At 40.9% G+C, this 144,179-nt stretch overlaps 4 protein-coding genes across 5 annotated transcripts; 1 reads left to right on the top strand and 3 right to left on the bottom strand.

Annotated features, from left to right (window-relative positions):
- The first annotated feature begins 12,915 nt into the window (after positions 1 to 12,915).
- Positions 12,916 to 48,945, top strand: snphb (syntaphilin b). The gene is made up of 6 exons (XM_085448962.1): positions 12,916 to 13,113; positions 28,187 to 28,315; positions 37,341 to 37,520; positions 38,015 to 38,122; positions 38,914 to 39,063; positions 39,203 to 48,945. The coding sequence occupies exons 2-6, from the start codon at positions 28,266 to 28,268 to the stop codon at positions 41,193 to 41,195; spliced, it is 2,481 nt and encodes an 826-aa protein (XP_085305088.1). The 5' UTR covers positions 12,916 to 13,113; positions 28,187 to 28,265; the 3' UTR covers positions 41,196 to 48,945.
- Positions 48,946 to 49,029: 84 nt separating this feature from the next.
- On the bottom strand, positions 49,030 to 79,762 carry sdcbp2 (syndecan binding protein (syntenin) 2). The gene is made up of 9 exons (XM_085448963.1): positions 79,601 to 79,762; positions 62,952 to 63,003; positions 62,249 to 62,345; positions 57,966 to 58,066; positions 57,025 to 57,189; positions 54,772 to 54,947; positions 53,368 to 53,539; positions 51,202 to 51,293; positions 49,030 to 50,553 (listed from the first exon to the last, which is right to left on the bottom strand). Exons 2-9 carry the CDS (start codon positions 63,000 to 63,002, stop codon positions 50,499 to 50,501), a joined length of 909 nt encoding a protein of 302 aa, XP_085305089.1. The 5' UTR covers position 63,003; positions 79,601 to 79,762; the 3' UTR covers positions 49,030 to 50,498.
- A 23,593-nt stretch (positions 79,763 to 103,355) lies between these two features.
- Positions 103,356 to 112,852, bottom strand: fkbp1ab (FKBP prolyl isomerase 1Ab). Its single transcript, XM_085448027.1, has 5 exons — positions 112,689 to 112,852; positions 112,535 to 112,582; positions 108,802 to 108,914; positions 106,248 to 106,416; positions 103,356 to 104,705 (listed from the first exon to the last, which is right to left on the bottom strand). Exons 1-4 carry the CDS (start codon positions 112,723 to 112,725, stop codon positions 106,288 to 106,290), a joined length of 327 nt encoding a protein of 108 aa, XP_085304153.1. The 5' UTR covers positions 112,726 to 112,852; the 3' UTR covers positions 103,356 to 104,705; positions 106,248 to 106,287.
- Positions 112,853 to 113,631: 779 nt separating this feature from the next.
- nsfl1c (NSFL1 (p97) cofactor (p47)) lies at positions 113,632 to 124,490 on the bottom strand. Of its 2 annotated transcripts, none has more exons than XM_085448161.1 (9): positions 124,349 to 124,490; positions 123,533 to 123,633; positions 123,334 to 123,408; positions 120,725 to 120,890; positions 120,503 to 120,598; positions 117,693 to 117,802; positions 117,440 to 117,577; positions 116,410 to 116,580; positions 113,632 to 115,975 (listed from the first exon to the last, which is right to left on the bottom strand). In XM_085448161.1, the coding sequence occupies exons 1-9, from the start codon at positions 124,448 to 124,450 to the stop codon at positions 115,813 to 115,815; spliced, it is 1,122 nt and encodes a 373-aa protein (XP_085304287.1). In that variant the 5' UTR covers positions 124,451 to 124,490; the 3' UTR covers positions 113,632 to 115,812. The 2 variants fall into 2 exon arrangements, with proteins under 2 accessions (XP_085304287.1, XP_085304286.1); XM_085448160.1 differs by having other exon boundaries at positions 123,334 to 123,411.
- Between the last annotated feature and the right edge of the window lie 19,689 nt (positions 124,491 to 144,179).

Consider the following 144,179-nt stretch of genomic DNA (forward strand, 5'->3'; position numbering starts at 1 on the left):
TATCGGAGAGAACTCCACTCTTCAGTGAGCAGTGATAATTGAGCAGTCCGTTTTATTTTGCAGATTCAAGCTGCTCTTCAAAATTTTCACCACCAGATGTCACCGGAGAGGACTGTGTTGAAAAGCTTCGAGTAATGAACCGTTTTTCAATACAAGCTTCAGTGCTTCGGAAAGCTTCATTTGGCCATCACTAGTATAGAGTTTGTTTGGGGAGTGTGATTGTGTGTACAGTGTCCATGTATGTCTATCCCTACGTTGGGTGAGGGCTGAGTATTTGTATATGTGTGCATGAGGGTGGGAATGCATGTTTGTGTCTGTGTGTGCCTGTTTGTCTGTGTCTATATGTCAGGTCGGGTCTTACACTCCACCTCTCTGGAAACTCTCAGGCCCTCCAAAGGCCTTTCTCCCCTCACCACACTTCCTGCTGGTAACTGATGCCCTCAGGGGTCGGTGCATTGGTGTCATGTGACGGCTGTGTACAGGCAGGAAAAGGACCTAAAGTGCAGACTCCGGAGACAGACGTGAACTCAAAAACAGCTTTAATGCTGAACTCAAAGTAACAAACTTCCAAAGTACAAACATTAACGCAGGCAGGAACCCCAAAACACATAGCATACATGAGGGTAGATAAGAGTAGATCACAACACCAGCAAACTGAAACACAGGGCTTAAATACATAGAGGGAGCAATCAGGGAATGGGCAACAGGAGGGAAACACAGCTGGGGCAAATCAGGCCTAATGAAACAGGGGAAGCAAGACCAGATACATTAAGATAAGACATGGACCTTCAAAATAAAACAGGAAACATAACACAGACTGAACTTACAGACACAGACTCACAGGCAGGCACTACAACAGAGGGAACAGAGACGTGGGACCAGGGCAGACACAGACAACACACTGGACACGGGGATATAGCAGACAGGGGAGACAGCAACTAAGAGACATAAACCATAAGACATAACTCTTAGAAACCAAAGACTAGAAATGATAAATAATATAATAAACTCAAAACCCTGGGTCAACGACCCAGGCATCCTAACAGTTGGTGGTTCTTGGTGTCCGGGGCTGGGCGCTCAGGTATGTACCAGCTCACTCCCGGTGACTACTTGGCGGGGCCTGGTGCCTGTTGCTCGGTCAGGCCTCTTCCGGGGCAAAGGGGGCCCTCGGGCCTCCGGCCTCTGGGCCTGCAGCTTGGTTCACTCTGGCACAGCTGGCTGCCGGCAGAGCTGGCGGGCACGCCACTGCAGCCCCCTCTGGCTCTGTGGCTACTGGGTGGCTACTGGGTGATGCCTCATCTGGGATGCCTCAGCTCTTCCCAGGAGGGTGGCATGGATGCCCCTCCGGTGGTCCTCCTTGGGCTCTCGCACTCTGGGGCCTCTGGATGTCTGGGGCCTGGATCTCCTCCATGCCTGCTTTATGCCCTGGGGGACGGGGCTATGGCTCTCTACACCCTCTAGCAGACCATTACATGGGGAAACCTTTTGAATACAAGCGCGCTGATCCACACAGATGTTCACTGTTCATAGACATAAACTACACCTCTATTGGCTGCTATTTCCAAGCATATTGTGCGCTGTCGGTCTTGCTTGCTACACAACAACATTCAATATTTAGTATTTACTGCTGTTTACACTTAGCTAGATTAACGTGATGGTGTTGTGTTTAGTATGTTTTTTTTTTGCTTGTTTTCTCTTCTTTTTCTCTCAACAGGTGATCCAGGAGTTTTTTTTTCCTTTTTCTCTTCTTTCTCCTTTTAAGTGCCCTTTCTCACTTCTGTTTTTTTTCCTTCATCTTTCTTTCTCCCTTTCCTATCCCTCAGTCATGTCTGTCCCATCTGTAACAACTGAAAATAAAATAAATAATAACAACAAAGGTCGATCAAATGGACCAATACGACAAGGCCGTGATGATCCATTTGGCAAAGTAAATCCATTGGGTATCCTTGTTGGTCTTCAGACAACAATTCTGACGGCTAAAGAACCAAATGGGACAGGCAAAAAAAAAAAAAAAAAGATACAAATCCATCAAACACATTCTTATTTCTTTCTACAAAGCAATCAGTCTCATTGTTCAAATCAAATCAAATCACTTTTATTGTCACATCACATGTGCAGGCACACTGGCACAGCACATGCAAGTGAAATTCTTGTGTGCGAGCCCCACAAGCAACAGAGATGTGCAAACACAACAACACAAACGAGCAAAATACAAGAATGGCCAACCTGAAACTAATAAATATATGTACAATATATAATAGTGTATGCATTTCTGGATGTGTATACTAAATATTTTCCTACGTGTGTGTGTGTGTGTGTGTGTGTGTGTGTGTGTGTGTGTGTGTGTGTGTGTACACATTTTTACAAATAGTAAAAAAAAAAAAAAAAAAAAAAAAAAAGATAATAATAATAATAATAATAAAATATATAAAATATACAGAGTTGAATATGTGCAAAACAAGTGGCATTTATATACAGTGTGGAGTGCATAATGTTGAAGTTCCAGTAGTGAAGCTGAGGTGTCTATGACGTGTTCAGCAGTCTGATGGCCTGATGGAAGAAGCTGTCTCTCAGTCTGCTGGTACGGGACCGGATGCTGCAGAACCTCCTTCCTGATGGAAGTAGTCTGAACAGTTTATGGCTGGGGTGACTGGAGTCCTTGATGATCCTCCCCGCTTTCCTCAGGCACCGCTTCCTGTAGATGTCTTGGAGGGAGGGAAGCTCACCTCCAATTATCCGTTCAGAGCACCGCACTACTCGCTGGAGAGCTTTGCAGTTGTAGGCGGTGCTGTTGCCATACCAGGTGGTGATGCATCCAGTGAGGATGCTCTCAATGGCACAGTGATAGAAGGTCCTGAGGATGCGGGGGCTCATGCCGAATCTTTTCAGTCTCCTGAGAAAGAAGAGGCGCTGCTGCGCCTTCTTCACTGTTTTGTTTGTGTGTACTGACCACGTAAGATCCTCAGCCAGATGTACTCCAAGGAACCGGAAGCTGCTCACTCTCTCCACAGCAGCGCCGTTGATGGTGATGGGGGTGTGTACTTCTCTGCACCTCCGGAAGTCCACTATCAACTCCTTTGTCTTTGCGACGTTGAGGGTGAGATGGTTGTCTTGACACCAGTGGGTCAGGGCGCTGACCTCCTCCCTGTAAGCCGTCTCATCACCATTGGTGATAAGACCCACCACTGTAGTGTCGTCCGCAAACTTCACAATGATGTTGGAGCTGTTAGTGGCTGTGCAGTCGGCGGTGTAGAGTGAGTACAGGAGAGGGCTCAGTACACACCCCTGTGGAGCACCAGTGTTCAGTGTGATGGGGGATGAGGTGATGCTGCCCAGTCTGACCACCTGGCGTCTGTCAGACAGGAAGCTAAGGATCCAGCTGCAGAGGGAGCTGCTCAGTCCTAGATCCTGCAGTTTCCTGTCCAGCTTCGAGGGAACGATGGTATTGAATGCTGAGCTGTAATCTACAAACAGCATCCTCACATACGTGTCTCTCTTCTCCAGGTGTGACAGGGCAGTGTGTAGTGTCAGGGCTATGGCATCATCAGTGGACCTGTTGTGGCGGTATGCAAACTGTAGAGGGTCCAGTGAGTCGGGTAGTGCAGAGCAGATGAAGTCCCTGACCAGCTTCTCGAAGCATTTGCTTACGATGGGGGTCAGGGCTACAGGTCGCCAGTCGTTCAATGAGGAGATGGTGGAGGATTTGGGTACAGGGACGATGGTGGCCATTTTGAAGCAGGCTGGGACTACAGACAGAGAGAGGGAAAGGTTGAAGATGTGCGTGAACACTCCAGCCAGCTGAGCCGCGCATGACCTGAGGACGCGGCCGGGAATCCCGTCCGGACCAGTAGCTTTGCGTGCGTTCACCTTCCTGAAGCACTTCCGCACATCCTCCTCAGACACAGTGTGCGCACTGACGTCATCCGCGGTGCGCACACTGTCCGGTCTCATGGTGTTCGCTGTGTCGAATCTAGCGTAGAATACGTTTAGATCCTCACACAGAGAGGCCGTGGTCTGCGGTGTGCTGGTTTTCCCTCTAAAGTCTGTGATCGTGTTTAGTCCCTGCCACATACTCCGAGGGTTGTCAAACTGTTGCTCCACCCTGTCCCTGTACTCACGTTTGGCTGCTTTGATCGTCTTCCGGAGTTGGTAATGTGCGTGTTTGTAGTCCGATGTGTTCGCGGAGGCAAAGGCGGTGTTCCGTGCCGCGCGAACATCTCCGTTAATCCAGGGTTTTTGATTTGGGAAGGATTTGACTGTTCTGGATGGGACGACATCTTCCACGCATTTCCTGATAAATCCACAGACTGAGTCTGTGTATTCATCAATGTCTCTGGCGGCCACGTGAAACATTTCCCAGTCCGCGTGATCAAAACAGTCCCGCAGCGCAGACTCCGATTGGTCCGTCCAACAGTGCACCGCCCTCCGGGTTGGAGCTTCCTGTTTCAGCTTCTGCCTGTAGGCGGGCAGGAGCAGGATGGAGCAGTGATCTGATTGGCCGAATGGGGCGCGGGGGAGGGCTTTGTACGCATCCCGGAAAGAGGTGTAACAGTGGTCAAGTAGCCGGTTTCCACGTGTGTTGAAAAGGATGTGTTGATGGAGTTTTGGTGAGACTTTCTTCAGGTTTCCCTTATTAAAGTCTCCGGCTGTGATAAACGCTGCCTCTGGGTGTGCGGTTTCCTCGCTGCTGATCGCGCTGTACAGTTCCCTGAGTGCACGGTCAGTGTCGGCTTGTGGGGGAATGTAAACAGCCGTAATAATCACTGCTGTAAATTCCCTCGGTAGCCAGAATGGCCGGCACTTAATCATCAGGTACTCCAGGTCCGGTGAGCAGAAGGATTTGACCGGGTGCACGTTCGCATAATCACACCAGCTGTTGTTGATCATGAAACACACACCACCGCCTCTGCTTACCTATTAGTGTTAGAATAAATTACCTAATATGCTCCCACACATGTGAGCTGGATTGCCAGATTGGTGAGAATTCTCACAATAAATCAATGGTAATTACTTGGAATTCAGTAAAACACATAGAAGCAGATGCACAATCCTAGTAAAATATAGTTATTGTGCTCAAGGGCAATACTGCCATCTAGTGTATGAATGATGTAGCAAATCGTCAAACAAATTGAGAATTTTCTCGCTTGCTTTAGAAAATATTTTTGAAGTACTCAGCTTGAAAGATGCATTTCCCAATGTATGCAGCATGAAATCTCTGCTACGGGTTTGCAAAGCACTGAGACTTCATTCAACAGCATATTTCATTATTAGTCTTGTTACACTATACCAGGGGTCCCCAGTCCCAGTCCTTGAGGGCCAGTGTCCCTGTAGGTTTTAGATCTCACCCTGGGTCAACACACCTGAATCACATAATTAGTTCATTACCAGGCCTCTGGAGAACTTTAAGACATGTTGAGGAGGTCATTTATCCATTTAAATCAGCTGTGATGGATAAAGGACACATCTAAAACCTGCAGGGACACCGGCCCCCTTGTGGACTGGGATTGGGGACCCCTGCACTATACAGTCAACATTCTGGAAAATTGTCTTTATAACAGTTTGTAACTGTTTTCAAAAGAAAAACATCTGTCAGGTAAACAAAGCTGAAGGTTAAATAGCCTCCTGTCATTTATCTACCCATTTTCTTGGGGAAAACATCTTTTTTTAGTCAGAATTCATTGTATCATAGTTTTTCTTAGTCAGTTCATCATATGTACTTCGATACCTAAACTAAGCCTAACTACTTGGTTTATCTCTAATCTAATGCTGTGAAACAGCCAAAAAAAACCTGACACCTTACACCTGTGTAATTAACTTGTCATTACTGGCTGTTTGTTGGCTATTCCACAGACACTATACCTGAACCCGGCTGCATCTTTTTTTTTTCTTTAATGATACGATTTGCTAATTGCATGAATGAACAGGAGTGCTACCCTACAAACAAAAGACTGTACTTTTAATTGGTAAAATACTACAGTGTGTGCTTTCTGGAGTCCTCCTTGTTAGATATTATAATTGAGTTACAGTGGAAGTGTTAGTGCACTTGTCTATAAAATGAAATTACTCTTTGCTCTAAGGTATTTGTCCTTAAAAAAATATATATTTTTAAAAATGCAGCAAATAGCAAATATGATTCAAACTGAAACTCATATATGCAAATTAATTTTGAATTATTTTTCAATAAATGCTCCAATATCAAACTATTTGAGTTTTCTGGCAATTATTTCATGGTTTAAGCTTCAAAGGGGAATGACAGTTTTATTTGTTATTCACAACCAGCATTAAAAATGGAAACGCATGAGATCATCTTGTTATGAAACTAGTTTCTTTGGCTAGTATAATGAAATTATGAATTGACAAAATTTTTGTGCAAATGGTATATGAGAATTCAAATCACTTAAGTGTAAATAATAATGCTAATATTGATTAATAAAGTGGGTCCATGGACTTATTTAGCACTTTTCTACCCTGAGCACTAAGCACTTTTTTCTACAAGCATCATTCACACATGCACTCATATTTATACCCGCAGTTTTTTTCTGTATCTAAGCACCTAGATGGATGCATTGGGCCAGCTCAGGGCTCAGTATCTTGCCCAAAGATACTTCTACATGCAGACTGGAGGAGCTGGGAAATGAATCACCAAACTTTCAAATGGTAAATGACCCTGTGCCCCTGATGCATTTGTGTGTGAGAGATAAGTAGGTTTAAATAATAAAGAGGTGTGTGAATGGGTAAATGAAGCCTGGGAAAAGGGCTTTGGGTGGATAGAAAAACTCAAAATGTGCAAATACCGATCCATTAACTTTTAGAAATAATATATGTATATGCTGTAAACAAATTATAAAATTTGTTCCTATCCTAAACCTAAAGTCTTTTGCAAATTAAACAGAGAACTTTGCTGCTGTGCGCTCTGTCCTTACCCAGCTGAGCTTCTCAGGTGTTTTAGATGAAGAATTGTCAGTGCTATCGATTTGGGCACATGCACACTTTTTCCTTTCTAAACGGCAAAAGAGAGGCATCAGATTGTCAGGTTATTGCAACCGCCTCTTACCTCTTAATGCTCACTGAAATGCAGTTCCATGAGTTCAGAAGTCATATTTATGATGTATGAAACAGCCTGTCATTTTGCCTCTGACTGTTTCCAGTATCACAGGCAGAAGTAAAGAAATGGAATGTTAAACAGTGTGAATGAACCCCAAATGCAAATGTACTCACAAAGCAAATTTAAGTCAGGGACTTTCAGGGGCTGCTTTTGTCTCCAGTCTCAGTTACATAATAATGACATTGTTGTTTCCCACAGCCGCCACAGTTCTCCATTGATCTTCTCACTGCAGGGAGCGTTTTCTGTTGTGAACGAGGCAGGTCTCCAGCACGTTTCTTTTTGTCTATTTGTGTCTCCTCGTCCTCCTGCCTGTGACCCAGAAATTTATCTGGAGGACAGAGGAGAGAGGAGGCTTGTTGACTAAGGATGCACAGGTGTATCCTTTGCAGGATACTCCTACTTTACTTGGACTTTGAACAATTGCTGGAGCAGACATGCAGAAATAAATGTGAATTTCCCACCCAACATATTTGTGTTTAATCAAGTTCCCTTTCTGTAAATTCAAACATTATACCATGATGTGAATTTTATTAACAGACAACATAAAATGTCATGAACAGTGTTATAACAGGCATCGGTAGGCCATAACAGAAAAGTGAACGAGCAAGTGAAGCACAAATGCCTGAAGATATTTTGAAAGAAAAACAAACTTTGGGAAAAATAAGGTGAAAAATGCAATTATGTATTACATCGAAGAGTCATTTCATTTGGGGAATGTAATATTCAATTCAACTCAATTCCATTTTATTTATATAGCGCCAAATCACAACAACAGTTGCATCAGGTGCTTTATATTGTAAGCTAGACCCTACAATAATAGATACAGAGAAAAACCCAACAATCACATGACCCCCTATGAGCAAGGACTTTGGCGACAGTGGGAAGGAAAAATTCCCTTTTAACAGGAAGAAACCTCCAGCAGAACCAGGCTCAGGGAGGGGCGGCCATCTGCCGAGACTGGCAAATATGAAAATTAAGAGATTAAAAAGTGCAATAGAAAAACAAAACATCTTTGTAATATTTTCTAAATAATTAATGGTTATATTTTATGTTAATTTAATGTCACATTAGTCTATTGAATGATTTATTTCTCTTTATATTTTGTGATCAAGGGTGTTTTCAACCGTTTTGTTCGTCACACTTCCAGGTGCATTTGTTTGCACAGTTTGCTTCTTTCTTGTTAATTTTTAACAACAACGAAAAAAAAGCCAACACCAAAGAAGCAAACATCCATCCTATTATCCAATTCAGGGTTGCAGAGGGGTCAAAGATAAACCTTGTCAAACCTTCTGAGCTCTATGAGTTTAAAATAAATTAAAAAAAACACACAAAGGCTCAACTCACATTTGCCAAAACATATCTTGATGGTCTCTTTTAGGAAAATATTCTATGGTTTGATGACACAAAATTTGAACTTTTTGGGAGGTTTGCATCCCTTACACCTTAAACCTAACACAGCATTTCATAAAAAAGAACAGTTAAACATGGTGGGGGTGTGAGGGTCTGAGGCTGCTTTGCTGCTTCAGGACCTGGATGATCCAACATAATTGATGAAACCATGAATTCTGCTCTCTGCCAGAAAATCCTAAAGGAGAATGTCCATCAGTTCTTGCCTGATAAAAAGTGCACTTGGGTTACACAGCAAGACAAAACTCACTAGCAAGTCCACATCATGTCAAAACAATGAAAATAAGGTTAAGATTTAAGAGTGACCTAATCCAAGTCCAGATTTAAATGTGAATAAAATGTTCTAGAATCACCTTAAACAGATTGTACATGTTTGAAAACCTTCCAGTGTGGCTAAATTAAACACTTTTAGAAAGGAGAGTGGGCCAGAATTCCTCCACAGCAATGTGACAGCCTCATCATTAGTTATTGCAAATGCTCTATTGTAGTCCCTAGGTTTAGGTAGCGATTACTTATCACATAGTGACAGGTACGGTTAGACAGCTTTTTCTTTTTTTACCTTAATAAATGAAACCATTATTTAAAAAATTTATTTTATCATAACTCGGGCTATTTTAGGACTAATATTATTATTATTATTATTATTATTTATTTTTTTATTTTTTTTGGATGAACCCTAAACACGTAAGCATGATAAATTTAACAGGAAACAGTGAAACCGTGCAAATACTTTTTCACAGCAATGTATGTGTATTTTTTTTACATAAACACAAATAGAAATATGAACTGAATATGTGATCAGCTAATTATCTTCATACACCAACTGTGGCAAAGGCACTCCAGCTTTACTGATATAAGGAAAGATAACTCGTACTGTATGTGTGCACATCCTTCATCTTTCTTCATGATGCTTGCCATGTTGAAGCGCCGTGAGGCGACTTTTGTTGTGATTTGGCGCTATATAAATAAAATTGAATTGAATTGAATTGGTGTTTTCTTAATATTCCCACTAGGGAGCAGCATTGAGAGGAACAATGTTCAGCCATACATACACAGATCCATAAAAATGTAGAAAGTATTATAATAGCAGTTTTATTTGCAAATGTATACTGAGACCTGTAATTGTAATTCCATTCAAGAAATGTACTTTCTTATTCTTTATCATGAGTGAACACTGATTGTTTTGTCCCTAAGCCAAGAAACACTGATCATTATTTACTTACATCTATGCAGGTAACTATAATTTTTTATCAATGCCCTGCAGTGCCTCAGAAAATAAAGACTGCATTGCTGCAGAAAAATTGCAACCACTTCAGCATTAACAATCAATACTCACATCCGACCCCTGAATTTTGATGCACTGATGACCTCCGCAGGTTTAAATCTATTTCATGAAAAGGTGACTACATGGGAATTAGCTAGTTTTCCCTGTTAATTATTCACAAAGTGATTTGATCTTCATCTAAATCTATAGACAGCATTAAGCTCAAAATGTTGATGTACAAAATTTGGGGGAAAATTTGGTTCTACAGTCGGAATTTGCTCAGCATTGCCACATTTGCAGGATATGAGATGTGATGTGCCACTGTTAAAGACATGAGTTGCGATCTGGGCTTTAACTTGGCCAAACCCTAACATTTCCCTGGAACATGACTTGATAGATGACCCTAGTTGAACTTATTTTATTCCTAAGCCTCAGTGTTCTTTTGTAAACTTCAAGTAACATTTTTTGTCATATCTGGTCTTTGGGCAGCTCGTATGTATTAGACTTGTGGGCATCTAATAACTTATTTTAGCCGTTAGCTATTTCCTTTGGAGTCATCTTAGCTGGTTTCCAACAGACACAGTACCAATACATCTTCTTCGCCTTCTCCTGCTCTCTCTGGTAGCTTTCATTTTCACACTCCACTGTTTTGTCATAAAAGCTAAAAAAAAAAAAAAAAAGGCCCAAAACTGAGATATTCTGAATGTCTGTAAGTGTTTTTATCGATGATGACAAAACCTCACATGGTTGAGTGACAATACAGTGTTTTTGATAAGTTAAAGCAGCGCCAAACCTTTGCAGCTGTCCTCTTCATCCATATCCACCAAATGGTTGTAAATCAAGAGGAATGACTAAAGCTGGGCAGCGAGATGACCATTAAGCAGAGGTGACACACTTGGGACACCACACGTCGCTGTTGAGCAGTCTGGAGTGTTTGTTGGATTAAATTAACGACACGCTGACGATGAACAGTGCCCACCTGACAATCAAACTCCTTTCAAACTCACTCAAGACATCAGGCAAGAGGCAGCGCTTTTAGGTATGGGATGATACCATCAAGTCCTGTCCGCTCTTGAGACACACCTGGCAGTTTTCAGGAAGTTATTTTGAAATAAATTCTAAATTACACAAAAACTGCACAGATACAATTACCAACCAAATGTCATGAGTTTAAAAAATGCCACATTTTACATTTTTACCACAACCTAAGTAGCAAGATGGTGGCTATCAGTTCAAGATTCTTTTAGTTTGATCACTTTGTGGCAGCTGTATCGGAAGGTAGAGTTTTAGTGACACAAACCCCATCTTGTACGTGCATGTGGAAGTGTCCTCGGGCAAAATAACTCCTAATTTTCCCCCAGAGCCATGGATTAGAATCTGAGTGATGGTTAAAGGCATGAAAGTGTTGCGTGAATCTCCAAGATTTTGTTGACGTCATTATCCCAGGGATTATCAAGGGAGTTTTTCTTTCAGTTTAAGGCATTTCTGTTTAATTTACACTGAGCATCATTCTGTGAGGATCTGTCCTATTCATCTGTCCCTCAGTTCTTTCTGCTCTAAAAGAGAGCTCAGTTGCCCACATATCAATTCAATTCAGTGTTATTTATACAGCGCCAAATCACAACAACAGTCGCCTCAAGAAGCTTTATATTGTAAGCTAGACCCTACAATAATACATACAGAGAAAAACCCTACAATCACATGACCCCCTATGAGCAAGCACTTTGGCGACAGTGGGAAGGAAAAACTCCCTTTTAACAGGAAGAAACCTCCGTCAGAACCAGGCTCAGGGAGGGGCGGGGCCATCTGCCGAGACTGGTAAATATGAAAATTAAGAGATTGAGATTAAGATGCATACTTATTTTATTTAGTTGTGTAAAAGCTTCTTAAAGATATGTTGTTCTTTTGTGTGTTATCTTTGTCATCTGGAGTGACATCCCAAAGGCATCACAACAGTGGACTTTTATGTTTTAGTGTCAGTTAATAAGCATGGTTTAACTTAACTCTCATAATTAGTTGATAAGATGACAATGACCCCTAATTGTTTTATTTAAAATACTGTTTATATTTAAATATGCATGCATTTTCACACACCAAAGGAAAATAAAACTCAACACTTTCAGTTTTCTGTAAACATGGTTAAATATTTGCACAATTCTAATAGAAAAACTTACCATGAATAATTGACGGGGGTATATCAGGTATATGATCTTAAATGAGTTTCTTCAGCTAAATATAGCTATCCACATAAAATCAGAAAAAAGAAGAAAATCCAAATATGACATAATGGAGCATAGGACAGTGTTCTCAGTAATGATATATAGGATCAACTTCCTACTTTTAGAAATATACACATTTAAAAAGACACAAAGGTATGCCAGAAGTGCCTATTAACATTTTTAAGATTTTTTTTCTAGTAAAAGGTATTGTTTCTTGAACTATGGCTGAGACGGTCAGTATAGGACAATTTTGAGATTTGGCACAAAGTCTTTAAAAATAAGTAAAAGGAAGTCAGGTTTTATTACAGGTCTATGTAAAACAAAGAAATGTTTAACCATTTAATAGCACTTTAAATGAGGACAATGAAAACTCACTAACTCTTGTTTATCTTGAACGCTGTACAAAAGTCTTTCTGGAGGTCTTTCAAAGTTTTTGTTTGGACACTGGCTACTTGTCTACTTCTCTCTCATCCTCTGACCAACATCCCCTTGTGTCACACCAACCCTCTGCATGTCCTCCTTCACAACATCCTCGAACTTTCTCTGTGATCTTCCTCTTTTCCTACCTCAACATCATTCACACAGAATGTCCACTTCCCCTCCTCTGCACATGTCCGAGCATATATTTGTCCCTCTGATTTACTCATTTAAAATCCTGTCGATCACTCCCAACAAATATTTTTACATCTTCACAATAGCCATAATTATATATTTATTGCAGTGTTACCTAGTAACAGACCACTTTCTACTTGCAGTGACAGCAGCCCTGTCTCTAATGTATTCTCGGTGTTAAAGAAGCTTGCACTGTAGCTTGCACTGAGCTGAAGCCCGACAAATGAAGCAGTGTTTCCCTTTAAAAAGATCAATCTGACGTAACGTGACGCAGATGCTTCCGTCCATATACCCTTGTGCCTCTCCTCCTCACGCGGCGGCCATCCAGTGCATCTCCCTGCATCCCTCCTGACTCAGCCCCCTCTCTCCCTCCTCCCCACGCCTCCTCGGACGTGCCGCCGCTCCATCAGGCGGAGCTCTTGGTGGAAGAAATGAGGGACACAACAACAACCATGGCGATGGAGCTGTGGACGGACTAACAGCGGTATACGGGAAGCCGGGCACAGGTAAGCGGGGCCGGGTCAAGCCCGTTTATGGAAATCATCGGTGCCATCCGTGGATGCTGCAGAGCTCTCTCAGTGCGGAGAACGAGTCTGCGTGTAGTGAACCGAGTGGCTCACAACAGCGGTTAGAAATAATAAGTGAATGGAGCCCCCGTGCAGGGAATTTGTGGAGAGTAAAGCTCTTGGTTGTCGGGTCAGGCTGTTTTCTGGCCTGTCTGTTTGTTTTGGTGCAGCTGATGGAGGCATGATGATGATGATGTTGATGCGCAGTGCGCTTTCTCCGGCAGATGTTTTCGCGTCTGGTCATCCTGCGCGTCCATGTTTGAACTCTCACGGGCCTTTGGGCGTCAGATATAGTACACACTGTCCACGCAGCGTCACAGCAGACAGTTTTTAAAACCCCTGGCTCCGCATGCACAAGTAGCTCACACTCAAAGTGAGTGTCATCCATGTTTGCAGGCGGCAGAGTCGTGACGGGCTGCCTGGCGCTGCAGTTTGACCTTGCAGCATTCCTGTTTTTCCACTAACGTAACGTCCTGCCTGACAGATGACAGAGCCAGAGCTCTTTTTTCATGTCCACATGGCTTTTACTCTGATCATATCACAGAACAGTCTAGTTTCCGTGAGCAAATTCATTTGCGCACAGTTTTCTTTTACGGGTTTTCTGTCAGGCTTAAGCCTGATTTTAATAGAGTGGCAGAGAAGCGTAGTCAGTGAATGGATGGAGTTATGAAAGGAGTTTGATTGAAGATTCTGGCGCAAGGATCTCCCTGAATATTCTTGGCACAGAAAGCATATTGTGCATTTCTGTGCCAGTGCTGAAAGAACACTTCCTCCACTTTGTCATCATAAATGCTCAACGTTTTTTACAGTTAAGTAGGTAGACACCGAGAAGTACATGTGTGCAAGCAAAGACTGTTAAATACATTTGGACACTAATGCACTATGAGACACTGAGCCCATTTTCTTTCATCTCTAGCAGCTTTTGCATTTTTTGTGTTGCCATGTTGCATGTCTTGGTAGTGATTGTCTTTTAGATTTGAGTTTTCTACTTTTGTGTAAAACTGTTTTCAGTCTCTGTTTATAGGCTTTTGATCTTTATATGTAAGAAATGTTATTTTTGTTGTTCTCTGTCTCTTTGCCTCTACTTTTGTTTAATTTGCATATTTGTGGAATGGTTTTAGGTGTTGTTTTATTGGATCTTTCATAGTTGTTTTGGGTCTTTGTAATTGTTTTGAATCATTTGTTGCCTTTTTAAGGAAATGTGTGTATTTGTGCACTTAATTTTAAAGCCATTCCATTTCCGTTGCCATTTTAAGTTCTATTTTCATGTTTAAATTGTTTGTTGTTGAGTCTCTTTTATCCTTTCATTTTGAATCTCTTTTTAGATACCCTTCAGAAAGGGGCTACCAGACCCAGGCACCCAAGGAGTCACAGGGGCTCTTGGGGAACTGAGCCTGTTCCGTTAGGACTGTTCAGTTCTCCAGCCACACTTATGAACCTTAATTAATTTATGAGGCCACATACGGTCAGTACGCTGTCTGAAACAGAAGTCCAATGCATTGCTGCAAGCTGTAAGACTGAGCTGTCCTTTGCAGCATTGCCATCTTGTCAGCAGCAGGCTCCTTCCTTCATCCTGTTCCTCAGTGCACCCAGCCAATAGCCACTCTCCTTCTGGTCACGTTCCAAACAAGTGGCGGACTGACCGTTGCCATGGTGACGTAGTCACCAGGCAAAAATGTGTGCCATTTATCCAGATGCACTCATGGAGAGTAAATTTTAGGAACAACAAGCAGAATTGTTGATCCTTCAAGTGTGGCACTGCTCCGGTGGTCTCTCAGTATATGAAATGCTCTTTGTTCTATTTGTTGTAGTGTCAATCAAACCTTCAAATCCATGAATGCTGCAAAGGAAGAAATGGTATTCCCTTTTAGTATAGGTATAGCCCACATGTGCAGTAAAACATGTCACTTTGAATTTCAGTTGTTTGCACAATATTTCTACAGTAACTGGAGATAAGGTTTAGTGGCTATAAAGAAGAAAGAGCAGGGGAAATAGCAGAAAGCTTAATTTTACACAATACTAAGTTTAATTGTATAAGTGGCTCTTCAGACCTCAGTTACACATCTGCGGCCCTCAGATCTCTAGAGAAGAATGTGTACTCCCTGAGCAGATAGTGATTTGTAGCTGAAGGTTGCTGGTAGTCTTTAGTAGCAGTTGTTAGGTGAACCTGGTCGTAAAGACAATACTGCACAAGCAACCTTCATATAATTGCTTTGGTTGCTAGATTGCTGCAGTCACCTGTTATGTGCATGGAAGATGATGACTTGCTTGCAGACTGGGGTGGCTGTAGCTCAGGAGGTAGAGCAGGTCATCTGCTAGTCGCAAGGTTGGTGGATCTATTCCTGGCTGTTACTGCTGCAGTCATACTCCAGTACATCTGTTGGAGTATGAACTCTGGTGCTTCCGTGTGAGTGTTTTTAGGTAGAAAAACTACATGTATAAATGGATGAATGAGGTAAGTTGTATAAAACACTTTTTAGTGCTCAGGTAGACAATCAGCCCATTTACCAGATACTCGCTAAATAACCACCAAGCAGTAGTGAAACCTGAAAAAGTGCAGCACAAAGAAACTGAGAATGTTTGCTTTAATGCAACGTATGTCTTACTGCTGAAACCAACACATTTCCAAACACTGCAACTTTTACTATGAAGACAAACAGTCTCTTTTTGCATTCACACAAAATTCACCATCACTTAGAGACCAAGACTAGTGATTGGTGGTTGCAAGGGGGTCAACGACCAGCCTCTATGCCTCTGTGACTTACTTTAGCAAAGGACTTAACAGGGAATGGCAGCAACCTCCAGTAACCACTCACCACTGGTTTCTCTAGTGGCCAGTGTTTGCCTGGTCACCAACTGGTGTTTAGGCCTGTGTAACTGGAAGCTAAATGTTGCTACAGGTAGATAAAGACAACCAATTTAACAAATTGAATCATTATTACAAATTGTTATTTGTAAGGTATTTTCCGTCACTGGGATGATAATCAAGTGTGAGTATGCACCCCTGTTTTTACATTACAAAAACAGAGATTAAAAAAGTCTCGTCTTCACAACATGTTGGTGGAAATACACAAGTGAGATTTCTTATTCAATTCAATTCAATTCAATTTTATTTATATAGCGCCAAATCACAACAAAAGTCGCCTCAAGGCGCTTCATAGATACAGAGAAAAACCCAACAATCATATGACCCCCTATGAGCAAGCACTTTGGCGACAGTGGGAAGGAAAAACTCCCTTTTAACAGGAAGAAACCTCCGGCAGAACCAGGCTCAGGGAGGGGCGGCCATCTGCTGCGACCGGTTGGGGTGAGAGAAGGAAGACAGGATAAAGACATGCTGTGGAAGAGAGACAGAGGTTAATAACAGATATGATTCAATGCAGAGAGGTCTATTAATACATAGTGAGTGAGAAAGGTGACTGGAAAGGAAAAACTCAATGCATCATGGGAATCCCCCGGCAGCCTACATCTATTGCAGCATAACAAAGGGAGGATTCAGGGTCACCTGGTCCAGCCCTAACTATATGCTTTAGAAAAAAGGAAAGTTTTAAGCCTAATCTTAAAAGTAGAGATAGTGTCTGTCTCCCGAATCCAAACTGGAAGCTGGTTCCACAGAAGAGGGGCCTGAAAACTGAAGGCTCTCCCTCCCATTCTACTTTTAAATACTCTAGGAACAACAAGTAGGCCTGCAGAGCGAGAGCGGAGCGCTCTAATAGGGTGATATGGTACTACAAGGTCATTAAGATAAGATGGGGCCTGATTATTTAAGACCTTGTATGTGAGGAGCAGGATTTTGAATTCAATTCTGGATTTAACAGGAAGCCAATGAAGGGAAGCCAAAACAGGAGAAATATGCTCTCTCTTTCTAGTCCCTGTCAGGACTCTTGCTGCAGCATTTTGGATTAGCTGAAGGCTTTTCAGTGAGTTTTTTGGACATCCTGATAATAATGAATTACAGTAGTCCAGCCTGGAAGTAATAAATGCATGAACTAGTTTTTCAGCGTCACTCTGAGACAGGATATTTCTAATTTTAGAGATGTTGCGCAAATGGAAGAAAGCAGTCTTACATATTTGTTTAATATGTGCATTGAAGGACATGTCCTGGTCAAAAATGACTCCAAGGTTCCTCACCGCGTTACTGGAGGCCAAGGTAATGCCATCCAGAGTAAGAATCTGATTAGATACCATATTTCTAAGATTTTCAGGGCCGAGTACAATAACCTCAGTTTTATCTGAATTAAGAAGCAGAAAGTTAGCGGCCATCCAGGTCTTTATGTCTTTAAGACATTCCTGCAGTTTAACTAATTGGTGTGTGTTATCTGGCTTCATGGACAGATAGAGCTGGGTGTCATCTGCATAGCAGTGAAAATGTATGCTATGTCTTCTAATGATACTGCCTAAGGGAAGCATGTATAATGTAAACAGAATTGGTCCTAGCACTGAACCCTGTGGAACTCCATAATTAACCTCAGTGTGTGAAGAGGACTCTCCATTTACATGCACGAATTGGAGTCTATTAGATAGATATGATACAAACCACTGCAGTGCAGTACTTGTAATACCTACAGCATGTTCTAATCGCTCTAATAGGATATTATGATCAACAGTATCGAACGCTGCACTGAGGTCTAGCAGGACAAGCACAGAGATGAGTCCACTGTCAGAGGCCATAAGAAGATCATTTGTAACCTTCACTAAAGCTGTTTCTGTGCTGTGCTGAGCTCTGAAACCTGACTGAAACTCTTCAAATAAACCATTCCTCTGCAGATGATCTGTTAGCTGTTTGACAACTACTCTTTCAAGGATTTTTGATATGAAAGGAAGGTTGGAGATTGGCCTATAATTAGCTAAGACTGCTGGGTCTAGAGATGGCTTTTTGAGTAAAGGTTTAACTACAGCCAGCTTGAAGGCCTGTGGTACATAGCCGATTATTAGAGATAGGTTGATCATATTTAAGATCGAAGAATTAATTAATGGCAGGACTTCTTTGAGCAGTTTTGTAGGAATGGGGTCTAAAAGACACGTTGAGGGTTTGGAGGAAGTAATTATTGAAGTTAACTCAGAAAGATCAATTGGAGAAAAAGAGTCTAACTTAATATCAATGGTACTAAGAGTAGCTGTAGATAATATTACATCTGTGGGATGATTACTGGTAATTTTTTCTCTAATGATAAAAATTTTATTTGTGAAGAAGTTCATGAAGTCATTACTAGTTAACGTTAAAGGGATGGTTGGCTCAAAAGAGCTCTGACTTTTTGTCAGCCTGGCTACAGTGCTGAAGAGAAACCTGGGGTTGTTCTTATTTTCTTCAATCAGTGATGAATAGTAAGATGTTCTGGCTTTGCGGAGGGCTTTCTTATAAAGCAGCAAACTATTTCTCCAGGCTAAATGATGATCCTCTAGATTTGTGACACGCCATTTCCTCTCCAGATTACGAGTCATCTGCTTTAGGGTACGTGTTTCAGAATTATACCACGGAGTCAGGTACTTCTGATTTGAGGCCTTAGTTTTCACAGGAGCTACAGTATCCAGAGTCGTACGTAGTGAGGAGGTGAAATTATTAACAAGATAATCGACCTCTGTTGGGGTAGCGTTCAGATAGCTGCTCTGCTCTAAGTTGGTACAGGGCATTGAAGATGATAACAGTGGGTGGATTATATTCTTAAACTTAGTTACAGTGCTTTCAGAAAGACATCTACTTTGATAAAGTCTACTCTTCACCGCTGTGTAATCAATTATTGTAAAAGTAAATGTTATCAGGAAATGATCAGACAGGAGAGGGTTTTCAGGAAACACTGTTAAATGTTCAGGTTCGATGCCATATGTTAAAACAAGATCTAGAGTGTGTTTAAAGTGGTGGGTGGGTTCTTTTACATTTTGAGAGAAACCAATTGAGTCTAATAACAGATTAAATGCCATGTTGAGGCTGTCATTTTTAGCATCTACATGGATGTTAAAATCACCCACAATAATTATTTTATCTGAGCTCAGAACTAAATTAGATATAAAGTCTGAGAAATCAGACAGAAACTCTGTGTAAGGCCCAGGTGGACGATAGATGATAACAAGTAAGACTGGTTTCTGAGTTTCACAGCTGGGGTGGACAATGTTAAGCATCAGGCTTTCAAATGAATTAAAAGTCTGTCTTGGTCTTTCATTAATTAATATGAATTAATTAAGTTGTTCAGCTGAACACAGAAAAAAAAATAAAGGAATAAAAATAATGGTTTGGAACAGCCAAGTTCAAGTCCAAACCTTAAAGTTATGGAAGGAAACTTAGCAACATTAAATTATGTTATAAACTATGAAATGGGCAAAAGATCCTCCAAAGTCGATGCAGGACTCATCAACAGTTATTCAAAAGATTAGCTGCAATTATTGCTGCACAATGAAGTCAAACCAGAGGCTAAAAGCAAAGGTTGTAAACAATTTCCTCTCATTTTTTCACTTTATATGTTTGATTTTGGTCCTGACGATCTTTTCTGTGTTCCATCTCTCGCCCTTTCGTGGCTGTTCACAGTGAAGAATTGAGTACATACGTTACTCAGGAGATGGTGGAGACCAACACAGAGAAAAAAGAGAGCAGATATTCTTCTATCCATCCAGTGTTCACAAAAATACCACTTCAGATGATACATGCCTGAAATAGGCAGGAGAGATAAGCAATGTCAATCGACAGTGAAAGAGATTCATGTAGGCAGTGCTGAGTTGTACACTGTAATAATGTGATTATTGATTTCCTGCTTTTATCAATGCTCTTTGGTTCACACACGCTATTAGCACGATCATTTAGGCTGCAGCACTCTGGCGTGGTTTCATTTGCTGCTGCTTGGCTCACTAATGACAAACCTATGGTGTATTGGATATTTTGAGCATTTGACCTGATTAAGCTCAGACAGCCCCTTAGAAATCCAGAAGTGCTTTTTAACCAAAGCCAAATGAGGGCAAAAGTCCAATAAATGCCTGATGTAACGAAACTATAAGAGCACCATTAACCCTGGTGAGCATAAAAGAAAAAAAACAGAGTCTTGTTATTATTGATTGATTATATTTGTTCAAGGATTAGAACATTATTATTTTTTCTTTGTTATGTTAATTAGTAAGAGCACTGCTGTAGCAGCTTTATTGCTGTGCTCTGCTGGACCTTATTCTGCATGCACTGCGGCAATAGGGTGACTCTGCAGGACTGGCCTGATCTGCGTTTGCCGTTTTGACCTCCTTACTGTATGTGTGAATAAGTTTGTATATGCTCATGGCTCATGTTCATGGGGAAAGGCTTGTAAGAAAGAGGAGCTGGTCTTCACGTTGCCATCTGTTTTGAGAAACTGACATTGTGCAGCCTTTACTGCAGTGTGTATTTGCATCACTATCAGCTGCTGCTATAGAGACTTGCTGTGGGTAGGTTTATACCACTTTCTATTGTGAAAGGGCAATAAAAATTGATTCTTTTTAATTGCACCTCTCTGGAAACCTCAATTCAAGATTTTATCGGTCAATAACAGCTATTTGCCATTGCAAATGCCAGTACCAATTAAAAACATAAAAAAGAGACAAACACCCTTCATCCATGTAACGAGTGTTTCCATTGCATAGTTTGTTCCCCAGAGTGCACTCTGCAACTTCCCTGTCGGCAACATATGTTTGGAATGCCACAAACATGACAACCAGCTGAGCCAAGCAGAGCTGGGCAGAGCATAAATCAAATAAGTGCTGCACTGGATGCATTTGTATAAAACTTCCACAAAGAAGCGCAGAGGATTAGTGACTTCTGTGATTGTTATGAAACAAAGTCCCAAGTGTCTTGTTGTTTTTTCCTTTAGCTGCACTGCAGACTGCAGAGACCAAACCTGACGACGGCTAACAAACAGATCAACCAGCAGATTTTTAGTTATTTCCAGTGTTTTATGTAGTGTTTACATGTAATTTGTCCTTTGTAGGAAAAATCCAGGAAACCAGCACCTCTACCATCAACATCATAACCATGTTTTTCTTGTGTAAGACTTGGTATTTATAGCACTTATGGTGGAGGGTCATATTGTTATGTTTCCCCAGGTAGGATGCTACTAGAAGCGGCTGACTGTGCTGTATGTTAAGATAAAAGAATGAGTCATCATCCAGTGCGATAGAGACTGTTTACCTCGGAGAGCCGCAGTGTTCCATTCAGTCTACAGATTTACTATTGAAATCAGATGAGGAGTTCACTGCTTGTGAATTCTTCGCCTTCACTAGTTTGGGAATAGTGTAGCAAATAAGACATAATTAACCTTTGACCCCTAACACACGGAATATATCTAACTCTGACACTGTGATGCCGGAGCCAGCAGCTGTGTTGGAGAACTTCCTGGTGCCTAAAATATAGCCATACATTTCTAATACTTCAAATGGACACAGTGATGGTGTTTCATTCATTGTGATCTGCTTTATTTTGCCACCTTTTAATTACATTAAGGTATTATTCCATGAAGAATTGTCATCCATTGAAATGCTAAAGACTTTAATTTAAAATAATTACAGAAAGGATTGCTTATGTATTAACATGCTCTCTTTTTGTGTGTAATAGCAACCCTGACCACAAGCTGAAACACATTAGTAAAGGACTGTGTTCTATATAAGAACACTTGTTGCTGGAGTTTGACCTATATAAAAATATATCTTATATAAAGGATGGATGTCACCACTGTGACATCATCCATTGCTTAGCTCGGGCCCAGCTTCTTTTATACTGATAGGCCATCTTAAACTATACGCTGATTTATCCTGATTTGCACCATTAACTATGACTTCAGTTGTTACTGGAATCAACCAATGGGAGACAGAGGCCTTTTTTATTAATAGACGTCTATGAAACAAAACAGCATTTTAAAACTAAAGGAGCCATTCCTTAGAAAGATAGCAGGTGTAAAGTTCCCCCAAATTGGGTTTCTGTTTAAAACCCAGGACGCCATCTTTTATTTACAGTCTATGTTTGTCTTTTATTTGATCTTTCTCATTGATCATTGATACGGAGCCCCGCAGGGGACATGGGAGAAAAAAAAATTAGGACTGACTTTTGCGAGATCCCGAGATCCCAAAAGTTTTGCGAGATCCCGAGATAGTTTTGCGAGATCTCGCAAAAGTCAGTCTTAATTTTTTTTTCTCCCATGTCCCCTGCGGTGCTCCGTACATTGACCCCCTCAAGGGCGGGAGAATTGTTGAATTGTTACAGAACAACCACAGTCGCTTTGTAAGATCAACACTCACCCACAAGCACATCCAAACACACACCAGAGGTGTTGAATGGCTGTTCTGGAATAGCAGCAGTGACTCAGTGTTCAAGACCCTATGGCTATCAAGCAGTTTATGAACCTCTGGTTTCCAGCATTTTCCTGTTTATTAGATAGGCTTGCATTATGCATTCAGGAGGCTCTGGTAACTGGTGTGAGTCACACCTTCACACACACACACACACACACACACACACACACACACACACACACACACACACACACACACACACACACACACACACACACACAGCCTCCAGTCCCCCAAGTCGTGAGTTATGTTACCACTGCAGTCTGCTCGATCTAGATGAAAGACTAAAGGAGGAGTTTAAATGCAGACTTGTGAGTCTGCATTCCTCTCACAAATTATGTTGTGCATCCTGGAATAAGTCAGATCTTTGTTACTGTTTAGTACTGCCTGTAAGTACTTTCACTAGGGCTGGGTATCGTCACTGATTTCTAGAATCGATTCGATCCACGATTCGATTTAATTCGATTCGATTTGAATCTGGGAAATTTTGACAGTCAGAAATATTATAATTCAGATCAGTACATTTACATATTTTTGTATCTATAAAAAGGAAGCTGACACACGCAAGACTTTATCAAAGGTGTAAGCATCACAGCAGATGCCTTTGTGTCAAAGTAGCTGAGGATAAAACAGAAAAACATGAAGGTGATTTTCCTGGCCTGGGATTTTATAAAAATATTCTGCAGTACATCAAACACGGAAGAAAACCGTTAATCAACATATGAACATTACCTCTGAAGTTACAGCGGTTTTATTAGAGACACGGCTAACCGTTTTGCATTTTGCATAATTTTAAAAAGTTTAAATTTGTTCAGAAGCCTATTGAACGGCAGAAATGAGGTTTTCTTTTCAGAAGTATATAAAACGGAAAAAAAAAACGTCGGCCGACAGCGCTGTGGTAGACTTGTGCGTAATAAGCAAGCGAATAATGAAGAAAACAGATTTTTAGATGGGAAACTGTTCTTGAAGTACAGAGAGAGAGAGAGAGAGAGAGAGAGAGAGAGAGGGAGAGAGAGAGAGCTGCGCAACGTGGTGGAAGCAAAACAGTAAAAGTCTGAGTGAATTCATGACGATGTTTATGTGAAGCGTTTGGATCTTCTTTTGCTGCTGGTTCGGTCAATATTGTTTGGAGAGACATCAAACTAACAGCTTTAGAATCGGCGCATAAAGGGCGTGAACACAAAGCGCCGACAGATCAGAATCAGCGAGCTGTCGGCTTTCAGCCCCGACCGTGAGAAAGGCGACATCTAACTGATTCTGATCCGCCGGTTGCGTTGTGTGTCTAAGTCTTTGTGTAGAATCCCTGTACCTGCTCTCATTTACTGTCTTAACTGTTTGGTGGTTGTTGAAATTTTGTGATCTTTCACCAGAGATTCTGGCATTTCGGGCAAAATAAATTTATATTAAAAAAATCGATTCAGGATTTTAATGAATCGATTTTACGTTATCCAAGCCAGAATCGATTTTAATCGATGAATCGATTATAAAAACCCACCCCTAACTTTCACGTACTGACACTGCAGAACATTTGTTGCAGATGCTCTGAGATTCATCAAGGGCACATCATGGTTGGACAACAAGGACACGCTGTCTTTCATGAGAGACAATGCACTGTGTGTTCTGCTCCAGACACATGGGGGTATGAATAATCCGGAGTTTGTGAATGTGTGTGTATGTAATCATGCCATTCCATAGTCCTGTGTGTCCAGAATCATCCTTCTTTCAAACCTCCTTCCTTTCCTTAGTTACTATTCTTCTCGCAACACGTGCTGTCTTCTCCTTTCATCTCATTGGCTCCTCTTTCCTCCTCTCATCCTCACGTTCTCTTGTCTCTTACCTCCTCTCTTTCCAGTTTTGTGTTTCCATGTCGTCAGCACAGAAGCTGCTTGCCTGTTCAGCACACTCAGGCTGGGTATGGTGTTGCATAACAGGCCTAACTTAATAAATCATCTGCATCATGTGGTCTGGTGTGGTTTGATCTGTGGTGACAGCAACCAAAGCAGGATGACATGCTGACTTGAAGTTAGATATAAGATAGTTAAGGCAGCTAAGATTGGTAGATATGAATTATAAGCTAAGTAAACTTTTGCTCTAAAAAGTCAAAAACATTGAAGTTAAGAGAAAAGGTTTTAAATTGTCAAGGATCTTAGCCAAATGGTATAATTTAATGTAGATTAAACACACTTCCATGCTGGTTTCACTTTTCAGATCTACAAGTCACATTCATTATCTAGAGGAGCTTCAGAGTCCAAACACAAAGAAGGTGTCTTACCAGCTAAATTCATCGTTTATATACAAATCTAATAATTACAAATACAAAACTAATAATTAATATAAAAGGTCCAGAAAAAACGGTATCTACTAGCAGAATAAGTTCTCTTGCTTATTTAAACTCAGCTAGTTGAATAAATATCTCTGTAAGCTGAAGCATTAACATTTCTCCTCACTGCGTCGAAGGAAACCAGAAAAACAATGCCATAGCATTTTTCTTCCAACACCAAACTGTACAGTTGGCACTCCGGCAGGTAATGTTCTCCTGACATTTGCCAAACCAGACTTGTCCATCATAGTGCCAAATAACGAAATATGATTCATCACACCACAGACCACATTTCCACTGCTCCAGAGTCTAGTGGTGGTGTGCTTCACTCCGCTCCATCTGACACGGCATTGTGCTTGGCAATGTATGTTTACATGTTGCAGCTCAGCCATAAAAACCCATGCCATGAAGCTCCTGGAACATAGTTTTTGTGCTGCTGATGTTGCTGCTGGAGGAGATTTAAACTACATACTATAAAATTTGCATCTGTAATGTAAGATGGGCTGACACTTTGTGTCTATGTTGCCATGGTTCATAAATGCTTCCACTTTGCAATAATACTACCTACAGGTGGGATATCTAGGAGGAAGGAAATGTTGCAATTGTGGCATCTAATTACAGTATCACACTTGAATTCAGTGAGCTCATTAGAACAACCGATTTTTCACAAATCTTTAAAAGGACATACTGTGTGGCTAGGTGTTTGATTTTATACACCAGAATATATTATACGCTTGAATTTAAAGATAACTGTGATCCAGTACTTTTGTCCCTATAGTTGATTTCCAGGTCACGTCACACCATCAGGACCCATCCATCCATTCTCTTCCACTTATCCTTTTCAGGGTCACATGGGGGTGCTGGAGCCTATCTCAGAAGTCTTAGGGTGAGAGGCAGGGTGAACAGGTACCTTGAACAGGTCGCCAGTCTGTCACTGGGCTAACACACAGATACAGACAACGATTCACACTCACATGCCCTATGGGCAATTTAGAGTTTCCATTTAACCTATCCCTGCTAACTACAAGTCTTTGGACTGTGGGAGGAAGCCGGAGTACTACAGTAGATTCTCTGTGGATACATTTTTCTGTGATGTGCTCCTAAGGTTGCTTTGTGTTTATACCAGGGGTCAGCAACCTTTAACACCCAAAGAGCCTTTAGGACGCGATTTCCACGCAAAAGAAAACACTGGGAGCCGCAAATACTTTTTGACATCTAAAATTAAGATAACACTGTATATATTGTTTTTTACCTTTATGCTTTGTGTGAACAACTAAGGTGTGTTGCTTATGAAATCCATGAAGTGCTACAGAGAAAATTACATTTTATTTATGTAATTAACATATTTTGAACTCTTAAAGAAATATAACAAAAGGAAAGACACCCAGCTGAACTAAAATGATCCATGTAGCAAACAAAAACTGTTGTGAGCCGCCACCCTTATATCACCTTTGGGCTTTTGGAGCCTTGACCTGACTTTTAAAAAAATAATTGGGATAAAAAGCACTATGCTGCTAAAAAATGAAAAATAGATATTTGCAAAATTCTGCCTAAATATGTATTTTACCTGGTTAATGTGTGTGGCGGGGTGTGGCCTGCTGCGCCGCTGCAGGGGAGGCGGACGCACCTGAGTGGCACCCGTAATCACGCCTCGCCGCCTTAACGTCCGTGCTATCTGTGCTGTTGTGTTGGTATGTGTCGGGCTGTGAGCTGAAAAGCTACAGCCGGCTGTATGCGTACAGCAACCGTGTGTGAAAAGTGGTCAATAAAGAGATGCTGAAAAGCGTGTTCATGGAAGCATCGTCGGGTCTGCTGTGATATGTTTACAATAGGACTTCTGCTCCTGAACCTCTGCGCACAGCGTCTGCAAATCGGGGCTGTACGAAGTCACTTCATCTTTACGCAGGACTGTAAGCTGTCACCTGTGAGGTGTGAGCGGTGTTTGTTTTTAACATACAGTAGTTCACGGTGGAGAACAGCTGCTGACATAATGTGGATCCGAAGATCCATAATTGGCCTACCTGGGGTTGAAAGTCTCGATAAATGCACGCCGTTTCAGCGGGTATACCGGCTTCCGCGGGTATGACGCCTATTTTGAGCAATCAAAAAATAATAGAATATAATTTTATATTTCAATATCACAACACTCTTCCAATTTAGAACTACAAGTTAAAAAGAACATAAATAAACATAAATAAAATACGCTTCAGCCAAATACTTTAAAAAAACAAATTTATTTTCCCAAACCAAGCGGAGCTGCACTATAAGGACTAAAGAGCCGCATGCGGCTCCGGAGCCGCATGTTGCCGACCTCTGGTTTATACAAAAACACTATCATAAGGATCGTGTGTGTGTTTTCATTAGGATAGAGATTTGTGCCACTGCGCGGGTCTGTGGTTTAGTTTGCTCACTGCTAACTATGCAACAATACATCTTAGACCAGCTTTAAAATCATGATAGAGAGCCGAGGAACAATGGAAGAGGATTTAAAGTTAGAGCTCAGATGTGGATGAGGTTCTACAGTAGGTAGATTATTAGTATCGACAGGATTTGACTGAAAAACTGTCTTTCATTCAGCTGTCTTTGTTCGCCGACTTTAGAAGCAGAAGAGAATATGAGCGAGGCAGTCATGGTTGATAGGAAAACAACACAGCAGAGAAGTGTTAATGCAGGAAGCTGACTGACAGCAGGCGTCCTGCATTTCCACACATACAGAAACCTGCCTCTCAAGGGCCCACCAAATTGTTTGTGGTGTATTATTGATGAGAATAATCCTCCTCTTTCCCCCCTCTAAGTTCTTCTTTCATCCGCTTTTCTCTCTTTTAGCCTGTCTTTCTCTCTCACAATACAACTCAGCAGGATGTTATTTGTAAATATTTTTGGACGTACTTACACTACAGCTGTGGCAGAAACCTGCAACATGTATATATGTGTACATTTACAGATTTATTCCTGCTAAAAGGGAGTTTTTTCTTCCCAGTGTTGCCAGATGCTTCCTCATATATAGGGGGCTGTAATATAAAGCACCTTGAGGTGATTGTTGTTGTGATTTGGTGCTATGTAAATAAAACTGAACCAAATCTGTCCAGATGCAGATGCAACTCTCACTTCTCTTTGCTCACCTCTGCCACTGTTATTTGACCTGGAAACAGACAAAGAAGTGGTGATTGGCTAGTTGTACCACATGATTGAAATGTGATTTGTTGCTGAACGCTGATGTCCACTCTGTGCAAGCTAAGTGTCAGCTTGTGTCAGTAGCACAAGGGAGCCTGATGAAGGCATCTATAGCGGTGCACATGGGCAGTCAGCAGAAATCACGCTTTATTTGAGTGTGTAACAGTCCTCTCTTTCTTTGTGTGACTCTGTGTTCACTCACTGCTTATGTCTGTTTTCTGTCAGGCTGCAGGCTCTCAGTATAGAGCTGAAAAACTCAGAGAAAAGGTTAGAGCACAAGAAACCCGAGACGTTGCCTGGCTCCATGTCTGCCCCTGCCCCGCCCAATCAGAGGTCTACATCGGTCTCTCGCCGGTAAGTAGAGTGAATACCTGTTTTGTGCTCACCTGTGATAATTATGGGCTTTCTGTGCACTGCAAGGTAACCATGGTTGAAAAGTCTGCAGGGAATAAGTATGTCATATTGTACTGTAGTGTCTCAGAGCCCTGAGAAATAAGTAGAGAAAAATTCATTTCAGTGATTCATGGTTTCTTAAATACTTTTTGTCTGTAAAATAAAAAAAATAAGAAGCAAAAAATGAGATTCATCTGCTAAAAACCAGTAACTTCTTTTTATTGTGCTCAATTCGACCACAAGAGTCTAAAGTGTCCTGCCTCACGATCTAAACAGAGTAAAAAGTATAAATACTAAACCATCCCTGAGTATTGTGTGGCTTGCAGGCAACATCCAGGCCCAGCCTGGTGAGGTGTGAGGTGTGCGTGAAGGTCAAACATAAAGAAGTACACATTTTGCAGTTTATCTCATTTCAGACACCAAACACTCTTCAATAAACTCCTCATCTCCTGTCTTTTGCAATTTTGTGAGAAATCATAATTCAGCTTTTTTGCTTTTACTTTAAAGGCAGCTGTTTTTTTTCACTACTTTAAAAACCTGTGTGTATGCAATTGAATCCAGCATCACTGTAAATGTTAGTGATAATAGTGTTGGTGCTTTTATTATGCATGTTTCACCTCTTCATTGCCTAACTGTAACATCTACTCTTACCAGTAGCGGATAATAAAGAGATAAAATTAATATTGTGCTGAAATGAGTTCAGCTTATTGGTGCAGTCCTTGCTCTCCAGTTTTTTCATATAAAGCAAAGCTGTATTTCCTTTGCAGGAGCTTTCAGAATTATCCAGAAAAGAAGCTTTTTGTTGGCCTCTGAGACTCCACACACTCCCTATCAAATTGTGATGGGAGACTTGGGCTTTATATCAATATATACTGATTCCCCTTAAACACAGAACCTGCACTTACATTGTCGGCTCATTTTTATCCCACTAATTTGATTCTCCTGGTAGATTGCCCTGGTCATTACTGAAATGAACTGGCTTTGTCACCCACAGAACTTTCCACTCCCATCAGTGCATTTTTACAAGTGTGGCATTATGCTCAATTGCTCCGCAGTAAATGTTTTTGTGTAAATAAATAAATAAATAAATTTGGAGTACAAACAAGTGTCAAAGACTGGAAAAACTTTTTTCTTCTGTTTCACTGATGAAAAACAGATTACGGGACAGATTATCCTGTCAAAACCCCATTTTGAATTGTTGTTAAATCGTCTTAAGTCAAAAAAGAAAGCTGGATTAACTGTATAAAGTGTATCACATGACCTCACTTGCTTTTCGTGGATGTCATTGATATCTTTGCTGGTTGGTTAAAAAAGTTTCCAAAGAGTTTTAACTTAGGACCATCTTTGGGATCTACAAGTTGCGCATTGTTAGTTTAAAACTTTAAGTTTTTCTGTTATCAGAGACCAAAGTCTCGGTCTCTGATAATATGTAGGAACCATCGTGAAATGGAAGGAGAAATAGAAACATGTTCTGTAGAACGATGGATTGGCGAACATATGGTTCCCCAAAAACATGCAGCTTTCCAGCAATGATAATAATATATACACATATAATAATAATAATAATAATAATAATAATAATAATATACACAGCTAGGACTACATCACAATACATACATCTCAAAATATCACCTTTTTATAATGTTCCTTTCTAATCTTGCTGTAGTATCCAAAATAAGGTCATGCTAAACAAAAAAACAACAAAAGCACATTTAAATCAACAGTTATTATCTCTACTACTCCCAGACAGAAACATTGCCGTATTCTGGCTCAGTTCTGAAGACAAACCATATGGTGCGATGACCTATGGGCATCTCAATCCTGGCTGCCTAATGTCAGCCATATGTGGCCTGCATTTGTATAGCGCTTTACTCAGTCCTTAAGAACCCCAAAGCACTTCACACTACATTCAGTCATTCACCCACACATTCACACACTGGTGATGGCAAGCTACATTGTAGCTACAATAGTAGCTACATTGTAGCTACAGCTGCCCTGGGGGCGCACTGACAGAGGCGAGGCTGCCGGACACTGGCGCCACCGGGTCCTCTGACCACCACCAGTAGGCAAACACGGGGTTAGTATCTTGCCCAAGGATATTTTGGCATGCAGCCAGGAGGCAGCCTGGGATCGAACCACCGACCTTCTGATTAGTGGCTGACCTGCTCTGGCACCTGAGCTACAGCCACCCCATATGTGGGCAACAGATTAGCTAAATGTCAGCCACAAGTTAACCAAATAAACCATAAGTGGCCTTGAGCTGGATTTCTGCATAATCCATCATATAAAATTGAATCAAATGAAAGAGTCTCTTTTATTAGGTTTAATCTTTTAACTTTATGCACATTGCATCAAGCAAAAATTAAATCATATGCAACCGTCGTTGACTTGAAGAAATTTGTTTAACATTTAAACCTATTTTCTGCATATTCCAGCATATAAAATAAAATTATTTTTTTGCGTTTACACTCACTCTTTCAAATAGATGCAAGTAAAACACAGCAAAAATAAATAAAATAAATGAATAAATAAACAAGATTCAGCGGCACTAACTCCTGTCGCTCTTAAGTCTGTTTTCACCTGTTTTGCAGGAGTGGGGCTGGTGGAGGTTTGCCCGGTGTCAGTGGGGGGGGACAACAGTGTGTGTGTGTGTGTGTGTGTGTGTGTGTGTGTGTGTGTGTGTGTGTGTGTGTGTGTGTGTGTGTGTGTGTTTATCTTTAACAAATATTCATAGTCAATGTGGTGCCACTTTTTAATAAGTGAGAGAAAATAGGGTGTTTTAAAATTAATTGACAGTTGTTTTAAACAGTAATAAGTAATTTAACTCCATTAATGAGTCTTTTATAAATTCTAAAAATTTTCAGCAGCGATTTAATGACATGGTGGGGTGTGCGCCTTTAAGACTGCAGTGGGAACTGCGAGACTTGAGCTTTTTCCGACACGGTTAGCTGTCAGTATTTATGAAGGATTAAAAAAATATAAATGAAAAGTTAAGGCAACATTTACTGTTACTGCAATAATTAAACATTTACAAAATTACACCACCAAATGGCAAGCTGGCATTGCAGTTAGCACTGAAACTCAGTTATCAGTACTTTCAGTAAAGAATGTGTAAAAATCTTCTGAATAAACAGTTAAGGAAACTGCTGATTGCAAACCAGGAAAAACTGGCATGTGTTACTTTGTATTGTAGCTTTATAATAAGTCAAATTGTAAAAGACCAACATATCATATAAATATATCTGTCTTTATTTAAAAAGTGGCACCATGCTCAGTTTGTTTCTGTACTTCCTGTAAATAACTCGTCTAAGACTTGTTGATGAATAAATGGACCTAAAATTGAGAACTAGAGTGCTATGAAAAGTATTTGCTGCCTTCTTTTTCTTTTCTTTTTTTCTTTTTTTTTTTTTATTTACTACATTTACATGTTGAGATCATTACACATTCCACATTCATTGTGCCCTTTCCAAATGAGGTAGCACTCTGGAATCCCGTCTCACAGTGTTCTTACAATGACAATAAATCTTACAAATTTTAATATTAGACAAAGATAAATACAAAATGCAGTTTTTAGATGATGATTTCATTTATTAAAGGAAATAAGTTATTCAAAACTCCTTGGCCCTACACGGAAAAAGTAATTGTTCTCCCTAATTAAATAATGTATTGAATAGAATAGAATAGAATAGCTCTTTATTATTTACGAAATTGTTGTGATCAACCACATTGTTCACTTTCACTAGTCCATCCCTCAGCTTGTGTCCTGAACCTTATGCAGCACTAATCCAAAACAGTAAGTCCAACTATAATTTTGGAGTGTTCAAAGTAAGTCTGGATCTAAGTCCAGTTAAGATGTTTTGGCAAATATCTTAACCTCTTTTTTGAATTAAGTGGGCCAAAATTCCTCCACGGCGATGTGAATGACTCAGTGCCAGTTATTGCAAACGCTTGATTGTAGTTCTTACTGCCAAGGGTGGCGTAACCCGTCATTATTGTTCCACCAAGGCCAGTTAGGTTTAGATAACTTTTTTCTTTTTATATAAACTCAGTCTGTTTGTCTAATTTTAACATTTGTTTGAAGGCTGTGAGTGTGCCAAGAAGAAATTGGGAAGGGGGCAAATACTGTTTTCATAGCAGTGTATGTTCTAAATGCTGTAAATAGCAACCGACTTGAACAGAGTTTATTGAGTATATTGATGTTCTCTCCTCTAGCCACTGGACTAACCTGGCCTGTTTACTGGACACAGGATAAAGGATAAGATGTATTTCTTGTCTGTAGGGACCACTGTTGACTTTCGCACAACCATTAACTTGTTTCGGAATGTGAATGCTGCAGTAATGTGTTGTTATATACTTAATGCATGAGTGATGGACATTGCTTTTCTTCTGTGGTCCAGTTTGACACTACCAGTACTTTAATACCACAGAAAGCCAATGTGTCGTTTCTTTCAGCTGATGTGTTAAATAGTCTTTGCTGTCATCTAGCTGTTGCTTGCTATGGTGTATGTGTTGGGCACAGACTGATAAATGGTCTCTTAAACTGGAACCAAGCTGAATCTGTCTGGAGGGTTTAATGTTTTTACAGGAAAAGTTGTGTAACTGCAGACGGATCAACGTATAGTTGTGGTGTCCTCCTCTCTCTTATTTATTTTCCTCAGATTCAACCCTCTGAAGGTGCTGCAGCCCAAACGTCGCTTGCAGCAAATACTGGCGTCCTCGCCCGTGCCGGTACCCAAGCCGGCGTCTGGGTCGGGGACTGCTGTGCCAACCGCCACAGCACCAGTGGCCATTCCTGTGCCCGCGCCCCCTGCGTGAGACACACTTCAGTTACAGTCTGAGAGAGCATGCTCCATAGCTGTAGCTGTAGCTTTGGCATGCACTGTAGCCACTAAAACCAAAATTGGAAATTAAATGTTGGAAAAATAAACAACAGCACACAGGCAAGTTAAGGTTCTAACCTGTGAATGATGCAGTGAAACGTGGTCAGGTTAGGATTAATCTTTGCAGTCAGGTGTGTGGCTTCTCCTGTCAACATCACCTGTTGCAAAGCTGCACAGCTCACATTTTAGGGAATTTCAATGTCAACGATCAGGCAAGCGGTTGGCACAAAGTAGATTTTTTATTTGAGTCTCCTAATGCTGTGAATCTAGTTAATTTCTCTTTTATTTGGTAGTTTTCATGCTAAAAACATGTGTTTGTGAGTTTAATAAAATGTTGGAACAGAACAGATCCTGATCTACCGTAAACGGTGTCATAGGATCACAACTGCCAAAAGTAAAAGTCGATTTTTTTATTTGACTGTTGTTTGCACTGAAGACTTTATCTAAGACGCAGTACTGAAACTCAGAAGTTGGGATAAATATTCATCCCCAGCATAGATAAGAATAATTTAGCAGACACAGACATGTATGTGCAGGTAAACTGAAGAGTTTACCATCAGTAGCTAGCTTGTTTAGTTAGCTAACATTACCTCTGGATACTAGATGGGTACTTGCATGCAATCAATGCTAAAAGACTTATTCTTGTTATACAGCGTAGAGCTAGTTGATGACTTATAAGGTAGTCCTGTTATTCATTAAGATTTAGCTTTAAACTATGTAAAGCAACAAGAGACTTTCAAAGGGAGGTCTATGTATTGAATTTGCCAAAATCTGCTATATTTTCATTTACTTTAGATGATGTTTGCTACAAGAAAACCTGCACCATGCTACTGTTAACATAAAGGCTAAAGGTTTATGATTAGTTTAGTGCGGAATTAGCATAGTTCTTTATAGTGCATTAAAACCTCAAGCCAAGATTATCCTCCGTTGTGGACACAGACATGGACTGCTGGAGACCCGTAGGCCAAGTAGTCATTCCTCTTATACTACTTTGTCACCTGCTTGTTCTTCACCTGGGGAGCATGCCTATTTGGTGCATTGTAATGTAAAAATGTGGTCCCAAAAAAGCAGGCATGCCTGGAGTCTATTATACATAGGGCTATAGCCTAATGACTTCTGTTTGACTTCATGATATCTTTATAAACATTTTTTGATTGGAGTTGTGGCCTCGGTTGCTATTTTCAAGACTTATCCAAAACAACATGATGTACTTTTTTAAAATAGATAGATATAGATATAGATATAGATAGATATAAATAGAAATAGATTCAACAATAACATAAACGCCTTGTGTGACTACCATGGATATGATAAGTCCTGACTGAAGTGTACAAAAATCAGAATGGTAATGTGGAAAATGCTCAAACCAAATCAGAGGGTAGTGTCATTGTGGCTACTTTCAACACATGTATACAGTCTGTGGCCTGTAAGGAGCACAGAAAGTGGCAAGAACTGTGTGCGTGTTGTTGTGTCACATCACCTTCGAATACAGAGTCTGTGATACTATCATGCACTTAAATGCAAGAATTGGTGCTAATCTTTCAAGGATTAGGTTTAGTGGCTACATGCACGGTAGAAATGGCACGTTTAATGTGCATACTGTGATCACTGGTTGACCGCAGCCACTCACTCAACAGCACTGTGTGAAACACTCATGTGCAGCAGCATTGCCTGTAATGCGAATGTGCTTTTGGTTTATCGAGATATTGTTTACTAAATCAGTTTCAGCCTCTTGAGCAAAGTTGCTTTCGTAAAGGAATATCTCTTCACTCCTCTCCACCCACTCATGCTAACACCTGACAACTGGGAAATGCTTGCCTCAAGCAGACAACACCCACACCCCAGACATTAGTTCCATCCCAGCAGATGGCTGGGATGAACTGTCACGCCCTAAACACTGTTGTACTGTGTATTTTCCAGGCTCAGTGTTTCCGCTGCTTCTTTCTCCCCATTTCTGTGCTATCAAGTGTTGAGCTGTCAATATCTGGCTTCCTCCCTAATTATGTAACACAGGACACGGTGACTCAGTTCAGTAGCAAAATATACAGTAGAAAATGGAAACAACAGACGTGCGTTCAATAATAGTTTAAATATAATGTATCTGTCTATTACAAACTGTCTCCAGCGGTTTATTACATAATCCAGGTGATTAAGGTTTTTGTTCTTTTTACTTGACCTCATGCGTAAAATTACTTTTTAGAACCTTTGCTGAACCTTAGCTGCATGCTCAAATAAACCCTGAGTAAAATTATTATTAATCTTTTACAGGGCACTCAAAATTCAAAATTTCATTTATAGTGTTGCAAGAGTTTTTAGTTTGTTTCTTTGTTTGGTCATTTGTTTGTGCACACATGTGCATGCATGATTTCATACACCACTAGTTGGACTTGGTGTATTGCTTAATTTTTTTTTAGAAGTAAATTTAAAAACTTTTCCATAGGTGCTTTGTGACAATAACAGGACAGTAATTAGCTTCTTCTCCTGTAACTTCCTCATTGTGTCGATGGACTTCAGCTCCATTGTCTTAGACGGCAGCAGACCATAGCAGTCCTTGTTCTGCTCTAGAGCCCTGGTGGAGTCAGCTTAGCAGCATTAGTTCCAAAAGTCTTTGAAGTTTTGATTAATGTGGCCCTCAAGCTCACAGCTGAACTCTGAGATGATTAAGACAGCCACTTACCAATATCTAATAATTCAGTCGTCAGCTGTTTATCTAGCAACTTCCTCAGTTAGTAAAATCCTGTGACAACAGTCAAACAGTTTTGACCTGCAATTGGCAACCGTGATCTTCTGGGAGTTCAACATAGCAGCAATTGAACTAGTTCTCCAGCAGCTGTGCATTTGGGTTTAAAGTGAACCTCCAGCTTGTTCCAGATCTGCAAGATTAGCATTGTAAGCTGCAGTCCATGATGGTGGAGCTGGAGAAAGAAAAGCTAACAGAAGAAGAAGCTGAGGACCCCCCGAACAGTGAGATCGTCACTTTGCCATCATGGAAACATGACATAGTTAACAACTGTACTTTCAAAATAGAGTGAAATGAACTCAAGAGCAATTAAAAAAAATTCAGCCAAATTGCAAAAACATTGTGCTTCATTAGTTTTTCTGTGTTGGTGAAATAAGTAAGATATGTATTTCTGGGAAACACTGACTATCATCAAGTATGATATATATATTTATATATATACATATATATGACATGAACAGCAAAAAGTTTAAAGACAGAGACGAGTTATATACAAGACTATGTGCATGTTTAGTGTGGAGTTTTCGTGTCCTGTGTCCAATACCATCATGGCTGTTCTGATTGACCCTGCTTGTCCTCCCCTCCCAGTGTGGTGTCCAGTGATTGGGCAACAGTTATGTCCTTGTTAAAGAACAACAGTAACTCAGTTGGTGAACATTCATTATAGACTTTAAAACCACACAGACGCTGACAGAAGTTGCCAATCACAGATAACCCCTTTTTTTTCCCCTATCTACCACTGATATAATTAAACTGTACTAACAAACTGTGTCATGTTTTGCTGGATAGTAAAAATGCCTAGAGGTGAAAATATATATACACCACCAATTCTACTCTTTGATATTATGTGGTTTTACTTGGTCTCTATAGTGGTTTTGCACAGGTTTCAGTTGTCTTAAAGTTAACTTTTTTTTAGCTAAGCTAGTTTGCACTTGTCATCAAAAGTGCGGCGAAATTTCTATAAGTTTGCTGAGATAGTTTTGTGAAAGTGTGTTGCGAGTTAAAATGGGGCGTTTATGAATTATTGTTGTTGCAGCTGCTTCCATGTTGCTCTTAGAAGACCTAAAACATTTTATCACTTGTAAATTGTGTTTCAGGATGCAGTGTTAGTTTACATTCCAGTAAAAGCCTCATAGCAGTAAACTGCTCCTATTAGCGGTGCAGTATAGGAAGCCAAACAGAGGAGCCTCAACATTGAAGCATGGCTTTTAGAAAGCAAGCTCTCCTGAGCCACTTCACTGTTTGAGTTCTTACACTTTAAAATTATGCTGAGATATGCTAAATGTCAACCAACCTTACCTCCCTTCAGTGTGCAGCAGGCACATTGCCACCCTCTGTGATTTAACACCCTCTTGTCTCTGGTCAGGTTTGACTACTGCAGGTTCATAGAGTTAGACTACGTGCCCATGGAGTCAAGCTGTATGGTGTCAATGCGCCCAACTAAAGGCTATGTATCGACCAAGTCACCGACCAAGGGATACACTTCCACCAAGTCTCCGGATCGCCACGGTCGTTCAACAAACTCTCCCTCTACCCCTCGCTCCCGGTCTGTCCCGACTCACTCTTTTTTCCTCCCGATCAGTCTTGATCCTTTAAAGCATGGGAATGGCAAGATGTTTTGCACTGCTGTAAATGTTTTGTGACGCCACATTCTAGAAAACATCCTGTCTAGTCTGACTCTCTTCTTCTTTTCTGTCCGATTGCTCTCTTTTAGTTCCCTTCTGGTGAAAACTTTCTTTTTTCATTGAGTAACGCTAATTTGATGTCCTTTTCAGTTTCAGCATTGTTGTGAGTGCCAAGAGGAGTGTGTGTATTTGTTTCTCAGGCCGACATGCTGAAATATTGTACTCTGTGTATCTGTGTAGACCTGTGTTGTATAAGCATGGTGGTGGACCTGGATTGAAGTGTTTTCCATTCATTTCTGTTTGCACTGTGGATCCGTTTGTCATGGTTTAGCTTAGCAGCTCACTTAGTGTCTGGACTGTGGTTCCATGGTGTTGCCAGGAACACATTAACATGTCTCCTCTTACTGTGTACCAGGCGCACTCCGGCTGCGGCCAGTAATAGAGATCCCTATGGAAACGCTTCTCTCAGCAGCAGCAGCAACTCAGGCTCATGTAAAGGCAGTGAATGCAGCCCAACCAAAGGGTAAGAGGTGTAGCACATTTCTACTAGCTCTTGTACCAGCGTAGTCCCAATGCTAGAGCTAAATATGTTTGCAATGCGGGCCACCGATTCTGATTCTTCCTACTAATGTTTCCCCAAATTCCAACACTAACATTGCAAAATAATGACTTCTCTAACTTGTCAAATTGTGGGCTTGTTCTCTAACAGCAGTGCACCACAAACTCTGCCGCACTACTGCATTGATGGACAAGAGGTATAACGTTAATGCCTTGGGATAGAAAATGGAACTCTTTGTGACTTTGTCAACTCAGTGAAAACAGAACTTAATATGATTTGCTGTCTTATTACCTTAATTAGCTATTTAATCAAAATTTATCAAATTTTGATTAAATAATTCAATCAAATTTAATCAGAATTTTAGTGATGATATGACACAAGAAAAAATTATTTACTCCAGTTCGCTTTCCAAAAGTATGAAAGAGCACATTTGCAGTCTCTTCTTTTTTCAGTTTATGCTCATTGGTTGAATATGTGAATGAAAATATGGTGAGTGCTGTTAAAAAGGAAAAAAGCCCACATTACTGATAAAACAGCAGCTCTGAGCCCCAACCTACTATTTTGAAGATAAGCAAAAAGTTATTTGTGATATCATCATCACCGATGACCTAGACCTCAGAAGGTTAAGAGTGTTTGAAACTCTTAATTCTTATAATAGTGATGTTAACTTTCCTTCCATCACTTCTTTCTTAACATCTCAAAAAATGGAAAACACCACTTATTCTTTTCATAAACTGAAGTCCTGTCTTTTTTAGACGCCATCAGAAGTACACGTCATGTACAGACAACCATGGCATTCGGCCTCCTCCACCAGAGCAGTACCTCACACCCCTTCAGCAGAAGGAGGTGTGTATCCGACACCTGCGGGCCAAGCTAAAAGAAACCATCAACACCCTGCAAGACAGGTGAGATACTGAGACAGGATGAGAGACTGGCAGGTCCTATAAAGTAAGGTTTTATGCTAGTTCTTCTTAGATCTTGTATATTGGTCTGTGCTTCTTATCGTCAAAGGTTCTAACCCTTTCTCTGTTGTCACCCTCTTAGGGACACGGAAATAGATGAGTTGAGAGGCCGGCTTTACAGAATGCAGGAGGACTGGGTTGAAGAAGAGTGCCACCGCGTAGAGGCTCAGCTGGCCCTGAAGGAGGCGCGTCAGGAAATCCAGCAGCTCAAACAGGCTGTGGATACTGTTCGTGCCAGGCTGAGCGATGCCGGAGGCCTCAGTGGAGATGTAGGGGTCCAGAAGTACTTTCAGGATATCAACGCTCAGAACCACAAGCTGGAGAACCTTTTGCTGAGTATGGAGTTGGCCCAGGCTGGATTAGCAAAGGAGGCGGAGGCCATGCCAGGCTGTCGGACCCGCGTTGGGGGTTCAGCACCAGCATCTGTTTCAGGAGAAAGTCCTGGCGGAGTACCCAAACTTACTGTAGGAGGAAGAGGGTCTTGCTCTTGTGATGGCTCCCCAGCCCGGTCTTTAACTCGGAGTTCCACCTACACAAAGCTGAGTGATCAGGCACTGGCGGACCGCAATGACAACGGGTCGGACTTTCCTTGTCTCTCAGGCGACGGCACCCAGGACAGCGGCTTTGTGTGCTGTGGGGAGAGTAACATCCCCAGCCGGGCTGACCTTCTGCTGGAGGCCGCATTCCTTTCTGAGGAAACAGCATCTTTACTTAATTCCTACTCGCAAACCTTCTCCCACTCTCTTCCCCATTCTCATCCCCACTCTCTGCCAAACTCACTGTCTCACACCTACTCACATACCTTACCTCATTCTTTCCCTCACAATTTGTCCCACTCTGTGCCGCATACTATGCCACACTCTTCTACGTATGAGAAGCTGTGCACAGGGGAGGGGCTGGCACCCTTTCGTTGTGGTCTGGGTGGAGTGAGCTGCATGAGCCACCCCTGCCTCTCCCACCACCATCTGTACCTGCACCCTTTAAGGGAGACTGGCATTCAGACAGAAAGCTGCCCCATCCCTACAACAGCAGGGTATCCCTCCGATCTGGACACCATCGCAGAGCAACGTACTTTCCGGTCCCAGGCCTGTAGCCCCACTTCAACCTGGATGTCTGATGAAGGGGACGAGGAGTTGGACTCCATTACCACCACAACTTCAGTAACCACAGCAACAGTCATGAGTACAGCAACAGAGCCAATCCCCAAAACTCCAGTGGTCCCATCTTTACCACGGTCCGCCACTGTTGCGTGTTCCATGGAAAGTCCTGTGCATAAAGAGAAAGAGTATGGAGAGGAGGAGGAAAAGCAGGAGAAAGAGGAAAAAGAGAAGGAAGCTTTTGTGGCAGAAGAGCAGGTGGAGATAGTTATGATCAAACTGGCAGAAGAAAGGCAACAGACGCTGATTGGTTCAGTGGGAGAGAAGATAGGAGGGCAGGGTGCTGAAGAGAAGCCGGCTCAAGGAAAACTCTGTGATCTTGCTGCGATGCCAGCAACATGGCAGGGTGAGCTTAAGTTAAGAGGATGCTGTGGAGAAGGCAGGCAGGGTGGGACATCATTTGAAAACCTCGGAGTTGTGGACACGCAGCAAGAAAGCTGTCCTTTACAAGAATCAACCCAGGTAGAGACACCTCACCTGAGTCCGAGTCACCAGGGATCATCTCCAGCTATAGAACAGCCTCACACAATCCAGCCAAGAAGGTCTACTTCCCATGAGGAGATAGGTGGTGTTACAGTGGTGGAGGTGCACAATGAGGACAATGATAACAGTGAAACAAAAGAGCACGGTGCCACAGGGGACACTGCAGAAGAGAACGGAGAATCATCTAGCTCTGGGACGATTCAGAAAAGCTACTGGAGTCGTCACTTCCTAGTTGATCTGCTTGCGGTGGCCATTCCTGTGGTGCCGACGGTGGCGTGGCTCTGCCGCGGTCCAGTCCGGGAAGGACAGCCAATGTATCACATAGGATCACTGCTGAGAGGCTGTTGCACTGTGGCGTTGCACTCGCTGCGCAGGGGAGGCGGGCTGAGGCACTACCCCGCAGGCGGGGGAGACTTAGGAGGATCACAGATATAAGAGGAAAATCTGCTCAGCACCTCTGTGGCCCTTAACCACGACCTTTCCTGTATAGGTTTTCTCTTGGAAGATTCAAGTGCAAGAAGACAAGGACTTCCTGTCCTGCAGTTTCTGCCAAGAATAGGCAAGAGGGGTATAAGAAACAGGAAATGTGAAGCTCTTGGACTGACAAGCTCTGCCTTGTTTTGGTTCTGCTCCGCAATGTCTGTCACCCAATGTTTCTCAGCCTTGCTACCGAGATGTCTGCCAGCTCTACTGGCTTGTGGAAAAGTAAATGAGCTGATTGAAATGAATGATGCCTGAATCTTTTATGCTGATTGTTTCTTTTGATCTTAAATGCAGGGAAAACTGTAAAAGATTCATTGACTACTCAACCTATGAATTCTAACACATTTGACTGGTTGTGTGTGTATATGTGGCATATATGTATAAGAGCTTGTATACATGTGTAACCAAGTTACAAAAAGCTACAGCTTCACCAAGTCATTAAGCAATGGCTGAGGGGAAAATCCACTCTAAATCAGAATTTACATGTTTCTACGACTGCAGACGGTTTTCATTGATCTTCAAGACTGAAATCTCAGAGTGTGTCTGCCATCATGACGTAGACACAAAACTCAGGGATGTTCCGAGGGTAGAAACACACAAACCTATTAAATTTGCTTCAAATCATAAACACCCAGCTGTGGCCAGTTCAGTTGTGCTGCCAAGTTAAACTCTACTTACTTTTAATCGTATTAAGGTTTTAGTTCTCTCTCCTGGCCAAAGAAGCGTTTTGGTTGAGCTCAACCCCCCAAAGGAATGTTGTTCATCATTAAAATGACCTCTGCCAAAAATCCTATGTAGATGTTTATTAATCAAACACAGTAGGTTAATCTGAGGTGTGTATACATCAACTGCATAGAAGCTGATTTCTAATTTTCTTTCATGCATTTAGCAGTTTGAGGCATCTAAAAACAAAAACCATGATGCCATCACACTTAGGATGAGACTGTTTTTAAGATAAGATAAGATAGATCTTTATTGTCACTGTTACAAGAACAATGAAAGACTGTTTGGCATCTCTCCATTAGCAGCATGTAGATTTTTTTAGATTAAAATTACTTTATAATAAAAGATAAGAGACAAATTTCCCACCTGTGGGACTAATAAAGGTTATCTTATCTTCTCTTATACACAGATACATGCATTGATTTAGGCCATAAAATTGCATATGTCGTCAATCATTCTCATCTACTTATAATATGCATAACCATCACTTGAAACAAAAAACAGGTTTTGTCCTTGTTGAATGAAGTCTTCATGTTGCGCCTTTTGTAGGCAGTTATTTAGTCTAACCTGCCAATTAACCTGATAAAGGCAAGTACCTTGTTTGATTTCTGCAATTTTTTTTCTAAAGACTGCTTAAAAATTTCCCTGTACTTGATGTTGACGTTAGAATGTGCACTTTAATTTCTCTTAACCTCTGCATCCCCAGGAGGCCAGCCAGAATCTCATTAATAATGAAGGAGATGTTAATTATTATAGAAAGTCCATGGGTGATTTACCTATTCTGCCATGTTCGTTGTGTTTCTACCCTGAGAGCATTACGATTAGTTCTCCTAAATAAATAAAGCTATTCAGATTTATTAAACTCAAACTAAGATCAATACCACACTTATAACTATACACTAAAAATGAAGCTCAGTTGAGAGCCAGCCTGAGTCTTTGCAAAGATAAACTCAAAAATTAAAAAGCAAAGCTCTCTAAATAAAATCTTAGATTTGTTTCTGTAATCCATATGAGAGCTTTTGTTTTTGTTGTTTTCATTTTATGTATCTATTTATTTATTGGGGCAGTCTACTTGTTTGGGAAGGTAATAATAATAACATGCACATTATATTTTAGGGTGGAATATTTTCCATACTCAGTCATATTGTCTCATATGGGCCTTATCTGCTTAAGCTTGTATTCAAAGCAAAGTTGCCAGAACCAACATTTGGTGAAAATAACAGACCTCAGTTTGTGTTACTTAAAGTCACCTGATTAAATCTAATTGAAATGCCATGTCACGATCAAACACTTTGTTTGTAGATCCTCACCGGCTCACTTTGGTATCTTAGTGTAGCTCTGAATGGAATGAGTTGTGCTCAGTCTGTGATCTGTGCTGTATATTTCTGCTAAACTTAATGCTCTTGTGGTGTAGTTTTAACTGTCATTCTGGTAGTATGTATTCCAAGTCAACTGTACAAGAGCTAGTCAGTCACTGCTAATAACTCCGCTTAACTTGTCTAACAGATCATTCTGAAAGGCATTTACAGACATCGTGTGCTACATCTTAGTCGACAATTCAGATGTACATTAATAAGATGTCTGGGTTTTAAATGCACTTAGCATCAGGGTATTTTTTCATTTGTCTGAATGTGTGCATCACGAGAGGACTGTGATGAAAGATGAATGTGTAAATGAACAAATAAGCAAATCATGGCTGGATAACTGAATGGGCCTGCTGGGCACAGATCTAACTGCTAAGACTGCTAGAACAAAACAAAAAGCTTCCCAGAAGTTGGAATGGGATCTGAAAGCTCACTAAAGAGCAATATGGCTGCAAGAGGGTGGAAAACAATTGCCAGTAGATAACAGACAAAAATGCTATGTAAAGGACTAATTCTTACATAACACTTACATACTCTCTCCCAGAGTACTCAAGGCACTCCATACAACATGCCAGATTCACCCAAGCACTGTCTTCTATGTTTTTAAATGTTTTCTAACCACCATTCACACACTTTGATGCTGAGATGGGAGAGCAACTTGGGGTTATTATCTTGCCCAAGAATATTTGGCATGCAGACTAAGGGGAGCCAGGGATTAAACCACCAACCTTTACAATCAGTAGATGACCTGCTCTACCTCCTGACCTACAGCCACCTATCAGTCATATGTCAATAGACATATGACTGATAGGTGGCTGAGTTTAAAACAGAGTTTAAAACTATTCCAAAAAGAAACCAAGCAACTACAAAAATGACACAAAACAACTGCAAGAAATGTAAAACCAATGCAAGAGATGTCTAATGTCTACAAAAAGGTTCAAAATGAATTCAGAGAGACCTAAAGTGACTACAAAGTCATGTACAAGGAAATAAAACATAAAGAACCCTACAAAGAGACAGAAAATGACAATAAATACTAAGGTCTGCAAGACAGTTGGATAAAAAAACAGAAAGCAACTACAAAGAAAGAGAAAGTCGCTGCAGTGATATAAAATGACCTCAAAGATGTATAAAACAAACAATTGTAGAGGTGCCTAAACTGTACAGAGATTAAAATGACTTCAAAGAGATTTCCTAAATGACTTTGAAGCAACAAAAACATGCAGAGAAAACACAACTGTAGAGATGTCTAATACTTAAAAGAGATGCAAAATCACTTCCAAGAGATTTGAAGTGGCTACAAAAATATAAAACAATGACTTCAAAGAGAGCTTAAGTAAATACAAATAGATGTGAAATTATATCTAAATGACTACAAAAAGATGTAAAAGGGCTGCAGGAAGAAGAAAAACAACTGCACAGACATAAAACCACAAAATGACACAGAGACACAACCACAAAGATGCTTAAAACAACTGCATACAACTACAAAGACACGCCAAAGAACTTCAAATACATGTGGAACAACCACAAAGAGAACCACAGTGACCAATAAAAGAAAAATCAACCACAGAGGGAAATCAAAGCAGCGCAAAATCACCAAGATGTTATTGCAGGGGTCAGCAACCTTTAACACCCAAAGAGCCATTTGGACCTGGTTTCCACGGAAAAGAAAACACTGGGAGCCGCAAATACTTTTTGACATCTAAAATGAATATAACATTGTGTATATATAGTGTTTTACTCTTATGCTTTGTGTGAACAACTAAGGTGTGTTGCTTATGAAATCCATGAAGTGCTACAGAGAAAATTACATTTTATTTATGTAATTAACATATTTTGAACTCTTAAAGAAATATAACAAAAGGAAAGACACCCAGCTGAACTAAAATGATCCATGTAGCAAACAAAAACTGCTGTGAGCCGCCATCCTTATATCGCCTTTGGGCTTTTGGAGCCTTGGCCTGACTTTTAAAAAAGTAATTGGAAAAAAAGCACTATGCTGCTAAAAACAGAAAAATAGATATTTGCAAAATTCTGCCTAAATATGTATTTTACCTGGTTAATGTGTGTTGCGGGGCGTGGTCTGCTGCGCCGCTGCAGGGGACGCGGACGTACCTGAGCGGCACCCGCAATCACGCCTCGCTGCCTTAACGTCCGTGCTATCTGTGCTGTTGTGTTGGTATGTGTCGGGCTGTGAGCTGAAAAGCTACAGCCGGCTGTATGCGTACAGCGACCGTGTGTGAGAAAAGTGGTCAATAAAGAGATGCTGAAAAGCGTGTTCATGGAAGCATCGTCGGGTCTGCTGTGATATGTTTACAATGGGACTTCTGCTCCTGAACCTCTGCGCACAGCGTCTGCAAATCGGGGCTGTACGAAGTCACTTCATCTTTACGCAGGACTGTAAGCTGTCACCTGTGAGGTGTGAGCGGTGTTTGTTTTTAACATAGTTCACGGTGGAGAACAGCTGCTGACATAATGTGGATCCGAAGATCCATAATTGGGCTATGGCCTCGAGGGCCGGTGTCCCTGCAGGTTTTTAGATGTGTCCTTGAACCAACACAGCTGATTTTAAATGGCTAAATTAGCTCCTCACCATGTCCTGAAGTTCTCCAGAGGCCTGGTAACGAACTAATCATGTGATTCAGGTGTGTTGACCCAAGGTGAGATCTAAAAGCTGCAGGACACTGGCCCTCGGAGCCTGGAATTGCCCACCCCTGGTCTATGGGTTGAAAGTCTGGATAAATGCACGGCGTTTCGGCGGGTATACCGGCTTCCGCGAGTGTGACGCTTATTTTGAGCGATGAAAAAATAATAGAATATAATTTTAATTTTATATTTCAATATCACAATAACCTTCCAATTTAGAACTACAAGTTAAAAACAAACTAACATAAATAAAATACACTTCAGCTAAATACTTTATTTTCCCAAACCACGCGGAGCCGCACTATAAGGACTAAAGAGCCGCAGGTTGCCGACCCCAGTGTTAGTGGAATGTAAAGTTACAAGCAGGTGCAAAACTACTATAAAGTGACACAAAACAATCATACAAAGTATCTACAAAATGTTTTGGTCTTCAGTGTAAACTCCTGTGCCCAGGGGGCGTGTTTGATAAATCCCTCCATGGAATAACTCTAAATCTGTCCGTCCCGATTTAAATGTCGAATGAAAAATGTTCCAACACAACCAGCAAAAAACACAGCAACTCAAATTGTTCTGCGTTAAAAAAAACACTTTTGTTCTTTTTTCTATTCTATTCTTTTCACCAGTTGGTTTATATGTTTTGCACTATTGTTCACTTTATGAATTTTAAGCAATTACTTGAAGTTGAGATTGTAATTTAGCACTGGCAAGTTTGAGGTTAGCCCGAGAATTTCATGCTCTTCATAAAAAGTCATAACTTTTTCAACATAAGTTGAAAGTGAAAAGATGAGTGGACATCTGTTTCTCTAATGACAGATTCTGATGTAGTGGTCCTCTTACCTTCAACTCCACTTTTTATTCTGGTTACAGAACCAAGCATTGTGTTGATGAAATAGCAATTGAAGTTGAACTCGGACTGGCAATACTTTCATGTAATACTAACTCGGTTATGATTATTGAACAATTTATTGTCATTTAGAATATTTCTGGTAAATCTAATATATGATTTTAAATTCCAACAAATGTGTGTTTCTTTAGGAAAGAAAGAAAGAAAGAAAGAAAGAAAGAAAGAAAGAAAGAAAGAAAGAAAGAAAGAGACGCAATTTTCAACCCAAATGTTTTGAGCTGCACTGTGTGTGTGAGCTCACTGAGCATTTTCTGATTGTTCTGTTCTGCAGTGATAGTTTAAAGTACAGCTGAAGCAAAAATTAGGCGTAAATAAGATACTACAGACATGTAGGTATGGCTTGTTCCTGTGGATGCTGTAAAGCAGTATTCTCTCATGTAATAAGAACTGTTTATTTAAGCCCTTCACATTTACATACATCTATGTATTAACATACATAGATGCCATAACATTTCTAAAAAGCTCTCATTTCAAAAACATAATTTTTTTTCTCATACTGTGTGATCCGATTATGTAATTGTCAGATGTCAGTGACAATCATGATAATCTGAATTAATGCATTGCTATCCATGAAAAGATCGAATGAATGCCTTACGGACACAATCACGAGGTTTTCTCAGCATCGTTTGCATTGTTATGATTTGTGCAAGAGCTGTGCGCCCATCATCCAGCTGCATTGTGGGAAAGGTTTGGCTAAAAATAATGAAGAGGCTAAAACAATTCCCTGTTTTACCAAAAGCCATAAATCTGTGAGGGAACTGGTGTGACAATGTGGAAAGCTACCTCCTCCTCTCAATATTAATGTATTATGTACCAAAATGTCTACTATAATAATCATGTAAGTGATTACTGATGTAAACCTGCACTGTACTTTGATGTGACAGTCCCGCTGTTAATTGCAGCTGATTTTTGGAAACAGGATGACAGAAGGACCAAAGGGTACATCTACCAAGCAGCAAATGAAAGGTGGCTGGTTTGATTCCAGGCAAACACAAATGTGCTTTGCGTCAGAAAGGTCACCTGGTGTAAAATATCTGGTGCCATATCATCTGGTGACCCCTTGTAACAAAGGAGCACTCAAAAGTAGCTCTTTAGCAAACAGCTAATTGTTAATGGTAGTAGCAACCATCTCAGCCGTCTTGGTTTAGCACCATTAGGTGGGCACATGTTTATTCTCAAGGCTCCTGTTCCTGAAATGTTTAATTGAAATACAATGCTAGATAATGAAGATTTGGCAAGCTGCTTTGTTAATGACTTTTAGTCTCACATGCACAATTTGAATTAGATGTGGATATTTGATCTTCTTGTTTAATTACTTTAAAAAAAATGGAATGCAAGGTACCATTCTTGAGCATGATAAAATGTATTTTGTGCATTCGTCTTTTTTTTTTATGCAGCTATAGTAATATCTTCCAATGGTCACTTTTTAAAGATTATTTTGGGACTTTGGAGATTCCGTATTAGCAGCTTTAAGTCTATTGCATTAAAATATTCCTGTGGTGTATTTTTACCATGTGGAACTTTAAAGCCAAGGAGAATGCCTACGCTGGTACTACAGGTGTGCTGAAAAATGTAGCTGTACCCGACTGTCCCAAGATACACCTGAACTTCCTGTTGTAGTGTGCTGTTATGTCAGTGTACAGTGCGTGGGGGTGACTGATTATATATACATGTCCCCTGTAGACACATGTGATTTTAAATGCATATGAAAAGGACTACGGAGGATGTTTGGCTTTTCTTTTTTTTTTAAAATCAGACAATATTTGAATGTGTACTGTCACTTTACGCTTTAGTCCTTGTCTGACTGTGTGTGTTCCCTAACCTATGTAATAGTAACTAATGTAACAGAGGTGGAGTCATTTAACATCCTTCCACTGAGGACATTCAATGCCTCGTGTAGAAATTTAGCTGACATCATAAATATTGCCAGATAATATCACGTAAATGAACTATTTTAATAGCAACAGTAGTGTGTACAGGTACAGACATCAGTAGGCTACATCTTCCACCACACTGTATAAAGAAAGAGCAAAAGCCCCTATATTAAAGAGCATGGAGGAAACATCTGCTTTGCCTTTGTGTTTATTCCCACACCAGCTGATCTGAAGCAACACGAGAAATGCAATGCTTTGAGACCGAACACGAATGTGAGCAGAAAGACTTTATTTGTTTACAACATTATCATGGTTACATTCGTATATAAACTTTTAGATTTTTCTAGCATTTGTTTTTACAGAATGACAGCGGTTGTTTTTTTTAAATCAGATTGCATACCTAGAAAATTAAAGGAATACATGCATCCGAACGTGAACAGCATTAAAAGGAGAAATTTTATATAACAAGTAGAAATTCACAACTGTGAGCTCTGCTGTGAGTCTTGCTGTGCTCATCAGTCAAGGAAGGAATTTTAAAGAGGATAGGCCTTTAACAAAACTTAGCAGAGGACAGCAGTTCACTGGATAAACCCATGACGCGTAATTTAAATGCTTTCATTTGACCGATTGATTTTTCAGCATCAAATTTAAGCTTTTAGTTTTCTCTTGTTAACATGAAGCATCACAAACACAACAATTATGAAAAAAAAATTGTTGGAACTTGAAATGAATATAGGAGAGAGGACCTCTTATAAGGTTAATGGAAAGTGCACTTAGTGGGTCCGCCTGGCGCCGACCCCTCCATTCAAACACCAACTGTTTCCTCGATTCTTTGAAGCACAAAGCCTCACAGGACTCCTGCAGCCTGTGGTGCGCTGGGCACCTGCTAACTCATGTTTTTTTACTCTGTCATAGCTCTTAAAGAGTGTTTGTGGACAGTCCCAGCTGCATAGGTTAATGATAATGTACTGCTGCTCCCTTTCCTTACACTTGCTCCCCAGAATGTGCACACGCACTATCTGCAAACTTAATGTCAGAGGCTTGAAAATGCGTTACAAGGATATGTCGCCATCTCTTGGAAAAAGCGGAAACTGCTACTCAGACCTGGGTGGTGAAATGTTGGGATTCTTTTTAATGTTGAAAGAAAAAGAAAGAATAGTAAACACCACCTTCACTTTCACTGGCCATGTAAAAATGACTGTACACTGGAACCCACAACACACCTCTTCATATGAGTCTGCAGGTGTTAATTCAGCTCAGATTATTTACACGTTAGGGGTTGGGTGCAGGGATCAGGAGGGCAGCTGAATATCTGCGTGGACGGCTCTGATGGCTGTCCGTCAGCTTTTACAGCATTATGAAAAGGTGAATGATTCATCTCCACACTGAGCAGGAAGCTCTGGACTCATGATGGTATGCATGGCTTTTTTTAAAAAACTTTTTTTTTTGTTTTACTGTCCTTGATCTCAAATACAAAACAAGAAAAAAAAACATATCAGAGTACTAGGTTAACATATAAAACATACTAATGTCAGCAGGTGAGGGAAATGTAGAAAAGGTAAAGAATAGAAAAAAAGGCATCTTAAGATTATGTTAGAGATGAGCAAGGGCAGGGTTGGTGATTGTGATGTAGGAGGAGGTTTGGTTTGATGACAGAAATAGAGAAAAAGACATAAGGAAAACAGAGAGAAAGAATCTGCACTGTAGACATCTTGACATCCTCTAGTCCTCTTCCTGGTCCTCACACCTCTGGGACAGAGTGATCCATGGCTGACCGCATCAGGCCAGAGGACATCCTGGAACACAAGCACACAACCTGTCAACAAAACGCTGCATGGGTTCCTGATCTCTTGAGCTGGGCACTCAGCTACTCTTTAGAGGGCATCACTGTTTCACTTGTGACAATAAGCACTGTCTGAATCAGTGCAACCACACTTCTGAGCATTTAATTCTCTACCCCACCATCACTAAACCAGGGTCTGTGTTCATCTGCACGGTGTGGCAAATGAGAGACCTGCGCCATGGCCCTGCTGTCTGTGGATCAGGAACAGCAAAAATGCCTCACAGATAAATACCTTCAAGGGACTTGAAGATAAAATTCTTGTGGAAATAATAACCATTATGTTTTTCTTTTCTCCAGTACCAAAAGCAGCACTGATAGCATTGGAGCTCATCTGCATTCTGGTCTTCGATAATTAAGCCCTGTGGTCCATTTCATGCCTAATTTCAGTACACATCTCTATTAATTACTCATTTAAACCTTTAAATTTGCTCAAGGGTGGTAAGCAGTATGTTAAGATAATGTTGGCTAGTCAGGCGAGAGGTGACTCAATGTGACTCTATGGCTTATTCCACACAGATCGAGCCAAACACATTGGGTTTGACTTGAGATCAGATGTTAATAACTGATGCATGGACAGAAAAAGTCTCTGCTGCAGTCCTACCTCTTAACCATGTGCTCGTAGACAAACTTAGGCATGATGGTGATGGTCATGGTTGTCGGAGAGGTGGTCAGGATGTCTTTGATCTGAGAGTCCTGGAAATTTCCACACAGGCAGAGGCACATGTAAAGGCTTTGTGTAATCAGTGCAAAACAAACACACTCGCTTCACAGTTTCACTCTGTTGTTTAGACGTATTCCAGGAAACAAGAAAACAAACAAACAAAAAATGGTCTGAAATACAGCACAACTGCTCTACGAAGGCCGAGGGAAGCAACACAAACACAGGAGTAGCTGAGAAATTGGGGTTTGTTGTTTCAAGACTACCAAACAACTACCAGGTATACAAGTACGACAGGAAACTTTGCCTTTACGCTTTGTCATTTTCAGACCTTTAAAAACAACCTACAAGTTGAATGCAATAGATGACTCGTTACATACAGGGGTTTACATATTTGTTCTACCAGAGTCAAGGGATGCAGGCACAGCACATGCTGCTGCTCTGCTGATGAACTTAGGCTCAAGCCCAGTCACTACATAAGGCATTGTGTTCATCATAAATGGTCTTGTAATTGGCAGCTGGCTGCTAGTGGACATTCAGATGTGTAGGTCACTGTCTTAATTTGTTTGCCACACTGTCACATATTTTGCTTTTGGGGGGGGGGGGTTTACATTGAAAAATCAGAATGTAATAAGATCTGGTCAGTAAAATCTAGTTACTTTCCAGGATAGCTAAAACTGTCTGTACAGATTCCTCCGATATTGGTTTCCCTTCATTGGCTCCCTGTTAAATCCAAAATTGAATTCAAAATCCTGCTCCTCACATACAAGGTCTTAAATAATGCATTATGTATTTCTTCTTCAGTCACCTTTCTCACCCACTATGTGTTAATAGACCTCTCTCCATTGATTCATACTTATAAATCTCTGGGTCTCTTCCACAGCATGTCTGTCATCCTGTCTTCCTTCTCTCACCCCAACTGGTTGCAACAGATGGCCCCGCTCCTCCCTGAGTCTGGTTCTGCTGGAGGTTTCTTCCTGTTAAAAGGGAGTTTTTCCTTCCCACTGTCGCCAAAGTGCTTGCTCATAGGGGGTCATATGATTGCTGGGTTTTTCTCTGTATGTATTATTGTAGGGCCTTGAGGCGACTTTTGTTGTGATTTGGCGCTATATAAATCAAATTGAATTACTCATGAAAGATGAACACTGCATTGTGACATCTTCCACAAATTAGTGATGCTTCAATCTGAGTTTTTTTGTCATCATCATCTTGTTTTAACACTGGTGTGAGGGGCAGATAAAACTGAGGAACCGCATAACGTGATGCTGCATGCTCAAGGACTAGCAGCTTATCAATCCCATGATAAAGCATGACCTGATCTAGGTCTTTATTTATCTTTATTTATTAAATGACCAGACTTTAAACTAAAAACTAAACTCATTAGCTCATCACTGAAGTGTTTACTGCAGTCACATAGACATATCAGGGGAGCTGAAGGCTATTCTCCCAAAGACCTTTCAGACCTGTATGCTACATCTGTCTTTTATATACTGTATGAAATTTGCCAGCTTTTATTCACATTTTACTACAGCTTGTTTGTTTTTTTATTTATTTTTTAAAACATCCACAGAACCAACTTGCCGTGATCTCATTGGATACTCTCACATGGTGAATCATGGTTCTATGAAAGGTCAAGTGGTGCAGAAAGCCAGAAATTTTCAAAAGCAAAGTGAATGCTTCCATAACCGTGAGCACTGCAAAGGTGCATCAAATCGATGTGCAAACAAACCCGAGATAAGAACATGTTGCAAACCTGCATCACAGGGTAGACAGAAACTACGCACCCACTGGAAGCAAACTACTCAACACTTATTAAACACCTCAGAGCTGGGGAGCGCTGCACTTACTTAACACTGCTGGGCGTCCCTGTGTTTTATTACGTTCTCCTATTATGGAAGCAGCCATCTCAGTGCAATCTTTAAAATCAGTCACCAAACATCTGATGAGCATTGCAAACGTTCTGAAGTCACTGTCATTTTCGGTCCATGGTATTCTCTATACTGAACTTCATCTATCATAATACAGATTCCACAACACACACAATATGACAAAATATCCTACCAAACTATTAGATGAAAAGCCTGATATTTGCACGAGTGAGAGTCTGACCTTGAGTCCGATGACATTCTGTCCATTGATTTCACAGATGTAATGTTCAGTCAGCAGGCCATTGCGGGCGGCTGAGCCATCTTTGACCAATGAGGTGATTTTCCCATTCTTGTAGATGAAGCCCACGTGACCAGAGCTATCTTTGTGCATGGTGACGGTGCGCTGAAATGGCCTAGAGACACACACAGGAAAACATCAATAATCCATATGCAGAAAGTCTTAGAGCTTTTGCTATAAAGCAGCATACAACATGCCTGTCATCACAGAACTGTGACTCAGAAAAAAGCATTTCATAACAGTCGAAAAGACAGAAACTAAGAGGAGAGATGACATGTGTGAAACAGTCAGAAGAGGGAGCCAAAGATCTCAGCTCCACAGAGGCTATGATACTGCAACAATACCCCAGCAGTTTAAATATTTTACAGTTTTACATTGGAAATCTGCTCACACATCGATATCACCGAACACATCCTGTTACAGATTCAAAATCCAAAGTGTAGCACTTCTGTATAAAAGGCAAGGTAATAATACATCGGCCGAGTAGTCAGAGATCCTTTGATCCTTTTTGTGTCTGTTCTGTTTTGATGTGTCTAGTTTTAATGTGCACTGTAATATTTATAATTTGCAAGCCCGCAGAGAAATTAAGACGTTCGCAACAATTTGTTCTTAAACCAATGGTGCTACCACTTAGCCTCCTATAGGAACACCGTAGGATACACTTATGGTATCAATTTCAAAATGCTACGTCGCCTCATTCTCAAGTTATCACATTCACAAACATAGGTGTCCAACCGTTTTACCACAGTCGAAAATGAATTTTTGGTGACTCTCATTTCTGAAACAAAACTGAGACTGAAACCAAATAAAAAGTCATCTTATGATGAACACTGAAACTTAATGAGCACCCTTGAAAGTCAAAGTTGGACGAACAGAAAAACTATGACAAGAAAAACATTTCATGAAAAGCTTATTATTCAAACAGTTACTGGAGATCTTGTGAGAACCAACAGCACACTGTAGATGCTAGCTTAAAATGGACAGAGTCTGCTCAACTCCAGCTCCATATTATTATTATTTCAAATTCACAGTTAAATGTAATGCTTGAGTTCAGGATTTCTGCTCTTGGAAAATGGGTAGCAGAGAACTCCGCAGGTCTATGAGACCAGAAGTCTTTTTCAACTACAGCTATTGCCATCTGGTGGCCTACAGAAAGAATGCAGGTGTAAGGCGCTGGCTTCATGGCTTCACGACCGACATGCACATTTATATAGAAAAGCACTCCACTTAAGCTAAACACAACCATGGACAGAATATGGACCAGCTGTATGACATCTGTTATGTTTGAAGCATCAAGTCCTGATATAAGGTTTGACAAGCCCTGCTGCACACTACAAGTCCCCTCACCTGTCCCTGACCACCAGCTCAATGCGGGTCTCAGACGCAGCCTTCAGAGCTTTGTGGGCCTTGTCCGCACTCCATCCAGCAGAGTTCTGCCCGTTGATCTGCAAGACCTGGTCCCCAAAGCGCAGCCCAGCCAGGGCAGCGGGGGAGTTAGCCTGCACCAGCTGGACAAACACTCCCTGAGAGAAACAGATAAAACATTCAAAGTGTGAGGAATGGAGGAAGAGACAGAAAACAGATGCAGGTAGTGGAAAGAATACAAAAGAAGGTGACAAGGACACAGAAATGGGCCATAAAAAGGTAAACAGGATGTTTATGTTCTAACTATCCAATGAAAATGTTTTGTTTGATGGATCTGCGATATAAAAATACTTTTGATAATCTCTATTCTTAGGTCTCTTCTCTGGATTCTATGTTAACCTGAATGCAAAGCTGACTATACTCCTTGGTGCAGAAAGAAATCAAGAGTGCTTAATTTCAGGTCCACAATGATCCCCAACACACTTATTTCAGCTTACTTCACATAGGGCTCATTGTATCAGAACACAAAGTACATGATAACTTAACTACATTAGGAGCCTGTTAGCACTTTCAAGCTACCTGAGCTGACACTCCATCTGTGGTTTGTTGCTGACTTTTTTTTAGGTTTAGATATTCTAATAATTCACTCACGGCATCCCATCATGCCCATAAAAATGGTTCTGTCTTAAAAATGAAACAAGCACAAAAGCAGGTGGTTCCAATAGAGGCTTTATGAGTTTTATCAAAACACATAAATGCTGTGCCCAGTAGTAAGTTACTCATATGATTTCAGGTAGCACAGCCACACTTACAAAGTAAATGTGTAACTAGACCTTAAAAAGAAATACGAACCTATAATTTTTAAAAGAACTGTAACACCAGACTAAAAGAAATCAGCACAATAACAGTATTACCCAACAGACACAAGGCACCAGTTTATTCTGTATCATAGAGCTGATGTCAACACAAGACTCATATGACAGCTTCATAAACACGCTCAGATGACCGACACTATCATCTCTGTGTTACTCACTGACGTGTTCAGTTATTTTTCTGATGCAAAGTATCACACAACCCTGCTCTATGGGCCCCTGCAAGGTAAGAGCAATTCAAACATTTCCCTCTGCCATGCTGCAGAATTCTATAATTACCTCTTCTTATCAATTCATATTACTTGGGCAGAGAACAGGACCTTGTTCTTTTGAACCTATAATAATTATTTTCCATTCAATCATACAGTGTCAACACTGACCTTCAACCTGACCTAAAAAAATCTTGATAAGCCTCACAATGTTCTCTCAGAGAAGGGTCTGTATTACAAAGCAAGCCCAACAAACCAAGGATATCTTTTCCCCATGCGGCTTCACTTACCCTAAAAAAGGGCACTTCAGCCAGGGTTTTCCAATCTGGCTATAAACATGTTTACATGAAAAAATAAATGCAGAAAAGGGTAGAAAAACAACAACAACAAAAATAGCCCACTGCAGAGTAGTCACATGGTAAAAGCGTAATTATTCATTTAAATATTTTATGTAGATATTACTTGAAATTAAAAGTTAGCTAAAGTCATTATTTCAACCCGTTTTCACTAGTAATGTTGCTAAGTTTATTTATACTTATAAGCTGTCACCCTTCATTATTTTGGCCTTCGTGCTTTTGGGATGTTCCTAAGCTGAGCTGACTTACAGCTTTGCAGGCTGTCTTCTACATGCAGCATCATCTGCATGAACTACACGCAAGTTTGTGTAGGTTCTGTACCTCTCTGTTTAGCCAAATAACACCTTAAAGGACACAAACATACTACTATAAGATAAGCTTACACCTTATGTTTTATGGCTCCATGCAGATTTTGGCACAGCCACATTTTTAACACACAAACAAGCATTCAGCAAGCATTTCCTTACAGCTTTCCTCTATTCAAAACACTATTTATGAGTGCCTGCATGTGGCACACTTAGGGGACATCTGCTATAAAAATATTCAGAGTTACACTGTCCCTGAATAAGCTCTGCTCTAGTTTAAGTAGATCAAACAGCTGACACTAGTGATCTATTCGCTGGAAGAAAAGATGTTTCAGACAGTTTGACCCACATCACAACTGTGATCCTGTGCTTAAGAACGCAAGATGTTAGTGTGGATTTCCTCAGTCACTGGTATGGTTTCAAAGGGCTGTTAATGACAGTCAGCCTGTGCTGAATAATTCATGAAGGAGTTGGCTTTTGGCTGTTGACTCACATTGTCGATGGCCCTGAGCCGGAGTCCAACCTTCTTGTCCTGGTCTTTGCAGAGGATGATCTCCCGCAGTCCTGGGCGGATTTCTGCCCTCCTGATGCCAATGTCTGCTCCGGTAACCGGCCGCACCATCCCTCCAACACCTGAGCCAGAGGGCAGTGCCACTTGCTGGAAAGGGCAAACAGCGAGGAAGGTGAAAAGGTTGAAAGACGTGGGTTAAAAAAAAAAGAGAACTAGCAGGGGTGATTTAAAACAGATTTAAGAGCAAGGCTACATTAATATTCAAGTCAACATAAAAAGGAAAGCTGTATCACATAGAGTGGGAGGATTCGGTTTCATCTCCTCCTCCACCAGAGAATGACACGCTTTAGGCTTTTCTTTCAAAAACTTCTGTCGTTAATATGCTTTGAAATTAATTTTTTAAAAAGCAGGAAAATAACAGTGGAGGTGCAGAGAAGCAGCAAATGGCAAAGAACTCAGATGGTTAAATGCCAGGTGACAAAACTGAGCGGAATGTGTCGTCGCCCCCCCGCTCCTCCACACACACACACACACACACACACACACACACACACACACACACACACACACACACACAGTGTTGGAGGGGAGTGAAGAGCTCACACCCTCCCACACAGTGCTCCAGGCCTGCAGTGAGTCATTTAGTAATGTGGAGCTCCAGGAACACAGTACTGTTGCACTCTCACAACTCCTACATCCAATAAAAGCAGGTTTTGAGTCTTTAAATGTTGCTGGTTTGATGTGAGATTAATTATGAAGTTTTAAATTAAATGTGACCAGAATTTAGTGTAAATAAAATGCCAAAATGCCTATTATTATATCTTTTAGTCACAACTGTTAATAAATAAAAAACGAAACATGCCATATATCCACACATAATGGGGTAGCATGAAGATCAAAACACACACAGTTATAATGCTTACATTGTCAGCAACAGGCACCAGGGCCAAGTTCTTCTGCACTTCATCGCTGTTGAGGGCCAGCCCCATGTAGTCTCCCAGTTCCTCCAGATTTGGGTACAGGCCTGGGAGAACAGGCGGGACAGAGAAGGAGGTGAGTGGGTGAAAAACAAGGTCAAGAAGGAACTGAAATAAAGGGAGCAGTTGGAGGCAGACAGAGCAGGTAGAAGGAGGTTGATGTGGTGAGTAGGAAGGAAAAAACGAGCTTTCTACATAATATGCTACCACTTAGGCACAGTATATAGAGAAATATCATCTTGATCCACTGGTATGTCTGTGACCACACCTCTATGACCACCAACACAAATCTGGTAATGTTGTGTGATAAAACTCAAAATGAAGATGTTAGTGGTTCTGAAACATCCTAGCATTGGGACCTCATTTGGTCCTCATTTAGAAATTAATGTTCAATCAGTGGTCCGAAGTCTGTTTGGTATGATATGGATCTCACTTCTGAGAAACACACAAACAAGAACACTGAGGGAAGATTGCTGCAATACAATCAATAAAAAGTTTTAGTGTCACACTCAAGATCATTCGTGCTTTCCTCTCAGTTAGATTATTGTAATAGCCTTTTAACAGGTATCGATTAGAAATCAATTAGTGAATTCTACATTGCCCAAAACGTGGCAGCAAAATCTAGGAGGCCCAGGAAGAGTGCACATAATACCTCAATTTTACTCTATCTTAGTGCTTTTAAGGCCCTTGAATGCCTGGACCCAGACTACACTATACTGGAATTGCTGTCCCTGTACCCACCAGTGTACAGTCTGCTAATTTCTCCCACTTCATGCTTCTCAGTTGCAGAATGATGTGCCTGGCATACTCCAGCTCGCTTCATCTGTATCTTTTTTTAAAATCCCCTTTTAACGACTTAGGAGCAGACCTGCTTCTAAATTATTTACACTTTTTTAGGTTATTTTATTGTTGACTGCTGAGTCCCACTATAATTTATTCTGGACATTGCACTTGACTCTTGCTGAGACACTGGTAACTTATCCTTGAAGTGATTGAAATGATTATAATGTGCACTGTGTTTTGTAGCACTGGTTTTGATGAAATCCCATACAAATACATTTTAATATTTTTCTAATTAATGCAAAAGAAGTAAAGAAGGTAAAGAAGTGCTACCTCTAAACATAACAATGAAGACAGGTTTCCCGCAGTCACAGGTTTTTAAACGATTTAAGTTTGTTTAGCCGACCACCTTCTTTCCAACACTTTATATTTTATTCATGCCATCCATCACTACAAGGGCACAGCCTGAGCTATTAAGCTTTCCGCTGAAGAAATTTGATAATGAGCGGCCTGTGTTGCTGTGCAGTACAACCATTCAGACATCAGCACTGAGCTCCGTGTTATGACATCAAGCCCTCTATAACCTGCTATGGAAAGGTTTGCTTGTTGCTTGTATGTGTCCATTGTGTGTTCTTGTTTTGCCTACGTAAATATCCCAAAGATATAAAAATATAACCATGTAGTTTCATGCAAAGTGATGATACATGCCTGCCTGAATTTCTTTATTTTGGAAAAAGCAAAAGGAAGAATGTGTATGGTAGTATTCAGAGGAGGGAAATAGGTATCAGCCAAGTTGCTAAACACCTATGAAAGTAAGAATGAAAGCCATTTAATTACAAGTTAATCCCCATGTATGATGTTCTTATGTACTTTGAAAGCACATGCAACCACACCCAGAATGGATTGCCAGCAAATTAAGTCATATGTCTACCTGTTCTGTAGCTAAAATTATTAGTAGATTAAACAGGAAAATAATGAACAACTGGTAGCTGGTGGTGTAATTCTTGAAGTAATTTACTCACTGCTGACATGTTACCCGCAGTTACCAGAAAAGCTACAGCTTCAATAAGGAAGTGATTAAAGAGATTTAAACTGTACTGCCTGTGTGGGGGCAAGTGGCTTTTTTTCTTTTAAATAATGGTCTGTGACCAGTTGTGTTTGACCCTATAATTTATCAGGAAGGTCTGACAGGAACTCATTGCTTTTTTACCTTTTCTGTCAAAGGTTGTTGCTATTGGATTCTGACTTCCTGTTTTATAATCACAGAAACTTTTTTGAAAACCAGTGAGGTCGGTTTACTGAGGACAAAAGTGGAAATGAAACAAACTAAGCAGTAGATAGGTGGTATATGTTGAGCGCACCAGAGAGTATGACAGGACAGCAGGAGGGAGTAGTTTAATGATTCTGATCTATTAATACATCACTGAGACAAAATCTTAGTATCATATTCTTATTTTAACATGATCTGAATATGCCATTTTAATAAAATATACACTCCACCTACACACTCAGAAAACCCCCAATGCACACTAATAAATGGCAGGTCTGATCATGGTATGGAAGAGAAGCATAGAGACAGAGAAGCACCCACAACTCGTTGGTCAAGCCTTAAGCAAACAACAAAATATGCTAATTCAAAGTGAAATCCTACAATAGGTCCTAATTAAAATCACTGAATGTGCTCTGCTATATCAGAAAATGAGAATACTTTGTCATAACAGTTGGCCTGTCCTCTCTGCTTTCCTGGTCTATCTTCCTATGCTCTCTTATTTTATCTCTTTGGTTCACCTCTCCCACACATGCCTGCTTCACATGCTCCCACACGGGCAAGTATTAGGAATGATAATGATTTCTCCTTTTTTATTCAATGATGTTCCGTTGTCCTCTCAAATTAGCAAAGCAAAGAAAAGACTACTGGGGTGAAGTATCAACAGTAACAACCTGTGAGCTCTGTAAACAAGGACCTGAATTCAAATCTCCACACTCCCAGGGATGATTAGGATGAGCATGAAGGATGTCCTGTTTTACTAGAACTAGAAATCTCCTGTCTTAGAGAGAAGCTGAAAAACTATTCTATGCATTTATAACATCTAGGATTGACTACTGTAATAGGGATAGGGACTAGAAAGAGAGAGCATCCTATTAAATTCAGAATCGAATTTAAAATCTGTCTCTTCACATATAAGCGCTTGAAAAATAATCAGTCTGTTACTTGGTTATTTGAAGAGTAGAATGGGAGGCAGAGCCTTCAGCTTTCAGACTCCTCTTCTGTGGAATCAGCTTCCAATCTGGATTTGGGAGACAGACACCTTCCCTACCTTTAAGATTAGTCTTAAAACTTCCCTTTTTGCTAAAGCACATAGTTAGGGTTGGATCAGGTGACCCTGAACCCTGCAGTTATGCTGCAATAGGCCTAGGCTGTTTAGGGCTTCCCATGATGCACTGAGCACTTTTTCTTCACTCACCTCTTTTCATTCTCATTTAATATTAGTTATTACTAATAGTAATTACTATTAATATAAATATGCTAGCTCAAAAGAGGTCATCTGATTGTTGGGGGTTTCTGGCTATTATTGTACGGTCTTTTCCTTAGAATATAAAAAACCTTCAGGGAATTGTTGTGATTCCGCAGTATAGTAATAAAACTACATTGAACTGAACTGTTTCTGTTCAGTTTGTTCAATCGAAATGACAAGACACCCTGATATTGTTATTGAACAAAATGAGTATATCCAACTAGGCTTATGTCGATCATACTGCCCCCTTTTCACCTCCTCCTCTTCCTCCCTCCTTTTCAACTCCGCCTCCTCCTCTCCCTTTTCCCTTCATGCCCTGTCCCACCACAACTGCCAGAGCCAGTCTCCATGGTGACTCATAGACAGCTATGCTGAGGTAAAAACAAAAGACGGAAAAGCCCACAGGACTTTGCATCCAAGCAGAGAAAGAAGAAATTGAATGAGTGGGAGAATGGGATAAGGGGGAGTGAAAATAAGTGGTTTTCTCTAATCTCCAAAGGCCCTTTTGCCCACTTTTAATCTTTTGTGGGGTCGTCATTTCTCTCGCCTTGCTTCCATCTAAATCCAACCCACTGCACAGTTCAGGCTTCCGTGCAGACAAAAACACAGAGAAACAAAAACAAATGCACAACAAAACAGAAACAAGTCACAAAAAGACAAATAATAGAATGTGTGAGGCCCCTTTACTCTAGTTATTTTCCTAAATAACTCCTAACACCAATCCCAGTCCTTTATCTTTCCCTTATACAACTGCAAAGTTCTTAACTAAAAGCTCCGAAACACAGGCCCCCCACACAGAGACACAAACACCAAGCAACAGAAACAAGAGAAAGAGAAACCAAAAGACAAAGAAAAAAAGGTGGTGGTGAAGGTTTTTAGGTGACAAAACAAAAACACTTTCTAAAGATTTTTAACAGTGTAAGTGACACTCACTTGATCCTGGCATCCCAGCAGTGGCAGCCTGGGGCTGGTAGGTTCCCTCAGTGATGGCTGGCATGGGTGTGGTAGTCTGGGCGAACTGGGCCTGGGCCTAAAAAGCAATCAAACACACAGTGATTTTTAAATACTGAATTAGAGATAACTGGGCTCAAACCAATACATAAGTATTTTACTGCTGGTAAGGAGACTGACTGAAGGATTTCTTTGCCTACAACAAATATCAATGGCTTTGGAGTGCAAAAATTTCCATTACTGTAAGTAGTTAATTTCCTGATTTCTTACAATGTTCAAACTTAATGTGGTATTACTGGGCTATACAGCTCAGCTTGACCTCTGCTATTCCTGCTAACTCAAAAAAGTTAAAAAGAATTATTAATTTTAAGGCTTATACCATTTTCAACAACCTTAACAGAAATTTTGACCAGGGGTTCTTAAACTTTTACACTGAATATCCAAACCTCCTGAGGAGGGACAAGTTTTACAAACCATTTTATTAAATTACCTCCAAAAAGGTCCCATTCACTGCTTTAGAAGCTATGGTGACTAAAGTGAGTTTCCAAAGAGGCTCTACAACATCAGTAAGACTTCTCATTTTGAAAATGAAAACCACATTGGGAACATATTTGTATATTTTACATGACCTGTTACTTACAAAGCCAGCACCACATTTAATATAGATTCACTTCAAAACCCTTACCTTAATGACCTTGTCGACCTTAAGGTCCTCGAGTGATGGGTACAGAGACATGCTGTGGAGATAACACAACCAACTGTGAGTGGAAATAACAAGATAACAACCCAACCAGATAAGCATCACCAGCTCCAGACGAAAACTGTCTTCATGTCATCCATTACAACTCTCTAATGTAATTTCGATGCTAGTGTTTGAAACGAAGAGTAATAACACAGATTAAGAGTGAATGATGCACACAGTCAAACACTCAGAAAGCCAAAGTAAGAAACTCTGCTCTTGTCTGTGAAGGTTCTCAGTCATCCAGGTCATCGTAGTCAAAGGAGCTTGCAAAGAAAAGCGTCTGGACTTCTTTAAGTTGCTTGAAGACGTTTCACCTCTCATCCGAGAAGCTTCTTCAGTTCTAAGGTCAAATGGTGGGGAGTCCCAGATATAAACCTAGTGGGAGTGACCCCCCACAGAGGGACAAAAGGACCCCCTGATGATCCTCTAATCGCCTGAGCCAAGGTGGGAAACTGGGCGTGGGTCCCAATCAGCCAGAGTTTTGGGTGTGTTCATCTGCTCTTGTGCACTTCACCACTGAGTAAAACTGTATTTCTGGCAACTTTCTGGGGCAACATGGCATGTGTGTGTGCATGGGCAATAGGAGCAAAATCCATGCTTTCTAAAATAATGAACTAAAACAACACTACAGATAGTTAGAAGCACATAAAATAGTAAATAATTGCACAATAACCAGTAAGTGTCATATCATACCGTTCACAGTAAAACCGTTATAATGTTGGGCAACGATAAGAAAATGAAATATCGCGATAGAATATGGCTAAAACACACATGTGCAGTGCCTTTGTTTTCATACACACATGGCGGAAAAAGCATGGCGGCAACGGAGAATGAGAAGGGCGAAAGCGGATCGTTGAATGAAACGGATGAAGCAGAATTGGTTTGTAAAAATGCTGCAACTTCAGTGGTGTGGAACTGGTTTAGCTTTTGTCCGTCAGATACACAACAAAGCACTATTTTTGGTAGAGCATGCTAGCGGGCCGTCGTTATTACCGTGTTTTTTGGAAAATATGGCACACTTAAAATCAATCCTTTGATTTTTCTGAAAATCGACAGTGCCCCTTATAATCCCGTGTGCCTTATGTATGAATTCTGGTTGTGTTTACTGACCTTGAATTGATTTTATGTGGTACATGGCGCTAGGGCTGCTCAATTAATCGAATTTTAATCACGATTGCGATCTGGGCTTTCAACGATCATTAAAAATGACTGAGCCGATTATTAGCCCCTCCCTCATTTATCCGCGACACCTTAAAGGCCGGTCCGTGAAAATATTGTCGGGCATAAACCAGTCCGTGGCGCAAAAAAGGGTGGAGACCGCTGATTAAGAGGACCCGAGGGAAGCTCGGAAAGCTAAGCAGAAGTTATTTGGAGAGTGACTGCCGTTGGTTGAAAAGAGTTAAAAAAAAAAAAAAAATTTTCAGTGGTGTTGCACACTATTTTATATTATTTTTTTAAAGTCATTGTTAACCCTTTAAAGCCGGTCAGAGCAGCACGCTCCGTTTTGCGTAACTATTTTTAAATCCCTGTAGAACCTGAACCGTGTAAGCTAGCGCAATAATTTGTTTTGCATATGAAACCGGAGGAGTTGTACTTACATCTGATGCCATCAGCTTGTCCTCGGTCACGGTTTCGTTCCACATATAGCTTTGCAAAAACTGCATAAAAAGCGCTTGCAGCAACAAAAACATAATATTCCAGAAACACGCTTTGCCGTTCCTATCAGCTGTTCGTAACACTTCCCACAGTGAAATGATGCACATGCTGTTTTCTTTGCAAATTTGCATCATAGGATTGTTTTTTGTTTTTCCTGCAGTATATAAAAATTGCTGTATCTCCAAAATAAAACTATGAAGACACTCAAAATAAATTTCCTGTGGTGGGAAACTATTTTTTGCAACTTTATTGTATTTAAAGTTTTGAGGGATAAACCTCTTAAACTTCTCCAAGTAGAAATATGGTTCTATAGTAGGTCTTAAAGGGTTAAATAAATATCGTCAAATAATCGTGATCTCAATTTCAGTGAAAATAATCGTGATTATCATTTTTGCCATAATCGAGCAGCCCTACATGGCGCTCGAAAATCTGTCAAATGTTTCAGTATGACTTTGCTAAGCTACGAACCCGCACCGCTTGATGGATTGTCGGAGCATTACGGCTATCGTAGGCAGGAGCGTCGCGGAGTGATACGTACTGTGCTTCAATTACCGTATTGTGTGTGTATAACCTCTTTTTAAGTTTTGTGGATATTATGCATGGTTATGCTGAGGATATGTCGGCCAATTTCCACTGGAAATGCCTTTTGGTTAAACTGTCAGCAAGGAATTTACATTTGCACTGTTAATTTTTATATAGCTTTAATGCACAAAAAAAACAGCTGCTTGTTTAAGTGAAAATACGTTGATGGGTTTTTTTGCACTAATAAAGTTGTGGAGATGTAAAGTATTTTGTCTAGTGTCAATTATATCGTCAGTTATATCGTTATCGCAAATTTTCAAATGTATATCGTGATAAATATTTTTGGTCATATCGCCCTGCTCTAATAACCAGCTGCTTTTCCATTGAGTCCCTCATCTTGTGGTTGGTCTCCACCTCGGCACACTCAGTGAGCTTTTTACATGTTTTAAAGACTTCTTCTAGCAACTAATTCAACTGTCGCTGTATATCGAGATGAAATAAATCAAATCAAATACATTTTCTTCACCCTCAGAAAATAACTGTTTAGCAACCTCTCACTTTGTATTATTATTGTATTGCCAAACCGTAAGCACATTAACACAGATTTAGAAATAGCATTTGGCTATTTCTAAATCTGTGTTTCTAAATCTGTGTTAGGCAGTGAATAAATCCAAGCTAAGGTGACCTTTTGTCCAGACAGTACATGGAACAGTTTTCCATAGTTTAACATTAGCAGCAAAGCTCCAGAAATGAAGAACCTGGCAACGAATGGCCAGGTGAACACACAGGCACTGTCAATATATGTAAAGGACCATAGAAAAAACAAGGTCACTTATTCCAATGTGTGTCACCTAGGGACACAGTTATCTTCTTCAGTCTTGTTTTAACACTGGATGAATGAAGGTGTGCACATGTGTGTGCTGACTTTGAACTCACATTACCGTAAATGACGTATTCTGGACAAAGTAGACATGACACAAGGTATTTTGGTAGAATGTGTACAGTGCACAAAAGTAGGACAATATATAAGAAAGTCTTTTAATCATCTCCTCTGAACTGTGGTAATGATGAAGGTCTCTGCTAAGGTTCAACAACATTGCACTGAATAACACTCAGGTCTGTAAATATAAATGAGTTGTACAGAGCACATGCGGCTTGCCACACAACATAATATTGAGTCAACACAGGTGGAGGAAAAAAGACTTATGGAGAAACACATAAGCAGAGAGTATTAGCTCTCAGCATCCTACAATGGCAAAAACCATTATAATGCAACCTGGACTCCTTTGCGGTTTTAGTCTAAACAAAATTCAGGCCAGAAGACATTATCATGAACACAAACAAACAGCTGGGTGCAACAGGAAGAGGAAATGAGAGGTAGTAGACAGTCAACAGTCCAGCAGAACAGGCTAAGACATGCAGTGGCATGGTTACGCATTACAAGGAAGCATGTCTGCATCTGGTGTATGTTACTGTAGAACCTGCTCGCTCATTTGCTTTGTTATACAATAATGCTCATGTTTTCCTGTACTCTGGTGCCTGGTAATCTGACACAACAGAAAGTTCATGGATGCTTCTACAGGACAACACCTTATGTAAAAAAAAGTTGGTTGTCCAAAGTTTATGTAAAATAAACTATAGCATCCTCTGGTAACATGCTCAGGTAGCATGTTGACTCAGGTCCTGGCTTCAAACCAGCAGGTTTCTTTGGGTTCCCATGCTGATTCATCTCACCAGGACATTGTCACAAAACAGATTCTCAAGAGTTTCCTGCTACTTTAATTTATTTTATCTATTTGCTCAACGTTTTATCCTTATTATTTTGCAAATTGTTATGTTTGTTGTTGTTATTGCTTGTGTACAGTGTCCTTGAGTGTTTTAAAAAGCGCTTTCTTAATTAAAATGTATTGTTATTATTATTATAATTCTTATTATTATTGTTGTCAAGAGATGTATTCTAAAACACTTCTTCAGCTGAGAATCAGAGAGGAGAAACACACAGTTTTACTTGCATGCAAGGGCAGTACAGAGCACTCGCACTGAGAGTGAGAGCTCTGAGACTCGCAGCTCTGAGACTGCCCTGGTCTTTATTTATACATCAGTGGGTGTTTGTTCCTTACATTGGAATGTGGAGGTGTATATGTCTGTGTGTGTGTGTGTGTGTGTGTGTGTGTGTGTGTGTGTGTGTGTGTGTGTGTGTGTGTGCGCGTCAGAGTGTGACCCCATAAACGACTTCCCTAAACCTGCTGGTCTGGAAAATTCAACAGTTCATCTATATGTAAAAAAGGCACTTAGACTAATACTGACATAGCTACGTTTATCCTACCGTAAAACAATAAAAGAAGGTACAACCTTTCCCATGCTCCCAGGATGTGGGTGTGAATGCCAGAGCACTCTGGAATGCACACAAAGCCTTTGCAGACTATTGAGGATCGCACATCCTATCACTACCATATGTAAACTTATATTATTAAAAGATTATACTGACTACCAAGTACAATTTTCTATTGACAATTATTATTATCATTATTGAATTAAGTGCTGACCTTCACCGTATATCAACCAGACTCCATTTTTGACCCATTCTTTTCAGTTTACTGTCATAGCCAGGGGAGGACAGACATTTGTTTAGAACTCTTAAAGATGTCGAAGAAGCAAGCTCCTTTAAGCGATTACTTTGGTGTTCCTCCACCTCCAAAGAAATGTCAGAAGGAGTCCGAACCGCAAAAGAAGGGCATATTCCCGGAAAAGTGGTTGCAGGAAGTGAGCTGCCTTCAAACAAATGATGAACGCAGAGATGTGGTGCATATTCCCATCATGTCTGTCCTCCTCCAGAAAATCTTATGCACGCAAACACGCGTTGCAACTTCTTATCTGGTGCGCATCTTTTATTTTGACAGTGCATGCACACGTGCGGACAACTTATGTGCACCCCTGATCATAGCATCCTAAAAGCAAAAGATACTTGTATAAGTTGAAACCTGAACATCTGTCCAAATGTTTCTTGCAAAACTGGTTTTATAAATAATAGCTAACTGTAATTGCTATTTTTCCTGAAAACAGTTTTATATCTTCTTCTTAGTAATATTAACATCATAATCTACTTTTCTTGTTAGGCACAATTTTTCTCAAAGAGATTTTATCCAAAACCAATCATTCATTCTGTAATAAAAACAATCTGCTAACGAGATTTCTTAATTGGAATTTGTGACAGACTCACTGCTGGAACTGTATATTCACTAATTCTATTTATGGTCACTGCTCAGCAGCCCATTCTGACCCTGGAAAACCCCACCTTTGTTGGTCTTGCATTCTTTAAATAACCCAGAGAACTCTGCAACAACTCCACTGTACTTGACCAAATCCCAAAACAAAAAAAGAAAAAAGAAAAAAGAAAACACACACTTACCCACACATTACCACGTGGGAATATATAATAGTGAAAAGCGGAGCTTCATAAACTTTATCTGCCATGTTCAGCAGCTGATTTGCTGCCACATACACCAAAAGTATTGATCTAAAAAATGACTATAAATGTCAATACCACAGCAATAGCAAAGCCTGGTTTCCATACAAAATCCATATCCTCATATTTACCTTAGTTTCACTTCATATTTTATTCTTGGTCCACAAAACCCCTCCCACACTGGTTCAGCCCCAGTTGCATGAGGGCAAACGTAATCATGGATCTATATTGCAAACTTCATAAACTATCTCTTTTTAATCGATAGTTTATCATTAGTAGCTGGAAAAGGTGAGCAGTAAAAAAGAAGTGTGGAAGGTGGAAGTAAATCAGTTTTACTGAATATGACCACTGTATCTGAACACTAAGGAAAAGCACAGATATCCTTTTTTGAAAATAAAACTTCTTTGCCCCACATTGTGTTGAGGTGTACACTACACCAGCGGTCTCCAACCTTTTTTGCGCCACGGACCGGTTTATGCCCAACAATATTTTCACGGACCGGCCTTTAAGGTGTCGCGGATAAATACAACAAAATAAAACTAGTACTGGTACCGAAAAAAAGAAGATTTATTCATAACACACGTGAAAAAACCCAGGAAAACCGAGTAAACGATATAACAAAATAACGCTGAAAACCGATAAAAACATGGAAAACCATACATTTCACACCTGAGCCTCAACTCTCGCGGCCCGGTACCAGTCCGAGGCCCGGAGGTTGGGGACCGCTGCACTACACAACAATTAAGCTTTTCAGCTTGTGAGGTTTTGTTGTTGTTTAGTTTCCAGATAACAATCTGCAGACTTCATACATGAAAGGTAACAAGCAGCAAAGAACCGGGAAAAGCAGAGAGCATTACAAATGGAACATGTTGCAATGGATGAACTTTTTAAACCTCTTCATTTTCCAGCTACAGTGCATGATTGCCTGTGATAGGCAATCATGCACTCACACACAGAGGGCACTCATGGCATATACCCAACTACTTTGTGAAAATTACTTTTTTAATTGTTACTGTATTTCATGAGAGGCTTTCAAAGACTTTCATGGATGTACAACATGATGATCTTTTTCTTTTTAGTTTGGCAGCTATTTATGTATCACGGATATTATCAAATATGTACCATTACATAATGGAAAAAGTCTTGTTTATGACATCAACACTAAGATGGCATTTACTGACAGGAATGAAAGGTGTTTATCTCTTGTGACATAAATCTTGCACTGGACACCTTTTCAAAGGTAGTTGTACTTTTACAATTCCAGTCTTGTATCTCCCCCAGCAGCAAGCTGATGAGGTCACTGTTATGACCAGCTATTAGATAATTTATCTTTGGAGAATCCGTCATCCTGTAGTGAGACGTACTTCAACTGTACTGCTGTCGACAGCAGCTGGTGACAGTAATCCTTGTTATACTCTGGAAACCCGCTGCAAGTTAGACAACCACAGTGATCAGAACCTCCAGCAGCTGGAGAACTGGTTCAGGTGCCGCCACACTAAGTTCACAGAAGCTGCTGGTCCAAGATCTTGGAGTCTGCGTCCATGGACAGGATGAATAACTGACTGGAGAGGCAGCTCACTATTGATTATTTACTGCTACAAATGATAAATATATTACAGTTTATAATTGTATTCATAAAAGCAGTGGTGTGCGTCAATGCCCCTCCTGGCAATAAAAATACATTCTAATTCAGTTGAAAGACTGTAATGTGTTGAAGAGCTCAAAGACTTCAACAGAATTTTGTTTTTTTTTCCTAATGAAGATTTCTTGGTTTCCATAACATGAATACATTTTTTTTTACTAAATACCCACTGCTCTCAACTACCAAAACACTATCTGGATCTAGGGCTGGGCCATATTATACCGTTCACGGTAATACCGGTATAATGTTAGGCAACGATAGGAAAATGAAATATCGCGATAGAATGGGAGTAAAACGCGCATGCGCAGTGTCTTTGTTTTCATACGCACATGGCTGATTGTTGAGTGAAACAGATGAACCAGAATTGGTTTGTAAAAATGGTGCAACTTCCGTGATGTGGAACTGGTTTGGTGTTTGTCCGTCAGATACACAACAAAGCACATTTTTTTGCAGAACATGCAAGCGGCCGTTGTTATTGTCGTATTTGTTGGACTAAGATGCTCTTAAATCTGGGAGTAATCTGGGTCCTAAACTCCGTATTCTTCAGGTCAAACAAACACTGCAGCATCACTTAGAGTTAAAAACTGTCTAAATTCTTTCATCTTTAATAAAACGATCAGCATTGCTGCTTTACCAGGTGTAACTAGAGCTGGGCGATATGAGATTTTTTCATATCACGTTATGTTTTTTTCATTTCAGGCGATAACGATATCTATCACGATATAAGCCAAATAACTATATTTGTAAGATTTAAATGTGCCGTTGCTCACAAGTAAAATGTGAAATAATCAGCAGCTTGTTTTTAAATATTTATTTCCCATAATAAGTTCAACAGGGTAGATGTACTTAAGGAACATGAGACTTTTTCAGATAAATAAAGGCAAATATTGCAAACTACACAAAAGGCAGCCGCTAAAGCGTTTAAGTTTCAAAATAGAACAAATGAAACAGACTAAATTGTCAATTCCACTTAGAAACAAAGTATTAATTCTAAAAATAAATCTTAGTTTGTTTTACAGAAGAACAGACAAAACTGACTAACTGACTAACTTTTGTCAGTATCAAATAAACTGAGAACTAAAAGGAAATTCTCAATCTCTCCTTGTTGTATAGCTTAGCTTTTCAAACAGTTTTAACAGTTACTTTAGTCTGACAAAAGCCGAATGACGAATTAGCGCTTCCAGTCAGAGACTGAGGCTACGTCCACACGTACACGGGTATTTTTGAAAACGGAGATTTTCCGTTTTCGTTTTAAAAAAGAATCCCGTCCGCACATAAAGGGAGAAATGAAGGAAAACGCTGCTATGAACATGCCAAAGCAGCAGGTGGCGCTAGATTCCTAACCGTGCAGAAATGTTGGCCAATCAGAAGTCTAGAAGCCTCGGTGGGAAAAAGTAAACAAAGCTGCGGCATAGAAGCAGAACCGAGTCATATGTGTGGAGGGACAGTAACTGTGTGTATGTGTAAGCATTTAAACACTGCAGAGAGTAGAATTAACAGTAACAGTATTGTAGAAATTCATTTCACCGAAACAATAACGTGGCGCACAGTGTGACGCATGCACCAGTTTATTGTATTTCCAGACTTGCTTTTGGCACAATTTACAGTGCACGCTACTCTGTTTTTTGTCAGACTTGAAATAGCCGAAATACCTTCAAACTACGGAACTTCTATGGCTCTTCCGTTCGACAATCTCTCCGGCATTGGAACCATCATCTGTTTTCTCTTCGGTCACGCTCGGTTGATTTTTCTAGTCGGCACACTCATTTCCTCCATTATGCGCTGGCTCCATTATCCGCTGGCTGCTTCCCAAACAAACACACATGCGGCTTGGCACTTGTGCTGTACGTAACAAGTGACGCGACGTGACACTGCGGCTGTGATTGGTTCGGCTCTGCGCTACTTGATTTGGATTGGCTGACCTTTTTTTTTTTTTTTTTTTTTTTTTTTTTTAAGAGGACAAGAGCGGCGAGGTCTATCGCGATAGCTTAATTTCTCTATCGAGTAAAAGTTATATCGCGATACATATCGTTATCGTTCTATCGCCCAGCTCTAGGTGTAACTATAAAGTTTAACTTCCAGGCATCCATGAAAACAAAAGTTATTACATTTAACGGAGTTAGAAGTTAGCAGGAAGCTAGCGGAAGTTAGCTCGCTAGTTTAGCTAGTTACCTAAGCATGATATTGCATGTTCTGACTGAGAGATTTCTGAAAAAAATCAAACGTACAGCTCTGCTATCACTTCCAACATAAATGAAGACAGGAAACTAAACAGCAGTGACGTTTGTAGGGTTACTGAAGTTGGGCTAGCTGGTATATAATGATGTGCTACGTGATCGCTACCGACACAGCTATGTTAGCATAACATAAACAGTGAAGCTGGAGGACGAACACTAACACTTTTCCACTTATAAAAGTTAACGTGAAGGTTCTTCATGGTTAGAGACAAATGCAATCGCATGGCAGGATGCTGTAAACGGACCAAACTTCAGTCAGGAGAACAACTGAGATAATCCATCCACAATACGAGGTTAGTCATTAATATACTGCAACAACATGGGAATAGAGCAGCTGCCAGAGAATTCAACATTAATGAATCAATGGTACAGAAGTGGAGGAAGCAAGAAGAATGAGTTTAATAAAGTTTGATTTATCTGACTGCTTTGTTTCGCTTAATGTGCCATAAGGTGCCGTGCACCTTATGGTCCGAAAAATGCGTACTGCACACTGCAGTTTAATGTTGCAAATGAATGAATATTCTTTATTGTCATTGTCACAGGTACAATGAAATTGAAAGATGTCTCTGGTCAGTGCAACATCACAAAAGATAAATACTTAAAAACTATAATTAAATACTTAAAAACTATAATGATAGGATATAAAAGATAGAAATACATATAAAATACAGTATTCTCATACCGTAGATACACCCAAGCAATCCAGGCCTAAGGCCCCAGACACTCAACATACGACCTAGTTGATATATCACTCAAACAATCAATCACTCAATCAATTTGTTAGCGCATCCAACAAAACATGTCTGAAAGCATTCCAACATCAAGGGCACAAATGACAACAGGGGCAATGAAAGTCATCTACTTTTAGTAGCATTGAGACATGATATTGCAATTGGGTAGAAACTGTGTTTGAGTCTGTTAGTCCTTGTGTATGTTGTTCTATACCGTTTACCTGAAGGCAGCAGTTCGAACATGGAGTGTCCAGGGTGTGAGGTGTCCTTTATGATGTTATGGGCTCTTTTGAGGCAGCGGGAACTGTGTAGGTCTTTCAGTTTGAGGAGAGGGCAGCCGATTGTCCTTTGGGCAGCGTTGATTACTCCCTGGAGTGCTTTCCTCTGAGCCACTGTGCAGCTAGCGTACCATATGCCTATGCAGTACGTTAGTATGCTTTCGATGGAGGCTCTGTAGAAAGACACCAGCAGTCTCTGTGTGATGTTGTTCTTCCTAAGCACTCTCAGAAAGTACAGTCTCTGTTGTGTCTTTTTCAGTAGCTCAGAGGTATTCACACTCCAGGATAGGTTTCCCTCTATGCTGACTCCCAAGAAGCGGAAGTCTGCCACCCTCTCCACACAGTCGTCGCTGATGATTAGTGGTTGGATTTCTGTCTTGTGTCTTCTGTAGTCAATTATGAGTTCTTTGGTCTTTTTCGTGTTTAGGAGAAGGTTGTTATCCTTGCACCATGAAGACAGCCGCTCCACCTCATCTCTGTAGGCAGACTCATCTCCCCCAGATATGAGCCCCACCACAGTAGTGTCATCTGCGAACTTTACAATGGTGTTGCTCTGGTGGGCGGGGGTGCAGTCGTGTGTATAAAGCGAGTAGAGCAGTGGACTAAGCACGCAGCCCTGTGGCGACCCAGTGCTTAGATTTAGGGCTGGAGATGTGTAACATCCCACTCTCACTCTCTGTCTGCGGTCGGTGAGGAAGCTATTGATCCACTTACAGGTGCTGTGAGGAAGCCCTAGGTCTTTTAGCTTGGCGTCCAGTTTGTATGGAAGAATGGTGTTAAATGCCGAGCTATAATCCACAAAGAGCATACGCACATAGCTTCCTTGCCTCTCCAGATGTGTTAATGCTACATTGAGTGCTGTTGCTATGGCGTCCTCTGTCGATCGGTTTGCTCTGTAGGCAAACTGGTGTGGGTCAAGGCTGCTGGGTAGGGCTGCTGTAATGTGGTAACGCACAAGTTTCTCAAAGCACTTCATCACCACCGGGGTTAGTGCCACTGGTCTATAGTCATTTAGGCTAGAGATATGAGGTTTCTTGGGCAAGGGTATTATGGTGGAGGTCTTGAGGCAGGGTGGGACGTTTGACTGTTCAAGGGATTGGTTAAAAATCCTGGTGAAAATATAGGCAAGCTGGTCTGCGCAGTCTCTCAGCACACGTCCTGGTACGCCATCTGGGCCGGCTGCCTTCCTCGGGTTAACAGCCCGCAGGGTGCGCCTCACTTCATGCTCCTCCAGAGTGATGATGGTACTGCTGCTGTGGGCTGTATGGTGTAGCTGTTCCTCTGAGGCATAGGGTGCAGTGACCTCAAAGCGTGTGAAGAAGGTGTTCAGCTCCTCCGCCAATGCTGGGTCACCTTCAGCCATACCTGATTTGGACTTGTAGTTTGTCAGCTGCTGGACACCCTGCCACACCAGCCGGCTGTTCTTACTCTCCAGGTGGTTCTCGATCTTCTTCCTATAGTCCGCCTTGGCCTTCTTAATGCCTTTTTTCAGGTTGGCTCTAGCCCTGCTGTAGCTCTCCCTGCTTCCGGACCTGAAGGCGCTGTTCCTCTCTTTTAACAGCTGCTGGACTTCCCGGGTCATCCATGGCTTTTGGTTGGTGTAAACCCGGATCTGCTTGTCTACTGTGACAGTGTCTATACAGTGTTTGATGTAACAGAGGACACTGTTTGTGAACATTTCCAGGTCTTGATGTTGGAAGATATTCCAGTTGGTTCTGTCAAAGCAGTCCTGTAGCTGTTGAGAAGCGCCCTCTGGCCATGTTGTTATAGTTTTAGTGATGGTCGACGCAGTTTTCCTGATTGGGGCATATGCAGGAATTAGGAGCAGGGATAAATGGTCAGATTGGCCCAGATGTGGTAAGGGTCTTGCCCTGTAGCCCTTCTTGATGTTGGAATAGACTTTATCTAAGGTGTTAGCCCCTCTCGTGGCACACTTCACATGCTGGTGGAAATTAGGGATAGCTGTTTTTAAATCCACCTGATTAAAATCACCCGCTATAATGTGCACTGCGTCAGGATATTTATTGAGTTTATTGTTGATGTTCGTGTGCAAAAGCGCTAGTGCCACGTTAGTATTTGCATCTGGCGGTATGTAAACAGTTGTTATTACCACAACAGTGAACTCCCGTGGAAGATAGATGGGCCTGCATTTGACAGTCAGATATTCTATGTCCGGAGAACAGTGACGGTCTATGATCACTGTGTTTGTACACCAGCTGTTATTCACGTATATGCAGATTCCCCCTCCTTTTCTCTTACCGGAATTGTTTGTTCTATCCTGGCGCTGTGCGGTGTAGCCTGCTAGCTCAATAGCAGAGTCCGGGATGGACTGATGCAGCACCTCTTTTTAACTTCAGTGGATATTATACATGGTTATGCTCAGGATATGTCAGCCCATTTCTACTGGAAATGCCTTTTGGTTAAACTTTCAGCAAGGAATTTGCATTTGCACTGTTACATTTTTATAAAGCTTTAATGTACATAAAAACCAGCTTCTTGTTTAAGTGAAAATAAATGGAAGGTTGTCTTTTTGCGCTAGTAATGTTGTGGAGTTGTATTTTGTCTCGCATCAATTATATCGTCGGTTATATCGTTATCGCAAATTTTCAAATATATATCGTGATAAATATTTTTGGCCATATCGCCATGCTCTATCTGGCTCTATAAATTATTTTTATTTTATGAATGTGCAATGGCAGTTAATGGTTCATTGATATTAAAAGGCCAACATTCACTACCTGGGGCTGCAGATCGAGGCACCCTTATCTCTCTCTCTTGCTCTTTATGAATGTGAGCTGTAAATGAGCAAAGAGGAAAGTAAATATATGACAGCTGTGCTAAGCAGTGCTGTTCTGCAAACCTTTGACGTTAAATGAAAATGAATTAATAAAAAAATAAATAAAAAAGAGCGACTCTATGTAGGCTTTGTCAGAATAAACTGGAAAATAACGAAGCATTTGAAGAGACGTGTAACCATATTCTGCACCAGGATGTAGACGTTAACATGGAAAAACCCAAGGCTATTGGTGCTAGCAGTGCTAATGTTAAACAAACTCTGGACTTTCTACTTCTCTACAAGCTCAGTTGTCACATCGTGACAGCTAACTGCGTGTCATGATCACAAGACATCTGGACACATATTTATCAAAACAAAACAGGAAATTGGTGAGGAGGATAAAGGACAACTAGGACCAAACTAGGACCAAAACTGAAGCTGAATGACAGAGTTCAGCAAGAAAGACAACAAAATGGAAAAACTAAATGGAGTCAAGTTAAAAAATAATGACTTGCTCTCCATCCTGCTAATGCACCCATCACAAACAACTTCCCAAAGAAAGCTTATCCACATACTGAGGCAAATATAGCCAATCAAAAAAAACCCTGTTGTTAGCAACTCGTAATACAGCACATGACTTGTGGTGTAATGTCCATATGTCATATGATTCTTCTGAAATAAGGGTTATATTTTCAGTACCTGAAACTACTTTGCAGTACCTAAAATACTTGTAAATGTAAAATGTATTGTGAGTATTTTTAAATACCAAACATTACATGGTAAATGCTTTGTAACTCGCTGTATGATGCATTACCAAATTATTGTACTAATATGTGCGATATATCACAATCCTGTGGCAAGACATGCAGTCAGACACCGAGCTTAACACCAGTGAATAAAACTTGAACTCAGCCCGTAAAGTAAGCAAATCACTTGACCACAATAACATCTCACTCTCTCAGCTACTCCAGCCAATACTCTATTCTCTTCCTCCCAGTCCTCACATACAAGTGCATCATTGTGCCAGTGGATACAGAGGCACATTCTTGTACCTTCTACTGTTTACTTTTCAGCTCTGTTTGTTTGCTCTCCTTATATCCCTCCTTCATATCTGCAGGTTTTAGGTATAAGGGAGTAACCGTGGTGGAAAAAAAGGAGAGTCTGACCAACTTTTGCCATGACACAATCCCATCATTGACTCACTTCTGCATCTGCAGCTTAAAAGAAGTGGGCAGCTGATATTTCCATCAGCTAAATGCGCTAAAGTAAAAGCATTTATACTGCAGGTTGTCTGTGGCTGGTTATAATCTAAGATTGTTAGATTATAACCCTTGTGAGGAGCATTTCCCCAGCCTGTATTGTGAAAGTTTCACAATTCACAAAACTTCTTTCTTTTTTTTACTCTGCTTTTTGGGGATCTTAAGATAATTTCGAAATAAAGAAACCCTGTGGGAAAAAAAGCCAAAGGGGAAATAGCTCAGACATTCATCTGAAACCTACAGGGCTGTGACTAGGCAACCATTTCAAAGAAAACTTACACAACACAAAAAGTCCATATCACATGGCTTTAAAGCAAATCTTCATCTGCATACACTAGAATAAGACATGGCCAGGAACAAAGCTTATTATAGTTCACAAAAAACACAACTACAAGCAGGTAATAAAAAAAAGTTTAATTTTAAGTAATTTGTCTTTTATTATTAACTTGTGGGCATGTAAAACTAACTATGTTTTTTGAAACTGGTCATAACTGAAAGTCAAAGGTGGCATGTATTGTACACAGACTGCATATAAAAAACAGCTGTACCTTTGAAGTCTGAAAAGTGAAGCCAAATCAGGAGTGCCTGAGACCTGAAATGTCTCTAATCGTCTGCAGGGGGAGATTCCTCACAATAAAAACAAACATCTAGTCGATGGTCGATCTAGTCCATGGAAAATAACCGTACTGCTGACCTAATCCATGACCTCAATAAACACTTTCCTATTTCCTGAATCCATGTTCTATATTACTAGTTTTGAATAAAATACAATGTTTATTTTGGAAATTATGGTCCCCAAATGAATCAAGAAGTTGGATAAAGCAGCGTATTCTTTACAGAATGACTAAGCATGACAGTAGGTGGCTTTACAGTAGCAGCAGCAGCCATCTTTTACATTATTTTACATTTATATTATTGTTATACCTTATATATTTGTTATGACTTGCACTTGATAAATATGCTCCCTCAACCCTTCACTTATTATGAATAAAAACTAAACTAATACAATACTAGTAAAAGTATATTTTTTTTTAAAAAAGCACAAAACTAAAGAGCAGACCCACTGTGGAAACTAAGAAAAATATTTAAAAAGAAAAGAAATTAAAACGAAAACAGACAAAATAGACAAAACAACAATAACTCTGTCCTGGGAGTGTGAAGCAGGATCGAATAGAAGAGTGCAAGCAAAGTCCAAGTTCCCCAAAAACTAAAATACTGAATTAAAGCACTTTTCATCACTTCTATTCAGCCTGATAATATGGAGCCAGCGAAGCAAAAAGCTTGGATGGATAGTGGAAAGAAAAGAGAAGGCCAACTTCAGTAAGCCTGAACGAATTGGTTCGATCTAAGAATGTGGTCTTCCTGGCAGCTTATTCCGGTCTACTGACATGGCTGGGAAAACGAAAGAGGGAGGGAGAAGGACTGAAAAGGTAAAAAAAAAAAAGCCCACACCCTTGCTAATGTGCCCTATTTATCTGTACCACGTTACATTACAGGACTTAAGATAGCTAGCATACCGTTATGCTTTAGGCTGTTGTTTTAACGCTATAACAACACAGGAACTGCATTTTTCAGACGACTGGTCAGTAATATCAGGTTCGCCATTGCCATAATACTCTAATAATGGCTAAGCGTCTTTATGACTTTAATGAGGTCGTTCAGTTGCGTCTAAATCATATGACAATCATTAAGTTTTACGACACTAAAGTGTTGCGAATAACCGTTAGCTAACCTTACCGCACAGCCATTAAATATTAATGAGGTGCTTTAAGACGACGGGTACATTTTGGGCAGTCATAACGCTGCTAAAAAAAAATAGCTGAAATGAGAACACACTGGGAGGTGTGCATATCAAGAGAAAAGCAGCGGAGGAGCCGAGAAGCAGACCCCCTTTGTTCCGACATAAACAGCAGGAACGCAGAGAGCTAGCCGTAACGACGTTAGCTTGTAAGGTACACGAAGTCAGGATGTAACAGTTAATACTAGGAAGGCTTTGCTACAACAATTTGGTAAATGCCGTCTTACCTTTTAAATTTTTGGTTGAAAAGTCAGCTTAAACGCTCCTGAATTTCAGATAGCAGCAAACGCCTTTTTTTTTTCTTGTCTCTGCTTCGCTGTGGCTCTCCGCCGATCAAACCTGAAGGGGACTTCTGGAAAGTGATGTCACTCCTGGCTTCCTGGTCGTGCCAACCACGTCAATCAGTATTGACGTTGTAAGCCACGCCCAGTACCGGTCACATGAATATTAACTCACCAGGACCATAATTATACGAAAACATTGTGATCATCGGTAATTAATGATAAGACAACTGTTCATTTTTGTTCTCTTTGGGGAACATGAGTCTAAGACTTTTAACTCAAGCGCAATTCAGTATAAATGAATCCTACTGTACTGTGAAGAGGCCATGCTGGGTTAAGCTAAAAGACAACATGGACTTTGTTTTCAGAGCGACGTCATTGTAGCTCATAGGAAAAAAAAGGAGGTTAAGTGATTATGTTGCAAACTTCTTCTTCAGTATGACACTCTTAACTTCAGGTTACAGGCATTTCTTTCAAAACTAAACGTTCACTCAGTGTCCTTTGTAGTGGACAACAAGTCTTACTAATACCTCCACCCATGTCAATATTTAAGTAAGCTGAGGGCAGAGTGAGGAAGGAAGGACTTTACTCATAGTTGTAGAAGAGGAGTCAGACTCAGACTTATTGCTACCAGAGTACAAAGTGAGGGAGGGCCAAACAGTAATCATCAGCCAAAAAAAGTGATTTTACAATGTTTCTATGTGTTTTTTATGTCTGATATCTTTCCTTATGTCCGTAAATAGCCTGTAGTCAGCAGAATATATCAAATAAAGAAATCACCTGGTTTGCAAGAGGCTTTATGACTTAGCAGTTTTAAACATACTCTGTGTTCTACATCATAATCAATCCAGTCCTTTTTGGACACTTAAAATATCGTTTGTAGAATTTAAAATTCTGTCTGTCATTCTTGCTGTCAATACATCCATGTTAAGGAGAGGTCAGAGGTCAAATGTGACAATGATGTTTTAAACTTCTATACAGTATGTTCTACATATTGACAATACACAACATGCTTTAAGAATCATATGCTGTAAGAATCATAGTTTCTAAGTTATAAGGCACTTTTGTTGAATTTTGAACTAGTTATTATTAAGCTGACTTTGAAGACCTCGGTTGGATGGGGAGTGTCAGTGCACAGCCATTTTAAGATCTCTGCAGAGGTTTTAAGTCTGGGCTCTGCCTGGAACACTCAGGGATATTCACAGAGTGCTGAAGCCACTGCTTTGTTATCTTGGCTGTGTGCTTTGGGTTTTTGTCCTTTGACCAAGTCTGACATCCAGAGCACTCTGGAGCAGATTATCATCAAGCATGTCTCTATAAATTCCTGAATCAAACCCAACTAGTCTTCTAATTCCTGCTGAAGAAAAATTGCTTGGCGCTTGGTGCTGCTACCACCATGCTTTATTTTAGGGATGGTATTGGTCAGGTGATGAGCAGTGCCTGTTTCCTCCAGACATGACTCTTGGTATTAAGGGCAAAGAGTCCAATCTTCTTTTCATCATTTTGTTTTATTTTTGTTTGGAACAAAATTCAAAGCTGGGACCTGTGCCTTAGGAGGTAATACAGGTGTAAGGACAAGAAAGACATTGTGGACAAAACAGGGCACCCCCCAAGGTCAAGGTTCTTTATTTGTCACATGCATAGTTATACAAGTATAACACACAGTGAAATGTAGCCTGACACGCTCCTCGACATGTGCAAAAAAATTGGGGGGGGGGGGGTGTAGAGGAAAAACATTATATATATATGTATATGTGTATATATATATATATATATATATATATATATATATATATATATAATGTATATATATAATGTTATATAATGTGCGCCTTGAGTTGTGTGTTGTGTGAGAGTTGTGTGAGACTTGATAAGTGTGTAACGTTGTGCTATGTCACTATATATATATTTGCAGGTAAGCAGATACAAGATGGTAAATAACTTAAAATGTATCTACAGATGAGTCCACGGGGTTGCAGAGAATGTGGGAAAGTTGGCCGTTGATCCCCACTATGTGTCATTAGTATATAAGTTATTGGTAGCGATGTGAATTAGCCGTGACGCTAACGATTAGCAGCTAGATCTGATTCATTAGTTTGTGCGGGAACCTCGTGGTGCTTTTGTGGATTTATACCTGTACCGGGCTGTAATCACAGCAGATATAGACTGGTGGATCACACTCTCTTTTGGTCATCCTCTAATTGGAAGGTTGGTGGTTCAATCTCTGGCTGCTCTAGTCTCCAAGGAGTTGCAGTTTCAGTATCTTACCCAAGTTGTTCCATTGACGTGTTAGATGGAGAGCACTTAGGTATAGGAAAAATGTGTGTGATTAATGTTTGTATTATGAAGTGCTTTGATGGCTCACGCAGAGTAGAAAAGCACTATGTAAGAGCCAGTCCTGAAGGTCCTTCAATGGCCTACCCAATTTGTGGAGGTTGTTCATGATCAACAACTGTCAAATCAGCAGCCTTTCTTATGATTGTGGTTGGGTTACCATATAGGCCTGACCATGCTGCAGAAATGGATGTACAGTGGGATGCAAAGGTTTGGGCAACCTTATTAATAGTTATCATTTTCCTATATAAATCATTGGTTGTTACAATAAAAAAAATGTCAGTTAAATATATCATATAGCAGACACACACAGTGATATTTGAAAAGTGAAATGAAATTTATTGGATTCATAGAAAGTGTGCAATAATTGTTTAAACAAAATCAGGCAGGTGCATAAATTTGGGCACCACAAAAAAAGAAATGAAATCCATATTTAGTAGATCCGCCTTTTACAGAAATTACAGCCTCTAAACGCTTCCTGTAGGTTCCAATGAGAGTCTGGATTGTGGTTGAAGGTATTTTGGACCATTCCTCTTTATAAAACATCTAGTTCATTCAGGTTTGATGGCTTCTGAGCATGGACAGCTCTCTTTAACTCACACCACAGATTTTCAATAATATTCAGGTCTGGGGACTGAGATGGCCGTTCCAGAACGTTGTACTTGTTCCTCTCCATGAATGCCTTAGTGGATTTTAAGCAGTGTTTCGGGTCATTGTCTTGTTGAAATATCCAGCCCCGGCGCAGCTTCAGCTTTGTCACTGATTCCTGGACATTTGGTCTCCAGAATCTGCTGATACCGAGTGGAATCCATGTGTCCCTCAACTTTGACAAGATTCCCAGTCCCTGCACTGGCCACACAGCCCCACAGCATGGTGGAACCACCACCATATTTTACTGTAGGTAGCAGGTGTTTTTCTTGGAATGCTGTGTTCTTTTCCCTCCATGCATAACGCCCCTTGTTATGCCCAAATAACTCAATTTTAGTTTCATCAGTCCACAGCACCTTATTCCAGAATGAAGCTGGCTTGTCCAAATGTACTTTAGCATACCTCAAGCAGCTCTATTTGTGCTGTGGGCGGAGAAAAGGCTTCCTCTGTATCACTCTCGCATACAGCATCTCCTTGTGTAAAGTGCGCCGAATGGTTGAAGGATGCACAGTGACTCCATCTGCTGCAAGATGATGTTGTAGGTCTTTGCTGGTCTGTGGGTTGACTCTGACTCTTCTCACCATTCGTTGCTTCTGCTTATCCGAGATTTTTCTTGGTCTGCCACTTCAAGCCATAACTTGAACTGAGCCTGTGGTCTTCCATTTTCTCAATATGTTCCTAACTGTGGAAACAGACAGCTTAAATCTCTGAGACAGCTTTCTGTATCCTTCCCCTAAACCATGATGGTGAACAATCTTTGTCTTCAGGTCATTTGAGAGTTGTTTTGAGACCCCCATGTTGCTACTCTTCAGAGAAAATTAAAAGAGGAGGGAAACTTACAATTGACCCCCTTAAATTATCTCATTATTGGATTCACCTGTGTATGTAGGTCAGGGGTCACCAAGCCAATTTGAGTTCCAATAATTAGTTCTAAAGGTTTTGGAATCAATAAAATGACAACAGTGCCCATATTTATGCACCTGCCTGATTTTGTTTAAACAATTATTGCACACTTTCTGTAAATCCAATAAACTTCATTTCACTTCTCAAATATCACTGTGTGTGTCTCCTATAAGATATATTTAACTGGATATGGATAAAGTCATACCTTTCTGACAGAGGTTTCTGTGTTAAGCTGGGGTTAGCTGCATCTTCTGTGGCTCCTCTGCATTGGGGTGTGCCCCAGGGATCTATCCTTGGGCCATTACTCTTTTCGCTGTATTTACTCCCTCTTGGTGCGATATTTCGAAAACATAAAGTATCTTTTCACTTGTATGCTGATGATTCAATTCAATTCAATTCAATTTTATTTATATAGCGCCAAATCACAACAAAAGTCGCCTCAAGGCGCTTCATAGATACAGAGAAAAACCCAACAATCATATGACCCCCTATGAGCAAGCACTTTGGCGACAGTGGGAAGGAAAAACTCCCTTTTAACAGGAAGAAACCTCCGGCAGAACCAGGCTCAGGGAGGGGCGGCCATCTGCTGCGACCGGTTGGGGTGAGAGAAGGAAGACAGGATAAAGACATGCTGTGGAAGAGAGACAGAGGTTAATAACAGATATGATTCAATGCAGAGAGGTCTATTAATACATAGTGAGTGAGAAAGGTGACTGGAAAGGAAAAACTCAATGCATCATGGGAATCCCCCGGCAGCCTACATCTATTGCAGCATAACAAAGGGAGGATTCAGGGTCACCTGGTCCAGCCCTAACTATATGCTTTAGAAAAAAGGAAAGTTTTAAGCCTAATCTTAAAAGTAGAGATAGTGTCTGTCTCCCGAATCCAAACTGGAAGCTGGTTCCACAGAAGAGGGGCCTGAAAACTGAAGGCTCTCCCTCCCATTCTACTTTTAAATACTCTAGGAACAACAAGTAGGCCTGCAGAGCGAGAGCGGAGCGCTCTAATAGGGTGATATGGTACTACAAGGTCATTAAGATAAGATGGGGCCTGATTATTTAAGACCTTGTATGTGAGGAGCAGGATTTTGAATTCAATTCTGGATTTAACAGGAAGCCAATGAAGGGAAGCCAAAACAGGAGAAATATGCTCTCTCTTTCTAGTCCCTGTCAGGACTCTTGCTGCAGCATTTTGGATTAGCTGAAGGCTTTTCAGTGAGTTTTTTGGACATCCTGATAATAATGAATTACAGTAGTCCAGCCTGGAAGTAATAAATGCATGAACTAGTTTTTCAGCGTCACTCTGAGACAGGATATTTCTAATTTTAGAGATGTTGCGCAAATGGAAGAAAGCAGTCTTACATATTTGTTTAATATGTGCATTGAAGGACATGTCCTGGTCAAAAATGACTCCAAGGTTCCTCACCGCGTTACTGGAGGCCAAGGTAATGCCATCCAGAGTAAGAATCTGATTAGATACCATATTTCTAAGATTTTCAGGGCCGAGTACAATAACCTCAGTTTTATCTGAATTAAGAAGCAGAAAGTTAGCGGCCATCCAGGTCTTTATGTCTTTAAGACATTCCTGCAGTTTAACTAATTGGTGTGTGTTATCTGGCTTCATGGACAGATAGAGCTGGGTGTCATCTGCATAGCAGTGAAAATGTATGCTATGTCTTCTAATGATACTGCCTAAGGGAAGCATGTATAATGTAAACAGAATTGGTCCTAGCACTGAACCCTGTGGAACTCCATAATTAACCTCAGTGTGTGAAGAGGACTCTCCATTTACATGCACGAATTGGAGTCTATTAGATAGATATGATACAAACCACTGCAGTGCAGTACTTGTAATACCTACAGCATGTTCTAATCGCTCTAATAGGATATTATGATCAACAGTATCGAACGCTGCACTGAGGTCTAGCAGGACAAGCACAGAGATGAGTCCACTGTCAGAGGCCATAAGAAGATCATTTGTAACCTTCACTAAAGCTGTTTCTGTGCTGTGCTGAGCTCTGAAACCTGACTGAAACTCTTCAAATAAACCATTCCTCTGCAGATGATCTGTTAGCTGTTTGACAACTACTCTTTATTTACCTTTTAGCCACCTGGTTACTTCTCCCTGTCAATCTTTACTTGACTGTCTCAGTGAAGTTAAAGTGTGGATGGCAAATAACTTTTTAAATTTTAATGATCATAAAACGGGAGCAATTTTATTTGGCCCGCATTGCTCTATTGTTTCTCCAGATGCTCATTTTGGTGTTTTGACCTCCTATCTGAAAAGTTCAATCGTAAATCTTGGTGTGAATTTTGATTCCGCACTTACCGTGGCGACCGTGGCTCAGGGGGTTGGGAATCGCATCTGTAACCGGAAGGTCGCCGGTTCGATCCCTGGGCTCTCTGTCCTGGTCATTGTGTCGTTGGGCAAGACACTTTACCCTACTTGCCTACTGGTGTTGGCCAGAGGGGCCGATGGCAGCTTCGCTTCTGTCAGTCTGCCCCAGGGCAGCTGTGGCTACAACTGTAGCTTGCCTCCACCAGTGTATGAATGTGAGAGTGAATGAATAGTGGTATTGTAAAGTGCTTTGGGTGCCTAGAAAAGCGCTATATCAATCCAATCCATTATTATTACCTTTGATGGTCATGTAAATGGGGTGGTAAAATCGGCTTTTTATCACCTCAGACACCTAGCGAAGGTCCAGCCTTTCCTTTCCAAACACAGTTTGGAAACTCTTATTGATGCCTTTATTACCTCACGTTTGGACTATTGCAATTCCCTTTTAATTGGGGTTGGGTTAGGCACCCTGTCACGCTTGCAATTAGTGCAAAATGCGGCGGCACGTTTTTTAACTGGTAGAAGGAAATTTGACCGCATCACTCTGGTTCTGGCTTCACTACATTGGCTTCCTATTGTTTTTAGGATCCGTTTTAAAGTCCTTTTATTGGTTTTTAAATCTTTAAACAGTCTGGCCCCTGTTTATTTATCCGATTTGGTGAAGCCTCATGTTCCTACTCGCTTGCTCCGTTCAGCTGATCAATTGCTGTTGCCAGTCCCTAAGTCGCAGCTGAAACTCAGAGGAGATTGAGCTTTCTCAATTGCGGCTCCGAAGCTTTGGAACAGCCTTCCCCTTCATATTAGACAAGCGTCTTCAGTGCAGCTCTTTAAGTCCAGATTGAAAACCTATTTTTATTCCCTGGCTTTTAACTCTGCGGGAAACTGACATCCCTCCTATTATTTTATACTATGTTTTGCTTTTCTTTGTTTTTGTGTTGTTCAGCACTTTGGTCTGCCTGGTGCGTTTTTAAAGTGCTATATAAATAAACGATGATGATGATGATGATGATGATGATGATGATGATGAAATAAATAATTAGCAAATGCTATGCATATTTACAAAGGCATAGACTGTACACTCAGAGGAATGTAACCATAGTTATAAATGTGCAAAAGTATATGTCTTAGATTCTAGAAGCAAACCAACTGACAAATGGGGAGACATTTTCTCTGGCTCAATGAACTCATCACAATCTTGAACATTTGACTGTAAGCAGACAATATCATCAACACGTTTCCATTTATTTTGCAGTTTTCCAATAGGGCCATGCTTTAAAACTAAATGCACAAAGTGATGTGTAGATGACCTCTTTTTAGTTTGAAAGACTCATGGTGAGTACTTTTCAAAGACTGACCTGCACAGGCCCATCCATTCAGTGTCCCCCTCATTCATGCTGGTTCCCATTTATGCTGCAGAAGCACTAAACTACTGTGAACTAAATAATTAAATTGAGCTTGCATTTCAATACATTAACAGTGATATGGGTATTTAAATTTTTCATTACCATACTGCATGAATTAGTGTATCAGTAGAATTCAGCTGAGGGAGCACAGGGACTTTACTGGTGGGCCCTGTCAATAATGTTCCTACTGTACCACATTTTCTTCTTTAATTCAACTTTCCAATTAAATGCTAACCGGAGCACCCTGTGACTGGTGGAACCTGTGGCTTAGGAGGTAGCGCAGGGCTTCTTCTAATTGGAAGGTTGGTGGTTCAATCTTTGGCTAATCTGCTAGTCTAGTCTAGTTTCAGTGTCTTACCCAAATTTTTTCACTGAAGTGTTAGCTGGAGAGTCCTTAGGTATGGGAAAAATGTGTGTCTACTGTCGTGGAATTTTGTAAAAAAAAAAAAAAAAAAAAGTCTGCAACACAGAAAGAGCTGTGGTCAAGCTATTTATTACTGCGTGCAGGAGAGCCAACACACATCAAACATCACAGTACAATGTCCTCAACAGTCTGTAATGAATACACAGTTTGTTTTTATTTTTACTGGCTTTCTGCACTGGAGGTACAGATCAGGTTATGCCATAGGTTAAAACACAGGGTCTCAGAAGTGTCTACACTTATGACATGAATAAATCTACGGTGTGCATAATGTATATTTGTTAGGATGCCTGGGTCATTGACCCAGGGTTTTTGAGTTTATTATATTATTTATCATTTCTAGTCTTTGGTTTCTTTGTTAGAGCTCTGTCTTATGGTTTATGTCTCTGTGTAATCTTTAGTTGCAGTCTCCCCTGTCTGCTATATCCCCGTGTCCAGTCAGTGTCTGTCTGCCCTGGTCCCACGTCTCTGTTCCCTCTGTTGTAGTGCCTGCCTGTGAGTCTGTAAGTTCAGTCTGTGTTATGTTTTCTGTTTTACTTTGAAAGTCCGTGTCTCATGTAAATGTGTCTGGTTTTGCTTCCTTTGTCTCGTTAGGCCTGATTTGCCCCAGCTGTTTCCCTCCTGTTACCTATTCCCTGATTGCTCCATTTGTGTATTTAAGCCCTGTGTTTCTCTGTGTCCGTGTTGTGATCTACCCTTGTTTTGCTGTGTGTTCTGTCTGTGTAAAGTTTACCTTGGAGTCTCAGTTTTGTTACTTTTTTGTGGAGTTCAGCATTAAAGCTGTATTTAACTTCACCTTTGATTTCCGTGAGTCTGCATTTTGGGTCTTTCATATCACCACTCCTGCCTGCACACAGCCGTTTCATAACAGAAGATCGCGACCAGAACATGGACCCAGCAGACGTTGAACTGCACGAGCGCCGACAGGTAGCTCTCTCCCAGCTAGAGGAGGAGCTCCGGTGGAGGCCATGGCTCACCCCCACTATGGGCACATTTTTCATGGGACTCATTAAGCTCTGGGGGGTGCCCGGAGTTGCCATGCTGCTTCACCTGCTGCTTCGCCTGCACTTGTGCTACCTACACTACAAGTGGGAGGTCTTCGTTTAACTTCGGACACACATTCCTTGCTGGAGCCACAGCGTTGCTCCTCCCGAGGAAAGCGGCGCCCACGCTGCCGTCATATGGACAATTCTGAGCAACTTGTGGTGGTGAGTCGAAATGACTACATTTCCCACACTCCTGAGCCAATAAACAGAAATGACTATAATCTCACCTCAGACACCTTCGGGATCTCTTTTCTCGATGATGATTTGGATTGGGAGGCCAGTTTTGGTTTAGCTCCTCACGAGCTAGTTAATGACAATATACATTCCTCTGAGATTTTTAGTCCTAAGACTGTTCATCGTGGTGGAAATAAGCTAAAACCCACTTTTGCCAAGTCTGTTTTTTCTAAACCTGGCCACGTAAAGTCTGAGACTGTGAAAACTGTTAAATCAAAGACTGTTAAGACCTGCTCCGCCGCCGCCGCTGGCTTCATGGTCAACCCCCTGAGCTGTTTTCTGGACTCTTGGGCCGTCGACCTCAAGGCCGGCCCCCTGAACTGTTTTGGGAGTGTTTTCCTGGTACCCTGCGCATTTTGTGGGCTTTATTTTTTTTTTGGGGGGGGGGGGGGACACTGTAAAGATAAAAGAATGCACTAAAATGTTTATTGGGTTTTTTTTGTTTTTTTTGTTTTTATTGACTGGTTTGTCCTTGTTGGCAGCCTCTCAGCTGGTACAGATGGAGGCCCTGGGAATTCGATGATAGATTAGTATTGCAAATGTGCTTATGCCAAGAGATAATAACCATTTGAATTTATACCTAAAGTGATGCACAGGAAGGGTAGAATTTATAATTTAATGAGTGCCATATTTTAAGCACAAAGCAAATATGCATCAAAGGGGTGTAGGGGAGATCAGTGGAGCTTAACGTCACAGTGCCATGAGGCTGTCTTTTTATCTGGCTGGATCGCTGTGCACTGTAAAAAAAATTAAGATAAATAATAAGGGGCCCCAACATAAAAAGAGAACATTTTAGTAACAAGTTGCACAACTTCTTAAAGTGCTGGTCAACCATGGAGCTACATTGTGTCAAATAAATGACAACATGTCATAGATAAGCTACAAAGGTAGCTGACACTTCACAGAAGACCAAACATTATAGCCAAAATGTGCTTAATAGTCAAATATGGATCCAAACATCTGGCGAGTCAGGCTGATTTGTACACAGAGAACAGTGTGAGCTCTCAGCAGCTGACTTTAATAAGAAGGACAAACGTGCCAGAGGAATTACCGAATGGATGTCCCGCTAACAGTCAGCTATCCCCGTGTTGGTGTTATTCTAACAATATCTTGATTAATACTGTTCTAAGACCATCATTGCAACTGATCAATAACATTTTGTGACATCATGTGATGCTTTGTGAGTCAGGGAAAGAGTGGAGCAATACTAAATGCTTAGTTTAAAACTCCAGGTCCTAGTCCCTGGGTTCCCAGATATTTGTAGCTGTCCTCGATGTCTGCAATGTTGCCTCCTGGGAGTGCATTCCCTCAGTTCTGACTACTTTCCCTCTCTTATTTACCATCTCGTGACATGAACATTCAGAGGTCATTGCTGTAAATTCTAGTAGTGTGGATCAGTGAATCGACGTCTCGCTCACTCTTGACATACTATCACTAGTTAGTTAAACAACTATATATATATCATATTCAGGTCAGACTTTGGGGAGTACCCCTCATGAATCTTTGAAACTAAAAAGAGGACATTCTTCTGCGTTTGCATGTAGTTTTTAAGCATGACCCCCCCCCCCCCCCCCAAAGCATGAAAATTGCAAAGAAATTGGAAATGTGTTGGTGATATTGTGTGCTCACAGTCAACTGTTCTAGTGTATAATAAGTTCATTCTCTACTTATAAAATGTCTCCTGTTTGGCTCCTGCCTTCGTTCTGCAATTTAAGACCATTTTTTGACTACTGTGACTACATTTCTCTGTGATGTAGTGTGCCTATATGGTTGTAAATATTGAAAAGCAAGGTGACTTAAATGCCCCTTGAAAAAGTAGGTTGCTAGTACATGTCTGCTGCTGACCCTGACTCTGGATCAGTATAAAACATGATTCTTTTTATATGTATATTGTAAAAGATCGCTGATTTATTTATTTGCATTATACTATTAGTATAAGGGCTAATTTACACTACAAAATCCTACTCTCAAAAACTGACATAGATGTAACTCTGTCTGTGAAGCTGAATTAAATAAGTGCTATAAATGTCTTAAACATGTTTAGCGCCATCGCGTGCCAGCACAGAATGCTTGAGTGCGTCGCAGCACCCAGCATATCTCCACTCTTGCCGGTCATTCCACCTTTGCTTTGGAGGACTCATCGGAGGCAGCGGGGGAAGAGAGACGGTTTCCTTGTACTACTTCGTCAGCTTCATCTTTATCTTTTATAGCTATGCCCCGCAATACATTTTTATACCAGGTGATCTCTTCGAGCTTTTACAGCTCTTTCGAGATGATTATGATCAAAATTGGAAGAGATCAGCTCATGTATGATATTTTAATTTATCTTCCACCTCCTGGGTCTGCTTAATCTTTTCTGTCAGTATTTCAAGTCTTTTTAACTCCCACTATTAGGTTTGGCATGGTCATCACTGTTAGGGACTTATATTCATGCAGAAGATCCATCAAATGGTATCACTAAGGAATTCCTGAGCATTACAGACTCTTTTAACTTTGTTCAACATGTATCAGGGCCTACTCATATTCATCTTGCAATAATTCAGAGATTCTTGGCTTATATACACTCAACAAAAATATAAACGCAACACCTTTGTTACTGCTCCCATTCCCCATGGGATGGATGTAGAGACCTAAAATTCATTCCAGATACACAATATAACCATCCCTCCCAAACAGTGGTCACAAATCAGTCCAAATGTGTGGTAGTGGGCACATCTGTTATATTGAGATAATCCATCCCACCTCACTGGTGTGCCACATCAGGATGCTGATCTGACATGAGTAGTGCACAGGTGTACCTCAGACTGCCCACAACAAAAGGCCACCCTGGAATGTGCAGTTTTGTCTCACAGCAAAATGCCACAGATGCCACAAGCAATGAGGGAGCGTGCAATTGGCATGCTGACAGCAGGAATGTCAACCAGATCTGTCGCCCGTGCATTGAATGTTCATTTCTCAACCATAAGCCGTCTCCACAGGCGTTTCAGAGAATATGGCAGCACATCCAACCGGCCTCACAACCGCAGACCTTGTGTAACCACACCAGCCCAGGACCTCCACATCCAGCAGGTTCACCTCCAAGATCGTCTGAGACCAGCCACCCAGACAGCTGCTGGAACAATTGGTTTGCACAACCAAACAATTTCTGCACAAACTGTCAGAAACCATCTCAGGGACGCTCAACTGCATGCCCGTCGTCCTCATCGGGGTCTTGACCTGACTCCAGCTCGTCGCCGTAACAGACTTGTGTGGGCAAATGCTCACATTTGATGGCATCTGGCACGTTGGAGAGGTGTGCGCTTCACGGATGAATCATGGTTCACATTGTTCAGAGCAGATGGCAGCTGAGAATGTCCCAGTTCTTGCATGGCCAGCATACTCACCGGACATGTCATCCATTGAGCATGTTCGGGATGTGCTTGACCGGCGTATACGACAGCGTGTACCAGTTCCCACGAATATCCAACAACCTCGCACAGCCATTGAAGTGGAGTGGACCAACATTCCACAGGCCACAATTGACAATCTGATAGACTCCATGCGACGATGTGTTGCACTGCATGAGGCAAATGGTGGTCACACCAGATACTGACCGGTTCTGGGTCCCCAGACCCCCAATAGCGCAAAAAACTGCACATTCCAGGGTGGCCTTTTGTTGTGGGCAGTCTGAGGTACACCTGTGCACTACTCATGATGTCAGATCAGCATCCTGATGTGGCACACCTGTGAGGTGGGATGGATTATCTCAATATAGCAGATGTGCCCACTACCACACATTTGGACTGATTTGTGACCACTGTTTGGGAGGGATGGTTATATTGTGTATCTGGAATGAATTTTAGGTCTCTACGTCCATCCCATGGGGAATGGGAGCAAAAACAAAAGTGTTGCGTTTATATTTTTGTTGAGTGTAATAAGTCAGTGAAAGAGGCTAAATACTCTTATTTCAATAATCTCGTAAATTGTCATAAGAATAATCCAAGGGTATTATTTGAGATTATCAACAGTATTGTTTGTTCTCCAACTCAGCTGTCTGATGATGATTGCAATACATTTCTCAATCACTTTGTAAATAAGTTGATGGACTTGAGATCAAAAATCTCCTCAAATGGCTCCCCTCATGAAAATGGTCCTTGGTGCCCTGGATCATCTACTTCTTTTTCTCCAATTACAATGAATGGTTTAACTTCAGTAACAGGTCAAATGAAATCCTTGTCATAATATCCTTAGATATATTACCTCCTTCTGTCCTTTCTGGGACTCACCAGCAATGGTCCCACATTGCTGTCTGTCATTAACAGTGACTCATTAATACTGAGGCAAGGTAACTGTGAAGTAACAGATTCTGAAGAAACAGAATCTTGATGCAAGTTCTACTGGTAATTATTTGCCTATTTCAAAATTGCCATGTAGAAGCAAATTATTATAAATTATTACAAAGCAATTGTAGAAAATTAGTTCTTGGGCAGCACCATGGCTCGGTGATTAGCACTGTTGCCTCACAGCAAGAAGATCCTAAATTCGGTGATGTTTAGGTGATGAAGCTTAAAAGACATATACTGCTGATTGTCATCGGCATAGAAATGATAAGAAATGTTATTAAAAGATTGAATAATGCCAACTAGAGAATGCATGTAGAAAGAAAATAATAATGGATCCAAAACTGAACTCTAACCTGCAGGTCAGGGAGGTGAACTTGTTTGCTCTAACAGTGAAGGTCCTATCAGATAAGTCAGGGGTGCCCAATCCCGGTCCTCGAGAGCTACCGTCCTGCAGCTTTGCATCCTTGTTCCCACACACCTGAATCAAATGAATGGCTTGTTATCAGGCCTTTGCCAAACATGATGGCATGCTGAAGAGGTAATCAAACCATTTGATTCAGCTGTGTTAGAGTAGGGATGTGTAACACTGGTGGTGCAATACTAGACCTGTTAGTGCTACCTCTTGCCTTCTTTGCATGTAGTGCGGGCAGTATAGTTACCTTTAACCACAGTACGCGGACAGAAGGGAAATATGGACCAGATCAGACAGGTTCTAGATTCGTAGGAGCCAAGGGTGTATGACAACAGAGGACTTGTACACAGTAGGTGTAGAAAACACAATTGCATTTATTAGCAATTATTAAAGTTGTGCACATTTAACAAAAGTAGAGCGCGCTTCTTGAAAACAAAATAAAATAAACCCCACAAATGGTCGACCTAAGGATATATTGTCTTTTGTGTCTTTTTTTTAAAAGTCAATTTTACTGATCTTTCACCGTCTGTGTCTCTGGCGTATCTTACTGGCACACGAAGGCACGCACAGGTGTCTCAGCAGCGCACAGACTGGGGGGAGGGTCAGACCGGCCAATGATTGGTCGCTCAGTGGATCTGACAAACACACTCTAAAGGACTAAGTCCTGCCCCCACACCATCTATATACCACATATACATATGTACATATTAAACTTATGTTTACATGCTTTTTATCAGTATTTATTATAATTAATTTTGTTTTTATCAATATTTATTCCCATTGTGAGAGTATGAATATTTATACTTTTAATCCCGTTTTTAACACTGGGTTACACTATCCCCTCTTAGAATCATGCAAGTCCCTTTGCATGGGATAGCTAAACGGTAATGACAGGGGAACCAGCCTTCATGGGGATGACCACAGAATCTTGTTCTGTCAAGGCACTGGTAAAAGCCAGGCTTAGACCTTGAAACAGGGACTGGGCAATGGAAACGAGAGGATTTCCCAACCGACTATATTGCAGTCGTTCTGGTTGGGTTCTTGTTCTCTCTGAGCGCCTTACAGTCGCTGTGGCTTCACTCTCAGTATTTGACTGACTTGAGTTTGCTTGATTATCATTTGAGTTGTCTTCTTCCACTGGCCCATCACAGGTAGATCCATCGGGTAAGTTGGCATCACTCTCGCTTTCATTGTCAGTGGTTGAGTGTTCCACCATGGTTTCACTCTCCTCTAGGCTTCCATATCCAAGTGGATTTCCACATTCAGGTAAGTTGTCACATCCGGTTAAATTGTCAGCTCCAATCAAGTTGTCATGTTCATGTAAGTTGTCTCCTCCAGGCAGGTTGTCATGTTCATGTAAGTTGTCTCCTCCAGGCAAATGAGTTTCAGTATGATCGTGATCATTAGGGTGTGTCTTTGGCTGGGGAATCTCATAGACTCGAGTGACCTTTATGGGCTCTTGAAGAGGTTCCTCTCTGAACCAACAGATATCCTCATCTTCCAGTTCTGAATGATCACATTCCTCATGTTGTTTAGGTGATTGCCTTGTTTTTGGTTTGCGTACATGAGTTAGTTGGACAGGTTTCTCTTCAACAGGGGCAAGAAAACCACAAGGGAGCAAGAGATCGCGGTGGACTGTGCGGACTGGGCCCTCTTTTGTTAGGGGTTTTATACTGTAGACGGGCAAGTCACCTGCTTGGTTCACCACAACGTGAATATCAGTCTCCCACTTGTCGGCTAGCTTGTGCTTGCCTCTGAGACTGACTGCACGCACCAAAACTCTGTCACCTGGCTCTAGTTTTGAGGGTTTCACTCGCATATCAAATCTTGTTTTGTTTCTTTCTGCCATTTTGTTAGCATGGTCTGTTGCTAGTTTGTAGGTCTCTTGTAGAGTTGCCTTTAGTTTTGTTATGTACTGAGAATGCGACTTGAAACTTTTGTTGTTAAAGGGCAGCCCAAATGCTAGATCGACTGGCAATCTTGGCTGACGGCCAAACATTAACTCATATGGGGCAAAACCGGTTGTATAATTTTTCGTACAATTGTACGCATGAACGAGTGGTTTGACATAGTTGTGCCACTGAGTTTTGTCCTTTTCCTCAAGAGTACCTAGCATACTTAGTAACGTTCTATTGAAACGTTCTACCGGGTTTCCTCTGGGGTGATAGGGTGTTGTCCGGATTTTGCGAATGCCCATGATCTTGCAAAGCTCTTGGATAATGTGGGACTCAAAGTCGGGACCTTGATCGCTATGCAATCGTTCGGGTATCCCGTAGTGGACTATGAAGTTGTCCCAAAGGGCTTTTGCAACGGTCTGAGCTTTCTGATTGCTGGTAGGGATGGCTAATGAATATTTCGTGAAATGATCGGTTAATACAAGCACATCCTTTACATTACTTCGATCAGGCTCAATGGACAGGAAGTCCATGCAGACTAATTCGAGGGGTCTGGTGGATTTGATATTCACAAGTGGAGCTGCTTTTTCTGGAGGAGTTTTACGTCTTACACAGCGGTTGCATGTTTTGATCTTATGTTCTATATATGCTGCCATGCGAGGCCAATAGAACCTTGTTCGGGCAAGATCTAAGGTACGTTCAGTGCCTAAGTGGCCCATGTCACAGTGGAGGCTTTGGAAGACTGAGTCACGGAGCTGTTCAGGTAAGACAAGCTGGTAGGTAACATCTCCTCCATCTTGGCGAGTTCGATACAGGATGTTATTGTGCATCTCCAATCGATTGAGCTCTCGGAGTAGAAGGTTGATGTCAGGAAGGTCAGCTCGCACAGTTGGTGGGACCTTTTCTCCAGTTTCAATTTGTGCAATAACTTCCCTCAGACAAGGGTCTGTTCTTTGTTCGTTTGTGATCTGTTCAAGGGACATATGGGGTATAACAGGAAGACCACCACAGTCATTTTCATTGACAAAGTCACCTGGAATGGCAGCTGCAGAAATGGCTAGCGAGTGAACCAAAGGGATGGTGTCATTTTGAGAGCTGCATACAAGGTGTTTCTCACAAATAGCAGACACTACTTCAGGACTTAAACTGCTGTCAGGTAGGGACAGGTGAGTCTGTGTGAACTGCTGTATGCGGTCGAGCTCTTTTTGGGACACTGCGTCGTTAAGCAACTCGCCATGTGGCCGTCCAGAAAGGCCATCTGCATCTGAGTTAAGCTTGCCTGCTCTGTACTGGAGCTTAAAGCTAAACGTTGACAGGGCAGCTAGCCATCTGTAACTCATGGCATCCATCTTAGCAGTAGTTAATATGTACGTCAGAGGATTATTGTCTGTTACGACAGTAAACTGATTTCCATATAAGTAATCTGCAAACTTTTCCGTTACTGCCCACTTCAAAGCTAAGAACTCTAACTTATGGGCGGGATAACGAGATTCACTCCTAGACAACCCACGGCTTGCATAAGCTATCACCCTAGTCTGGCCATTCTGCTCTTGATAGAGCGCGGCGCCAAGCCCTGTAGTGCTGGCGTCCGTATGGAGCGTATATGGCAGTTTAGGGTCAGCAAAACCCAATACAGGCGCAGTACTGAGCTTTTCAATGATGGTTTTGAAAGCAAGATCACAAGAGGGAGTCCATCGCTCGCCGAAAGGTGTCTTGGGGTCATGGTACTGGTCAGACTTAGCTTTAGGCTTTGTGCTTTTGCGCAAAGGAGGGTAGCCTGATGTTAAGTCAGTGAGGGGCTTAACGATACTCGAATAGTTCTTAATGAACCGCCTGTAGTACCCTGAAAAGCCTAAGAATGAGCGGAGCTGTTTAAGATCACGGGGCACAGGCCAGGTACTTAAGGCTTCCACCTTTTCAGGGTCAGTCTCCACTCCCTTGCTGGACACAATATGCCCAAGATATCTGACAGAAGTTTGGAAAAATTTGCATTTTTCGGGTGAGAGTTTGAGCCCATATTCTTTCAGGCGATCAAGAACTTTCATTAAGCGAGCCTCATGTTCTTCAAGTGTCTTGGAGAATACAATGATGTCATCGAGAAACACGATCACTTCGCGCAGGTTCATGTCGCCCATACATTTCTCCATGAGCCGCTGGAATGTGCTGGGGGCGTTTGTAATGCCTTGGGGCATTCTATTAAATTCCCAAAAGCCGATGGGACATACGAACGCCGTCTTTGGTTTGTCCAGCTCCTCCATCTCAATTTGGTAGTACCCAGATTTTAAATCCAGGACAGAGAACCATTGCGACCCGATCAAGGTGGAAAACGTTTCCTCCAAATTGGGGAGAGCGTAAGCATCTTTTATAGTCTGCGCGTTAAGCTTTCTGTAGTCGATACAGAGGCGGACTTCACCATTTTTCTTCCGCACGACTACAATGGGTGAAGAGAAAGGGGAGGTAGATTCCCTGATCACGCCAGCTTCTTGCAGTTCTTTGAGGTGCTTACGGACTGCCTCCAGGTCGTTCGGATGTATGGGACGCGCTCTATGCTTGAACGGTGTTTCATCTGACAATCTGATTGTGTGTTTCACTTGATCCGTCTTTCCAAAGTCAAGATCATTCTGTGCAAACACTTCGGGCATTTGGCTTAGTTTTTCGGTTATGCGCTCCTTCCATTCAGCGCTAATAGGGGAAGAGTCAAAGTTATATGTTACATTTGACTTCTGCTCAGTTCGGGATCTTGGAGTTCTCACTGAGTGTTCGTGAGATAGAACTCTTTGATATGCACTGACTTCTCCGATGACACAATTTAGAGGGATTGTCACATCATGTTCGGATTCATTGGTGAGTATAACTGGTACAAGGTAAGGTGCTCGTTCAGGTAGGTCTATGAGACAAGGTTTCACAAGGATGTCACCAGGTAAGGCTGACATTCGTGGATACTCTAACAAGACAGACTTTTCACCGTTACCGGCTGACACAGCTACAGCACCATCTAGAACAACAGTTTGGCCTGCTGGAATCAACTGTGGCTCTTTGTTGTGCATCGTCACTAAACCAAGACTACTGTCTTTGGACTGTTTGTGTCGTGACTCAAGAACTTTTAGAACTGCCCTATAGCCATATGGCAGGTTCAGCTGCAGTTCATGGCATGTGTTAGAGTACAGCTCATAAAGTACATCTAATGTGTTTGTCCCAATTAGCACTAAGGACTGAGAAGCTGTGCGCACATCGGGGACAACTAAGGCAAGTGTCGGCACTTCAGCTTCAATGCCAAGGAAGTCCTTTGGGAAAGTGACATGCAGTTCAATGTAGCCTAAGTAAGGCACAGACTGACCGTTGGCACCCTCAACTTCTAAAAGTTCAAACAATGGCTTAATCTCATGAGAGGACAAATGCTGACGATAGTAGGACTCGGGGACTGTAGTCACCTGGGAACCAGTATCTAGCAAACAACTCACTGTGTGACCATTAACTTTCACTTGTGCAGTACTCTTCGTACCAATTAGACCTTTAGGAAAGTCGAAGGAATCTGATCTTGTGTGTGACTTTAGGCTGGCACGCTTTTTAGGTGAAGCTTTTTGTTTAACCTGGGTGGGACGGGTTAACAAAGCATCAGCCTCCATTTGTCCCGCAACGGAGGCAGAATTTAGTTTAAAGAAAGCTGGTCATTCTGCCTGTCCCATATCTGCCTTCTCACTCTTAATTCCTTTCGTTTTGCAACTACAAGGGCAGGATTGGGCTCTGACTCACAAGTGGCTACTATATGTCCATCTTCCCCACAGCGGAAGCAATACCAGGGCTTGGGCCTAGTACTGCGGCGGCTGGGTGGAGGTGAGTCTTCAGGTTTGGCATGGTCAGGTTTTTTATTTTCAGGTTTCCTTGTTCGAACTGTCTTCAGTGTTGCTTGTTTCTTTGGCTTCACAACGGCAGCTAATTGGCTTTTTAGATCGGCAACTTGTTTTTTCAGCTCTTCTAGACTATCTGACTGTGCTTGGCGAACATCTGCATTTGTTTCAGTGACCGTCTGTTCATGAGACACTGCTTTTGGTTTCGTGGCGCTAAAGTGTTTCTTCATTCGCGTGTTTTTAACTTCTTGTCGGTTTTCTGCAGTACGCAGGAGAAGCAATAGCTCTGCATAAGTGGGTGGCTCCTTATGCTTTAGTTCCAATTGCAACTCCGTTAGCAAGTTATCATCCCAGCAGCCTCTGTAAAACTGTTTAAGAAGCTGCTTATTTACTTCATGTGGTTCAAGTCCACCTCTGCGCACGGTGTGATTGACTGCCACCTGCAAACGAAGCAGATAAGCAGAGGGCTTTTCACCATGATCTTGGAGGGTGTTCATGAAGCGTACAAACAGTTCCTCACCATCTTCGACGGTGCCAAAAGCTGAATCCAGAAGTTTAAGATAGTCTGCAGGAGTGGCTTCTGGCCCAAGAGGGCGGATGACATCAGAAGCGGGAGCAAGGAGACTTTCAAGAATCTTATGAGTTTTTCCCAACTCGGACAAAGAAGCATCTTCCATCAACAAGTCAACATGAGAACGCCATGTTTCATAGTCAGCTTCGCTGTAAGGTCTGGGCATCTTGCCAGAGAAAGCTCTGAGTCTTAATGTAGAGTGAGCATGTGATGTCTTTTCAACACTCTTGACAACATGCTCGACTACTACTTTCTGAACCTCTGGTGGGTTGAGGTCAGTTGGACTCAACATTTGAGGTGTCAAGTTTGGTCTCATGGGGCGTTGGAATGTGCCCTGAATGGGTTCAGGAGGGTGAGGCAGTTCAGTTAAGACTGAAGGTGAGGCTCCAAGTTGTGTGGATCCTACCACAGGGCAAGTCTGATCAGCAGCATCATTTTCAGGGCTTATCTCAGCTGTCTCAGCAGCTTCGATGGTCTTCCCTATTGTGGATAGGGCCTCCCGCAACACTTCTTCGAAATCCTTCCCACTTAACTTGGCTAAACCCTTCAGGTTGCTAATGTAAGCCTCAGTAACACTGCCCCCTACGGTCTTAGTATAGACGTCAGTTAAGGCTCGAATGCGGTAACTGACATCTGGATTGTCAGTGGACTGTAAGAGGTAAGGCAGCTTAGGTGCTAATATTTCCACGGCTGCACCGGACTCGAACTCTACAATCTGACTTTTGTGGAATGCAGAAGAGTCATCATCGACAGCGAGTACTCTACGAATAGTACCATGTTGCTCCAGAAACTCAAATACCTCTTTGTCTTTATCTCTATCTGTAACACCGCTAACAATAATGGCATTTGGTACTTTAACGGCATACTTCTCGACAAAATCCATTTTCACAGTATGTGAGCATTTGATCAAAGGTCAAAGAGGATTCCAATGTTGTCACACAACACTCTAGGCTCCTGGCTGGCTCGCCACTTTTTTTATGTAACACTGGTGGTGCAATACTAGACCTGTTAGTGCTACTTCTTGCCTTCTTTGCATGTAGTGCGGGCAGTATAGTTACCTTTAACCACAGTACGCGGACAGAAGGGAAATATGGACCAGATCAGACAGGTTCTAGATTCGTAGGAGCCAAGGGTGTATGACAACAGAGGACTTGTACACAGTAGGTGTAGAAAACACAATTGCATTTATTAGCAATTATTAAAGTTGTGCACATTTAACAAAAGTAGAGCGCGCTTCTTGAAAACAAAATAAAATAAACCCCACAAATGGTCGACCTAAGGATATATTGTCTTTTGTGTCTTTTTTTAAAAAGTCAATTTCAGTCTTTCAATGTTCAGTAGTCACTCAGTGTGTTTGTAACCAGTCGGGTTACAATCTACCAGTTCATCCGGCTCTTTGGGCTGGGCTCGCCATCCCGTACTAGAAAAGGGATCCTCGATTCTTCTCAGGTCCTCAAAACCAATCCAATCCAAATAAGCAAAGGAAAAAACCTGACCATGCGAAGCAACAAATGCTACACGGGGCTTCACAGTGCTCACGTTGGCTCACGGCCTCTGGAATACAGTATCACTCTTATTATTCTCGCCGAAAAAAGGACTTTCACTATCCAGCTAGCTTCTTCGCCGCACGGGTAAACTGATCTTTCACCGTCTGTGTCTCTGGCGTATCTTACTGGCACACGAAGGCACGCACAGGTGTCTCAGCAGCGCACAGACTGGGGGGAGGGTCAGACCGGCCAATGATTGGTCGCTCAGTGGATCTGACAAACACACTCTAAAGGACTAAGTCCTGCCCCCACACCATCTATATACCACATATACATATGTACATATTAAACTTGTGTTTACATGCTTTTTATCAGTATTTATTATAATTAATTTTGTTTTTATCAATATTTATTCCCATCGTGAGAGTATGAATATTTATACTTTTAATCCCGTTTTTAACACTGGGTTACAGATGCATCTAAAAGCTGCAGGATAGTAGCTCTTGTGGACTGGGATTGGGCAGCCCTGAGATAAGTAGAAACCCAGCCTAAGGAAAAACCAAAATACACAAGTGAAAACTTTAAGCGTATTAAGTAGGATTTTATGGTCAATGGTATCAAAGGCTGCACTGAGATCAAGCAAAATTATTACAGAATAATTCCCTGCATCAGAAGCTATTTAAAGATCATTATAGATCTTCAAGAAAGCAGTCTCATTGGAGTACTTTTGAAAACCAGACTGAAAAGAGTAAAGAATCTGTAATTTGCATAGTAAAGATCAGAACTGTCCATCCATTCTCTTCTGCTTATCCATGTGAGGGTTGCAGGGGGCTGAAGCCTATCCTGACAGGTCGCCAGTTTGTTGCAGGGCTAACACATAGAGACAGACAACCATTCGCACCTATGGGCAATTTAGAATTACCTATTTACATAACCCCAAACCATGCAAACTCCACACAGATGTGAAATTTAAAATTGAGGTCAGAGGTGACATGATACTTAGACGCAAACTAGAACATGATATTTTGAATCCCCATATTCCTGTGTCATTTCCTGAATGTTGCTAATACAAAGGTAGCAGCATTTTAAGCATAGTTTTAAAGATAAAAGACATTTTATTAAAGATTTAACTTATTTGACCTTTAGAAGTAATGTGATACTTAGAATCCTTCTATATTCCCTATATGCCTATATGTTGTCAATAATAACTATAACCAGAAACACAGAAGGCAAAAGGTTTACTTAACATGAATTCAGGCGTTAATTCATTATTTGTCTTCAAAGATTTTAAGAACATGGTATTGCTTGCTGTCTAGATGAAAGCAGTTATAACAAGGTTAAGCCAACAATGTATGTGTATTCATTCAGTATTAATCCAAGTGGTCTTTTTGCAGTGCAGTAACTCATACAGAGTTCCAGTCAGCTTGAAGCAGCACATTTTTACTTTCCCCCCCAGTAAGCTCATGCATCCTGAGCACCTTTTAAAGGTTCCAGATGGCACCAAGTGGAATTCTAGGAGAGATAAAAAATATGCACAAAAGCTTTTATTTAAGCTGGTATTTATGATTAGCTTGTAGGCACTTGTGGTAAAATAGTTTCACAAGTTATTGATTTTTAAAGTGTTTATCTAATGTTAATACAATTTATTATATAAGCTGCTCATCAGTTTAGTTGTCTAGGTTACCCCACCCTTGGCTTGCAGGTCAGTGAGCAGCAGTCAATAAACAGAGGCAGCCTCTGAAGCATGATGATTGGTCTGCACTTTGTCACGCCCCAAATGGTAATAAATCAAATACAGTGGAGTAGAAAAAAAAAGCCAAAAATAAACTTCATAGGCATGTGGAGAGTACTTCTTTTATTTTAAATATGTCTTCATTGGTTTAGCCTGCATACAGTAATGCATCAGCACAGAACTACACAGTACATAGGTGGACTGCTGTCACACCAGTTGCAGCTTGGCCAATGTGCAACATCAACAGTCAATATCAGACAGCCAGGCCAGCAAATCCCTTCATTTAAACTCCATTTAAAACTACTACTTTTTTTTTAGATACAAAAACCACAAGGACGCCTGTGTGTCAGCAACTTTTTTTATGACAACACAGACTTCAGTTAGGCAGTGTGGTACTTAACAGTGGCAAAAAAATAAAATATAACTAAAAAAAGAAGAAAATTTATCGTCATAGGTTGAACATCAGCCATGTTGATTCTAGAGATAGAAAGTGAGCATCTGAAAAAATACACAATTGTAATTGATCCACAAAATAAATCAGGGAGGTTGCAATTTGACTGACACCCTCCCCTTGATTTCAAACATTTCCATCCTATTTTTATAAGACAAAAATAACCAAACTTCCAATTGACACGTGCTCCCACAAATCCCGTTGTTGCACCGTTCGACCTGTGTATGGCTTTAAATGGGGTTTAAAGACTTGGCAAGATGAGAAGGCAGTAATAATAAAATCAGATGCAAAGCTTTCAGCATGTACGCACTAAGTTTCCATCAGGCCTACAACATGCAGATAGGGTAAAGTAGTAACCGTGTATCTGGTGAGAAGATTTAGGCACACATGAGAGCTATCTACAACTGTTACTTGTTCTCTTTTGTGCCAGCTTAAATTCGCAAGTTCAATGAAAAAGTAAACACAGTGGTGTTTTACAGAAACTACGTTCCTGTGTCGCACCATTAAGGCCTTCCCTGACTTTCACAACAAGTAGCCATTAAATTTAACCTTATGCCTATTTAACCCAATTTGAAGCTGAGCAGGGATAAAAATGTGTGCTTTTAATATGTTTTTGTACTTTTTTTTTTTTACCTTTATTTTTTTTTTGGAATACAACAAGCTGTCAAACATATAACATCAGTATGGGTTGGACTTATAAAGATGAATGTTTCGGCTAGTGGTTCATTGGTTATGTACTTTTCAGCGTAACCATGCACAACATTTCTAAAACACAAAGAAAAGCAATTCAATTAGCATTTTAAGATTAAGAACGTGGAGGTTTTTAAGGCTATGACCCATGGTTTTTCTAGGAGGAAGAATAAGATGGAAAAACAGAATCAACTCAGTCACAGAGACAAAATAACACAAACTGTCATAGTTTGATGAAATAAGTAGTGGAATATTGACTTGAGCCTCAAGTGCAGACTCTCCTAGCTTCTCTCCTGGTCGCCCGTGTAGGAAGTCCCCTGTGATGACAACATGAAGGAGAACATCTTGTTTAAAAACATTTTAGGATGTACAGATGGAGATACCTCTGACACTTTAGTTTGGATTGAGATTTAAGAGTCATCTTATCAAGCTTAAGTGTTTAACAGCAGTATATACACTCAGGGCACTTAATGGAATAAGATAACCCCCCACATCAACCAGACAATCGCCTATTTGGCAACTGGGAAGGAAACACTCCCTTTAAACAGGATGAAACTTCCTGCCACGACCAATTCAGGGGTAAGGGTAAAAACAAGGAGTGTAGGAAGTCAATTAAGCATAAATGCTAAATGGATGCTGTGAAACATATTTGAATAGGTGCACTTCTGGGATCCAAACTGGATTTAACTGAGACGGTAACTTGGAATATAGGATATATATGAACATTAAAAACAAGTATCAACTTCTAGGTTACAGAATTAAAAGCCAAAAACTTCATTTCCTCTAATGGCCAGTATAAACTGGCTACAAACAGAGCTTTAGCTGTAACATTACAACCTGGAGAAATGGTTTTGTTCTTTATAGCTAATTTCCACATTAATAACACTTAAAGTTAGGGGAGTGGCCCAAAGCTGTCTGGTGTCACATCCACTAAGCTGATTCACTGTCATTAAATTCTATTTTTTAGTATTAATTACATTAATTATGGGGTATCTATGTCTTTGTGTTATACCTGTAGAGTTTTAGGAGATTGTAAACCAAGCTTTTGAATGTCAGCTAAAAACTAAAGCTAGAAAAAAAAAAACACCCACTGAAGTAGAAGAAAACAATGCTAACACCGAGGCTTTAAAAAAACAGAGCCCAGAAAGAAAGTTAGAATGTAGCCATAACTAGCTAACTAGCTACATTATAACTATAGCTACATTAGCTCAGTTTTTAACCCAAATTTAGCCAGTTCATATTCATGTGTGAATATGTTAGTTCTGTAACATAATGAAATGCTATAATAATAGGTAGTGAGTGAATTCAATACATGCTGCAGCTACAATAGGTCATGTAATGTGAAATAATAAACTAGCTACTGAAGAAGCTAGCCAACTGTTATGCTATGGTACTGTGTTAAAGTAGGCTAGTTGTGTCCTGTCAGGACAAAAAGAAAAAAATTAAAATGACAAAGGTACAACAACAACAGCTCATCTGTGGTGAGAGGAAAGCTCTAGGACAGCCTGAACTTGTGAGTGTGCTACCAGTTATTTTCTCAATAACAACAACCCTTGTATTCTAGCCTTATGAGTTTATGGGGCTTTTGGGTGGCTGATTTTTTATTTGAATCCTTGGGCAACGCCAAGTTGCTCTCCAGGGTGTTCGTCAGAGTATGAATGTGTGTGTTTAGATGGAAAGCAATTAAGTGTAGGAAAAAAGTGCTTGCATGAATGGGTATAAAGCATTCCAAGTGCTCAAGTAGAGTCGAAATGCATGATACGAGAACCAGTCCATTCATCACTTGCTGTGCTGCCCTGTGTTTAATATGTAAGCTAGCTAAATGTATATCAGACTGTGACTTTTTACAGACTACTTACACAACATTAAAAAAAAATAAATAAAGCCAGCGGGTTTGTTTCACTCCAAACCCAGCAGCTCTACATCAAAGATGAGGGTGGCATTAGGTGGGATGATGCCCGGATGGCCTTTGTTTCCGTAAGCGTAGTCAGGTGAACAGGTCAGCTTGGCCCTCTGACCAACACTCATCTAGATGCAGGAGGATGAAGAGGAGGAGACAGAAACAGGACAAAGGCAATGGATTGTTATTGAGCACTTGTTCTGCTAGAAAATACAGTTAATTGGATCATAATGTAGTCTCTGCAGTGGAAGTTAGATAATAAGCCACAGGGGACAGTAAAAATATCTTGTTTACTAATGATGCTTCAGTTTTCCTCAATCTTATCCACAGTGCATCTACTCTGACTGCTTTACTGCACAATAGCAAATCAATCTAAATGCCCTGTGGGTATATTAAAGATCACACTGAGCACACAGAGAACTTGAAATTGCTACCATTAAAAATACAGGATGTCCACACAGGCAGCACCAGCCACCTCATCTAAATGCTGCACGGCTGAGCGGGTGAGATATGGAGCTGTGTCCTTGCTGTGTTGGTGCACAGAGGAACAGAGTTAATGGAGAGCTTGGTAAGTGAAAACTCGATAATGGAACCATGTCAATAACTTTATGTGTTACAGAAGCAAAATACATCTTCTTTGAAACCATCCCAGTTACATTTGCCTCTAAATCATGACTGCTGAAGCTGCTGAGCTTTATGACTTTTCCCCCAGAATCTGATCCAGTGGCATACAATACACTGCAGAATGTCCTCTGAGGACATCTGAATAAATTCACACAGCTTATAGACCAGCTTTAGCTTCATTGCTTGATCATTATTTTATATGTGCTGTATTGGGGTTTCCGTATGGGGTACTAGATACAAATTTAAGACTGTTTAAGACACATAATAAAATGTTTATTTCCTTTCTGCAATCAAGTCAGTCCAATGTAAAACCAGTGGGAACAATAAGCTCAGCACTTATTTACAAAGCACATGAGCGGGTACATTGATATCACTGACATCACCACCTCATTTTAACCAGCTGAATTTCATAATTGACAGTAATACAACTAACTAGTTACATGACCTGGAACCAGACAAGTAGCAGAAACTATGGCATTTATGGCATTTGCTCCAGGTATAATGATACTGTTTATAAACAGGAAACAATGAACACGTCTGAACAAGCAAACTCTAAAGGGCACGATTTTTGGTCCTGGAGCCTTTCTAAAGTCAGTTTTTTTAGGCTGTTTTTAGTCTGGGTCGTTTTGGCTAATCGTGAATGAATCTGTTGGACTGCAAGTCTGCAAATAGCCTAAGCAGAAGTTAAAAGACATTTTGCAAAATGCAATCTCAGTTTTCATTTTTTGCCCGGTAAGAATTTTACTTCGCACTACCTCTTTTCATATATCTGCTTTCATGGTCAGACTGTTTTTTTCTTTTGTTTTTGTGTCCAGCCCATGCGCCGCTTAGCAGACAGTTAATCAGAGTCCCTGAACTGTTGATTGAAATTCTTTGGTTTTTTTTTAGTGTTCAGACTAATTAGCAACAGCATGTCTGCTAACCAAACTAGCTAGCATATGGTGATAACTTAGCACACCATCCTCGGCTGTAAATATGGTCACTTCTCGTGGCGATCGTGGCTCAAGAGTTGGCAGTTCGTGTTATAATCGGAAGGTTGCTGGTTCGAGCCCTGGCTTGGACAGTCTCGGTTGTTGTGTCCTTGGGCAAGACACTCCGCCTACTGGTGATGGCCAATGGTGCGATATGGCAGCCTCGCTTCTGTCAGTCTGCCCCAGGCTACAACTGTAGCTTGCCTCCACCAGTGTGTGAGAGTGAATGAATAGTGGAATTGTAAAGCGCTTTGAGGGCCCGAAAAGCGCTATATAAATGCAATCCATTATTATTTCCGGCTCCAAAAGAACTACAAAACCAGTGGAACACGTCAGCTTTGTTATTTCCATCTTCTCAGCAGAGTCGATGGTTGTTAACCTGACTGAAAATAGGCTGAATGAGCATAGATGTATCCATGTTTTATTGAATCATCATCAACTTCAGTGAATGTTGTAGTTAAATTCCATCATCTTGGACTGCAGCTGGTGAAGTAAGCTTTCTTCTGTTGTACAGCTTAGAACTGCAGCACATGAGCCAGTTTGGTGGCCTTCCAGCTTGCAGAAGATCTCCAGTAAGGAGTACGAACACCAGCAGCAGTCCAAGATAGTGGAGTTGGAATCTTTCCAACCACAGGACTAGATCCTTCCTACAAAGCAGCAGATGGATATTGAAGACCGCCACAACAGTAACCTACCCAGTGACTCAGCTAGTAGGGAAAATACAAAATGGTTAGCAGCAAATTAACTTCCCAAATAAAAGTGAGAAGATTATGGCCTAGTAAACTGAAGGTGGGTATCACTGGAGGGATGAATATATAAAACTAAAACGTGCTAACCCACCATGTAAAGTCTATGATGGAAAAATGTAACGCTACTAATAATAACCTTTTTACCTTTTCCCAAAGTTCTCCAGCCTACCTGCACTACACCCTCTTCCCAGCCTCGGATCACTTCCTGCTTGCCAATCTTGAACCGGAAAGGCTTGTCTCTGTCACGAGAAGAGTCAAACTTCCGTCCGTCTGTGAGAGAGCCTGCAAACAAGGAAACGGTAAGATGGAAGTACAGTGTGTGAGAGAAACAGAAACAGCTGCTGGTGCACGCCCTCATCCTGCTGTTGAAAAAGCCAGCCATTACCCCTGAACATGAACAATTACAGGACTAATCACTCACAGAATGTTCAGGCCGGCTAATATCTAACGTGTACAAGTTGTTTCATAAAACCATTGCAAACAGTGATGTCTTCCAAGCTTCTCTGGCATCCATCATCTCTGCTGTGTTTATACAGAGCGCACAAATAAAGGGATTCTCAGCATCTCAGAAATAGAAGCTGCAGCTGTCTGCATGGTGGGTTTGAATGTGAGTCAGGAAGATGCAGGCATGGGTGCACAGAATAGCAGCCCTCCAATACCATTTCCGCCATCGTTATTACTGTTATTACCACCACCGTGGAAGGGTGTGTGTCTGTGTGTGTGGTTGCTTGATGCAACATAACACATATCGATACGCAGATCAGGAGGCGAGCTGGCAAGATGCAGCCTGTAATCCCAGCGGCACGGTGGGGTGTCCTGTCCTCTTCTGGAAATCTAGATATCAGATTATCTGGACAAGCTAAAGGTCCCATTCGATCCGAGCACTGCAGTGCAAAGAACCCAATAATGACTTTCTCACACGCTGATCATTTCCTGGATGCAGAGCTGCTCCCAGACAGACCAAGTTTTGATCTTCATACAGATGTCTGCATCAAAAAAAGACTCGCTTGTGTAACGGAATATCCTGTTTCATGTCAAGATAACTTTGTAGGCTTGCAGGAAGGGAGACGGCTCAGAGAGGAAATCCTGCAGATTGTGGGTTATTAAAAAGGAGAGAATGCAGTCTCAAGCCTAAAAACAAGTTTTAAAAAATATGCTTTGCCTTGCAAAGCCCAAATGAGCTCTGACTTCATGTTACATAATCTCGAAGCAAAGAGGCTTGTGTTACAGGGTGAGTTATGTCTGTCTCACCAGGCAACACGCTTTGCCAAACTAAAAACAGGTGCAGACAAATATGTAGTCTAGTATGCTGGGAACTGCACGACATGATCTACATGTTACTCCCTTTTAATACACTGCAAAGCATGCTAATGATATCTGTCAGTCTGTCCACTGCTTTTACGTCTCAACAGCAACACGAGGAAGGATTTCCATGAAGTAGTGTGCAATTTCCACAAGAAAACTCTCAATGACTTTGCTGATCCACAAACTTCATGCTCCACTATGAGTGGCTTGTAATAAATTAGTTTTTCATATAGCACTATCTGAGGAGAATTTTAATTTATGCAAAACTTTGGCAATAGAAAAAGCCACAAATTTGATTGCACAAATTCTGCTAGCATGCACACAACCGACTGCTAAACCTCAACATACGGTTTTAGCATTGCATTGCTAGCGTTGCGGAGCTCAGATGGGAGAGGAGTCCAGAGGGTAGGGCTGCCACATTGAAAGCTCAGCGGTACAGAGGTTAGAGCGAGGGACAGACCCATGGCTGAAGATCGTAGGATCTGAGACGGTGTGCACGGGTGAAGGAGGTCAGACAGATACTGAAGGCCAGCGTATGGAGGGATTTGTAAGTGAGAAGGATCTAGTAAGTGATGTGTGACTTGATCGGCAACTAGAGATTAATGGGGGTTGGGGGGTATATGTTGCCAAAACTTAGTCTGTTTAAATGAGAGCCAGTATAAAAGATGGACACAGTCACTCACTGGATAGTTAGTCACTTTTCTCTATCACCAGTGTTTTGAAACCAGATGTGACGAGTGAGGGCTGGATCTGACTGTGAAACCCCGTGCTTATTAGTTAATAACTCTATACTCATAGGCTTGTTAATATTAATAGGTCAAGTATACGTCATTAGTCAATTAAACGGTGCTACCAATTTGCTAATGTCGACAATTTGTCATGGACGAGTGTTCATATTTTGGATAATCCTTCTTTATCCACTATTGTTTTTGCCAATCAGTTATGCTATCAATAATAATAATGGATTGCATTTATATAGCGCTTTTCGGGCCCTCAAAGCGCTTTACAATTCCACTATTCATTCACACACTGGTGGAGGTGAAGTGTCTTGCCCAAGGACACAATGACCGAGACTGTCCAAGCCAGAGCTTGAACCGGCAACCTTCCAGTTACAAGACAAACTGCCAACTCTTGAGCCACGATCGCCCCAGTCACTACTTTAGACTTTTTTTTAACACAGTATGATGTTCAATTTCAACCCAACTCCTCCCTGAGCCTGGTTCTGCCGGAGGTTTTTTCCTGTTAAAAGGGAGTTTTTCCTTCCCACTGTCGCCAAGTGCTTGCTCATAAGGGGTTGTTCTATTGTTGGGTTTTACTCTAATATTAAAGGATCATTATCTTTCAATATAAAGTACCTTGGGGCAACTGCTGTTGCGATTTGGCACTATATAATTAAAACTTAAATAAATTGAACCATTTCAGTCTTCATCTGCACCCTGTGGCTTTGGATTATTAGTTAGACAACAAAACATTTTATGCTGCCATCCAAGTTGACTCCAGTGAACTGTAATAAGCTTCTTCCTTTCTAAACATTTTTTCTTAAAAAAAAACACAAAAAAAACCACCAAAAGACAACTGAGATATTAATTAACACAGAAAATAAGTCTTAGCCACAGACTGTGCTGTACATCAGTCCTACAGCTCTATCCTGGTGGCACAAAGGAGGGGTTAAAAATAAAAGATGTGACTGATATTGCTAACTCTTGTTCAGAGTGACGAAGTGACCAACATTCAGTGTTGTTCACATAACGTGCAATTCTCCAGAAAATAGTAGAGGATTGAGCCTGCTATTATTACAGTCAGCCAGACGGTTATAATCGGCTCAGCTAAACGCCACCAACCCCCAACCCCCCAACGACCCCAGAGAAACTCCAACAAAGACAGAAAAGCGCTGGAAATCAGACGGGATTTAAAACCGTGCTGTCTGGGCTCCTCTGGTCTGTCTGTCTGGTCCTCTGAGTGAACCCTGCGGCGGAATCAGTCTGCGTCCCCCCTCCACCTCCTCATTTGTTAATTATCCAGACAAGACAAATGACCACATTCATCCAGTGATCTTCATGAGGCTGTAATGGAGCGGTCGGCCCCAGACTGAGGCGCGCATTATTTTACGCAGTGGTGAATCTAGAGCACCGTCCCCGGGACACACCACCACCTCCACCACCAACTCCACCTACTGTTGCTGATGCTGCTTTGCACGTTTTCACCTACCCAACACACCGAATGTGCGGGGAGTAGAAACGCGACGAAGGGGTTAAATTTCCACGCAGCTCGGTCGGTGACTGACAGTAATACCTCTTTGCCCTACTGAGAAATCACTGCCTGGAAAGGTCTGAGGCACAAAATATGTCTGCTGTGCACACTTTGTCCGGCTGCACGTTGCTCTTAATCCAACCCTCACAGCGTCCCTGCGAGGATTCTCATCATCTCCTGCGATACTTTCAGGATTATCACGCTGAGCTATTTTTCAGAACGGGTGTAGGACACAGTGCCCACAGCCGTTACTCCACTCGGACGGCCTTCCCGTGAACCCGCCGGTGTGCCTAACGTGTACAGTGTGTCCGTGCACGTACAGTTTAAGTTTGTCACGTCAAACTCACCGACATAATGCACCACACACGTCTGTCCTTTTTTGGGGAAAGTCCGTCCTGTGGAGAAGCCAAAAGGGAGCTCAACATAACATGCTCATGACGCAATTAAGGCGCTGTTTCTATGGCTGCACGCAAGCACGTTAAAATGTACAGCAGGCTTTACCGTCACCGGGGGTGATGGTCTCGATTTCGACTCCCATTTCAGCGCTGTGCGTCCTGGAGCTGCTGCTGCTGTCCCTGAACACGGCAACACTCCTCCCGCAGTCAGTCTGTCTGCGCGCTCCTCCGGCGGATGTTCCACATCTCTCTCTCTCTCTCTCTCTCTCTCTCTCTCTCTCACACTCACACACACACACACACACACACACACTAGCGTCAATGGCTCACATCAACACTTCCGCCCACGACCACCAAAGTAAAACCCAATCTAAATCACTGGAACGGACCCCTGGCGGCCACAGGCCACCCGTTTTCATATTTAGATGAATGTTATTAGAATAAATAAAAGCAGTTTTAAAAGTGAATAATATATTGTTCAGATATTATCTTGTGATTTAAAAAAAATCAAGATTAAAAAAGTTTGCAAATAACAGAAAAACAGGCCTTCAAAAAGGAAAAACCGATCACAGCGCACTGGGTTTACTCTGGGCACCAGCAAGTGCTCCTTAAATGCAAAAGCACAACGTAGCAAGAAATTAAAAAAGTTACGTGCCATTCATTTCTGACTGAAAGAAGAATCAGAACTGACCTGCTTCTTAGGTTTTTTCATTCTCCATGGTTCATTTTTTTCAACCTTATGTCTAAATTTTATCTTGCCATGTTTATTATATTATTATTAAAATATTATTTTATTGTTGCTATTGTTCTTGTACTATTTTACGGTGACCTTGAGGGTCTTAAAGGCACCTATAAATAAAATGTATTATTATTATTATTATCGTTAAACTGTAGCGCAGTAGTTGAGACTGTTATGCTAAAGTCACTATAAAATATTTGCATGCCAACCGAGTCCACGTGGATGTGTGTGTGTGGCCTCTGAGATCTTAATTCATCTTAATTCAGAATACAGTAAGCTTAAACTGTATGTGAGAACAGGAAAGGAAATATTTAAAGTGGAAGCTTTTTTTATTCATGAGAATGATTTTAGGTTTCTTAGATCTAAACACTATACAGTGAGTCACGTAAGACAAACAATAAAACACTATTAGAACAAAGGGGGCCCATCAGATCTGATCAATAGTCAGATATTACACAAAGCTTGACACTTCCATAAATCCATCTACCATGTGTTGCAGATTGCTCAGACCTCCCTCTTCCCACACAACACTCTCCAAAGGGGCACTAAGAGGCTAGGAACGAAGCCAGCCAAGAGACACAACTGACAATCTCATGTCCAGCTGGGATCGTCTCCCTCCCTTTTGGCATGCCCAAATCCAAGGAGGACCCCTAGATTAGAAACCACATCATCTGCCTTCCTCTCAATTCTTACATTTTAAAATTTTCAACCTCACAGCAGAAATAATCAGAAACCAAGACTCTACAGATATTTTCTTAAGAAGTGCTATACAGTGGGTAAATATTTTTAGAATGCCTTTGTTTTGTTAAGGAAGGTAGCCACTTTGAATAGCCGGCAGCTGTGTGCCAAGCTTTACCTCTGCTAATTACAGTTGGACAAACAATAAAACCTGCTGCCAGATGCAGAGAATCTGTTTGCTTCAGTTTTGGTGAGTTCAGTCTTAGTATTTGATAAGTCTGCTACTTAGTAGTTGCTAGCAGATGTGTGTTTAATGTTGCATTCATGCAGTTCATTGATGCACCTTATTAACCAAACATGCTAGCATGCAATAACTTAGGCTTCCAGCCTCTTGTCCAAATATGGTCACTCCTGAAAACAAACCAAATATTCTGACAGCCAAAACATCCAGAAGGGCGACGTACCTGTGACAACATCCTTCTTTTAGATACAGTCTGTGTGCCAGACTGACAATGGAAATGGCGGTATTTGGCAATAAGGTGTATACACACCTTTGCTGGGTCCATGTGTAATTTCTTTTGGGAAGTCTGACAAATGGAGGGATTTACACATTAGAAAACCAACATGAAATGTGGTTACGTCACTGATAAACTCACTGATGTCCCCCAGGTGAAATGCTAACATTATCTAGCATATTATAATTCATGTTTTCTCACTTTATAAAAGCAGCAGATATCCCACTAACAATAACAAAAACACAAGACCATCATTTCTTTATACATCAACCATAAAATGGATTTATTTCACCAGAGGTCCAAACATATTTTTGTGTTGCCCCAGGATGCATAGAAGATGTCAGTGTATCTTAAGAATTCAACTTCCGCTAACACAAACCAGTGTTTACAATCTAAATGTTCTTTTGCTCGACCATTGGTTTAATAATAAAGCCATGTGTAATTGGTGTTCATATATCAAAATGCCTCTGTCTAACTGGGACAATCTTACAATCGGCGTGAAAAAAAAAAAAAAAAAAAAAAAAGAGAAGGAAGTGATAAAAGGAGTTGATTTAAAAAAAATTATTCCATCTTCATTTAAACAAATGGACAGGTGTGATTGTGGAGATGCGTAAAGAAGAGTAAGGCTACTGGTACAGGTTTGTTTGGAGAGAGAAAAATCCTTGATGTTTTGTTACATCATCACCCATTTCTCTCCAACATGAATGTGTGGAGAGAAATGGAAACTTGTACAAAGCCACGTCATCATGCGATAATAAACTGGCTTTGGTTATGTGATTCTGGTCTGTGCTGTTGAGACAGAATCAAAGTGAGAATCTGTCACGGTGTGGATCTGCCAAAGCACCGGCTACTGACAGCTGATGGGCTGAGTTAAGGTCTATAGAAAAAGAAAAGATGGGTTAATGGAAAACAAACAAATCTTTAGTGAACACCTTTATAACTAAACTGTCGTTCAGACTGCATCTTCAGGCTCCGACAGGCTCTTACATGAACTCTGTTCCAGTCTGGAAGATTTTTAGTTTCGTCCCCGTTACCGTCTTTCACAGACAGGGAGAGGGGGGAGAATTTGGGGGGACAGGGCTGTGAAGCAGAGTGTTAAGTTTCACTTTAGAAAAACAAAACTGAGAAATTAGAAGTCCATACATAAGTCTGTTTTCTCTCCACCCTCGATAGGGCAGCAGGTTTCAAAGAGCTGCTTAGCCACACCACAGGGAGAGGGAGGAGTGGAAGAGGGGGGAGGGCAGCTGGAGGAGGGGGACAGGGAGAGGGTTCATGGGGCTGATCTTCCTCTCTCATCCTCACTTTAGCCGCTGGACGATTACAGCATTGAGGAGGTTGGCTTGCTGCAGCGTCTGGCTCTCATCCATCAGCTCCTTGTTGGGAAAGGTGGTCATCAGGACGAACTCTCTGGCAGCCATGGCGGGCCGGGCCGCCACCACAAAGTGCCGCAGGTCAGACACCCTGAGAGACACAAGAACACGGCAGGACAGGAAAGAAGGGTTATATGACAGGATGAAATCTGACAATGTTAGCTTCTACTCTTTGATACAGGACTGATTTCACCTTCTTCGATTATTTAGGCTGGTAGCACTGACCAAGCTAAATGTTGTCTACAGACTCGTGTACCACAGTTTGTGTATCTGTTTCTTTCTCTCTTCTTTAAGAACATGGTTTGTATTGGTGTAAAATCACAGTGTGTTGGGTTTATGAGACAGGGAGTCACTGATTTACAACCCCCCAAACCTTGTGTCCCTAATAAGACACTTGAAACAACACAATGTCTCTGCCTTAACAATCACAAGGACTGGTTGCATAACTGGGACCAAATATCTACAGATCTTGTCCTCTTCATATCCACGTCCAGCAGAAACACATGCAACTTAAATTTTTTTTACCTGTGGGTATGGTTGAACTTTTGGACCAGCCTGCCACCATCGGCAAGTCTGATCTGAATGTTAGTGACGGGCTGGGAGGGGTCGAGGGTCACTGAGGCACTGGCTTGGGCCTCGTTGGCAGCTTGGTCCTGCTGGGAGGTGGGCGGAGCTGAAATCAACTCTGGTGTGGCGCTGGAGAGAAAAGGGCAAAAAAACCCCAAACATGACCAAAGTGAACAGAAGTTATGAATGCAAAACATACACAACGTATACTTTAAATACATGAATGTCCACATCTGAAGAATAAAGTAGCTACTGATTTGGTTTGCAGTTATTTTCCAAACATTTGTCTGAAACACTTTCGTTTGGGTTTTGCTTTTCCATTTGCTGCTTGCTGATCGATTTTACTGGGGTTGTATTCAATCAAACATTTAACTATTCAAATTACATGCTCCTGCAGTCCTGTGGACAGCAGACGATTTCATGGCCTGAGGAAAAGGTTTTTAGCTTGAGATTGTATTATTTTCAGATAATCACCGGCCTATAAACCACAACAATGTTCTGGAAACTGATAAAAGTATTAAATATCCCCATCCACAAATAAATAAAGAAAATCAAATAGTGAGAATTTCGATATATATTACAGACTTCTTCCAGGAAATAACTTTGGATGAGAAGATTTTCCAAGCTTCGACAGTCGTGGGTTATTTAATTTTGCTGTGGTACGTTCAAGATTAATGATACAGATAAGACCTCGTATCCAGAATGATTCCATACAAATGTCAGGATTGAACCATTGCTTTGGAATTGTCTTCTTTGTACTTACCGTCAACATGCATGACTTATGCAGGTTATTAGTAACCTTGGAGTTTCTATGACCCATAGAAACCAGTAATTCATCCAGATGATTCATGATAACTTGAAAAACGAGGCAGACTGGTTCACTGGCCTTTATATGAATGAAGCTTGCACTGAGCTCAGTCAGTGCTTTTTTAAAAACCATACAATAGACACAATACAGCTACAATGTTAAATCAAACGTCATCCTCACCTCCCCAGCTTCTGTCCTTCACCGTCAAAGGCTTTGAAGGCCATCCTGGGCTTGGTAAAGTCCTCATCTCTGTGGTCCTCCATGTCTAGGTTGACTTGGCCCCCTCGAGACCGCTGTCTCAGCTCAAGAGGAATCTCCCTGTGGGATGAGGATGAACGGGTGAGTGTGGAACTAACATTCATCAGGACATAAGACGAGCCGAAAAGCAAATTACTGAAATTGCAAACAAATAATAGATTTCAGCTAATCTCACCCTCTTCTGATCGCTTCAAGGAAGTTGGCATTTCCAGGATCATCGTAGCTTCTGAGTTCACCGTTATCCAGACTGAAACCGGTCTTCCACAGCTTAAGCACCACATGTACCTAACACACACACACACACACACACACACACACACACACACACACACACACACACACACACACACACACACAGTTTGAGACTGACAGACAGATTGGTGAGGCACTGAATGAGACGCTGTACCCACCCGTTGCTCTGAAGAGACCCGAGCTGTCCACTCACAATTCAACCTACGTTCCTAGCCTTAACTAGTCACAAAGTCACAGATACAAGCATCAGAAATTATTTTTCTTTAAAGGCTGGTTGGGTGGAGCAGAGGCGCAGCTCCTCCACAAAGAAAAGGGAGCCAGCTGAGATGGTTTGGGCCTCTGACTAGGATGCTTCCTAAAGGCCTCCTAGGTTAGGTGTATGATTTGCATTATTAATGCAGTTAAATATAGTTATTCTAACAAATCTAGTGATGATTTCTTAGAATAACGCTCTAAAATCAGCTCCTTTTATTTCGTACTGTTGGTGCTGCTGAAACATGCATTTATATACCAGAGGTGTGGACTCGAGTCACATGACTTGGACTCGAGTCAGACTCGAGTCATTAATTTTATGACTTTAGACTTGACTTGAAAAAATGTTCTAAGACTTGTGACTTGACTTGGACTTTTACACCAATGACTTGGGACTTGAATTGGACTTGAACCGGTTTACTTGAAAAGACTTGATATTTTACCCCAAATATAAAATTTAACATGCATATTATATAGAGATTGAAAATGTGACGTCATTCACGGGTAGAACCGCAAAGGATTCTGGGAACTCGTGGCAAGCGGTACTAGCGCACGCAGGCTTTCAATTAAAATCAGTTATACAGCGATAAAAAGAAACACAAAAATGTCAAGAAGCCGTTGTATTATTAACTGCAATAGCCGGTCGCATGACAGCCACGGGAAGCCGACGGGTAAAGAGATCAGTTGTTATCGGATTACGTCGTTGAAGAGAAATTGTTCAAGCCATGTTTCCGAAGTAACAAAGAGGCGACGGATGGCCTGGATTGCAGCCATTCAAAGATCAAATATAACGTCCCAGAACACTCCAGCTCACAGGTTAGTCTGCTCCAAGCATTTACACGAAGGTCAGTGTTTTTTAGTAGTTAATACGTCATTTTCATAACATAATTGGTGATATAGGTTACAAGCAAGTCTGGCCCTGAACAGAAATTGTCGCGCTATGCTCCTTTGTTTATTGTGCATAAATAGTGAATTGTCCTGACACAATATTGCGTTTCGCTTCTGTTATTATGGTACATTGACAAAAACATATGCTTTTATTCACAGGATAAAACAGGTTTTTTGTATCACTAATTGCCCAGTACGATTACAGCATACAATATTGTTGTCACTGCTACATTTCTGTGATGCTACCAGAAATTATTTCCACTACTAATTAATTACCGTTGAGCTCAAAGGTCCTATTAATAAACGGTTAAGGAATGTATATTTATGACGACGATTTGTGAGACTGGTAAACTTATGATACGTACGATGGTCTTTCGTTCTACACGGTGCATTTCAAGGTCCTGCACCCATCCGTCGGTAAACTGTACCTGGGCTTGTTGCAGTGACCGGAAGTTACTAAACTTCATGAGTGTATGCACTCACTCCAAGAACCGTATGATTATAAATATGCATATAAATATGCTAAGATGAGATAGCTGACTTCATCTAACTAGCAAATGTTGTCCAGGCTACGTTGGTGATGCAGTTTTTTTTAATGTGTATGATATTTTTGTCATGCGATTTTAAAGCCGGTCCTACAACCGCATCCAAGAATAACATGCAGCTTATCTCAGAACTGTCGGTGAAAATTATTCTTGGAGCTAGGTTTAATTGAGCTGCATTTTAAAGAGGTGCAATTTCACAATTTGTGTATATTTTCTAAGTTCACTATTTTGTCATGTGTTGAGAAAAACACAGATTTTAAAATTACATGGTCTAATATTTACATTTAGCATATAACTGCAACATGCTTTTTTTCGTTGTTTTTTTTTTTAAAGACTCGAAAGGACTTGAAATTCAAAGTTTCAGACTTGTGACTTGACTCGGACTTTTACACCAGTGACTTGAGACTCGACTCTGACTTGCCTGACATTACTTGAGACTTGAGGATAAAGACTTGAGACTTACTTGAGACTTGCAAAACAATGACTTGGTCCCACCTCTGTTATATACTTTCAGGCAAACTGTGCTCTGCAGAGTGCATTCAGGCTTGATACATAATTGCAGCATATTTGCCACAGAGTGCCTGTAATAGTGCAACATCCCTGCAGGATTTGTCTGGTCTTAGTGGCTAAAGAGACCTCTACTCTGCCTACATATTCTCTCAGATTTATGGGCTACTTTTAGAGCCAATATACTTTTTGAAATACTCTCAGAACAACAACTTAAGTGCATCATGCCTTTCAGCACTGGTATGCTTTGTGAGATGGCCGTGAGTGCAGTTTATATAACAAAGCAACAAAACAAACATCTCGGTGTTATGTGACTCTACTCATCAGGACACTCTTTAGGATTTGATTAATGATTAGTTGGATTCCTGGAACAGGATTGATCACCCTTCATCTGTTACTGTCTTGTTTTATTGCTATAAACGTAAGAGCCCCAGGCTTTGATTGACTGAAGTCTACCTTGGAGCAGATTCAGAAACACAGGACAGGAAACAATGCAAGGACTGAATTACCCACAAAAAGAAAGAAAATAATCTACACTCACATCCTGCTGCCTGTTGGAAGCTTGCCTCTCACCAGCCACATAAGTTGACTCCTCCTCAGGGGCTGCTCCTAGCCTGTAACCTCCGCCAACAAACGCCTAGAACAAAAAGTACAATCAGAACAGAGTAACTGATTTACAGACACAAAAGAAATCTGCTAACAGGAGCAACATAGAAGAGAAGGAGCCTGTCATGGACAGCTGTTCACAGTAGCTATACTTCACCTTAGCTTTGCTGGGCTCCCCCAGTCCTCTCCCGCTGCGGTCCAAAGGCACAGCTCCGTGTTCCTTCGCCCCCTTGAATAGATCCTCTACCACTTCATTGGAGCTCTTTTTCTTAGGAGGTCCCACAATCTGTTGCCCACTGCGCTCTGATCCTCCTGCAAAAAACCTGAGAGGGTGGGAATAGAGCTAGTTAGAAGTCTTTTATAAACAGAACAACAGCCACTCTGGGGAAAGAGAGAGAATAGTGTTCTACAGGGTCGCATGTCACAGTGTGAGAGTGAGGATAATAAAGCCATAATTGCAAAATAAAGGTTGAAAAACAACAGTGTTTCTGTGCAAAAACTAAAGTCCTTGTCCTTTGTGCCCAATAAAGACTGTTTACAGTGAGTCTCTTGTCTTGCTGATGGACAACTGGCCGCAGTAATCCTTGTTCTGTGCTGCAACCTTTATAAGCTTGGCACAGCACAGGATCTGGTCGGAGTGGTCCTCCAGCTCACAGTTGGTGTCTAGAGCAAAGGTACTGACCACAAGTAAAATAATTGCAGATGGTTCTGTTCTCTTGGAGGTATGACAAATAAACTAAGTCTATTGGTGTATGGATAGTATGTGTGTTTACGTGTGATTTTTAGGAGTAAGCTTATTTGGGTAGACTAAAAAACACATTTAGTGATTTATCTTTACTTTTTCATCCACCTGAGAACACAAGGCAACTGACTGATTATTCAACAGTCTCCTGGCTTTTATTTTGAAAGTCAACTTGCTGCTAACCAGCTAGCTCTGGTCTTTCCTGTCTATCCTTTTCCTTACAAACAGGCTAGTCAGGTAACTCCTACATCTTGGACTATAAAGTGTACATGGTTTTATTTAATAATTTGTAGGAGGATCACCACAGGAAAGACAAGTTCAGAATCTTTCAGACAGATCTCAACTGTGTGTAGAAAACTGAATAAAGCCTTCATGGTGGATCTACAGGGGGAAAAAAATCAATTCTGAAACCAACTGAGAAGAAGGGAGAAAAGTGCTTAGATCTAGAAACAATGAATGGACTACAGACCATTCAGCACAGTAACTGTATGAGTGAGAAAAGCAACCATATGTTAGAACTTATTCAAGGGTGTTGGACTGGCTTCATGTGACAACCTGATAGAGTGGAAAGTTGTAATCAAAGCTAAAGGTACAAACATTTAACAATCGCAAATTTAAAGCACTTTTCTCAATGTGTCTTTTCATAGTTTTAAAGTTTTGATACATAATGAAGAAAATAGGCAAAAGAAAATGGAACATCTCTACTGAGTAGTCCTTTGCAGCGTATCAGCTGTTTGGACAACAAAGAAATAAGATGAGCATACAGTTGCACTGGAGACGGGTGTCTGGGTAGCCAACTATGTGCACATTGTTCTAGTAGTCAGGCAGCAAGACAAACAATGTAACCAGACTTGAAAACTGCACAATCTACAGTGCTGCATTATATAATTCTTATGCATGTTAAAGTGTGTCGCCTGGATGGAAACAAACTTAAAAATGATAGACATGAAACGAAACTGACAACAGGTGTGCTGTGGAGGCAACAACAAGACAACAACAAAGAGGGAAAGCTTTTGCAGACCAATGCTCTCTTCTTATCCCTCCTAACTGTTTTTATTTTCTAAAGCTGGTGTCATAGTAGCATGTGACTGTACTGACAGCTCCTTAAGGTTGCACAGGTAGTCCTGTAGACTGACTTGTCAAGAAGTTCTCAAGAAATACGGCACCATTTCTACAACAGGTACTGTCTCATGCTACCATAGAAGATAATACTACTAACAAAAGGAAAACTACAGAAAACAATTAACATCAGAGGTAAAGAGAGAGCAGCTGCTGTAAAACCATTCCCTGGTCTTGTTGTTGTCTGTATACTGCACCTGTTGTGAATGTCGTTTGCACCAAAGTCAGTAAAATGGATTCACAATGGTTTACACTTCCTAACTGGATCAACTGATATCCCTGAAGTTGAACTGACTTTGATTAATACAGCAATGTGTGAATGTCCCTTCACTCATTTTGAGCTGTGTACATATTGAAATAAAGACACTCCCCCCTCCTCCAAACTATCCCAGAAGCCACTGTGCACTGAGAAACAGAACCAGAAGAAATGTTAATTATAAATGACATCATTACTGACTCTGGAATAAAATACTGTGTTCTTTAGCTCTGTTTGCTTGGATGAAATGAAAAATGACTATGAAGGTTATCAGTACCCCCCCACACGGTCCCCTTAACAACTAGTCCACTGCACTGATCCAGCAGCAGAATCTGTTGACACAGCAGGAAAGCGACCAGCTCCCAGAGAATGAGGTGTTACCAAAAATAGTTTGGTGCATTCTGGAACCACGCCAGCTAGGTGTGACTTTGTACCATCCATCCACAGCTCAAACAGACAGCAACATCTGTCACACCCATTCTGAAAGGCCTCCGGCACAAAAAGGTATTCACCTCCTTTGCTCGTAATTATCTATTTGAGTATTATACTGAGACACACTGAAGCTTTTCTGTAACTCAGCCTAAGAGAGCGGTGGTCTTATTTCCACACACTCACTGAAGATAAACAGACAAGAGGGAAGCACACTTACCTTTGGCCTTCCTCTTCATCACTCTCATCCTCTGCTTCATGCATTAGATCTCTGAAGGAGGTCACTCTGGGCTGACTACTGGACGATACAATTGTATAAATACATGTACAAGTGTCCTGTACTTAAACAAAAACGTCCCTCTTATAATTGTGCCATTACATTGTGATTAAAGCACTGACAGGCTGGATGGAGACTATACCTGGGGCCTGCGGATCGGGACACCGAGGAGCCTCCCTCAGGCTGGGGAAGTGTCACTATGTCATCATCGGCTCCGTCTTCAAAGAAGCTGGCAAGTGCAAGCTGAGGATGCAAAACGAGCATGCAAATGTGACAGCACGAAGCAGACAGTAAGGTAATATCTGACGAGCTCCAGATGCTACAGTACACCGCTCCGGTAACACGTCAGTCAAGAGCTCACGTCAAACATTCTCGAGGATTAAGCGATTTAGCCACAGTTTCACTGACTTATTTTGTCTTTGTACACTGACGACGCTGGTACAGTGAAGAAACTGCCCATGTCTGTGTTATCTTACAGTATCAGACCACGCAAATACTGTGGATATGCGTTTATTTCCCTAAACCCCCCCCCCACACACACACACACACACACACGTGTTATTCTCCCATGGAGCAGCCCATACGACCCGGGAAGGTGGCTACTAATAATAACCATTTTATTTAGCGTTGCATGCTAACGCTAGCTAGCATGAGTCAATAGGTTTACGGCAGACCAGCTTAGACAACACTTAATGGACAATCTTCTTTATGATAACACAGCAGTAGTTACTGCACGCGTGACGCTATCAGCTGACTAACTGAACGCGTGAATTGTTGCTGATGATAAGAAGCAGTCCGGCCATTGTCAAAGGGTGACTTGCACAAATTACCGGCAAAACCCGGCTAACGTTAGCCGTCGAGCTACTGGTCTGGCACCTGCCCGGTAACCTGAGTTTCCTTCATAGGGTCTTTCATACAGTCCACCGCAGCTCCATGGAAGATCACAGAAAAGCCGTACCTGCAGATTCCAGCCGGCAGACTCCAGGAAAAAACGGGCCCTCTCCTCATCCACATCAGTAACAGCGACGAACTCCCTCACTGACTCCTCTTGGTTCGCCATTTTGATTCGCTCCTTCAATAACTCGTCCGCCTCCACCTGAAGAAACTAGCAACAGATGATGGTTCCTATCCTGTTACAAACCAGACAGGAAGCAATTGTTAAACACATCACAGTCAAAAAAGAAAAAAGTGGTTTCAAACTGTATTTTATTATTTTTTCAACGAGTATCGACAGCTCTCATAATTTTGAACACAGTGTATTTTTTTTATTACAATTTTCTGCGTTGTTAACATGATTTTAACCACTTGGTGGCGACATACCCACAGGTTAAACTGAGCAGTAACTCATTAGCGTTACACTATATATATATATATATATATATATATATATATATATATATATATATATATATATATATTCAAACTTTGCTTCTGAACTAGGACAAAGAAGTCTATAAATTTAACTGTGTTGGATTATACATTTGCATTTGGTTCAGTTCCAACTGGGGACACAAATCCCTTTTGGAGTTACATCAGAAAGAGTATCTGGTGTAAAGGCTGCCTGCTGGGCTGACCCCTTGTGACAAGCGAGTTGCTGGGAGAGAGAAAGAGAAAAGATCACCTCTTATTTTAAACAGACTATAACAACTTTCTAGCTTTTCTTCAGGCCCTGTCAGGGTTTTCATCTCATTTTGTCTCGTTAATCTGATTCCATTCCAACAAACTCTGACACATCAATGTGGGAACTTCTAAGCCCCTATCTCTAGTTTATATTTTTATGCAAGTGCTCCGTGAAACAAATGCTGACTGAAATGTCAAACACCCTCACCTCTGGCAGAACTGCTCCAGGAAACATGTTCCTCTGATTCCAGTATGATAAGCAGATGGTGAGAATATTCCCATGGGTGATAGGCTACCTTTGTATTCCAATAAAGTGTCTGATCGCAGGCTGGTCAGATGGCACAAAGCAATCCACATTCAGACAGATTTGGACCGTCTTAATTTTTTTCTGGGGTGGGGGGGTGGGGTGGGGGGGGGACATGGGTTGGTGGGGTTATTTGTGCCATGTGCTCTTCGTTGTTTGATCTTCAAGGCTAATTAATCTGTAGTGAAGTGAGAAAACCCTGCTGTCACATTGGTGAAGCACAACACCCACCATCCCCCAACAGACGCAGACAAAAGATGGAGATAAATAAAGGAAAAATACAGTGAGGAAGTTTAAGAGGCTGTGATCATATAGTTCCCCCTTTGGATGTTTTTAGCTTCAGGCTCTGCGTAATGAGGCAACAGCACCCAGATTCAAAGCAAGAGAGGGAATGATATCAGGAAGAGAGTGAAGTGTAAACCTGCAGACCAATGGAAGAAAAACAAGAAAAATCACATGCACATGATGTATAAAGTGAAAAAGGAACAAAACTAGAAGTAGTTGTTATCATGTCCTAAAGCCTGTCACACACCAACACACACTAGAGTCAGCTTCAACCCATGTCACGGCTTGACATCAGTGAATCTTGCCTCAGGAAATCCTGAAGGCGTGAGTGTTGATTTATGTGTGTGTTTATGGTCCCATGAGATTGGAGGCTGATGTTGTCGAAGTGTAATGTTACAGTGAGCCTACAGTTGCAAAATGTTAGAAGTAGACGGCAGACTTTAGATGTCAGCTGAAGTTAACTGGAATGTCACTGGAAGCATCTGATGAACTGACGGACAGAAAACGTGACCTCCTCCCCTCCTGTGAATAGTAAATACATAGTGAAATGTAAATAGTGTTTTCACCTTTAAGGTTCAGTGGGACTGGCACCACACTGATATACAAGAAAATTAAGGGTTTTAACGTGTTTCTAATGTTGTAAGAGATTACTTTTAAGACATGGTATTTGCCTAACCAAGTAGTTTTGGTGGTTAAACAGACAGAACTAAAATCTCCTGGACAAGATTTCAATGTGTTTGTGTGTGTCATTCCCCGTTAGTGCAGATGGTTTTAGGCTTTTATAGTGGAAAGATTATTTTAGCAACACTTGAGATTGTTAAGATATTTAAGATAGATAATAAGAACACACAACAAATATTACAAATATGTGTCATACACCAAAATAGTAGTGGACTCTAGAGCAGTGCAGACAAATTAAAAGTTTGAGAGATTTATTAAATAATGACAAAGAAATACTGGAGGAGATGTCAGCTACGAGACTTCCTGGGGACCGTTTGGCTTATGAGGACTGGAACCACTGAGAGAGAGGAAGAGGCAGGTTGGCTCAGGTTAACCTACAGACAAGACTTCCACAGCATTGTCCCAGAGGGTTTTACTTAATTCAATTCTATTTTATTTGTACAGCGCCAAATCACAACAACAGTCGCCTCAAGGCACTTTATATTGTAAGGTAGACCCTACAATAATACATACAGAGAAAAACTCAACAATCATATGACGCCCTATGAGCAAGCACTTTGGCGACAGTGGGAAGGAAAAACTCCCTTTTAACAGCAAGAAACCTCCGCAGAACCAGGCTCAGGGAGGGGCGGGGCCATCTGCCGCGACCGGTTGGGGAGAGAGAAGGAAGACAGGATAAAAGACATGCTGTGGAAGAGAGACAGAGATTAATAACAAGTATGGCTGATCTGGGGAGGATACTTGGAAGGGAAGCACTGATCTGTTTTGTGCCAGGGCAGACAGGTGAGTAGATGCGGTAATTCTCTGACGGATTCCAAAGAGAATGGACCAGCTAGATGAGAACAGGTAAGTTGGGCCACACAAGGAACACTGGGAGACAAGGAAATTGAGACTTTAGTTTGAAGGTTTGTGAAAAAACAAGAAAGTCACAGAGGAGCCTGATGACCACTCTAAGGAGGCAGACAATCAGATACTGGATGCTGGAGCTGGACCTTAAGTGCTGAAAATAAGACTGACAAACAACAGTGTGGCGGCTGAAAAACGGGACTCCATCCTCAGGCACATCTTCTTCTTCCTCCTAGCGTTTTTCCCGCTCGGTTGCAGGGTCCGCTTTTCTGCAAAGTCGTCTCCACTTGGGTCGGTCAAGGGCGTCGCTCAGATCGGCTTCGATCTTCTTCACGTCGTCCTTGATTCGGTCCATCCATCTCCGCTTTGGTCTGCCTCTAGGTCGACGTCCTTGGGGGCTGAGCCGTAGTGCTGTTCTCACCACTGAGTTCTCATCGCTCCGTACCACATGTCCGTACCACCGCAGCCTCGCTTCTTGCATCTTATCTGTGATTGGCGCGATTCCCATCCTCTTTCTAACGTCGGTGTTCATGATGTGGTCCCATCGTGTTAGGCCTAGGCACCATCGCAGCATCCGCATTTCCATCGTGTGAAGGGCTTGTTCGTGCTTTCCGGTGGCTGGCCAGCACTCGGATCCATAGAGGGCGACGGGGCGCACTACACTCTTGTAGATCTTTGACTTGAGGCGATTGGGCATTCTTCGGTCACACAGGACGCCGGTGACTTGGCGCCATTTCATCCACGCTGCGTTGATCCTGGCTCGTACATCTAGTAGGATATCGCCGTCATTGCTGATCATCGATCCGAGGTATTTGAAATGAGGTACTTTCGCCAGATCTTCTCCATCGACGCTGATCGTGCCGTCGGTCTGGGGGCCAGCCTCTAAGTATTCGGTCTTGTTGGTGTTGAGCCTCAGGCACATCATCACCTGCTTAACCCAACTTCCAACCTACTTGTTGAAAGTGGAATACCAAAACAGCAATGGGACCAGTGCAGGACCATGACTATATAATTGTTTAGCTGGAGGACCTTCTGGAGAAAATAAAAGATTTAGAGATTTGCTACCTGAAATGCATGTGTAATTTTTTATAACGACTACAATTCAGTAGCCTACTCTCTACTTAATTGTGGAATGGTAAATTCATGACCTTGCCTTAAAGGGGACATGAAACGCTACGCATATAAAGGCTAATTTACACCATTGAGCCCTACTCTCAAAAACTGAAATCGATGTAGCTCTGTAAAGTTTTAAGAACATGTTCAGCACCATCTTCTGTCAGTAAGAAATGTGGTTGGTTGCAGTTAATAGACACTAGTTTATGTTAGCTAACTAGTGACAGAATCGGTAACTCAGGGGAAAATAAGGACACTACAACTGAAAATCTGTTTAAGGAGATCACATTTGTGCTGCAGCAATGAGTTTTATGTTAAGAAACAGAGGACACACTGTCCACTTTCACTGCCTGTCTCTGTAACTCTCTGTCTCAGTGGCTGTTCGCTGTTTGGCTAGTTGCACTCAAACAAGAAAATCCAGCTATTTGTGATGCAGTATATCCTCGGCTTCTTAGCATAAAACTCAAACACAAAACTGTTGCAACCAGGGACACCACAGAAGTGATCCCTTGAGCTGATTTTTGGTTGTAGTTTCATTATTATTATTATTATTATTATTATTATTATTATTATTATTATTATTATTATTATCCAACAATATTCCAGTTCTAATCTAACATATATCATATATGTTGGCTGTTTCTCTTGCTCCCACTCTTTATGCTAACTGATGCTACTCTCTCCTGGCTCCCCCTCGGCATACAATGCATAGTTATAAAAGTGGTATCCGTTTTTTCATATTTTGTACAAGAATGCTAAATATAGTATTTCTCTGAATTTAAAAGTATGTAAATTGTAGTTTGTTTTATGATGTATTTAACATTAGTAGATATGATTAGAGAGTAGATAAATTAGATATGATTTCAGGTTCTATTGTGATAAAGTTACCATAGGATTATAGTTTCTGTTCATATATGTGCAATAGCATGATAATCTTAATATTGTATCTTTCAGTTTTTCTTATTAGAGGTAAAAACACCTTCCTATTATAGGACACAGTAATTTAATTTTGAACTGCCTTCAGGAGGTCAGTATCCAGCAGAGCGTAAAAGAAAGCTGCTGTTTGAGGTTTGTTAGTCCAAGCGTACATAAACCTAGAGGCCCCTGAACTTCCCTCCACCTCCCTGCCACTCACTCTTCTAAATCATGTACAAGTTGCACAATCGCAATTACCAGTGGTGTCATGTCATAAAAGAACCACAGCATAGAACAACTCAAGACTTAGTGAAGGTCTACAATCTTCAGGAGAGCACCAAATAAGTGATGGCTACTTTTGAAGACTATGCCATAGAAATTCAAGGATTTATTATACTTACCACTTAACTCTTGACTGGTACCAACTTGTATCAGTACATATTTCAATAATTCGTTGTGTTCCTGCTCTTTATTCATCCTCCACCTGCTTTAGTATTGTCAAGCATAGCAATATGCTCATTTGTCTTTAGGCAGGGAGTAGCTAATAGTAACAATTGCAGGCTAAAAGGTCAAGGCCTTGTGTTAACTGCCCTGTTAAAGGTCAGCAGAGTCACAAACAATTCATTCTGCAGAGAGGAATCCTGCAACAAAGGAAGCATATATGTGCAACAAGGTGATGCTGGGGATATGTCATAAAATAAATAAATATCACTATAATTTCCAATCAAACTGGTAATTTCTGCTTCGATAGACACACACCATGTGTCATAAGCTTTTATTGTAATCTGATATTATGTGTAACACATTATTTAAAGTTTACTTTAAAAAAATTAAAAAGTTTAATTTAAAGTTTATTTTAAAAAATGTTCTAAAAACACTGGGATTCTGTATAAAATGTCAATAAAACAAAATTTAAGGGTTAAAATCCACATTTTATTCATAATAAAGCAGGGAAAACATGTCACTGTTTTCTATGTTCTATGGTGAATAAAATATTTGCACATTTACAGATCATTGTATTCTGTTTCCACAGCATGCCAACCCTTTTGGAATTGAAGGCGTATCCATGTTATATTCTGTAATAACAAAGCAGAGGATTCTTGTACCCCTCTAAAAGTTAGTACACTTATATCGATGTCATCCCCAGCGGTGGTTTTTCATCTGTTGTAAGCACCAGTGCATTCACAGTGCCACACTGGTATTTCCCTTTGGGAGAATTTTTAATCCCAGCAGACAGACGTCATAGAAGTCCAGGTGAAGTCAGACCTAACAATGGCTGCCCTGAGGGTCTCTGTCAGCACGAGCTTTTCTTCTCACCTATCATGAGTCTAACCATAATTACAAACTGACAGAGCTATTTCTAAGAATCTGGCTAATACATTACTGGGATGTCACTGACATCATGCGCTAAAGTCACTGAGTGCTGGTGACTCAGGAACCATAGAAGTAGCACTTGTGGTTGTTACATGAACAAAAGTAGTGCTGCCACACAGACTGAACTACGTGTGTCACTTTAAAGCAAAGCATTCCAACTCCTGCATTCAAAAATGGAACGACAATTTCCGAATATTTGATGTCTTGCACCATTTACATACATATTTGCTATGTTTTGGTTCCCTTCTTCTACGACTTTGTTAGCACATAGAGGTGCGTGGTTTCCAGAGTCATTATGTGAGAGTGCAAACGAAAAGGAAATAAAACAGCGGACATACTTTTTGCTACAATACTTCATGCTAAAAACTAACCAAAAGCCTTTATAGGCTCATTTTTCAACGTCACCAACAGACATTTGATTTTAGCTGTAAATTATTGCAACAATAATTGTGTTCCAGCAGTGCTTACAACTTTTTTTTAAGTCTCCCTAGAAAAAAGTCTGGTATGCTCAAAAGATGTGTCCTTAATTTGTTTAAGTTTTGTCTATTTGTGTGTGTTTTGTCGTTGCACCGAGCTCTCGGGGCCTTCTTTGGATTTCTGGTGGACAGACATGCACAGGAGACTAGACTTGCTCAGTATGTGTTAGATGATTGATAACATTTTTTCCACATCCACTTACAAGGTGCTAAGTATTATCCAAGTGTTTGCGTTAAAGGATTTGTGGATTTCCACTACTTTTTTAAAGAGAAGTTGCCAATGTGAACAAGATTTTCACTCTCCACCACTGAGTTTTCCCTTGAGTTTCGTGGGCAGGGCGGATATCCACACATTATTATCTCCGTTTTTTTTGTTGTCTTTTTTCTGTCTTTTGCTTCTGCCCATGAGGCTGTGTAGCCTGCACAAGATAAACAGTTTGGTATCAGCAGGAAGAAGGAAAGAGGAAGGGCCTTATTATCTTCGTAGCCATTATATTGTTACTTTTTCCTCTTTCTCCACGGGTGCATCTCTGCATGTGCAGATACTTGAAAACTGCCTGTCTGTGCGTCCAAAAGACCAAAACCAGAGCCAGCTCCATTTTTATCTCCGTGGCAGCAGACAATCACCTGATAAAGTTGGCAGAACCGGGTCTGCAGGGACGAGACAGAAGCTTCTGACCTACATATGACAAGAAGTGTAAATTGCATTAGGTTAAAGGGTGTGCATATTGTAGCAGATCATAGAGTACATAAATCAGTGTACAGCAGCAGGGAGGTCACTCTGGCTGTAGGCACTGCAATGCTGTGAAGAGGGCCACTAAAAGGGATACAGTCCATTCTCTTATTACCCCAGCATGCAGTCATGAATCTGGCTGCCGCTCTCTCGACTGCCAGAGAGAGATTTACTACAGCCAGGATGCTTTCCTCTGCCTCCTCCTCCTCTGTTTTCTCTATTCTTCCTTTATTTTCAAACCTCTGTCTCTTCCTTTTCCCCTCTTCCCTTCCCTGACACCTTTTTCCTCCCTCAATTTCCTCTCTTTCACCCCCCCCCCCCCCCCCCCCCCCCCCCCCCCACACACACACACACACACACACAGCCCAGTGTCACCAAGGGTCAAACACCCGCTGCATCACATTGTAACTTGGGGACACACACTGACACAGCAGTGAACACGTTTTAATTAAACCCCACAGTGATTTACAGTTCACACAACAGCTGTAAAGCTGAAGGCTGCAACTGATGCAGAGTTCAAAAGAATATATATGTTGTTTATTAAATAGATTTATTTAATGTTGTTTCTGGTGCATTCTCAGGTCAGATTCTAAACAATGTATTATAGCTCACATTCAATACCTGCGTTCATGCAACCACCTTGAAATGTAAACACTTGTTGTAGAGATAAGATCCTTCTCTAAAAATGATCACGTAACTGCTTTTTAATGCTACTCTGTCGTGGATTATATATGAGACTTTGCATAAGAGTGACACAGCTTCCATGTCTGAAAGGTGGAGCCATAAGTGCCTTATTATTAAATAAAACACAATTTTCATTTTTCAATTAATAGTCCTAAACAGAGAAGGTTAAGGCTGGCCCTGTGATTTCTTGTGGTTTCTCAGTCAGACCCCACACTCTCCTGTCAGGTCCACTTTCAAATGATCACAATGGTGTCTGCAGCTTTTGAGTTCACTAAGATGCTACACTAAGCAATAGGATATGCCACAGTGACTACATTGATTTCTTGATTTACGGTTGAGATTATTTAGTATTACAAAGTAGTTATTCAGTTGTGATTATTTATACGGTAGATGAATGGAAAATGGTTCAGCCAACATTTTGTTGTTCTGTCTGCTAAATGTTTTATGGTGCATGTTGTGCATCCATAGTAAAATTAAGCTTCCCTTCGATGACAAAAATGTTGAACATACCAAGGGACACTGCTTATATACGCATGCCTGCTGAAAAGCAACATATTTGGATATTTATTTGTGTGTTATGTTTCACTTATTTTCTCCAATCTCCAAATCCGTTATAGATGTTTGGCGTCTAGGATGTGAATGTCTAAAGGACATCTTAGGAGGATACAAACTCTGGGGCACATTGCTGGCTGACCTAATTACACTATCTGTTCATGTGGAGACAACAGTGTGTTTACATTTTTGAGGATGTGGATAGCTTTCCGTTTTGCACGTGTTAGCAGCAACCATGATAAATTGGTCTGTGTTCCCAAGTTCTGGGACTGCAGAAACTGACAAGAAGCAGTATTCTGTGTAGTGCACAGTATTCTGGTGGCATGCACATTTAGTTTACATTGTTTTATCAATAATTTATGTAAGTTGCTGGGGGTGGACCTGGTTTAAAGGTACAGCAAGTAATTTTTTTTTTTTGGGGGGGGTAAAAATGTTGTACTCATAAATATATATTGATTACTGTGTAATTACATCTTCCAACAAATTAATGGATTAATGAACATAGAATTAAACTATTAAATATACACAAGAAGAGGCACTGTTTTGTGGAAGCCACCCTGATGTCTATCTTGAATGGGTATCCCTGTTCTGCCTAATCATGTTTCATGTATCTTGCTAGAGGCTGGCCACATACAAAGTATGTCTTTAAATTACTTGTTTACAAACAGCTATTTCAAATTGCATATGACCAATTAGGATTTGGACGTAGATATTTTCATCATCTCTTTCTCACTATGTCTATCTACTCTGCTTCTTCATCTCTCTCCTCCCTCATTCCCTCCTCATCCTCTTCCTCACCTCAAATTTCATCTCCTGTACTGAAATCAGGGCTCTAGTACACAGAAACATTCATAAACACGCTTACTTATTCCCAATTTTGTCGCAATTGCTTCTTGTCAGTAGATTAGACCCTCCCATCTCCGGACTGCTGACAACAAGCTGGCTAAACAACAACAGCAACAGCTGTTTATAAGCTAACATTATGCCAACTAATGTTAGGTTCTGGTATTCATGCAGAGAGGAAAACGGGGTGTAAGGAGTCAAGAGATGTACAAAACCAGCAGGGACAAGTTAATGGTGAACAGGAGAAAACAGACTATCTGGAGGAGTAGTTAGCACTGAGGGCCAAAGTAAAGAGCCAACAACAATAGACTTTTTTTTCCCACTCACATATGAAACGTGAGGAGGACAATGTGAGTCACAAACAACGTTTGAGTGTTTCAGCTGCATGCTGAGTGCAGACCCACACATCATCAGTTCATAAAGCTCAGTCAGCTGAACCACCTGATCCATCGCCTTTGGAGCTTGACGCCAGTCTCCAAGTTGGTCTCAGAGTAAGTCATTCAGCACTTCATTGTGTTACTATGTCACAATGCCTCTTTTTCAGGTGTTCACTTGCATAAACATACATTTATAAGTGCTCTCTATAAGTCAACATCATCATCTATATATATTGCTAAAAGTGTGTTCAAGGTTCTGTATTATTCAATTTGCATTCTAATGTCCATTGGTGTATAGGATTGTTATTTATATTTACGGTATATGCAATTTATTATTAGTAGTAGTAGTACATGTGCCGGTGTACCGGCGTCCTGCAGGTTTTAAATATGGGTCAACACACCTGAATCAAATGATGAGTTCATTACCAAGGCTCTGGAGAACTTCAAGATATGTTGAGGAGGTAATTTAGCTATTGAAATCAGCTGTGTTGGATCAAGGACACATTTAAAACGTGCAGGGCACCCTTGCTTTACTGCTATGTCCTCCCCACAGAAGGAGAAACAAGTGAGAGTGAGTTCTACACACTCAGTGTGAGGATGGAATGAAGAGTTTAGGACGGAGCCAAAGTTTAGGCACTGCTCTCACAGCTCTGAGCTATCCACCCAAAGTGCTAATTATGCACTCGTTCTGATAACATCTCCCTCTGTCATTCCAAATAAACAAACTCTTGTAGAAGCTTTTTGTCAGCATTGCATTTACTGCAATTTTTCTTTCTTGAAGTAGAAAAAAGACCACATTTTTGAAAATGACACCTGTACCTGCACGTCGTTTGACAGCTCGGAAAAATGACAATTCTACTTTTGCTTAACCATTAAGAAAGACTTAGCAAAACATAATAGAACCCAAGTGGGTCTACAGTATTATGACCCACTGGGAAAACATTCAACTGTCATGCACGATACTCAGTTTTTTGGGGGTTTTTTTTTTTTTTTTACCACACTCCAACAGTGTCTGCGCCATACCTGAGATATAGGTGTATTGTTCCTTTAATGCCAAGAACAAAAAAGGAATAAGTAAGTAAATTTCAAAATTAAAAAAAAGAAAGGATCTTGGCACAAGCATCCTTTTTTCATTCAAATTTGCTTGTTTTAGTGTTTTGTTTTTGTTTTTTTTAACCAAACATGAAGGCATCATGTGGTTTTAGTTGCTTTAAAAGGAAACTTGAAATAAACAATATTTTAATGTTTATCTGTGCATTTTGGATGCAGGCACTTAGTAGTGGTAAATGTATGGAAGGCTGCATGTGCCCATATAAACAGACCCTAATGTGTGCATCCACAGTTGAATTTAAAAGGAAGTCAATGAGCCGGTGTAATCATTGGTGCAATAAAGCCCCAGGAGCTGCGTGTTGCTGTTAAAGGCTGAACCTAAATCAAATGAGGTTTGAAAAAGAAAAGAAAAGAGCCTTGAAATGAACCTTAAACCGTCAGACTCTTTGCGTGTGTTTTATTACCACACCAGACCCTTTAAATGTCCAACACTAACACTGTGTGCACTAGTACACACTCTGTTTGGGGTAATACTACATGACATTCCACTAAATGCCCCCCAGACAATCCTCCTTTCTGCAGCTTTTCGGCATTTTTATTGGTCGTGAACGAGACGAGACATCGGGGTCACCGTGGTAACCACACACTCAGCTGGATGCAGGAGCTCATCTGGCTGCATACGGACAGCAATGTCGTGCCCAGGAGGAAACTGCCCCAGATCTCAGTCGACATTTGTCAGCCTTCAGTGTCTGCACGTCTAAGTTAGTGTACAGTGGATGTGTTTGTGGTAGGGGGAGGGGCAGGTGACTATGGTCTAGTTTATTCATGTTCATTCATGACATGAATAAAATGATAGAACGCATTAAGATTTGGGCTTTTATCATTTTTTATGATACATCATAGTTTGCTTCTGTGTGAACACGTTCATGTTCTGACAGTTTCTTTGTCAGTTTTATCTAAAGCTCTATATACTAAATTACACGTGGAATGATGATGAAGGATAACTTACTCATTTTCTGCCCAAATGAGGTTTTCTAGCATGCAACACAGATGCTATGAAGTGTCCTCTTTTTCATCAGAATTAAAGATTCTCTCTTTTTTTTCTTGTGTCGTTTCATCTTCTCAGATTTTTTGGAGGGGGATGGGGGGGTGGATTTCTGTTTCAGTCATCATGCTTTGAACAGACCTAGTTCCTCTCAGTCTACGCATGTGCTTATGCAAGCCACCGACACTGCATTGTTACACAGCGAGAGAAAAAATGGCAAAAAACAAAGCACAGAGTTGGAAAGAGATAGAATGATGAACAGGATTATACAGATGCATGGTTAGTTACAAATGATTGTCCTTGATGAATATTTGGTGAGCCAAATGATGAAATCAATTAACACCTTAGCAGCTATGCTTTCAAGTTTATATAAAAAAAACAAACCCAAACAGAAATGTAGTAACTCTCTGTGACTTCATTTACACATAAAGGTCAGTTTACATATCATTTAAGTATCATGTGAATACAAAGGAGAGTCCTCTCTGATGCTCCTGCAGTAGCTCTGTAAAGTCTGTGATAATCAGCGCTGGGAGTAAATGAGCACACTGTTACATGTTACACCATGTCCCTGTTGCTTTTGCTGCACCAAAAAAAGAAAATCCCTTTTTCATTTGGAATTTTTGCGTCCAACTGTGTTCTAGTTGAATTTGAATATGATATGTTTTGCATATCAGGACATAAAACCTTAGAAGGTCTTAAAATAAGGTAAATCAGATGATTCCACAGAATCATCTTTTTTTCCCAAGTGTAGAGGTGGGGGTGGATGGAGAGACAGTCTTTGAATACACAGAGTGTGAATTTGCACCTCTTACTGACTTTTATGTGGTGTCTAGAGCTCAGCGAAGGACAAAACATCGTCTCTCTGAAATAAGGATAAAAAAAATGAAGAGTGGTGGCAGTAATAAAAACCTCCAGTCGTTATCTTGGTGAGCACATGTTCTGTAAACAAAGCCTTGAGCTCTTTCAAACAGCTCAAATTACAAACGGTGAGCTTTAAGCAATATTTTATTTTGGCTCACACTTGCAAACCTGTAAAGTAAAAACTATTTCATGGTAATATCTAAGGAGCAAAGCAAACACAGCATTCAATATATTAGAACACAGCATTACAGGACCTTCATCAGGTTGCCAAAGGACCCTGAATAAAGGTGTGTTATGTCACAGATGTGAATTAGACATTAGTTAGAGGGTTGACCTCCCATTACTGGTCACATGTCATCACGCTTTGATTTCAGGCACACACAGGTGTGCCCTTTCAGGAAAATCAGCTTCAGGGCAGAGCTTCACTTTAAACAGCCCCTCGTAAAGAAATGTTTTGTGTGTGAGGCGCAAACCAGTCAGAAAAGGCTGAGTTAAAGGGCGAGTGGCTAGTTTCAGACAGACATGAATCAAGGGCCTGCACCAAGACCCAGTGTAAGAAAAATAAAGATGATTTTGGACCAATTAATGATAAACATTTGATTGACATTTTAGATAGTTGTGAATCAGCTTCTTATCTTAAAGTCTTCACAGTATCATATCACCCAAAAAGAGCACTTTACTCTCAGATTGCTGGATTACTTGTGGTTCCTAGAGTTTCTAAAAGTCGTAGTCCTAGGTCTCTGAGCTTTTATTCTGAGTTTTGTTTTTGGACTTCTGACTTTTGGACTTCTGAGGAAGCATATCTGTAACCGGAAGGTTGCCGGTTCGATTCCCGGCCTCTCTGTCCTGGTCGTTGTGTCCTTGGGCAAGACACTTTACCCTACCGCCTACATGGTGTTGGCCAGAGGGGCCGATGGCACGATATGGCAGCCTTGCTTCTGTCAGTCTGCCCCAGGGCAGCTGTGGCTACAACCGTAGCTGCCTCCACCAGTGTATGAATGTGAGAGTGAATGAATAGTGGTATTGTAAAGCGCTTTGGGTGCCTTGAAAAGCGCTATATAAATCCAATTCATTATTATTATTATTATTCTTTTAGATTTAAGACATATTTATCTTTTAGCTCTGTATTTGCCTTGAGTTTATTAGTTCCTAGAGCTTCATAGTTTTGTTATTTATATTTCTAGTTTTTGGTTTATTGCATTAGTTACCTTTTTATGTACAGTCAGTCCCAGTCTCGTCTCTCTGACCTGTCTCCAGCGTCTCCTGTGGTAATCAGTCTTGTCTCTGTGTTTGTTTTGTCTCTCTGTGTCCTGTCTCTGTGGTTGTCTGGTTTCCCTGTCTTGTCTAGTTAATATGTCTTAAGACCTTTTCCCTGTGTTTTTCACTTCCTGTTCCTTTTATTATCTCTCAGTGTTTGATCCTTTGGTCCCCCCTGTCAGTCATGTCTCCTTGTCTATTTATCTCCAGTGACTGTTTCAGGTTCATATGTCTTAGTCTGGGTCTCAGTCCTACTGACTTCCTGTTTTATTCTGACAGTCCCTCATCCTGTGTGCATAACCTTCAGTTTTTGTTTCCCTGTCTCGTCAGATTCTGTTCAGCTGTGTTCCCAGGTGTGTTCACTCTACCATAATCTCCTCCTGTGTATATATTGTCATGGTGTATGTAATTTGTGTCAGTCTTTTTTGCCTCTGGTTTGTTCCAGCCTGGGTGTGTTCTTGTCTTTGCTGTTTTGCCAGCACAAATAAACACTGTGATTTAATATTTATTTCTGTCTGTCATGAGTCCTGCATTCTAGGTCCACCTGTTGCTGCCACACACCCCACTTCATGACACTAAAAGTAGAATGGGAGGCAGAGGCTTCAGTTTGCAGACCACTGTTCTGTGCAAAGAGCTCTGAGTTTGGATTCAGGAGACAGACACTTTTTCTACTTTTAAGATTAGATGTAAAACTTTCCTTTTTGATAAAGCACATAGTTAGGGCTGGATTAGGTGACCTCGAACCCTCCTTTAGTTATGGTGGAATAGACCAAGGCTGTTGGGTGCTTACAATGATGCACTCAGTGTTTCTCTTCACTAAGTTCTTTTCACTCAGTATATCTTTGTACACCACCCCGGATTTCATCATTAGTTATTATTAATCTCTGGCTCTCTCCCACAATGTAGCTTTGTCCTGCCTCCCTGCTCCCATTCCTAACCGGTCATAGCAGATGACTGCTCCTACCTGAGCCTGGCTCTGCTGGAGGTAGGAAGGATGTTTTCCTTCCTACTGTCACCAAGTGCTTGCTCACAGGGGGGCATCTAATTGCCTTGGTTTATTCCCTATTCATTTAGCACCATAGAGCGACTGTTGTGATTTGGAAGTATAAAACTGAGTTTAATTCAGTTGAATACTACCATCTCATAGCAAGAAGGCTCTGAGTTGTTGAAGGTTTTGTAGAATGGAAGAGGATAGCTATTTTATTGTCATTCAGAACATACACCAGCTGGTGCACATTACAATGAATTTTTGCATTTACTTGCCATTGGATTAATACAACATAAATAAATCTCCAATATCAAATATATATGTGTAAGAATATAAGAAAAATGTGTCTACATACAAACATAGAGGAAAAAGAAAAAAATTGTCCTTTCACTTATACTAATAAGTGCAATTTAAATTTATCTTCCAGTCTTCATTACCTTAGGTGCTTTGCTGTAGAATCATCTGCCGTGTAGTTTATAGTGCATTTCGTTGTTCCAATAAAGTTGTGCTTTGAATTTTGTATATTTTCACTGTGTGTCAAAACTGGTGGTTCAGCCTTCTAAAAAGTCTCAGCTGAGCCTTTTGTTCTATTCTCATTCAAATTAAGGGCTTTGTACATGGCAGTGTTATTCAAATGCTTACATGTATGCCAGGTCAAAAATAGCAGTGAGACACCGCATTATTTGAGCTATTCACTTCTCACCCTCATTCAAATCAGTTTTAAGCAGGGAGAAGCAGGCTGAGAAAAGCCGGCCAAAGTTGTGCTGCAGACACTTGGTGTCAGTTACAGAGTCGGCCAGCACAGAGAAAGCGATACCCGGCCTGTGTGTGAAGATAACAAGGAGACAGAGGCACGGCACCAATCGCACATGAAAAGGATTTTGGAGGTTGAGTCGAGGTTCTTTCTCCCCGGAGTCCCCTCCACCCTCTGCCACGCACACATGTATACACACACCAGGCATCACACACTTCTTCCCTGTCTTTCACTCTCTTTCATACATACACATGTAGCTCCTGGCTGCCTCCTCCTCCTCCTCTCTGATTCTCATGAAGACAAAACAAGTCCTTGGATCCTGCGACACAATTGCTGCCGTGCTATCTTTGTACATTTCCCTGCTGTCTCCTACTTTTTTCTTTTTCTCCCAAGCTGCCTATCATCCCTCTCCCGTTCTCCCCTCCCATTTATATGCTCTTTCTCAGCTTTTTATCTTTTTCGATTTCATTAAACAAGTGCATGACAGTTCCCATCTTGTTTCAGTGTCATTCTCAATAAGTTAAGAATCGAGATAAATATAGTCTTTTCTATGTGACAACTTCTTCTACCGAGTTTGATCCCCACTTCCTCTTTTCCCTCGCCCCTGTTTCTCCTGGTGGGGTTTCCTCCAGGTCTTCCAGAGATCTGCATTATCAGACAGGAAGTAGTTGTGAGTGGCTTCCTGTCCTACATACCCAAGCCAGCATAATGGTGCCAAAGCAAAAAGGAAAAGTCAGACTGTTTATGAAATATGCAGTGGATACAGCCAAGAGCTTGTTTGAGCATAACATCAATTTTTAATTGAGGGCCTCAAGAGGCATTCTTTACTATATTTTGCTGTGCCTTATTTGGGTCTTAATGGTTTTATGTGTGTATTTATACTAGTATAATTACCCCGTGTTTTCTTAACTGCACAGAACATGGTTTGAGGGATACTAAATTAAATATTTCTGCATTCACCTCCAAATTTACTGAGAGTTAGTGTCATTTTAATGAAGGTGGGTAACAGTATTGTGTAAAACATGCAGATAAAACAGTGGTCCATTCATTCCTACAGCTGTGGGCTTTTGCAGGCGTTGACCTGTTTAGGCTCAAAGAGCCTCTACAGAGGTCTTGTAAGGGGAACCAAGAACACTCACATCCAAGATTTTGGATATTTTCCAACAGTCCTTTTTTGATAAGTTCAGTTTTTTGTTTTGTTTTTTATAAAGAATGTTTGTAACTGACCAAAGTGATCCATATGTTTCTGTGTGATAGTTATAATAGGAGCTGTTTGAACTCTCCACATGGTAAGGAAAGGAGCTTCAATCCTTCTTTTATTACCTTCTTTACCAGACCATACTTTGTAAAACGAGAAGAGAAAATGCGTACTATAATTCATTACAATGATAAACAGAACTGACAAAGTGCCACATTTAATGTAAATGTTGATTATGTATTGATCATGTTGATTAAGGCATTTTCCATTTTATGTCATAACCTGCTAAAATATTTTGAATTTTCAACAGCAGGCTGTTAAACTGAACATGACTTCTTGCAAAAGAACATAGATTTATACAAGCTTCCTAAATCTAGATTATGAGTTATATTAGTAATTTGTTTTGCATTAGTAATGAATGCTGTTTTATTGCAGTCTTTAGGATTAATTTAATTTTATTAATTTCTTTTTAAATTTTTATTGGGGCGATCGTGGCTCAAGAGTTGGGAGTTCACCTTGTAATCGGAAGGTTGCCGGTTCGAGCCCCGGCTTGGACAGTTTCGGTCGTTGTGTCCTTGGGCAAGACACTTCACCCGCTTCTGGTGGTGGTCAGAGGGCCCGGTGGCGCCAGTGTCCGGCAGCCTCGCCTCTGTCAGTGCGCCCCACACTGAAAAAAAAAGTTCTTTCAATTTACTTGATTTTATTGTGTACATCGGTCCCACATAATATGAATAAGTATGACTGACTTAATTTTCCACTTTCCCTCAAGTAATTAAAGCTTGCCAAATCAAAGTATTTTATTTACATCAGATTACTTTAAAAAATCATGTTTGTTGTACTAATATTAATCTATTATCATAATATCAATGTATTGCATAATGTCAATATATTTTAATGTTTAACACCAACTTATTTTTATTTGCCAGTGGTATGCAATGATATTATGTAATGTAAACACATTGCAATTATGTTCCTGCAACACAAATTATGGCTTTAAATCCTACTTAATTTTTTCAATTGAAATATTAACTGATCATTATTGACAAAAAAGGCAAAGACTGTGAGTGCTACTGAACAGTTCACCTTTATTAAACTGTAACAGCAGTGAAAGCAGCAATTCTGCCATGAACAAGTCCAAAATCACATCCATATAAACTTGTTAACACATTTTTAAAGATAGCCTGCAGAAATAACTAAAAGAAAAAGTTAGTTTGAGAATATATTTGCAAATATTTCACAAAAAACTGACCTTAGCAGCAAATAAAAGAAAGTGCTTATAGATGATCCTGTCATCTCTTACATATAACATTTGTATTAATTACACAATTGAAAATGTAAACTAAATTAAGACTACCTGAAAAAAAGCAACACGCTTTTATGAATAAACAGATTTACACAAATATAACTTGTGTGTTATTTGACAACAGTTTCAGCTTCTGTACATGTATTTACCTGTACAAGATTTCAACTAAGTTGAGCCTTAAATGACATTGTTACATAACTAATACCAAACACCTACATGAATTTTAATCTTCATTTTAAACATGTAAGCAGGACATTAAGGTTGACTTAGAACATATTGCTAAAAATCGTCAGTAAAAATTTCTTACAACATGATACCAAAAGGAAAAATCATCCTGCATTGCAGTCACATGAGGGGAAAGCAATAAAAACATAAGCAGTATAACGTTACTGAACACAAAATGAAAAACTGCAAAGAATTGCAGAAGTGCAGTCTTTGACTTCTCAATGAAACAGATGGTTTTTGAAAGCAAGAACTTTAGAGAGTTTAGCTCCATCCAGTTCCATGAAAACCTTCTGGAAAACGTCAAAGTTGTAGCGAAGGTCCGCAGGGTAGGCAAGGTTTAATGCATACATGAGTCCAAATAGCATTATCACAGCAAATGCTACATTATCCAAAGTCTTTGCCACCCTGATGCCTGCAAGGACAACTCTTGTTCATCTGCTGAAGCTTGCTCTTTAAGAAGATAAATTCAAACAGTGGTGTCTTCAACAGTCTCACTGATGGCACGTTCTTCCATGCCCTGTAAAAAAGAAGCCATGTTAGTCATTTCATGCCAAGTAAGTAATATGACACACTGTGGAAAGTCCGAAAAAAAAGAAAAAAAAAAAGGAATGAGCTTCAAAGGTTTAATACCTGGAAGAAGGCTGCAATCACTCATGCTGAAGAAATGGGCTGTCAATGGGCTGTGCCTTAACCATTTTAGGCTAATACCACAAGAACACCGTGTATGAGGCAAACCTTACCTCATGGAAATCAAATAGAGCAGGCCATCTTGCCATGAAAGCCTCCACCATTGGTGCATCACGAACACCTTCATGTCTTCTGTATGAAAAAGTCTTTTCCATCTTGAGTTTCACCAACTCTGTTACTCTTTTTTATGTCCATGTTGTGGGCTTTGACATGTCAATAGCTTTAAGAGTCCCTTTGTCTGCTACTTCTGAAACTGAGGTAAGGTTAAGAAACTCATTCCCAAACAAGGAATCCATAAACTGAAGTCTGAAACTGCCCTGAAGACAACACTGTCTCTTGACTTCAACGATGAGATCCTCAGTTGATTCAGGCGCTCCATTAGAGAGTGAGCCTTCGACAGGTTCCGTCAGCCAAAACAGTCTTTAGGACCATAGGACTCTGTAGGCAACAAAGAATTACATATCAGACATTCAGAAAGAATCATTTCAGTTTAGTTTTCATAAAGCTATCCATACCCAATACTCAAAGTTATAAAGATCAGACATAAAAAAGAAGAATTTATCTAATGAAATACATGCGACTGAACCTATTACACTTATATGAACACCTTTTATTTCT

The sequence above is a fragment of the Copadichromis virginalis genome, linkage group LG23, assembly GCF_057382275.1.
Source record: "Copadichromis virginalis isolate Kocher_CV1m ecotype Utaka linkage group LG23, C_Virginalis_male_GT1.1, whole genome shotgun sequence".
NCBI classification, from domain to species: domain Eukaryota; kingdom Metazoa; phylum Chordata; class Actinopteri; order Cichliformes; family Cichlidae; genus Copadichromis; species Copadichromis virginalis.

Excerpts from the sequence above, each read along its gene's own strand:
- snphb (XM_085448962.1), top strand. The coding sequence starts at position 28,266 with ATGTCTGCCCCTGCCCCGCCCAATCAGAGGTCTACATCGGTCTCTCGC. Across the intron at positions 37,521-38,014 it reads CCCTCTACCCCTCGCTCCCG|GCGCACTCCGGCTGCGGCCA; the intron begins GTCTGTCCCGAC and ends ACTGTGTACCAG. Across the intron at positions 38,123-38,913 it reads GAATGCAGCCCAACCAAAGG|ACGCCATCAGAAGTACACGT; the intron begins GTAAGAGGTGTA and ends TGTCTTTTTTAG.
- sdcbp2 (XM_085448963.1), bottom strand. The coding sequence starts at position 63,002 with ATGTCTCTGTACCCATCACTCGAGGACCTTAAGGTCGACAAGGTCATT. Across the intron at positions 62,346-62,951 it reads AGGTCGACAAGGTCATTAAG|GCCCAGGCCCAGTTCGCCCA; the intron begins GTAAGGGTTTTG and ends ATTGCTTTTTAG. Across the intron at positions 53,540-54,771 it reads GAGCTGGTGGTCAGGGACAG|GCCATTTCAGCGCACCGTCA; the intron begins GTGAGGGGACTT and ends GTGTGTCTCTAG.
- fkbp1ab (XM_085448027.1), bottom strand. The coding sequence starts at position 112,725 with ATGGGAGTCGAAATCGAGACCATCACCCCCGGTGACG. Across the intron at positions 112,583-112,688 it reads GACCATCACCCCCGGTGACG|GACGGACTTTCCCCAAAAAA; the intron begins GTAAAGCCTGCT and ends GCTTCTCCACAG. Across the intron at positions 106,417-108,801 it reads GGGAAGAGGGTGTAGTGCAG|ATGAGTGTTGGTCAGAGGGC; the intron begins GTAGGCTGGAGA and ends TCCTGCATCTAG.
- nsfl1c (XM_085448160.1), bottom strand. The coding sequence starts at position 124,450 with ATGGCGAACCAAGAGGAGTCAGTGAGGGAGTTCGTCGCTGTTACTGAT. Across the intron at positions 123,412-123,532 it reads TCCCGATCCGCAGGCCCCAG|TAGTCAGCCCAGAGTGACCT; the intron begins GTATAGTCTCCA and ends TGTATCGTCCAG. Across the intron at positions 115,976-116,409 it reads AAGTTCAACCATACCCACAG|GGTGTCTGACCTGCGGCACT; the intron begins GTAAAAAAAATT and ends TGTGTCTCTCAG.